We start from the raw sequence: 144179 nt of genomic DNA, 5'->3' as shown, positions 1-144179 counted from the left end.
ACTTCTTATAATTTAGCTAGCTAACATTCCTTACCACCACAAAAATATCATGTAATAATTCACTGAATTGAGAGGGAAGATGGCGGCTTTACTCTAGGCAGCGTTTTTCTTGGCTTCTGTGAAGAGGGGGGAAACTCGCGGATCGGTGGAGAGACAGAGCAATGGGCTGGGTTGCCAAATTACTTTTGAAAGCAGGACATCAGAAATTATTGCACTCACTGGAAAACCCGATGGTAAGCAGTCTGATACAGGACAAAAGGGGCCCAGGGATCAGCGCGGGGTCTGGGGGTGTGCAGACCCCAGGCCCGCCAGTGCTCCAGGCTCTGCCCCAGGACTCCCGGGAGAGGGAAGCCGCTGCTCCCTCCCTCCCTCAAATAGGGGGGTGAGAAACTCCAGGGGAGAACGGGTTGCTAGAAGGAACAGATTGGCCAGTTGGACTGAGAAAAAATCGCCCAGGGAATATGAACAGCCGCCCAGAGACCGAGGAGAAGTGAGAGCCTCTAGCCGACAGGACCAGGGGCATCTCTAGCCTGGTGGAAGTGCAGATCGGTGGAGAGCACAAGCCGGCCTCGCTCAGCTCGCGCCCCATAGGGAGGCTGGAATGGCGCGCTGCGATCCCGGAATCTCGCCTTGCGATCCCAGGAGGGACGGTGCTGGGTGCGTAACTGCAGTGGTGGCTCAGAGATTTCCAGCCAGCCCGACTGAGGGAGCCGGGAAAGGCACCAACATCCAGTCGGAATACGGTACGGTGGGAACACGGAGCTGGAAACGGCTGGGCTCGTGCACCGTCGTTGGGAAGACTGACTCTCACACGCCAGTGTGTGCGGGGGCGCCCAGGGTACCTGATGGACTTGCTGAGATCGGGTTGTGTGAGAGAGAAGCATTTCAAAGGCCCCTCAGCCAGCTGAAGCCAGCAAGAGAAGAAAAACTGGTCTGGCCAGTTAGAAACCAACAAGAGGGTTTTGTTTGTTTGTTTGTTTGGTTCTTTTTTTTTTTTGGTTTTGTTTGATTTCTCTGGCTGTTGTTGGTTGATTGATTTTATCTTGTGTTTTATGTGACTTTTTTTTCAATTCTTATTATTTTTATCTCGCAATCCCTTATGTTTCTCTTCCTTTCAACCTAATATTATTCTTTCCACTCCAAATTTATCTCTCTTGCACTGCATCTTCTGCTTTTCTTTCCTTTTTTTTAATCTTGCAAGTTACTGTAAATTTGTATTATCTTTTTCTCACTTTTCCGACATTTTTTATTTTAATAATATTTTGGTATTCTTTTTCTTTCTGTATAATCTTCTTTGCTTGGCTGGTTATACTGTCATTTGATAGGTTCCCCCTGGTATCTCAGTCACAAGGTGTTGATAAGTTACTATCCTTCATCTGTGTTCCATTAACACATCTCTCAAGGTTCTATACTCTTTATTCTTGTTATCTAGACCTCATCGATTCTGCCACAAGACTGTCACTTTACTATTACTGCTAGTAAGACCTAGTCTATACAATTGTAAATGCTTCTCAATGCCTCTACCTGATCTCAGCCCACTTTGCAATTTTCTGAACTATACTATTGTGGGGGTTGTCTCTATTCTTGAACTCACTACTCCTATATACTAATCTTTAGTCCAACCCTACCTTAGAAGCTGACCTCCCACAGCCTCACAACTTTCTAGATCCAACTAACAATCCTCTTGGCCCCAATAAGAGTCTTACCTTCTTTCCATCCTTTCTAAAATGTGGATAGTGGGGTGGAGGATCACGGTTAACACTATAAGGAGCCAAAAGATAACCCATCTCTTCTCTACTGGCTGCTAAAGTAAATATCATAGTATACTGTCTTGCTATTTTAAACCATTTTTCCTTACTCTTCCAACTGATCCCAAAAAAGAGTAGGGGGAAGCTGTGAACACCAGGATACATGAAGGAGATTGCACCACTGAAACACACAAATATTCTACCACAGAAGTTCACACCATAATTACAGGGAATCAGAACAGTTCAAATTAACAAACAAGAAGAACAAAGAAGAAACCCACGAACAATGAGAAAACAAAGAAAAAAAACCCCAACTGAAGGGAAATGAGGAAGCCTCAGGAAAAATGCTAAATGAAATAGAGGCAACTCAACCATCAGATAGTGAGTTCAAAACAATGATTACCAGGAAGTTCAATGAACTCAAAATGAGCTTTCAGAAATTAGAGGGAAACTACATCAATCTCATTGCAAACTATATAAACATGAACCAGGAAATAGAAACTCTCAACAAAGGTCAAGAGGAAATGAAGAATACAATTTCTGAACTGAAGAACACAGTAGAAGGAATGAAAAGCAGGATTGATGAAGCAGAAGATCGGATTAGCGAGCTGGAGAACAAAGTAGAAAACAGCATCCAGAAAGAGCAAGAAAAGGAAAAGAGGCTCCGAAAGAATGAGGAGGGATTAAGAGAAATGCAAGACAATATGAAACGTAATAATATCCGTATAATAGGGATACCAGAAGGAGAAGAAGAAGAGCAAGGGATCGAAAACCTAGTTGAACAAGTAATGAAGGAGAACTTCCCTAATTTGACGAGAGAAAAAGTCACACAAATCCAGGAAACACAGAGAGTCCCAATTAAGAGGAACCCAAAGACACCCACCCCAAGGCACATCATAATTAAAATGACAAAATTTCAAGACAAAGAGAGAATCTTAAAGGCAGCAAGGGAGAAGAAGGAAGTAACATACAAGGGAGCCTCAATAAGGCTAATAGCTGACTTCTCAATGGAAACACTTCAAGCCAGAAGAGAATGGCAAGAAATACTCCAGGTAATGAGAACCAGAGGTCTGCAACCAAGGCTACTATATCCAGCAAGGCTTTCAATCAAGATAGAAGCTTCCCAGACAAAAGAAGTCTAAAAGAATACACCTTGACCAAACCACCTCTGCAAGAGATTCTAAAAGGACTGCTTTAAGGAGGAGAGAAGAAAGAGAGAGAGAGAGAGAGAGAGAGAGAGAGAGAGGGAACACACGTACATAAAAGACAATGAATAAGTACCTATCAATAATAACCTTAAACGTAAATGGATTAAATGCTCCAATCAAAAGACATAGAATAGCTGATTGGATAAGAAAAAAATGACCCACATATCTTCTGTCTACAAGAGACCCACCTCAGGATAAAAGACATACACAGGCTGAAAATGAAGGGCTGGAAACAAATCTTCCAAGCAAATGGACAGGAAAAAAAAGCTGGGGTAGCAATACTCATATCAGACAAAATAGACTTCCAAAAAAGGGCCATAAAGAGAGACCCGGAAGGTCACTTCATAATACTCAAGGGAAGAATCCATCAAGAAGACATAAATATTGTAAATATATATGCACCCAACATAGGAGCACCCAAATACATAAAGAAAATCTTGGAGGACTTCAAGAAAGATATGGACAGCAACACAATTATAGTGGGAGATTTTAACACCCCACTATCAAAAATGCACAGATCTTCTAAACAAAACATCAACAAAGATATTGTGGCATTGAACAATACCCTTGAGGAAATGGGCTTTACTGATATATACCGAGCCCTCCATCCAAAAGAAGCTAAATATACATTCTTTTCAAATGTACACGGAACATTCTCAAAGATAGACCACATGATAGGACACAAAACAAGCCTCAAGAATTTCAAGAAAATTGAAATCATACCAAGCATTTTCTCAGACCACAAGGGACTGAAGCTAGAAACCAACCCGAAGGAAAAAAAACAAAAACACTCAAAATCATGGAGATTAAATAGCATGCTATTAAACAAGGAATGGGTCAAGAATGATATTAGGGAAGAAATCAAAAGGTTTCTGGAAACAAATGAAAACGAACTCACAACCACCCAAAACTTATGGGACACAGCCAAGGCAGTCCTGAAAGGGAAGTTCATAGCAATACAGGCCTACCTAAAAAGTTTAGAAACATTCCAAACAAACAACCTAACCCTACGTCTACAAGAACTCGAGGAACAACAACAAAGGCAGCCCAGAGCAAGCAGAAGGAAGGAACTAACCAAGATCAGAGCAGAATTAAATGACATAGAGACTAAAAGCACAATTCTAAGGATCAATGAATCCAAGAGCTGGTTCTTTGAAAAGATAAACAAAATCGACAAGCCTTTAAGCAGACTCATCAAGAAAAAAAGAGAGAAGACCCAAATAAACACAATCAGAAATGAAAGAGGAGAGATTATAACAGATACCACAGAAATACAAAAGATTGTAAGAAATTACTACAAAGAGCTGTATGCCAAGAAATTTGAAAACCTAGGTGGTATGGACAAATTTCTAGAAAAATATAATCTTCCAAAACTCAATGAAAAAGAAGCAGAAAGTCTGAACAGACCAATAACAACAAAAGATATTGAAGCAGTAATCAAAAAACTCCCAACACACAAAAGCCCGGGACCAGATGGTTTCACAGGAGAATTCTATAAAGCATTTAAGGAAGAGCTAACCCCTATCCTTCACAGACTATTCCAAAAAAATCCAAAAAGATGGGAGTCTCCCAAACTCTTTTTATGAGGCCAACATCATCCTAATTCCAAAACCAAATAAAGACACAACAAAGAAAGAAAACTTCAGGCCAATATCACTGATGAACATTGACGCTAAAATCCTCAACAAAATACTGGCAAACCGCATCCAACAATACATTAAAAAGATTATACACCATGACCAAGTGGGATTCATTCCAGGGATGCAAGGATGGTTCAATATCCGCAAGTCAGTAAATGTAATACATCACATAAACAAAAGCAAAGACAAAAACCACATGATCATATCAATTGATGCAGAAAAAAGCATTTGATAAGGTACAGCACCCATTCATGATAAAAACACTCGGCAAAGTGGGAATAGAGGGAGCATTCCTCAACATAATAAAGGCCATATATGAGAGATCTTCAGCCAACATCATTCTCAATGGACAAAAATTAAAACCTTTTCCATTAAGATCAGGAACAAGACAAGGCTGTCCACTTTAACCACTTCTATTCAATATAGTACTGGAAGTTTTAGCCACAGCAATCAGACAAGAAAAAAGAAATAAAAGGCATTCAAATCGGAAAGGAGGAAACAAAACTGTCACTGTTTGCAGATGACATGATAGTATACATAGAAAATCCTATAGACTCTACCAAAAAAACTGCTTGACCTAATAAATGAATTTGGCAAAACAGCGGGATACAAAGTCAATATCCAGAAATCAAAAGCATTTCTATACACCAACAATGAAACAGCAGAAGGAGAGATCAAGGAAAAAATCCCATTTGAAATAGCAAAAAGAAAAATAAAATATCTAGGAATAAACCTAACCAAAGAGGTAAAAGACCTGTATTCAGAAAACCACACAACACTGAAGAAAGAAATCAAGGAAGACACAAACAAATGGAAACATATACCGTGTTCATGGATTGGAAGAATTAATATCATCAAAATGTCCATACTACCCAAAGCAATTTACACATTCAATGCAATTCCTATTAAAGTACCAATGGCATATTTCACAGACATAGAACAAACACTTCAAAAATTTATATGGAATCATAAACAACCCTGAATAGCTGCTGCAATTTTGAGAAAGAAGAGTAAAGTAGGAGGGATCATAATACCCGACACTAAACTATATTACAAGGCTACTGTAATCAAAACAGCCTGGTACTGGCATAAAAACAGGCACATAGACCAATGGAACAGAACAGAGAGCCCAGAAATAAGCCCAAGTCTCTATGGTCAATTAATATTTGACAAAGGAGGCAGCAACATAAAATGGAGTAAAAATAGCCTCTTCAACAAATGGTGTTGGGAGAACTGGACAGCCACGTGCAAAAAAATGAAACTTGAGCACCAACTTACACCACATACAAAAATAAATTCAAGGTGGATAAAAGACTTAAATATAAGCCGTGACACCATTAAAGTCCTAGAGGAGAATGTAGGTAGGAAAATCTCAGATATTTCACGAAGAAACTTTTTTACTGACGTGTCCCCTACAGCAAGGGACATAAAGGAAGGAATAAACAAACGGGACCTCATCAAAATTAAAAGCTTCTGCACAGCTAAAGAAAACAGTAAAGAAAACAGTAAAGAAAAATTAAAAGAGAACCAACTGTATGGGAAAACATATTTGCCAATGACACCTCAGACAAGGGTTTAATCTCCAAAATATATAGAAAACTTACACGACTGCATTCTAAGAAGACAAGGAATCCAATTAAAAAGTGGGCAAAGGACTTGAACAGACACTTCTCCAAGGAGGACATACAGAAAATTCAAAGACACATGAAACGATGTTCAATATCGCTAGCTATCAGAGAGATGCAAATTAAAACCACAATGAGATACCACTTCACACCAGACAGAATGGCCATCATAAACAAAGCAAGAAACAAGTGTTGGAGAGGTTGTGGAGAAAAGGGGACCCTAGTGCACTGCTGGTGGGACTGCAGACTGGTACAACCACTATGGAAAGCAGTATGGAACTTCCTCAGAAAACTAAAAATGGATCTGCCTTTTAACCCTGCAATTCCACTGCTGGGACTCTATCCTAAGAATACTAAAACACCAATTCAAAAGAACCTATGCATCCCAATGTTCATAGCAGCACAATTTACAATAGCTAGATGCTGGAAGCAACCAAGATGCCCATCAGTAAATGAATGGATCAAAAAACTATGGTACATTTACACAATGGAATTCTATGCAGCAGAAAGAAAGAAGGAGCTCCTACTCTTTGCAACAGCGTGGATGGAGTTGGAAAACATTATGCTAAGCGAAACAAGCCAGGTAGTGAAAGACAAATACCATATGATCTCACCATTAACAGGAACCTAAATAACAAAACAAAGAAACAAGCAAAATATAACCAAAGACACTGAAATAGAGGACAGGCTGATGGTGACTGGAGGGGAGAGAAGAGGGAATTTAAGGGGACAGTGGGAAGGGTTCACAGGAACAAAGTTAAAGGACACATGGTCATAGACCAAGGGGAGGGTGGTAATGGGAGGAAAGCGGGGGGGGGGGGTGGGAGGGGGGACTGGATTGGGAGTAAAAAGGAGAAAACTGTATTTGAACAATGATTAAAAAATAATAATAAAAAAATAAGAAAAAAATAATTCACTGAATTGCTCTACCACCCAAAATACACTGTTCTATGGCTCTCCTAGCTTTCAGACCATCATTAACTCCAAATTCCCAAAATTCAGGGTCCAGAACAAATAAGACCCTTTTTTATTACAAAATCTTTTATTATAAAATCATAAGTATGTAATTCTGTAACATAACAATACCACATTCAAGCATACCATATGATGTTTTAGGTGAAATGTTCAAATTAAAACTATAAATTATGACACCCATATTATTACCCTACCAACCACATTCAAGAAGGCATTACTTCTGCTGGTCCTTGTATATGCTAATCATTAGCAATACCTTCATTGTTGGCACCCAGAAAAGCCATAGACTACAAATGGAGATATAAAATACCTTCAGATGCACCAATGACCATTAGGTTGAGACAGCACTAGAGATAGAACATCTTCTCCATTCAGCACTGCACAAAACTGGACAATGTCTCTCTTAGCATATTCAAAATATTTACCTTATGAAAGCTCACATCTAATTATTCCAGTCCCTGCATATTCATCTTGCCTTCCACTAATCCTTGCTGAGCCTGGTCCATCTAGGCTTTATCCACCTTCATGTGTTACCTTCCAGTCCCAAAAACCAGGGCTGGGAAGCCAGAGCACATAGAAGTAGTAGACACCTGCAAGTTGATACCTGGGCTGCTTCTACACTTAATACCAGGGAGAAGTTATGAAGTCCAAAAAATGGTGACGGGTGGCCATAAAAAAGTAGAAAATTTTACCCTTTGTGACAGTATGGATGGACTTACCAGTTTGATTTGATTATGCTAAGTGAAATAAGCCAGTCAGAGAAATACAAATACCATGATTTTATTCATATGTGGAATCTAATGAACAAACTGAACTAACAAGCAAAATAAGAAGACTCAGAGAGCAGGATGACAGCTAAGGTGAGAGGTAGTGGGTGGAGGGATTGAGCGAAAAGGAAAAAGGACTCATGGACATGGACAACAGTGTGGTGATTGTGGTGGGGAGGGGTATATAAGGGGACTAAATGGTAATGAAAAAATATAATGAAAATAAAATAAAATAAAAACATAATAATAATTAAATTAAATTTTTAAAAAAGGAAAGAAAAATGGTGGTGGAAATCAGCTTCCTATGGAGGTCTCCTGATGGCATTGGGGAGTTAAGGAAAGTGGGATGAACATTTGCATCAGCCATCCTGGACACTCCCCAATTTATTCCTGGCCTGTTGTTAGTCTGAATTCTCCTTCTTCCTCTGAACTCTACGCAGACTCCATCTGACTCCAAACCCTTAGTTCTCTATACACCAAATTTTGAATCTACCTCTGGCCCTGTGGATCTGGTATTCAAACCAAGTGTTCTGATCAAATGGCTCATGTCTTTTCCTACTGGACTTTTTAAAATGTAGTTTTCCTTTTGATCTTGGACTCTGATGTTGTCTATGAAAGCTTGATAAACTCATCTGAACCATACAGGAAAGGAGATGGGTGAGCCACACATTTGGAGTCACCAAAGACTGGCTAATTTACAATGTGTATAGTTGCCAAAAAGGCAAACATTTATAGAAACTAGAGCTAACAGTGAGATGTCACTTACTATGAACCAGAAACTACTCTAATGTATTATATGCTTTAATACATTTAATCTTCACTGTAGCTCTTTAAGGTAGGCTCTTTATTATTCTAATTTCATAGATTAGGAAAGCAAGATTCAAAGAGGTAGAGTAACTTTCCCCAAAATGTACAGTTAGTAAGTGGCAGAGTCATCTACAAGTCAGTAAAAGAGATCTCACCAAAAACTAACCTTACCAGCACCTTGAACTTAAGAAATCCAGCCTCCAGGACTGTGAGAAAATAAATGTCTGCTGTCTGAGCCCCTCAATCTGTGCTATCTTTTTATAAAATTTCCTCAAATTTTTACTCAAAAGCCACCCCTTTTAACAAACTTACATACAGTTTTAACCACCATATCCCCATTTTTGGCTTTAACACTGTATATCATGGATTATATTTTGCTATTTACCTTTCTTATTGTCTGCCTCTTCCACCAGAAATGTAAATTACATGGAGGCAGAAATTTTTCGGTCACATTTGTTCACTATTATATCCCCAGTTTCTAATGCAGTGCCTGGCACATAGTAAGTGTTCAATAAATAAATGACATGAGGGAAGGAAGTCCAGGAACTATCTGGATCCTCCTCATATCTCATCAAACTCCATGTGACAAAAAGGAGTCAGAGCAGAGCCAGTAAGTGAAACCTGACTTAAAATGGAGTCAGCATGATGACAAATATCAACTTCAACAAAAGATCTGGTAGCCAGAGTCAGAAAGGCAAACTAAGTCCAAACCAAAAAGGCATACGAAGTCATTAAAAACTTAAGGGCATTTAGGCAGACAGTGACTAACTCTGTCACATACCTGGCTGTTAAGCCTTGTGGCTTTTACTTCTGCTTGGTTCACCAGATCATGTATCTGTCTCCAGGAGGCTTTAACAGGCTTCTCACTCCTATTTATGCACTCTTGTCCTCAGCCCAGGCAGGACTGGTGATCTTAGAAATGATGGGAGAGTTTACTCAGTGCCTTCCAAAGTTACCTTTCCTCTCTAGCACTTGAGAAACCTAAAAAAGGAAATGGTTATAGCACTCCCCCAGGTAGCACCTGGTAGTGTCTCCAGGCTCCTCTGGGAATCTCTTGCTTTGGCCTAGCTTTCTCCACTGTCTACTCTAGCCTAGCACTTGGATTTCACCTCTTTCCCTGGATCCTTTTCACGGCATCATAGTTGTAGTATAATTCCTGAATGTGACCTCTTGAATTACCTCTAGCATTTAGAAGTCTCTGAGCAGTCAAAGCTAGCATCTGAGGATTCTGTTGTGGTAAGAGTGTTTAGAGCAAAGGAATAGAGACAGAAAGATTAAGACAAACTGTTACACACCACTTCTCACAGCCATCTCCTCCCACTCACAGCTTCTCCTCAGCACTAGGGGTACTACTCACACAGTCATTTTATCCACTACTGTCTTGCTTTTCACTCCTAAACCTCCACTATCCATATCACTTGATGAAATGCTTATCATTACAACCTATCTCTATGATCCCCTATGAAATATGGGTAAACCTCGCACCAGTTCCTTAAGTTGTTGCTTAACTATTAACTAGGATTTTGACCTTAACTTGTAGAACCTACCTGCAATACTGAGAAGGGAGTCAGAGGACTTTTTTGTTCTTTACTCTATAGAGTACCTGACAAAGTTCATGCATATGCTTCAGGACCAGGCAAGTATAGAGAACTCCTTGTTCTTATCCAAAATGAGAAGAGACAAATTCTTTTCGGAAGGAAAAAATTATCTGTGTCAGTGAAGGGAGAAAGAAGAAGATAAATTATTATGGTCAGGGGATGAAAACGTAAGGAAATGTACCAGGAGCTGCTCTGAAGGTGATCAAGAAAGAATTCTCAGCTTCTCACAACCCATCATCTCCTAGCTCCCAAACTCTGAAATCCTCCAGCTCCACATCTTATGTTATGGGAATTGCATGTTCAACTCTCTTTTTTCTTTTCCTTTTTAAATTGATTTTGAGAAAGTAACATCCATTTGTTGTTCCATTTATTTATGCATTCATTGGTTTATTCTTGTATGTACCCTGATTGGGGACAGAACTCACAACCTTAGCATACTGGGACAATGTTCTAACTGTTGGGCCATCTAGCCAGAGTTGCCTATGCAACTCTCAAATCAGAGGAAGATATATTGATGTCTTTGAGTACTGTTAGGTCTATAGGACAGAGAGATTATGTGTCGTTTTTGCTTGAGAGCTTTTGTGTATTGCCTTTTGATCATTCTAGAGATAAAGAAACATGTTCCTTTCCTTCTGGCTAGGTCTCAAAGGATTCTGAGGTCACTGACCAAAAATTCCATTGATTCCTGTAGAGCCAAAGCAGAAGTGTTGCTTAGAAATCTAAGAGAAAAAGTAAAAGTAAGAAGGAAGTCTAATTTTAGCTTCTTTTTTGCATTTTGGTCATGAGAAATACTAAAGCATGCCTGATAAAAGTATACTTCTTTACCAAAGCTCAGAGATTTTAAGTTTATCTAAATTCAAATTATTAAACTGTATTTTAGCCACAGGGTTGGTGTGAGGGGATGACTCATGCAGCCTTCTCAGTGAAGCTGAAAGTCTAGTTACTAAGTGAGCTACAGCTTATTGTTTATATGCAAACTAGCCAACAAATCATATTTATCCTTTTTGGGGGATAAACACAATGCACTTAACTTTTAATACATGGAAATATTTCCAAGAGAAAATATACATGATTTGAAAATAGCAAGAGATGAAACAGGCTTTTTCATTTGATGCTTGGGTAATAGATATTGTTACATGTAAGAACTGTCCTGCAAGTATTTAAAGAGCATTCATAAGTGTGAAGACAGTGACAAAGTCCAATAAACCTTGATATCATGCATTTGAGGATATGCTATGTGCTAAGGAGTTTACATCTGTTATTTTCTATAATGCTCACTAAAGCTCTTTGGGGAAGAAATTAACACTCCTATTTCACAAATGAGAACATTAAAGCAGAAAGATTAAGGAATTTGCTCGTCTTTGCAGCTTGCAAATGGCAGAGTGGACCTCTGAATCCAGGTGCATTTGACTCAGAGCCAGGCTCTCAGCTAAGTTGCTGCCTACCAAATGGCAAAGGTCCTGCTGCCACTATTAAACATTAGCCACTATTGCCAAGGATTGCTCAGGGGCATCTTTATAGCATAAGCATCAAAGTGCAAAACATTGCCAAAGGTTTTCTCTGTAGGAAAGAGAGCACTTGCAAGAGGAAGGTGATCTTGAATATTATTGCTAATAACAAATCATTAAAATTAATCCATACTTTTGTGCAGGAGATGGTCTTTAAGCAAGTATCTTTTAGAAGTAGAATATGAATAATGTAATCTGCATAAAAACAGGCATAGCCCTGACCGCCATGACTTAGTGGGTTGGGCATCATACCACAAACTGAAAGGTCCCTGGTTTGATTCCTCATCCAGGTACATGCCTGGGTTGGAGGCCAGGTCCCTGGTTGGGGACATGTAAGAGGAAACTGATTAATGTTTCTCTCCCTTTCTCCCTCCCATCCCCTTTCTCTAAAAATAAATAAAATCTTTTAAAAAACAGGTATAATATATTGTAGAGATATAGGTGCCCTGCTTGGGGGAGCTGGCAGACAAAGGGGCACAGGCATGCACATATGCACATATACACACACATACATGCAACTTGGAGAGGGGCCTTGCTACCATGCCGCAGAAAGAAAGAGGCAAGGTATGTGTGTGTATGATAATTCCATCTCTAGCCTTGTTCAGAGGCTTGCCACCATATTTTTTGGACCATGAGATGCACCTAGGTTTTAGAGGAGGAAAACATGAAAAAAAAATTTGAAGCAAAATATGTGGTAAAATATTTAATAATATAAATAATATTTCACCAATGTAAACAGAACTCAATAGCAGCATTAACAACCATTATTCCTCCCAAATTTTGCAGGGGGAGTACATCTTATAGTCCAAAAAATATGATAATATTGGGAGGCTCAAGCCTGGTGACCTGAGCTTGCTCACTGCATAATACTCTCTTAAGGCTATGGTTAAGCTGTGGATAGAAGTTTAGGTCACTTCTCATTTTCCCAGGATAGCCCATGAAGCTTTAGAGGTATAGTCCTTCCTCCTGGCAGGTGAGCAATGTCTATCAGTTCTTGCGGGCAGACTTCTGTTGCTCTCCATTTGAACATGTGAACAGCCATTTGAACATGGCTGTTGGGATTCAGAAGCAGAGCTATAACCCTCCATGTCTCCTAAAATTCAATATGTTAGAAATGCAATCAGTTTGTACTCACCAAAACTTCATCCATCCCAATTTCCAACCAAAGCTCTGGATATTCATGAATCATTATGACTGCTTAATTTCAGTTCTGTTGAATTGCCTCTAAATTTCTCTGGATGAGTGAATAGGGGTGGGTTTAACTGCCCAGAGAAGAAGCTGCTAGCTCCAGTATCTGTGAAAGCAGATTTGTACCTACATCCCAACCTCCACTGACTGGGTGGACCCAGCAGGAACTTGTCCTCAGGGCTCTGCATTTTCTTTCTGTAGTGTCATATTCCCCAGGTCCAGGGACTAAAGAAAAGCAGAGCCATTGCCCTGTTGCTAGGACAACCAAGCAGGTGCTCTGAATCCAGTGGTTCATAACAAAACATTCAGTTGTTCTTGGCTGGGAGGCAGAGGTTGTTCCAGTTAGGGTAGAAGTTAGATTCCAAGTGGTCAGAACTGGAACAATGTTTGCCATGTGCCATCACAAGCCAACTAAATAAGCTTACATTGGGGAGCTGGCAAGACAAAGAGTTAATATGTAACCCAAAGGCTAGAAGTTGGGATTATAGAACCAGGACTTGAGAATCAGACAAACTGGAGTTCAGTTTACAAAAAGGTAAGGAGCAAAGAAAGGTATCCAAGGGCACTGCTGCAAAGAACATCAGAGTGTTTAAAAGTGAAACCAAGATACTATGAAACATCAAAGGATACATGGGTAGATTTGTTAGCTTCACAGCAAAATTTGCAGCCTTCTACCTCCTGCCCAGTTTGGGGTAGAGTTGGAACATCTCTATCCATCTGTCTCCATCCACTTACAGGGACAGGGGTATACATCAGTGAATCATACTATAGAAAAGCTCCTTCCTCAGAGCTGTTCACCTCGGCTCCAGTCTGGTGACTTCGGTCTACCTTAATCCCTGCTTGACCACAAATTAGTTGAAATCTCAAGTGTCTTCTTTCAGAAGGTTTCCTGTCCCAAAACTTTCAGATAAGTCTCAGACAAGATTCCAATCAGCTCCCACTTAAGACACTACCAACCTAAGTGCATTCTGTCTGACAAACCAGCATACCAACAACAACAACAAAAAAATCCAAATACATTGTCATGGTCTTCAAGGCTTACCTCATCAATTTCATCTTATTATTACAGCCTCCCATGCTTACCTCATTCCAGCTTCACCAGTATTTTTGGTCCTTGACCATGCCAAACTCCCATACCACCCCTAGACCCAGGGTCTGTCCTGAGTCCTGCACATTATGTCCCATCTAGCCTTCTTTCATACATGCCCCTCCCTAAGGTGAGGTCCACAGACCAAAAGACAGACACCCAGTACTTCCCACCCTTCAGATCACACTTGGGATTCCTGGGACCTCAAAAGGACCTGTCCAAACAGCCTCAAGCCTGATCCTAGAGTCTGCAGGTCCATCCTCCTAATGGGACCATTCCCATTGGTATGTACATCTCTAGGCTTCATGTTGCATATCACAGGATACAGTGACATAGAAAATAATTATTGAACAAAGAAATAAAATTATTCATCATGTTTAGTTAGGTCTGCCCAGAAAAAAAGGGGAGTTTAACTAAAAACAGTGCTTTCAGATGTGCCCTGAAGGTCAAATCATTAAGGCTTTGCTAAACCTGAAAGCCAGGGAACCTCAGAGATGAAGTTTCCCCAAAGACAGGTTTAGTTCTTGCTTCTTTGGATGAAAATCTGGGAAATTGCTCCTACTCTTCCAGTATACTCAGTGCCTCAGAGGTTTGATGATTAAACCCAAAATTTCACAAGTCCACTGATAAACTAGTGCTACAATACAAATTTTATCATTGATGGTCAAGACAGTTTCCTTAAAATATTTTCCAAGTCAGAATGTCAATTATATTTGGATTCTGGTGCAGGGATTAGAATATGTAGTACTTGTAATCTTGAGAGAGTCACTCATAGACATTGGCTTTCTGACACAAACTAAATGATAAATGTAAATAAAAATGACCAGATGATATATGGCTGTCAAAAGGTCTATAACTCTAAGCAATATTCATTTTATTAAGGAATAGTAAGTTAATTTATAGTCTAAGATAGCTGGCTGGTTATTACAGAGGTAAACAGAACTTAGATCTCTATTGTGCAAATATTTTTAAGTGCAATCTGTAGTTATCTTTTAAAAGCAATCTATTTAACTTTGACTTTATCTTCTCCATTAATGTTCATAGACATAGTAAAAAGCAGCTGTTTTTCAAAACTTACAGCTGCTTACCTACGTATTTATTTCCCTTTCTAAATTCAACCATGTGTTGTTGGGTATAAGAGAATACGGAAGGCCATTTTCTTAGCTCAGATTTCTTAGGAAGCAACATGAAGCAAAACTCTGTGCCAATTCTTTATTGAAGAATCAGTCCCAAGGAGGCAAGAGTCAGGGGTAGGGGGAATACAAGTGAGACAAAGAAGGAGAAAGAGGTAATATAATCTTTTGCATATTTATGGAGCTGGCCATACTTTTAAAAGAGACTTAACAAGTTGTTTGGTAATGTGGGATATCTCCAAAAAGAAATTTGGAGTTACTACATCTTGGAATCTTTGAAGGGCAAGAATTTATCTTTCGGCTTTTTTCCAGCTCCTCTTTCCCATTGGTAAAAATTTGACACATAGGACATTAAATATCCCATGATGTTCCTGCCATGTAAAGGCAAACAAATGTTGATTCCCCTAGAAGAAAAGCCTTCATTAAGCTGATACCTGCATTGTAAATGCTAGACAATAAATTGCACACTTCTTTAAAGATAACCATATCCAACTAACAGGGAGTTCTAGCCAAAATGGAGGCATAGGTAGAAACACTTTGCTTCCTCACACAACCAAAAGAAGGACAACAACAAAATTAAAAACAAACAACAACCAGAACTGATAGAAAATCAAACTGTGTGGAACTCTGACAACCAAGGAGATAATGAAACATTCATCCAGACCAGTAGGAGGGTCAAAGACAGGCTGGGCGAAGAGGAGGTGTGGCAAGGCAGTGGACCACACAGGTGAGTCAGGGGCTGGTGGATCAAGTGCTCATACATTCATGGGAAGATAAGCCAGGAGGAACAACTGGGGAGCAACAAACCAAGAAACCTGGAGTTTCAGAGAAGGAAATGAAAGACTCAAAACCTCTGGCTGTAAATTTCTGTGAGGGTTGTGGAGGCAGGAAAAACTCAAAGGCTCTCAGGAGAGTTCTTTGGAGAGACCCATAGGGTCCTAGAACATACACAAACCCATTCACCTAGAAGGGCAAAATCTGCTTGTGGGAAGTGAAGAAAGAGACAGAAAGTGGGGCAAGAGCTGAGCAAGTGACATTATTCCCTCTCTGACCCCTCCCTCACAGACAATGCCACAATGCAGCACAGAGGGTTACCCACCCTGAGGAATACTTAAGGCTTTGCCCCTTACAATGTAACAGGTGTGCAGAGACAAAGAAATACGGCCCAAATGAAAGGACAGATCAAAACTACAGAAAAAGGACTAAGCAATGAGGAGATAGACAACCTATGAGATGCAAAGTTCAAAACACGGTAATCAGGATGCTCACAGAAATGATAGAGTTCAGTTATGAAATGAAGGAAGAAACCAAGGCTACACAAAGTGAAATAAAGGAAAACATATAGGGAAACAACAATTAAGGGAAGGACACCTGGACTCAAGTCAATGAACAAAAGGAAGAAACAAACACTCAACTGGAACAGAATGAAGAAACAAGAATTCAAAAAATGAGGAGTCTTAGGAACCTCTGAGACAACTTTAAACATTCCAACATCCAAATCATAGGGGTGCCAGAAGGAAAAGAGGAAGAGCAAGAAGTTAAAAACTTACTTGAACAGCCAGAGGGTCTTCCTGCCCCTATGACAGCTGCTTGGAGGCAGCTCCTATATCATAGGGCCATGCTTCCATGAACTAACAATGACAGCAGAGAAAGGCAGAAGAAACCAGCTGACTGGCAGGTGTAACCCAGTGTGGGAGGAGTCAGAAATGGGGTTACAGAGGAAGATCCATGCCAGGATTTAAACTCAGGTAAATCTGCAAAGACTCTGATTCAGACCTATGTCAGACGCTGCCTGTGACTGGCCCTGGTAAACCTGTTAGGAGCTATCAGCAATCCACAGTTTGTGACTCCCTCTACTGGGCTTGAGGTGCGCAGGAAGAGACAAGCTGTATGCCAAGGCTGGCTTTTACCAGTACCCTTGCCATTTCTTTCTCTACTTGCCCAACTGAACTGTTTCCTTTGGAAGGAGTGGACAGTGCTATGCTTCAGCTTTCCCTGGACCTCAGGAGTTCCTTGTATATTGAGGCTCTATTAATCTTGTAAATTATTAAGTTCCAGCCAAGATGGAGGCATAGGTAGAAACCCTTCGCTTCCTTGCACAACCAAAAGGAGGATAACAACAAATCTAAAATCAATAAACAACCAAAAGTGCCCGAAAATCAAACTGCATGGGACTCCAACAACCAAGGAATTAAAGAAAAAATCAACCAGAACAACCAGAATGGTAAGGACTGCGCTGGCAGACTCAGAAAAATTGCTGGGAGGTAGCTAGGGGGCAGGACTGATTGCTGAGCTCGGAAGAGCTGCATGGGAGAGACTGACTTAAGGGGGAAACTGAGACTCAGGGCTGACTATGGGCTAAGGTGAGGGCTGCTACGGCAGGAGATTCCCCCAGTCTGACAGGAGAGTCTGTTGGAAAGTGTGCTAGAGACTAGCAGGCAAGCTACATTGTTCTCTCTCTGGCCCCTCCCACACAGGCAATGCAGCAAAGAGGATTCCCCTGCCTTGGTGAATACCTAAGGCTCGGCCTCCTTACAACTTATCAACTGCACCAAGACAAAGAAATATGGCCCAAATGAAAGAACACAACAAAACCTCAGAACTAAGCGATGAGGAGATTGCCAACCTATCTGATGGAGAATTTAAAGCCCTGGTAATCAAAATGCTCACACAGCTGATTGAGCTTGGTAAAAAAATTAAAGAACGAATGAAAGATACCCAAGATGAAATAAAGCAAAATATTCAGAGAACCAACAGTGACAAGAAGGAAACCAAGATTCAAAGCAACAATTGGAAACAAAAGGAAGAAATAAACATCCAACTGGATCAGAATAAAGAAACAAGAATCCAAAAAAATGAAGAGAGGCTGAGGATTCTCTGGGACAACATGAAATGTTCCAATATCCAAATTATAGAGGTGCCAGAAGGAGAACAACAGCAAAAAATTGAAAACTTATTTGAACAAATAATGAAGGAAAACTTCCCCAATCTGGCAAAGGAAATAGATTTCCAAGAAGTCCAGGAAGCCCAGAGAGTGCCAAAGAAGTTGAACTCAAAGAGGAACACACCAAGGCACATCATCATTAAGTTACCCAAGATTAAAGACAAAATGAAAATCCTAAAAGCAGCAACAGGAAAGGAGAGAGTTACCTACAGAAATGTTGGGAACCGCCCTGACTGGTATCAGAAGCTGAAACCCCCGCCTAAGCTAAGGCTAAGGGAACGCCCTTGGAACCGTAAGCCAGCAAGGAGACAAAAGCTTATCTCCCTGGCAGGAATGCTGCTTCTGCTGCTTTATTCATGACTGAACCCCCCAAAAGCTTGGTCGGTTAGCCAAAGACGGGTAAGATTCCCCATGGGGGGAACGACCTAAGCCAGGCACGATCACTTTGGGAGGCCCCCCAAAAGAAGGACTTGGGGGGCTGCAGCAAAAGGGGGTGATGGACCCTCGCTCCTCGGCTCTGACATAGCCTGAGTTCTCAGCGTCTGGGAGAAAATCTCCTTATCTCTTGGTTGCCTTAGTTCCCTTGCTCCACCTAAGCCTGAAACAATGACAGGGTGGTCCAGCTCGGTACTGAGAAGTGCGGATTCCCCAGGATGATCAGGCCTAGGAAAGAATATGTAAATTACTGTGAAACCTCCTTTGTTTAGAATGCTCTCAGTTGAATGAGAAGGGTCTTAGGAGGAAGTTATTTTGTTCCTCAGTCTTACAGCTCTTTGACCCCCAACTTAATAGACCGGCAGAGTTCTTTGTTTTCTGTGGTTCCTTACTTCCCCCTAATGAGTACTGTACTTTACCTGAATTATTATGCAAAATGAGCCTAATAAAAGCAGGTATGGACGGTAAATCAGCGCGCTCCCCACTAGGGGGGGTGGCCATTTCGTCCCTACTTCCCCACAGAAACTAGTCTGTCTCTGTGCATGCGTTGTTTTCTCTTGCGTGTTTATCGTCGAGCCATCCACAGCGTTCCGTGGTCACTGCTGGCCGGTGACCCACGCGCAACACAGAAAAGTTCCCATAAGGCTATCAGCTGATTTCTCAAAAAACAAAAACAAAAACCCTTACAGGCAAGAAGGGGCTGGAAAGAAGTATTTGAAGTCATGAAAGGCAAGGACCTACATCCAAGATTAGTCTATCCAGCAAAGCTTTCATTTAGAATGGAAGGGCAGATAAAGATAGGGTCAAGTTAAAAGAGTTCATCATCACCTAGCCCTTATTATATGAAATGTTAAAGGGATTTATATAAGAAAAAGAAGATAAAAGTATGAACAATAAAATGACAACAAACTCATAACTATTAACAAATGAACCTAAAAAAAAGAAAAATAATGAAAACAAAAACCAAGCAAACAACAAGAACAGGAACAGAATCAGAGAAATGGACATCAGGCAGAGAGAGTGCAGTGGGGAGAGGGAAGGGAGGAATGCGGGGGAAAGGTACAGGGAAAAGGAAGCATAATTAGTGGACATAAAATAGATGGGGAGAGATAAAAAATGGTATGGGAAACAGAGGACTCAAAGAACCTATATGTATAACCCATGGACATGAACTAAGGGGGGGAATGCTGAAGGGGTGGGGGGGGCAGGGTGGAAGGGGGATAAGACGGGAAAATTGGGAAAACTGTAATACCATAATCAATAAAAGATACTTAAAAATAAATAAATAAATAAATAAATAAAATACTTAAAAATAAATAAATAAATTTAATTTTCTTAAAAAAAACTTATTTGAACAAATAATGAAGGAAAACTTCCCCAATCTGGCAAAGGAAATAGACTTGCAGAAAGTCCAGGAAGCTCAGAGAGCCCCAAAGAAACTGGATCCAAGAAGAAACACATCAAGGCACATGACCATTAAGTTATCCAAGATTAAAGATAAGGAGAGAATCATAAAAACAACAAGAGAAAAGAGAGAGTTACATATACAGGAGTGTCCATAAGACCATAAGCTGATTTCTGAAAAGAACCTTACAGTCAAGAAGGGGCAGGAAAGAAGTATTTGAAGTCATGAAAGGCAAGGACCTACATAAAAGATTACCCTACCCAGCCAAGCTATCATTTGGAATGGAAGGGCAGATAAAGTGCTTCCCAGATAAGGCCAAGTTAAAGGAGTTCATCATCACCAGTCCCTTACTATATGAAATATTAAAGAGACTTACCTAAGAAAAAGAAGATGATCAAAAATATAAACATTAAAATGACAACAAACTCACAAATATCAACAACTGAACCTAAAAAAAAACTAAGCAAACAACTAGAAAAGGAACAGAATTACAGAAATTGAGATCACAGGGAGGGTTATCAGTGGGGAGGGGGAGAACAGAGGAAAAGGTACAGGGAATAAAAAGCACAAATGATAGGTAGAAAATAGACAGGGGGAGGTTAAGAATAGTGTAGGAAATGGAGAAGCCAAAGAACTTATATGTATGACCCATTTGCATGAACTAGGGGGGGAATGCTATGGGGAATGCGTGCAGGGTGGAGGGGGATAAAAAATTGGGACAACTGTAATAGCATAATCAATAAAATGTACTTAAGAAAAAGAGATACATATCTTACCCACCAGCCATGACTAGGACTGTCACCAGACTGAAGGTATGGTGGCCCACCATCATCCACCATACTCCATCTGGTTTTGAGAGAATGGGGAGGTAAATTGAGAGGGAATACAATGGGGACCACCCTGCCCACAAACACATCCTTCAAGTCTGATAGTGGCACAAATTGCTGCAATCCCTTCTCGTGTGAGGCATTTTTTCTAATTTACAATCTTGATAGTAGAACAGGGTGTCAGTTTCTGGCCCTTCCATTTGGCCTTTCTGAAAATAATGGCTTTTAATCCACACAGTGCAGGTAACCCATATAAGAGTTCTGATATCTACTCCAGCTGATACCTATTCCCCATATATTCAAGGAGGAAGGAGATAACTATAGGCATGCCTGATGACTTGTGGATCTTACTGTGAATTGGACTTAGGCTAACACCCCATTTATCATATAATACCATAATTCTCATTCTAACCAGAGACCGAGATGGTATTTTGGGTCTCCTCAATACCAATGTGAGTGCCAGCTCAGATCTCGTAAGTAACGGATTTGAAAATCCTAAGTATTGTCCTTTCCCCTGGCACACTCTAGTAAATTACTAAAGGTTCCCTTAGGGGAGGATCAGAGAAAACATTTATTATATATACTATGGTGGCATTTCCAGGGTTTTTCTTAAGAGGACCTGGTCTCCCTTTTAGTCAATGAACTCTGGGTTTATATACCAAATTAGTTCTAGAAACTGGGTGACTTTTTCATTGCACTACTGATGTCAGCTATCAAGCTCTCAACTTTTTATTATATAAATCAAAGGGCACCCTGATCAGAGCTCCATCTATCTTGCCCCTAAAGTTACCATAGATCTATGTAGGCCAATGGGCTTTAATTGCTACTCTGATTTTGATGTCCTTCGCAGTAATTCTGTCCATTTTTCCTCTGAGAGTTAAGACTTGCCACTGGCCTTTCATTCTGAAACCTCATCATCCTCATTGATATGAAACAGCCTAATTTACATATCACATCTGCAGGCATGGCCTGCAGAAAACAGGCATCACCGAGCTTCCTAAAGAAATGGATATACCGCCCTGACTGGTGTGGCTCAGTGGATTGAGCGCTGACCTGTGAACCAAAAGGTTGATGGTTCAATTCCCAGTCAGGGCACATGCCTGGGTTGTAGGCCAGGTTCTCCGGTGTGGGGTGTGTGAGAGGCAACCAAACATTGATGTTTCTCTCCCTCCCATTCACCCTCTCTTTTCCTCTGTCTAAAAATAAATAAATAAAATATTTTTTTTAAAAAAGAAATGGATGTACCCAGCACTAACATTTTCTATTGCCTCAGAGATGGGAGTGAGCTCTGGGTCTTTCCACAGAACATAATCAGTGATAGGTTCTCAGGTTGCACACAATACAACCTCAGATTGTACAATAGCAAATCCATTCTAACATTTCTGCTTCCCTGACTCATAGCTCTCTTTGCTCAACAAAATGTCAAGATGACTGCCAACTTTACGTCACATATTTTAGACTATTGTCATGAATAAGTTCCAAGGAGCCAAGCTGACAGTGTGTTTAGACCAGCTCTAGGTACTAAAACATAGAATCCTGAGTCATGGGAGAATACCCCCATACCAGTGAATTTTTCCAGCCTTATATTCCCCTGATCTATCATCAAAATCCACTCCTACATATATTCCATTGCCTGCTAGTACACAGTAGCCAGATTCTGCCATTTGTGTGATAGGTAGTCTAAGCAGACACTGCTCCTTCCCTCTCAGGCTGTGCCAAAACATGATCCTGGTTATTGTCTTGAAGGCAGTGAGGTATGGTGGAGGCAGGTTTGAGGAGAATAAGTATCATCTTGTTAGACACCTGTTTCAGGGAAGGCCATTGCACAGCCTTTAGGGAAAAGGAGGCTGATTTCATTTGGCAAAAGAAGCAGGTGGATTCCACTGGCCCAGGAACATTCCAGGGAATTTTCCAGTTCAGGATTCTTAGGTTGATCCACTCAAATATCTGCATTTCTTTGCAGATATTTGTGCCCTCTTCCCCATCCAGGTCCTGGTTTTAATATAATATATTCATGAATGCTACACATTTAATTTCCTTTATATCTCTATTGTCCTTATAGTTATAATCTAGATCTGATTTTCAACCCATCCCATCCTGAGGCCAGGCTGCCATGGACAACTGTGGTTTGCAGAGGATCCCTTAAATTAGCAATTTGCTGCCCTGTATCAATCATTTTCTTTTTATAAGACTTCCACTGCCACCAAAAGCAGCTACAAGTCTTATAATGATCATTTTCTACATAACAGTCTCATCTGCCTTGCAGTCTGCCTTGTACCTCCTCCCACTTAACCACAGGTAAGCCTTTATTAATGTGATCCCACTCTTAGAGGTTATTATTGCTGCACTTAACCACCAGCAATGTGGTCTCTATTGCCTATAGTCAAGTAGGCAATCCAACTCCAAAATTCTATCCTGAGAGTCTGCTTCTTAGGACTAATTCTGGAATCCATTTTTATAGCCTCAGTTCCCTGAAAAAACAGAGCCGAGGCAAAGTTTTTGTGCTAATATTTTATTGGGGAGTGCAATCCCAGGAAAGTAACAGTGAGAATAAAAAGAAGTCAGTCAGGGAAGGAGAGAAGGCAAATACTAAGCTGGCCATAGCTTCATAAGGCACATAATGAATTAGTTTTTCTGTGTCATGGGACCTCTCTAGAAAGACACTGTTTTGAAATTATCTGTTAAGGAGAAGAAGGGTGGAAATTTTTTTTTTAATTTTTTTTATTTATTTATTTTTAGGGAGGGAAGGTAGGGAGGGGGAGAGAGAGAGAGAGAGAGAGAGAAACATCAATGTGCGGTTGCTGGGGGTTATGGCCTACAACCCAGGAATGTACCCTGGCTGGGAATTGAACCTGGGACACTTTGGTTCCCAGCCCGCGCTCAATCCACTGAGCTACGCCAGCCAGGAAGGGTGGAAAATTTATCTGCTGATTCCTTCTTGATTCCTGTCTCTCTTTGTTCAAGTTTATCCCATATGGAATTGATGCCCCTGTACTTCCACATTTCCTCTGACCATCCACTGGTTCCAGACAGAACAGACAAGGCCCTAGAGGGACTGTGATAAACAGCTAAGAACCTTGGAATCCATGGGGTTGAATGGATCTGAGAAAGCACAGAAGTTAGGTCTGGTATAGCTATAGAATAAATGTGGTGGGGAGTATCTCACAATAAGATCCATTCAAACTTAATATGAAAACTGTCAAAAAAGAAGTTTGACATTAGTTAAATTTCTGGCCAGACATTAATTAAGGCAATAAAGGCAGTTTTACTCAGTAGCTTCTGCAGCACAGAAGAGAGTCCAGTGTAAAATAAGCTCAACATTGATTTGTGTAGAAGTGACTATGTGTCTTGAAGGGGGAATGTGGGGATAGGAAGAGAGAATAAGTAATTCAACAGAGTTAAGGAAGTGAAAAACTACAAAAAGTATGTAGGGAGGTTGGTCAATGTGATTAAGCCATTGGACTTTTCCAACTGGTATTTATCGAAGTTATGCTCCTGCCCTCATGCAGACACTGGGATACAAGTGTTAACTGAAACAAACAGTAAATTCTTTGAACAGACTTGAGACCCCAGACAGGAACTTAAACGGTGCTTGATCATCCCAGGCATATGTACTTGAGCTGTTAGGAAGAGGAAGAGGAGGCAGGCACGTAATGAAATTGTTTGTGCTGAGAGTCTGCAGTCTTTATAGGCCAAGGTTGAGGTCTAGGCAAAAAGAGTATTCAGAAGAGCTTGCATTTGGTCAAGAAAAGAGTCTTTGTGAGTGTATCCATGAACTAAGGACTATGGCACCTGATACATATCACTATCTGATATCAGCCAATTCTCTAGTCTAGAATATTGCATACTATTGATGCAAAAGCAAGCTTTATAAAACTGTTGCCTTCTACTGCAACCCTTTTGTCTTTTAGTGGACCCATTTTTATCTGTTTGGAGGGATGATGATAATGTTAAATAAGAAGATGTATTGAAGTATATAAGAAAGCATTCCATAAATGTTAGTTCCCTTAACCTGTTAAATTTTACTAAAACACCATCTGATTACCAGCTCTTTGTTCCCACAGGTGATTCCCTCAACAAATGTGGTCTTCAGTGGAGCCCTGGACTTTCAGAATAATGCTCATATGTATTTAATCCCACAATTCTCTGATAAGGCTGGTTTTTTTAATAGTTCCTGCCTTACTTACCAATGGAAGCCTCAGACACCTTAAAATAAGAACCCTGGTTCAGTCAGCCTCCTAGAGACACAGAAAGTCTCTTCAGATTTCAACTTCACACTGACATCTGGGCATTTTCTTCCTAATATCCATTGGATCTAGCAAGCCAGCCCTTGCTGTCCAGGCTAACTCAGTGTTCAGAAGGAAAGTTCAGAAACATTCATGCTAGTAAGAAAACCATCTTCCTTTGCACCTGAGTACCATTTCCTCAACCCTGACAAAATAACAAGAAAACCCTATGAATATCCCCTCATCCCCACTGTTCTGTGCAAGACACTGGGTAGCTAAACTACAGTTTAGTCAGAATTAATTAAGTCCCTAAACCTTTAAAGGTATTAACAAATTAACTCTGGTTTTCTATTATGCAAAAGAAATAAGTATTTTGCAGCTACTGCTGCTGCTGTTACTGTTCCTACTGTTGTTGTTCTTTGGGGGACAATAAGTATTACTCCTACTTATTAAAACTTCAAGTTTTAGTACCATTGACTTATTAGAGACATGATATTTAGAGAACAAATTTCTTCATTTACCTGTCTGTGAGTTTATTTAAATTCAGCTTAATAGCAAAGTGACTAGCATAAAAACTAAGGAAAGTTGCCCCTCTGAAATTGTTTAATACAGTGTATAGTAAAAAATCTGAGTTACCTCTGAATTCTAATCCAACTCTGTTAAAAACCTACTTGGTGTGCTTAAAAGGATCAGCCCCCTACTGCTAAAATATATCAGGACTTTTCTAATAGTTAGCTTCATTTTTAAAAAGAAATCTTATTATTTCACTGTCAAAATCTCTATCATAGAAAAGCTGAACCAACAGAATTCTGAAAGAGAGAGAGAAAAGAAAGAGATAGAGAGAGAATTGTTTTCCTAAGAGTTGTTTTTCTAAAAGTAATAGGTTGGATCAAAGAAAAGAAATGACCTATATGGGTTTTCTGTTATCTTAACCAAATTTTGTTAGAAGACTGTGGACAAATGAGAATCTAGAATCTCATCTTTGAGTTAAATATTTTGAATGATCTCTGCCCAAGAAATACTTAGTAGATATTTTGCAGATTCTTTGGATGTGCCCCAGATCAGAATCTATTAGAGTGGTGTGTCAAGAATCTGCCTTTTAAACAAGCTCTCCTAGTGATTCTTATAGCCACTGAAGTTTGAAAACTAGGATGGAAGGAGATGAGAACTTATATACACTGGAGATCAGAGAGCAAGTCAATAGTACTTTAATGAAAGGCAGTCTGGTAGGAACTCTCTCAATCAACCCTGAATTAAGTAAATTTATAGATAAACTGGCAATATTCCTTCTATGAAACACTCTGCTGGCCAGGACCCATCAAGTCCTTGATACCAGTAGGTTAGTGTTTGATCTGCTCTCCATTTTTAAATATCTGCTCACCAGAAGTCAGAGCTTTCTAAAAAAAATTTTAGGATCTGGGTGTCAATTCCTCCCATTGAATTGCCAACAGCAGTCAAGGCTCAACTACAACAGGAGAGTGCACACAGCCTGCATGGGTAGGGGGTACCTGGAACACACCACTCAGGTGACTGGGGAAGCTTAACCATTAGGCCCCACAGGACACACACTACATATGGCCAAAGCTGGGAGATGCAGCAGCTCTACTTAATACATAGAAACAAACACAGGGAGGCAGCCAAAATGAGGAGACAAAGAAACTTTCCCAAATGAAAGAATAGCACAAAAACTCACAGAAAAGAACTAAATAAAATGGAGATAAGCAATCTACCAGATGCAGAGTTCAAAACACTGATTATAAGGTTGCTCAAAAAACTTAGGGGAAGAATAGATGAACTCAATGAGAATTTTAACAAAGAGATAGGAAACATAAAAATAGAGATAAAAAAAAACAAAAAGAAAGAACTGCAGAAATGAAGAATACAATAACTTAAAGGAAGAATACACAAGAAGAAATGAATAGTAGATTAGATGAAGCAGAGGATCAGATCAGCTATTTGGAAGATAAGGTAGCAAAAACAATCAATCAGAAAAGAAAAAAGAATCAAAAAAATTCAGGATAGTTTAAGGGGCCTCTGAGACAACATCATGTGTATCAACATTTGCATCATGGTGGTATGGGAAGGAGAAGAGAGAGAACAAAAAATGGAAAACCTATTTGAAAAAATAATGGCAGAAAATGTCCCTAACTTGGTAAAGGAAATAGACACACAAGTCCAGAAAGTGCAGAGAATCCCAAACAAGGTAAACCCAAAGAGGCCCATACCAAGACATATCATAATTAAGATGCCAAAGGTTAAAGATAAAGAGAGAATCTTAAAAGTAGCAAGAGAAAAGCAGTTAGTTACCTACAGAGGAATTCCCATAAGACTGTCAGCTGATTTCTCAAAAGAAACTTTGCAGGCTAGAAGGGATTGGTAAGAAGTATTCAAAGTCATGAAAAGTAGGGACCTACAGCCAAGACTGTACTGAGCTGGGGTAAATTTTAAATTTCTAAATTATTTCTGGGGGACCTTCTGATAGTAATTTATCCTTTACTTAAGGTATTTTGCTATTTATAATCAGTAATAAGTTGTAATCTTAAAAGTAAAGAGGGTGATGAGAGGATTTCAAGTTCATGAGTATAGCAATATCCTGTGGACTGTATTGTGTTTCCCTCTTCCCAAAATTCATTATGTTGAAGTCTGAGATAATAAAAGAGAACTCAACCAACATTGGAGTCATGATGGTCAGAAGGGGGAGGTCTCTTGCCCTATCAGTCATTGTGGGCTATGTCAAACAAAAATAGTGGTTCCTTGCATCTCTTCAACAGGAAAATGTTTTCTATTCTACTACCCCAGCAGTAGAAAGGAAGTTTTCTCCTCCACTGGAACCACCGCCCAGCCAATGAAAAGCCATTACATTTCAAACTCCCTGTTTCCTCTAATGAACACTTTGTAACAGCTTCTCCCAGCTTCTCCTTTCCTCTATAAAATAATGCACCTCTCATTTTTTCTCTAGATTTGTGTATGGTTTTGTCCCAAATTGCAGTTCTCTGCTATTCCTGAACAAACTGTTTAATTTTTTAGGTCAAGAATCCTAGCCCACAATATCACTGTGTTTAGACATAGGGCTTTTAAAGAGGTAATTAAGGTTAACTAGGCCATAAAGGTGAGACTCTGATCCAATATGACTGATGTCCTTGTAAGAAGAGGGAGAGACACCAGAGATGCACACATACAGATAGAAAACATCATGTGAGGACACAGCGAGAAGGTAGCCATCTGCAAAGACAAGAAGATGGGCATCAGGATATAAGGAACCTGCTAATACCTTGATCATAGACTTCTAGCCTCCAAACTGTGAGAAAATAAATTTCTCTTGTTTAAGCCACCCAGTTTATGGTATTTTGTTATGGCAACCCTAGCAAACTAATACAATATCCAAAGCATTTAAATCACCATGTATTTTTAAGCCACAGATAAACAGATGTCCAGCAATGAGAATACAAAATAATCACTTAAAGAATCTTCCAAATTATTTACTAGAAAATAATCACTGCTTCTAAACATAGGATCAAGCAATATAGAATGACCACGTGAGCCTAGATACTTTAATGACTACACCACAGTCTGCTACGTTGCAGCTACATTGGAAGTGACTGCTCCCAAACTGGGCCACATTCAGAGTTACCATCTTAATCACTATGTATAGATTAGAACGAAGCCCAGAAAAGATACAAGGAAGTCATACTTTCTCTGTGTACTACACTACCTCCAGTATTGTTCTCATTGGACTGTCTACTTCAAAAGAGACATTCAGTGACATCTATTCTATTTCTACCTAAAATCCAAGACTATAGGATGTATAAAAATCTTCTAGCAATATTGTAAGAGTTGCTTTGTTGAAGTTATTGGATACAAAATATGACAAGAGTATGCCCTTGACTCAATTACATTTACTCCACTTGAGTTCATTTTGACCTTTTTAACAATCAAAATTCATTTAGCACATTTGCTGATTTTGGATAAAGTTGTTGAAGATATACACCAATTTTAACCACACTCATTTCTAATCCACAGTTTTTCCCCATTGATCTATGAATAATTCAGAATAATTGAAATCTTCAAGCAATATATTTTAAATATAACCTCACTTTTTAATTTGTATATCACTTCAATTTGTCCCCATAATCTCATGATATCAAGAAGCTAAATGAAAATGAATTTTAGCTCTTTATTTTGGATTTTAAAAATTATACACATGAGATATTTCAACAAATGAAAAAAATCCAATAGGTCTCATTCTTTCCTATCTTCTCATTCATGTGTCATTCCAGTGTCTTTATCAAAGACACTAAACCACACTGTAAGCCAAGGGTCTGCTCACTCTCCCTCACCTTTCCCACCCCTGCAGCACTTCAGGAGTTGGTACGCCTTCCCCTCCTGCATTTGTCCATGTTACAGCAGCTTCTATGTTGTTACACAGCCCCTAACTGCCTCTGCCACAGTGGGGTTGGGTTCACTTCACTTCTGATGGCCTTGAGAAGTCTAGGATCACCACCCTCCTCCTCTCTAGACCCAGTGGTTACACTTACATTGGCTTCAGGGAAAGATAAGGTGGTAAGGCTGCTCTTCTGTTTTCTGCCTTATCTCTTAATTCCATGCCCATTGATCCGACAACACTACTAATATAAAGCTGCAGAATGGCTAGTATGCTTTTCTGAAGGATTGGGAGAGACACAGCATGAATTACAATGTAGGAAAAAATAAGGAGTGGGATGTTAAAGGTCCAAAGGAACAAAAATAAGGGTCCCCTTAGGCAAGTACCACACTTTCTAGACTTGCTTCCACCACCCTTCTCCAAAGTTCACTTCGGCCCAGAGAGCCCTTCCTTTCCATTCCACAGGGAAGGGGTATTTCTAACCCTACTTTAGAAACATCCTACTCCCTAAAACAGGAGTAATGATCTAGTCCTAGGCTCTGTGCTCCATCTAGAGCAATTCATCTGAAACTGAACATCTCCCCATATGCATTTATATCCACAATAATAGCACTTGGGATCTTCAGCAAAATTTTGGTACTCAAAGCAATATATCCTTTCATTGAAATATTTGCTAATTTAGAGGGGAGTTATACCTCCTTGCTTCTCCTATAGAAATCTAGTAGAAAAAGCACATGCACATATGTTATCACCACATATGCTCACAAATCATATACATATACATGGTCACACACATATGTACATATTCACACACATGCATGTGCATGCACACACACTACCATACCTTTCAAACACCAAAAGAAAACAACCAACCAACCTCTTATCAATATCTTTAATGCAAGAACCTGCAGAAGCTTTTAAATTTAGCTTTACTTTCAATGAGACCAAATTCTTAACAGGCTTTCTCCCTAATTAATCTCTGAAAGAAGAGGAAGAAGAGCAGAAAGCTTTGTATTTTTCTACACAGATCAACCCTGAGGCCAGATATAGGATTTATGTTTTCATTTATATCATTCATATATATATATATATGAAGTCTACTTTTTCTAAGGACATCTATATAATTATGAGTATAGACATATACAAACATTTAATATACACAGTAAAGTGTACATAGGTGTATAGTTCACTATTTTCACATGTATAAACTCTCTTGTGGCCACTATTCAGATTGTAATATAGAACAGCAGTCCCCAACCATTTTGGCACTAGGAATCAGTTTCATGGAAGACAATTTTTCCATGGACTCAGACCAGGAGATGGCATTATAGCTTGCTACCAGATGCAGCATAACTGGCACTTTGCCACTCACTGATAGGCTTTTTTTTTTAAGATTTTTAAAATTAATTAATTTATTTTTTTGAGAGGGGAAGGGAGGGAGAAAGAGAGGGAGTGAAACATCAATGTGTGGTTGCCTCTCGCATGCCCCCTTACTGGGAACCTGGCCTGAAACCCAGGCATGTGCCCTACATTAGGAATCAAACCTGTGACTCTTTGGTTCACAGGCTGGCACTCAATCCATTGAGCCACACCAGCCAGGGCTCACTGATAGGGTTTTGATATGAGCCTGCAAGCAATTGATTTATCATGATCTCTGTGCAGCCAAACCTCTCTGCTAATGATAATCTGTATTTGCAGCTATTCCCCAGCACTAGCATCACCACCTCAGCTCCACCTCAGATCATCAGGCATTAGATTCTCATAAGGAGCATGCATCCTAGATCCCTCTCATGCACAGTTCACAGTAGGGTTTGTGCTCCTATTAGAATCTAATGCCCCTGCAGATCTGACAGGAGGTGGAGCTTAGGCAGTAATGAAAGCGTGGGGAGCAGCTGTAAATACAGATGAAGCTTAGCTTGCTCACCCACCACTCACCTCCTGCTGTGGGGACCTCTAATATAGAATATTTACTATCAACCAAAAGTCTCTTTTTTTGCTTTCCCCAGTCAACACTATCAATTCCTCCACTCCCCAAAATTTTGACTTCTAATAATATAAATTAGCATTTTGTTGAACTTTATATAAAGGGAACCATACTGTATGTGCTTTTTGTGCCTGGCTTCATTTACTCAGCATAATTATTTTGAGACACATTCTAGTTGTGGCATATATTAGTAGTTCAATCCTTTTTTATCGCTGTGTAGTATTCCATTGTATGTCTGTACTGAACTTGTCCCTCCATTTTCCTATTTTTAACATTTAGGTGGTTTCTAATTTGGAGCTATTATAACTAAAGCTACTATGAACATTCTTGTATATACTTTGTTGTAAATATACACTAGTTTCCATTGCATACATACCTATAAGTACAATTGATCCTAGGGTAATGGGTATGTAAAAACTGCACAGCTTTCCAGTTTGATTGAATCAATTTGCACTTTCACCAGTGATATATGAAAGTCCCATGTGCTCTACAGTCTTGCTAATAGTCAATATTATTAGTTCCTAAACCTTTAGTACATTCTACTATAACTTGTAATAAATTTTAAGAAATTAAATATTACTGTGATATTCTTAAAAGCAATTTTATTGTTATGGATTTAAAAGAAACAAAGTAATAATTTCTAATGTCTTATAGATTGCACCATGGTATATTCTGATGGGTCATCAAAAGAGTATATAATTTTGCCTTAGCTGGGATTAGATAAAATTATAGTAGGTCACAAGTTTGAGGTAGACCAAAGTTTACTAGCATCAACTGGACATGTGACAAAAAATCCAGCCTGAACCAGCAAATATATGAAGCACAATTACACCAATAATATGTGGTCAACTGAGAGATTACAAGAGTATAATAAATATAGTAACAATATTGCTAATGCCATAAAAGGTCACCAATGGGCAATCTATGACAAGTAAGGTTATTAGGAGATTGTGTTTTAGATTACCTACAAAATGGCCATAATTATTTCCCTGTCTACCTCTTTGCAATGAGTCTGCAGCTCCTTCTTTTAAGAACCAGAGCTGGGACTTCTGGCCAAGATGGAGGCATAGATAGATGCACTGTGCCTCCTCGCACAACCAAAACTAAGGACAACAAAAATTTAGAAACAAAAAAGCAACCAGAACAGAGAAATGGACCAAACGGAAGTCTGACAACCATTCATCCAGACCAGTAAGGAGGGGCAGAGTCAGAGGCCTATGGAGAGGGGTCGAGGGGTCCCAGCAGGAAAAAGTGGTGGCTGGCAGACACAGGTGCGCAGGGTGCAGACGGCAATTGGGGGACCCCAGAAGTGCAGGGGCAGCTGACGGACCCTGTGGCAGACCCTGGGCATGGGAGGCAATGAGTAGACCCAGTGAGGTGCGCAAGGCAGCTGGCTGTCCACAGTCACACATTCACATGCAGATAAACTAGGCGAAAACCGGCAGTGACACAGACCGCCCAACCCAGGGACCCAGTGCCAGGAAACAAAGCCTAAAAGCACTGATTGAAAACATCTGTAAGGGTTGAGGCCAGGAGAATCTCTCAGCCTCACAGGAGAGCTCCTTGGGGAGACCCACAGAGTCCTAGAACGTATACAAGCCCACCCACCCAGGAGCCAGCACCAGAAGGCCTCAATCTGCTGGTGCAAAGTGGCAGAGGGGACTGAAGTCCTAGAGAGAGCGGAGCAGGTGCCATTGTTCCCTCTTGGACCCTGCCCCCACATACAATGTCACAACCCAGCGACTGGGGTGCCCTGCCCTGGTGAACACCTAAGGCTCTGCCCCTCCTATGTAACAGGTGCGACCAGACAAAAGGGGGGTGGGAAAGATGGCTCAAACAGAATTGAAAGCCCCTCATCCAGTACTTTTAAGCAAACAAGAGTTAGCCAACCTATCAGATGCGCAGTTCAAAGCACTGGTGATCAGGATGCTCACAGAATTGGTTGATTTTGGTCACAAATTAGATGAACAAATGAAGGCTACAATAAGTGAAATGAAGAAAAAGGCACACGGAACCAATAGTGATGGAAAGAAAACTGGGTCTCGAATAAATGGAATGGACCAGAAGGAAGAAAGGAACAACCAAACAGAAAAGAATGAAGAAACAAGAATTCAAAAAAAATGAGGAGAGGCTTAGGAACCTCCAGGACATCCTTAAATGTTCCAACATCCAAATTATAGGGGTACCAGAAAGGGAAGAGGAAAAACAACAAGTGGAAAAGTTATTTGAACAAATAACAAAGGAGAACTTCCCCAATCTGGCAAGGGAAATAGACTTCCAGGAAGTCCAGGAAGCTCAGAGAGTCCCAAAGAGGTTAGGCCCAAGGAGGAACACGCCAAGGCACATCATAATTACATTGCCCAAGGTAAAAATGAAGGAGAGAATTCTAGAAGAAGCAAGAGATAAGGAGACAGTCACCTACAAAGGAATTCCCATCAGAATGTCAGCTGACTTCTCAAAAGAGACCTTGCAGGCAAGAAGGGGCTGGAAAGAAGTATTTCAAGTCATGAAAGGCAAAGACCTACATCCAAGATTGCTCTATCCAACTAAGCTTTCATTTAGAATGAAAGGGCAAATCAAGTGCTTCCCAGATAAGGCCAAGTTAAAGGAGTTCATCATCACTAAGCCCTTATTATATGAAATGTTAAAGGGACTTATCTAAGAAAAAGAAGATAACAAATATGAACAGTAAAAAAAGACATCAAACTCACAGTTAGTGGCAACTACACTAAAACAAAAGCAAACTAAGCAAACAAGTAGAACAGGAACAGAACCACAGAAATGTAGATCACATGGATGGTTAGCAACAGGGAAGTGGGAGGAGGAGAGAGGGGGAAAAGGTGTAGAGAATAAGTAGCATAGACAATAGGTAGAAAATATACAGGGGGAGGGCAAGAACAGTATGGGAAATGTAGAAGCTAAAGAACTTATGACTCATGGACATGAACTAAAGGGGGAAATGTGGGTGGGAGGGAGTGGTTAGGGTGGAGGGGAGTGAAGGGGGAAAATGGGACGACTGTAATAGCATAATCAATAAAATATATATATAAAAAAAAGAACCAGAGCTGGCTCAGGCCAGAGTGGTTCAGTTGGTTGGGCATCATTTGGCAAATTAAAAGATTGCTGGTTTGATTGCTAGTCAGGGTACATGACTGGGCTGCAGGCTTGGTCCCCAGTCGAGGTGCATGCAAGAGGCAACTGATTGAGGTTTCTCTCTAACATCACTGTTTTTCTCCTTGTCTTTCTCCCTCCCTTTCCCACTCTAGAATCAATTTAAAAAAAGAAGAGGAGATGGTTTTCTCTCTTCTTGAATTTGGACTAGGCTTATAACTGGTGAATCAACACTGTGCCAATTCCAGGTCTAGGCCTCAGAGAGGCCTTTAGGCTCCACTGGCTGTCTTAGAACCCTGCATATCCACCATGTGAATAAGTCTAGGCTAGACCTATGAGGAACAGTGACAGATCATCTCAGGTGAGACCATTCTAGACCATCCCATTATAATTTGAGAGCTTAAGAACTGCTCAGTGGAGCCCAGTCCAAATTGTTAACATATAATATAATGAGATAAATAAATGGTTGTTGTTTTAAGCCTCTAAGTTTTAAGGTGCCTTGTTATGCAGCAAAAACTAACACATACAAGTATAGCACAAGTACTTGATGGAGACAGAATTCTTAATTATTATTATGAAAAACTCACACATAAATTGCTTGAGTCTTGCCAATAGCTGCTGCTGATAATGACAGTCACTATTCACTAAATGACATTAAGTAATTACATGTGATATCTCACTAATTCTGACAACAAACCTATTAGATACCATAGATTACAATTGAGCAAACTGAAGTTTGCTTTACACAGTTGACTCCAAAGCTAACTCCAAAGCTTAAGCTCTCAACCATTGCATCACCAGTTAAGAGCTAGTGGTTTACTCTAATCCAATACAGGCATTCCTTGTTTGTTTGCACTTCGCTTTATTGCGCTTTGCTGTATTGTGCTTCATAGATGTTGCATATATTTTTACAAATTGAAGGAAAGACTCTCCATGAGCAAAATGATTACAACTCACTTTATTGCTATAATTGCTTTATTGCTATACTTGCTTTATTGCAGTAATCTAGAACTGAACTTGTCTCTGAGGCATACCTGTCCCACCTTTCCTGCATATCTCTATTTACAGGTAGACAATTGATAGCCACAAAAGCTACAATTTGCCCAAAACAGTGCCTTCTAATTCTCAGTCTAATGTAGTCATTTGCTAAAGTTCTTTGTAGTTTATAAAAGCTCATGATAAAAAATCTCTATGGCAGTTTGTAATTTTAACTGGAGTAGGGAGGGTCTGTAAGGGGATCTCTGGTGCCCTGCCACTCATTGTCAATTACAGTAAACAGAAAGAGAGGGACTTTCCACTTCCAACAGAAAGATGTATTTCTACTCTACCGCTAAATATCTTAGACAAATTCTCTTTCAACAACCTAGAAGGGATAACAAAATTTCCTCACTGTATGAAAACCTTATAAAATGCAATTTTAATATGTAGTTTTGGAAAGAGTGCATTAGATGAATTTGGTTTATTTGCATTGTGTAAATTTCATCTCAGGTAACAGAGAAAATGAGACCTATGTTGTTATAAATATTTTTTGCCATTGGATTGTGACTATTATTATTTTGGGCTTTATAAAGTTGTTTTAGGTGTTAAATTTGGGGTCTGGGAGTGGGCAGAGAGAAGGCAGACAGAAGATCTTTAGAGTTCTGGAAATCCTCTGGGATTTTATAAAAAGATAGAAAGCTGTTTAAAGTGCCTTAAAACATTATGATTTGCCTGTTGAACTAATAAAACACCAAAATAATTTAGATATGTAAATTTGCCAAGCAGAAATTAGCACTTTATAATGTATGTCCATCTTGAGCTGAGCTGATTGGACCCTCTAAGAAAAAGCTTCCTCAAACTCATAAACCCAAAGCCATAATAAGATGCTTTTTAAAAATGACAATAATGCTTCCCATTTGAAATTCTTTATTGTCTCAAATCACCAACAGAAAACCAGAATAAGTTCTATTGATTGAACGCACTAAGATATTGCAACAAAAATGGAGAAAAGTATGCATTATTGAGTGGCTATGCAATGAGATTTGGTCTTATTTAGTTCTTGTGGCACTATGAGACGTATTATTATACCCATTTCAGATACAGAAATCAAGCCTCAGAGAAATTAAATAAGTTGCACAATGACATAATGCTGATAACTAGCAGATCCAAATTAAATTCAGGTCTGACTCTAGAGCCCATGTTTTTTCCGTTGAGCTACACACCTTCACTAAATCTTCATTAAACAAATGAATTAGTAAATGGATGTAGATAAGTTATATAGGATTTCTTGCTTGTGCAAATCAGCAAAATAACATCAACATGGGTTTTCAGCAGAAAAACCTAGAGAAAATACCTTTCTATAGAATGTATTTTAATATCAGTAGCCTTTCATCTTCATAGGCAATAATCATAATAGCAAACTAAATATTATACTGGTGAAACTGGAAGATTAATTAAACAGAAACCTAATTTTAATTGGAGTTGGGAGGGCATGTAGGGGGATCTCTCATGCCCTACCATTCACTGTCAATTACCCTAAACAACAGGAGACAGACTTTCCACTTTCCACAGGAAGATGTTTTTCTACTCTATTAGTCCAGCAAGAAGAATGAGGATCTTCTCTTCTCTCTACCAGCACTTTGAACCAATGGAAGACTGTTACAACTCAGCCAATGGAGAGCTACTGTACTTCAAATTCTGTTTCCTCCAGTGGACCCTTTGTTTATAGTAGTTACACTGAACTTCCCCTTTCCTCTACAAAAGAATGTTCTTTTACCAGAGACAGGGAAATAAAGAACAAACTGACAGTGACCAGAGGCAAAAGGGGAGGAGGATAACAGGGTAAAGAAGGGGAAGGGTCAAGTCAAAGAACATGTACAAAGGACCCATGGACAAGGACAATGGGGTGAGGATTGTCTTTGGGAGCGGGGATTGGATGGAGCAGGGGAGAGCAATGGGAAAAAAAATGGGGACACCTGTAACTGAAAAACAATTAAATAAATAAACAAATAAATAAACATCCTTTTGTTCTTTTAACTTGTTCATGGTTCCCTATTAGACCACAGGCCCTGATTGCAATTCTTTGTTGTTCCCAAATAACCCCATTTTGTTGGAGAAATATTTGACTATTTGTTTAAAGTCAACAGACTAAAACATTGTATTTTCCCTTTAAGCCGGTCTGGAAAAAAATCTATTTTTAATTAGTCAGTTTTCTTATCCTTCCTCATAAATAGTAATAGCTTTGAATGTGTTCAACCCCTTAGAACCTGGGGATTGAGATTATAAGAAAATGTACAGGGAAGTGTTTTCTATGCAATAATCATGGTTATCTGTATAAAAGAAGATGTGATTTATCTTACTCCATGAAAAGAGGAGGTGGGAGGGCATGGTGAAATGCTCTAAAGTAAGAATGATGAACAGAGTGCCCTCTCCACCTTTAGAGGCCTGCAGAGGCCTTCTATCCCACATTTGTTTCTTGTTCCAAGTAGACACCTGAATAGATTCTAGTTCCTCCCTCCCTCTCTTCTATCCTTCAACAACACTTATTAAATATATCTAAGTACCAAACTCTGAGGCTTGCGTTGGAAAGAAAGATAAATAGAACACATCTATGTCCTCTAGAGAATCAAAAATGTAATGGGGAAGACAGTTATGTCAACAAATAATTATAGCTCAACATAAGTGTTACAGTGGAGCTATGGACTAAGTAGGGAAATACAGAGGAAGCATTTCCTTCACCTGGGAGGTATCAGAAAAAGCATTCTGCAGGAAATGGCATTTGAAGGAAATCTTGACATTTGAGTTGAAGTTTCTACGCTGAGACGGCATGGTAAGAGAGAACCAGGCCAAGTTCAAAAGATGGTGGCTACAGGGGTCTAAAGGCAGGAGTTACTCTTACTCTCAAGAATAAAAGATAGAAACTGGAATCCAATGAAGCTTTTCACAAATCAAAATCTAGAAAATCTGTCAATTTTACTTTTAAATCAGCGTTTCTCAAAATTTCTTCTTAAGGCAGAGGAGCATGATAAGGATGGAGTTAGGGATGGGTTATAATTTAAAGTACCTTTCAGAGAACATAATATATCTGAAATGTGATAAATTTTCTACCAGAGCTGTGGTCAGTAAAGTATGGTTCACAGGCCAAATTCTGTACTCTGCCACCTATTTTTGTTAATAAAATTTTAACAGAACACAGGCACACCCATTCATTTACATAGTGAATAGAGCTACTTTTGTACTTCAACTACAGAAAAGTAGTTGCAACAGAGATTGTCTGCCCACAAAAACCTAACATATTTACCAACTGAGCCTTTATGAAAGTTTGTATTAGAGCTATATAGCAACATGAATATATCTCAAAAAATAATGTTGAGTTTAAAAAATAAGTTTCAATGTTATAAAAAATCACGTTAAATAAAGTTTTAAAAACACCCTAATTTCACTACTGTGTTGAGATACATGTACATGTAGAGTATTAAAAGTATAAAAACAGGCATGCCAATAATAAATACCCAACTGAGGACAATGTTTATGTCTTTGGAAAAAGGAGAGAAAGAAGAATATATGCAAAGAGGGGTTTTAACTATTTGAAATGTTTCATTTCTAAAGAAAAGTGGTGAATAAAAAAGTGTTCATTATATTATGCTTCATACTTTTTTGTGTGACTAATATATTTCATAATTTAAAAACTCTTTGGTCACACAAAAAAATTACATAGAAAAAATTAGATAAAGGAGTTGTGCTACATATTCTATTTCCTAAAAAAAGGTTACAATATCTTCCATCCCACATACTCTTCTTACAATATGACTTTGGTACCCATCTAATTGAGAGGTAGGATCTCTCTTCCTCCCCCTGAAACTGAGTGGGCTTTTGTGAATGTTTTGGTCAAAAGAATATGGTAGAAGTAACACTATATGACTTTCAAACTAGTCCATAAAAGGGAATACAGCTTACACTTTGTTCACTGGAATTATCACCCTCGAAGTCTTCAACCACTGTGTAAACAGCCTACTGAGGTAGCCATGCTGTGAGAAAGCCCAAACTAGTCCACAGTGAGAGACCATGAGACTTCTTAGGGAGAAATGCCTACCTAGTTCCCGACTGCCCTGGTCCCCCTTCTTCCAGTTTTAGCTGCACCCTACTGCAATGGGTTGACAGATTCTGAGCCAAACTCGTGATTTCCAAACTGAGCCATTTCAAAATTCCTGTCCCACTATGAACAAAACTGTGAGAAATAGGAAAGTGATGGTTGTTATTTTAAACCTCTAACCGCCTTTGTGGGAAATATGAGCTGAATCAATCCACTCAGAAAGGTTCAGCAATAGGAAGGACCAATGTCAGAAGGCAGAAGAAGGCATGTGACTGAAAACAGAAATAAATTGTAAGTCTTTTTAAATTTAAAATATATTTTATTATTTATTCTATTACAGTTGTCCTAATTTTCCCCCCTTTGCATCCCTCTACCCATACAACCCCCCCCCCCCAAAACACACACACACTCAGGTAAATCCTGCACTGTTGTCCATGTCCATGGGTCATGCACATATATTCTTTGGTTATATTGCCTATGCTATACTTTATATATTCATGACTATTCTGTAATTACCAATTTGTATTTCTTAATCCCTTTACCTTTTTCATCCATCCCCCTAACCCCACTCCCATGTGGCAACCATCAAAATGTTCTCTGTATCTATGATTCTGTTATGCTTGTTTATTTTGGTTTTTAGATTCATTTATTGATAGATATGTATTTATTGCCATTTTATTATTCATATTTTTTATCTTCTTTGTAATAAAGAAGACCCTTTAACATTTCATAAAATACTGGTTTGATGAGATTTTGTTTTTTCCTCTGGGAAACTCTTTATCCTTCAATTCTAAATGATAGCCTTACTGGGTAGAATAATCTTGGTGGCATGTCCTTGCTTTTCATCGCTTTGAATATTTCTTGCCAATCTCTTCTAGTCTGCAAAGTTTCTTTTAAGAAATCAGCTGACAGTTTCATGAAAGCTCCCTTTTAGGTAACTAACTGCTTTTCTCTTGCTGCTTTTAAGATTCTCTCTTTGTCTTTAAACTTTGGCATTTCAATTATGATGTGTCTTGGTGTAGGCTTCTTTGAGTTCATCTTGTTTGGGACTCTCCTGGACTTGTGTGCCTATTTCCTTCACCTCCTTAAGGAAGAGTCCTTACATATCCTCATTTTTTTTTATTCTTATTTCTTCTTGCTGTTCTGATTGGATGTTCTTTGCTTCCTTATAAGGAATAAATTACAAGTCTTTCATGAAAATCCTAGGTCCCAAGTCCTACCTGAGCCATCAGGTATTCCAAAGAACCAGGGGCATTTACCACAGGGAGGATGAGGATTATTTTCTGGAAGAAGTGAATGAGGAAGCCTCCAGAGAAACAAAAGAGGGGCAGCTGAAGGGTGAAAAACATTGGCTGGAGAGGAAGGACATGGGGGATTTAAGCTCTTATACTGTCACTTATTGATTGCATGTCTTTGTCTAATCATTTTTTCATTTAAAGAGAAGATCAGATGAGAATGATCTTTAAAGTAGATGTCCACAGTAAAAATCTGTGATTCTATTAAGAAGAGCACACACTTGAAACTGTTGCTAGTTTAAGTAATGAACCACAAGATGAAGTGCTTTTTAGTCCCTAGACATTCTAATTTGCTTCTTATAACATGTAGTTTTTTAAAAAGTAGCATTAGATATTACAACAGAAAACTTCCAGTTAAGCTACTTTAATGTTTCTACCTCCCTCTCCCAAGGAACCAATTAGAAGGGTGTGGGCCAAGTTATGGTGAACTGATGGATTATGCATGAATCTAGGAATATAAAGTTGGTACAGTGCCTAGACCCAAAGCAACAAGAAGAGGAAGAGGTTTCCCAAACATGAACGAGTGAGTCATGTAAAGCAGGCAACTTTAAGAGGAATGAGTAGTGACAAGGCAACAGACAACCAGAAGTAACCTTTCAGGGAGAAAACCAGAAGAATAAATACACTGACCTCATTCTCTTCACATCCTGCATTTTTGTCTGTGCTTCCTCTCCACCAGCCAAACTCAGTTGGAAGCCTTGCCCTTGAACTCAGGACAGAGAGCAGGTTGAGAGTGGCCCTGGAGGAGCAAAAGGAAGATAATCAGCATTGATGTTCTAGTGAAAAGGTGGTAATTACAGCTTTAGAGAGCAGATTAAAATTAATTTTATGTATATATACACATACACATATATGTGTATATGTGTGCATGTATGTCACACACACATATATGCACACATATACACACTGGAGGTATTCTGAGGTGTGATAAGATTCTAGAATAATTAGTTCCACAATCAATCTTTTACCTTTCTGTTTTGCCTATTTTGACTTCAACAAATATTAGATCGTAACTGGTGGCATAAACTTTAGTATTTGCTCTGCATTCATGTAAATAATTTATTTTTTATTTCTCTGTTCACATCCAAATTGTTTCAGCTCCACATCTGGTAATAAGGCATGGCATATCTAACCTGTCAGAATTGTGGTTTTTGTCAGAGAATTTTTATCTTGTTTCTACAACTGGGAAGCTTGCTAAGCAGACCACAACAGTCTTGGAGGGAAGGAGAGAAAACGTTAGTTTGTCTTTGCTTAGTTACAATATGTACTGTGAGGAGAAACAGCGAGATGCATTTTGTTACATATAGAATCACTGTTTGCAATTACTTCTTTGTATCTTAAGTAAATTACTATGCACCTCAGTTTATGTTTTCAGAAGTAATTAACTTGGTCTACACAGGACCAATGTGTCTTTTCTGAGTCTCACATCTCTAAACTCTGGCCTGCCAGTCCTTTGAGATATATTTTGATTGGATTAACACAGATCCTATACAGTCCCAGTATATACCTAATTTTGATAGTAGTCTCCCCTGTCCCCCTACCCAAAGAGTTCCCCATTAAAGACCCACCACGTTGGGAAGAAAAAAATGCCACATTTTTTTTCAGAACTTTCATACTTCATTTTAAAGCTTTGAGCTTATATTTTCATCTGTCAGATATCTCCATCTAGATATATTTTGAATGCATTTCAAATGCAACACAGCTCAAATGGGAATAACTGCATTTTCCCCAACTTGCTTTCTCTTCTAGGTCAGTTAAGAACATAACTATCTCCCTACCCAAGCCATTAATTTAAGTTTCCCAAACTAGAAACTTGGGGATTATTCTCAGCATTCCATTTTCCTTATCCCTCATATTCACACATTACAAGTGTGATAGGCTTGATTTTCTAGAATACTCTGCAATCTACCCTTTCTTCTCTTACCTTCTATCACAAATTTCACCGAAACTGACACAATCGTTTCTTCTTTAAGCTTTTTGACATCTCCCCTGCCTCTCCTTCCCTTAGTTTTTCCCTAAGGCATCCTTCCACACTCTTCCACTGTCTTCCCAAAGGCATATTTAATCTCATCAATGACCTCCTTTAAAAGCCTTAGTTTCTCCCTGGGCCCACAAAATATTCTGCTTTGAATGCTAATCTTCCCATTCTGCCCTTTTAATTTAGTCAGTCAGCCTTTCTTGGATATGAAATCTCTTCTGATCTGCAAAAATGCATATCTTTTGTCTTTGCTTCAGCATTCTCCCCTTTGGACATTCTCTGCTAAATCCTTTCCATAATAATGGCCTGAAAATAATTTGTGTACTACCAAGGGATAGGCACTATGCTAAACACTTGACATTCATTATATTGTTATGAGTACTATTTTACATTGAGGAAATGGAAGCAAATAACTCGTCCAAGATCACAGTTTAATTAAATAGCAAAACTGGGATTACAGTTCAGGTTCATCTCAATCCACAAACTGAACATTTAAATGCTGCCCCCATTACGATATACCTTCCAACTCAGTTCAAGTTGTACCCTTATCCTTAAAACTTCCAGATCATTCTAGTCCCCCAACTCTCATCTCTAATTCTGTTTTAACCAACAGCATACTTTTTAGCACTAAATCATTCCTTAATATTTTCATTTTTCTAAATCTTAGCATTGTAAATTCTTAGAATGTAAAATCATTGTGTACAGGGAATTACATTTTTAATATGCCTCCACAAGAGCATAGCATATCCTTTAATAGCAAATAGCTATCTCAGCTGGGCAGGCGAAAAGCATGCTTTACATATCTCTATCATTGCACTTACATGTGTAATAAATACTCAATGTTTGCTTTACTTATATAAGGAGCAGACAAAAGAAATTATATTTAGAGGATATAAGTGAATGCAAAATTTTCGGCAAAGGCAGAGACACGATACCTCCTTTTTTCCCGCCCTCCCCACCCCCCGCCCCCACCGCCCCGCCCCGCCGCCATGTCAGGTCATCTTTCTTTCTTTCTTCTTTTTTTTTCTACAACTAGATTTCTCTGTACTTGAAATTACTTTAACTATTTATTACAAAAATGTTGCTCTATTACGGTAATAATTTCGCATTGGCCTCAAAATTCAAGTTATGTAAAGACCCAGTATGTATGCGTGTGTGTGTGTGTGTGTGTGTGTGTGTGTGTATTTCTACTTTCATATGCTCGTTTCCTTATTCTGAAAATATATTTTCATTTGAAAAAGCCCAGTTAGGTAATGCTGCGATGGACCTATTTCTGAGGATTTCTTCCTAGTAGGACCTCTGGAGTTCTTTCTTTGGAGGTGTGTAATTTTTCATTCTTTAAAAGTGTTTTCCATGATCCTGCAACTCAGAGGCCAAAAGCGCACTAACACGAAAGGTCCACACGCGGAAACGTTGGCTTCTCAAGAGTGACCCTCCTGCTGGCGGCACTCGTACCACCGGGGCATGAGGTCCGGGTGTGAGCGCCCAGGGCCAGGAAGGGCAATCCCAGCTGGACCCACGGCCTATGGGCCTGGAGCCTCCGTCTCCGCCCAGCGGCGGGAAACTTCCGGTAGCGGTTTCCGAGCGAAAGTAGCTTTTGGGCCAGGCGGTAAACGAGTTGACGAAGCAGAAGGGTCCCGGGAGCCTTTCCAGGGCGGCCAAACCCGCCAGGCCGCATGGCGGACGGTGTCCTTGTGCGCGTGATAGAGCGAACTCATTTCCTTATGTGCTTTCTCAGAAATTTAGGCCGCGGCCACCCGCACTTCAGTTTTCATGATCATATAAGTGCACCTCAGATTCTCTTATTTTGGTGTGTTTTTGAAACCACAGAACTGTTGTTGCTCGCCCCCAGGGTGCCGAAACAAAGGCCAAAAAGGCAACCAGTGTGGGTGGCGTCGTAACCGCTCAAAATCTGAAGGCGAGAGGGCGTGTCAAAAACCCAGGTGCAAGCGAACGAGCAAGTAACGGCTCTGGGCAGCCCCGCCCCTCTGCCCCGCCCACCTCGACCCGCCCATTTAGCTCCCTCTGGTCTACAGTCACTTCCCCGGCCGCTTCCTCTTTAAGGCGGAGCCCGGTGTGAATCTCGCGAGATCCGGGTTGGCGCCGTGACCTCCATGTGGGAGCTAGAGCTCTATAAGTAAACACTCCGCGCGGTGCAGACAAGGTTTCTTCCTATTTGTGAGGCGGTGGCTGTAGCAGCGGCGCCTCAAACTAGTTCCGGTTTCCTTTCGTTTTGAGCTCCGCTGCGCGGGTGCGCGGTCTAGGAGTTGCGGCCGCCTATCGGGCCCGACGTCCGAGTGGTCTTCTTCGCTTGTGCACGCGCTCGCCCGCCTGCAGCGGAGAGCGGGGAAGCGGCGCGGGCCAGGCGGGGCGCGGCGCCTTAAGCCCAGGGGGAGACAAAGCAGCGCCGGCCCCCTTTCCCGGCGCCAAGATGTGGATCCAGGTTCGCACCATCGACGGCTCCCAGACGCGCACCATTGAGGACGTGTCTCGGAAAGCCACAATCGAAGAGCTGCGCGAGCGGGTGTGGGCTCTGTTCGACGTGCGGCCCGAATGCCAGCGCCTCTTCTACCGGGGCAAGCAGGTGAGGCGTGCCCACCGCAGACCTCGGGAAGCCCGGGGCGAGGGCAGCGGGGCGCCCCTAGGACGCGTGGGCTGGGCGGGCCGGAGGGCTTGGTGCGCCGCGTGCGCAGAGCGCACCTGGCTCCACTTGGAGTGGGTAGCCCGCGAGCCTCAAAGTGTGGGCCTGGGCCCGCTGAGGGGGCGCAGCAGGGTTCCGCCAGCTCCGAGTGCAGGTGCTCCTGGCAGGGTTGAAAGTGGGGGTGCCTAGAGCACTGAGACCTCGTCTCCCTTATAGCGGGGCTGCAGCCGCAGGCACAGTCGGCCAGAGCGCGTGGGTTCTTTCGCTTCCCGCGCTCGTCCGGGTCTGGGGCCCCTGGAGGGCGGGGAGGGCAGCGGGCTGTGGCGGCCATGCCACAGTGCAGGTGGGGAGGGCCCGCGGCCCCAGCTAACGGCTCTCGTCGCTTCCGTGGCCCTTCCGCGCTCTGGCTCCCTAATAGAAGAGGAGGAAACTTACACACTGGTCACAAGAACCCTAGCCCTGCCTCCTCAGAGTGGAAAGGATTTGTAAACTCTGAAAGGTTCGCAGGGTTTCTAGAACTTCCAGAGTTTCCCGTCTCTCACCCTCCTTTCTTTCCCAGAATTGAAATCTGTCTTGGGGAAGATTAGAGACCTGGGCTGAAGGAGCTATTAATGTAACCCAGGGCCGTGTTTAAACTGCCCAATATAGGCCCCAGGGGTTATTCCTAGAAGGGAAAGGAATATAAAGGACTGTTTTGCTCCTCTTGCTAATAGTCCCCTCACCGAAGTTTTTTAACACGGCAACTGGAGCATAGCCAGCGGTACTTACTTGAAGGCTGAAAGTGTTTTTGGCGGTGAAGGTATATGTGGGCGTCTCCGGTAGTTGTATGGTATGGCCATGCACTGGCCCATTGTAGGTTTTTCCTATCCCACAAGTCTCTTGGTCTAGGCCCACAGACCCGGACCCACCCTATTTTTCTTGTCTTTTTTAAAAAATGTAATCCACTAAAAAAAGTTGGCATCCTCCCGTTGATAGACCACAGTTTGGCTCCAATCCTGTGGTTTGAAATAAATGTAGCTCTCTTGGATTTGATGTTAGCCGTTTTCTACAACCACAAAGGATTTGAAAGGAATATTTTTCTATCCTTAAGATGCTTACCCTTCTAAAACTGTCCAGACATTTCAGAGTGACAAAATTACACTGAGAATAAAGTGAGCCATGAGATGTTTTGATGTGTTTTTAAATAAATGTTATAACATCTTTGCTATGTTCTTGCAGCCAGTTTATAATGATCTTTTAGTGTTTGACTTGTAATAAAAACAGGTGTTCAAATTTAGTTGTAAACTTTGCTTTTGAAATAATTGCATAAAACACTACATAGATTTATATTGCTGTGCTGCCAGTGGCTGATACTTTTTATATTTTGGTCAAAGGTGAAAAGACTATAACCAGTCTTCTGAATTTCATTTTTACATGAATGCCTGGGGTACTTGGGTGACTTGAGCACCAGTAATAGAAATGAAACATGAGTACGTATTCCTGGGCAACACCCCTAAAGTCTTATTATCTTTGGTGTGTATCAGAATCACGTGTGAATATTTTAACTACAGATGCTCAGTTCACCCCAAATTGCAAGTAGTTGAATTTAACAAGACCCCATGAGAGATGCTGATGAACACCAGAGTTTGAAAATGAAAGTTGAAGGATAGTCAGTTTCCTACTGGTTTCTTATTATTCAAAGTATGGTCTTTGTATTAGCGGGACCAGCAGCATTAATTTCACCTGGGAGCCTCATGCCAGACCTACTGAACTAGAAATCTGTATGTTAACGAGGACCCCAGGTGATCTGTATGCAAATTAAATTTGAGAAGCTTTGTAATTGACACCACTTTTTTTTTTTTTTTTTTTTTTTGAGGGCCAAAATGGAGAGTAGCAATTCAGGGTTATTAAGTTCTGGTTAGGGCAGGGTAACCTTATTTGGATATCCTTTTGGGGGGTGGGTGAGTTTGAAGCACCCTGAACATTTTTTTTTAAGAAGTTGTGTTGGTGGATATCTAAATACTTTGAAAATCCAGAGCTTTTCCTACTTTGAAAAGATTTTCTGCACTCCTTTCATTCTTTCCCCTATACCACTTAGAGATAACCTTAAAATAGATTGTACATATCAGAGCTGAAAAAAAAAACTGACTAGTTAGTTACCTTTGCCTATGGGCTCTTTTTTTTTACACAGAAAACAAAGTAAAAGTGTTTGCCTATTCTTAATTTTTTATTTATTGAATTAAAGGGAGAAACATCGATATGTTCCACTTAGTTATGCATATAGGCTGAACCCACAACCTTGGCATATGGGGACTATGCTCTAACCAACTGAGTTACCCAGCCAGGGCAAAGTGTTTGCCTATTCAAAGACACGTGTGTGTGTGTGTGTGTGTGTGTGTGTTATGTATTGCACATATTATATATGAGAGGCACATGAAAGTTGCTAACTTAATCCTCTCCATCTGTATGCTTATCATTAGCTTCTTGTTAATGACTTTCCCACTGCCTTCTCAGTCACTGCCACTTGTATTTGCTTCCTAGTTCCCCTTGCATTACTCTTAATGATCCTTTCTGTTACCTCAATTTCTTTCTTCAACCTAATAAAAATTCAAGAGTGCAGCCTGGCAAAACAGAAAATTCTGGGACCATTCTTGCCTCTCTAGTATTGTAAATGTTGCGGCCCCATCTGCTAGGGTGGCAGTTCTCAAACATTTTCACCTGTGAGACATTGATGGCCTTTATACCTGAAACTCATAGGTGTTTGTAATTTCTAAGTAATCCAATCTTTTTCTCCCCACTTGGAGCATAATTTAAGTGACAGGTAGCTTTTTTTTGTAATGAAAATTTGCACTTCATTAAATTTGGGAGAACTTCAGTACTTTTCAAATAACAAATCATTCCAACATTCTTCACAACTCTTCACAATGGTTTAGCTGTGTAGAACTTGCTGTGCAGTGGACAATAACTGTTTTAGGAACACTGGACGGGCACCTATGAATTAGGGAAGGGAGTGGATAATATGGGTAAAAGTGGCTATCATAATAAGCATGAATAATTGGAAAGGTCATTACAATGTTAATGAGAGACTAACTTCTGTTTTAGAGCCTCATTCCTTGAAGTGCTTAGTGTTTAACTTTCACTCAGACACTGCTTTTCCTTTCAGACCAAATATCCTTTGAAGCAGCTTGAATTTACTGACAATTGGTAGAAACTAGTCAGAGAGGATGAGTATAAGAACACCCTCAAGTTTCCTTTAACTCTTATGCCTCAGAATTTCAGTGGAAAACTGTTTATGGGAACATGTTGGATTTCCAAATTATTTTACCACTTTAACAGCTCTTTTCATTTTGGTGAATGCCCTACTAATTTGCATGCTCTATGCTATTAGAGAGTTTATTTTTATTTTCTACTTTAAACACTTCCATTTTCTATAATTGTCATAATATGCAACAGTTGTATGTTTAATCGAGTTGTGCTTTTTCACCTGCTCCAAAATTAATGCATTCTCTTTCTTTTTTTGTGGGTGGGGAGTCTCTTGGAGAATGACAAAATGAAGATGTGAAAGTATAGTTTTTTTGTTCCTTGAGATATCCCCCCCGGAGTCCAGGATTAGAAGTTCTTGTTTATCTTTTAATAACATAAGTAAAACACACAAATTATCTTCTACAGGATGGGCCCCTTGTAGTACAGATTTCCCCCCACTAGATGAGTGTTTTAGGAACCCATCTGTATCAGTGCACCAACTGGCGTTGTTGTGAGGGGCTGTGTTTGGCTTTAGTGAATTTTTTTTTTGAAGACTCAAAAGTGTACCTGCCCACAGTGAGCTGAGTGTTCAGCAGTTTTTGAGCAAAAACAGCATGACCCCATCCCCCACCCTCCCTATTCACCTGACCTTGCCCTGAGCAACATTTTTTTTGCTTAAAGGGAAACGTTTTGCTAATGTGGAAGAGGTGAAACAAAAAAATGGCAAAAGCACTAAAATTGACAAGTTCAAGAATTGTGTTGAGCAGTGGAAAAACTGTTTCGATGGGTGTATTGCATTAAATGGAGAGTACTTTGGGCCTGTAGCTCAGTGGCTTGCGTGCTGGCCTGTGAACCAAAGGGCTGCGGGTTCGATTGGCAGTCACAGCAAGTGCCTGGGTTGCGGGCAAGGTCCCCAGTAGGGGGCATGTGAGAGGCAACCACACATTGATGTTTCTCTCCTTCCCTTCCTCTCTCTAAAAATAATAAAAATTTTAAAAGTAAATTTTAAAAAAATAGAGGGGACTTTGAAGGTGACTAAAGTTTAAACACATAAAAATAAATGCACATTTTAAATAAATTTCCATTTTTGGGGGGTGGGTCCCACCTTGTATTAACTTTGCCATCCCTATAAAGGCATATCTGTTTATTGACTTTTGGGAAATTCCTTAGGTTTATGTGGAATAAGCATATTAAGTAACCTGTGAGATAGTGTGTAATTTAATTCATCCACTGAGAAATTTATGAATTTCTTGATTCCTTTTTTTAACAATTGCTAACACCTCCAAGGTGTAGGATTGTGCTAGGTGTGTTCTTGGACCACCATTCAAGGATAGACTTTCATTCTTTGACTTCTCAAACATGGTCTTATTGTGATAGAGAGTTGTAGGTGATGATATTACACACACAGAGGGGAAAAATGACTGAGTAAATTGGTAATGTTACTGGGGAAATGACTGTTCTAATCTTGAAGTTTAGTTTTCTTACTGTAGCATAGTGAAATGGCCAACTGAATTTTATAAAGAAGCAAAATGGAAACTTAGTTTCATAGGGCTTTGTAACAAAGTACCAAAACCTAGGCGGCTTAAAAACCACAGAAAATTTTGTCTCGGGGTTCTGGAGGTCTAAGTCTGAAATCAGGAGGTCAGTAGGGCCCTGCTCTGTTTGATAGCTCTAGGGAAGAATCTTCTCTATTTCCTTGAGTTTTTGTGTTTGCTGTCAATCTTTGGTGTTCCTTGGCTTGTCAACTCATCGCTCCAGTCACATAGCTGTTTCATCCCTGTGTGCCTTTCCATCTGTCTGTCCAAATTTCAAATTTGTGTTAGAATACCAGTCACAGTAGATTAGGGCTTACCGGTGTGACCTAGTTTTAACTTAATTACCTCTGAAAAGACCCTGTTTACAAATGCCACATTCTGAGATACCTGGGATTAGGACATCAAATATTTGGGCAGAGTAGGAGGGGATGGATACCATTCAGTGTATTATAGAGACCTTGCCAAACTATGGGTAAGTTGCAAGATAACTTATTCGCTATTCATCCTGAAAGACTTTTCATGGAACAACCAAAAACCTTTAGAAATGGATGGAATCAGAAGTTTAGGCAAGTGAAATTGTATGAACAAGAATTGTAATTATTCTTGTTTGAGTGATTTTTTCCCTGCTTTGTTTTTTTTTTTTAATTTCCAGCAGTCTTCAGAAAGATGAAATGCTTAACTAAAGTCTTTATGAACACAAGGTCATAAACCAACTCATTTTCAAAATTCACCTTTTGTTTTTCGCAGTGGATTCAGGCACTATTCATTGAAATAAAACTTTGTGAGAAATCCAGAGTTTTACTGCTTAAGTGGTGAGGTAACAACAGCAGTGATGGTTTTTTGTTTTTGTTTTTGTTTTATATTTCAGTGGCTATCAGTGTACCCTGTAGCTAATGTGGAATGATTTTTAATTTATTGACATTTTGAGATTAATAAGAGAGGCCATAAAGCAGTAGGAATGGTTTCAGAATCACTACTAATTGCAGTGCTGTGAATTTTATTTTAATAATTTGGCTAGGACCTTTGGGTAACTAAAGATACAGAAAGATCAAGTTTTGAGAGAAATATTTTGATCTTTTTTATTTCTAGTTGGAAAATGGATATACTTTATTTGACTATGATGTTGGACTGAATGATATAATTCAGCTACTAGTTCGCCCAGACCCTGATCTTCCTAGCACATCTAAACAGACTGATGTACAGGCCAAACCCTCTTCTAATACTCCACCTAAAGTGAAGAAAGCACCAAGGGTGGGATCTTCCAGTCAGCCATCTACATCAGCTCGTGATTTTCTCATTGATCCTGGCATTGGACTATATAAGGTATGTTGTCTTCTTCAGAATTCTTGTTAGTTATGAGAGTACAGATGTCTGTTCTCTCAGGATATTGTGAACAAGTACATTGATTGCCATTTGAAAGTAAAGGGCTGTTGATACTTTATAAAGTCTTTTTAAAAATTGTAAAATATAGCCCTGGCTGGTGTAGCTCAGTGGATTGAGCGCGGGCCGTGAACCAAAGTGTCGCAGGTTCGATTCCCAGTCAGGGTACATGCCTGGGTTGCAGGCCATGACCCCCAGCAACCACACATTGATGCTTCTCTCTCTATCTTCCTCCCTTCCCTCTCTGAAAGATAAATAAATAAATAAAATCTTTTTAAAAATTGTAAAATATAGCCCTGGCTGGTGTGGCTCAGTGGATTGAGCACCGGCCTATGAACCGAAGGGTCACTGGTTTGATTCCCAGTCGGGCACATACCTGGGTTTCAGGCCGGATACCTGGTTGGGGATGTGTGAGAGGCAACTGATCAATGTCTCGCCCTCTCTTCCTCCCTCCCTTCTTCTCTCTCTAAAAGTAAATAAATAAAATCTTTTAATAAAAAAATTGTAAAATATATAGGTGAACGTGTAAAATGTATATGTACACTTTAGAGCATAATACACCTGTGTAATTCCACCATGGTTAAGGAATAGAATGATGCTAGTTCCTTTTTAAAACTTCCTCTCTGCCCCTACCAGAACACATCTCCCTCTTTTTCAGAACTAGAAAGGAACTTGTTCTTTTATGGTCATTTTCTTGTTTTTCTGTAGTGTTATTAATGTACATATCTCTAAACAATATGTTTTGTTTTGCTTGTATTTGGGTTTTATATAATGGAATTCTACTTTTCCTCAACTTTGAGAGATTTTCATGTATAAAGCTTTTTTTTTCATTTTTGTTATTTCATTTTATTAACACATCACAATATATTTAATCTGTTTATGAGCTATTTGAACTGTTCCATTTTCAGTTATTTTAAACAATTCTGCTTTGAACCTTCTATGTGTATCTTGATGCACATGTTCAAGAATTTCTTTAGGAATTTTTATCTATAAATGGAAGTGCAGGTCATTCACTCATAGGACAAACTGCTCTTTATTCCATTTGTGTGTTTGCCTGTCCCTGTGGCCATACTGTTCTAAGTACTGTAGCACTGTTTTGTTACCTCCCTTTCCTTCATCTCCAAATTTAATATTCCTTCAAGGGTGTCTTGATTTGGGGAGTTTAACACTTGCATGTAAAAATTTTAGAATTAGTTTGTCAAAACTCTACAGATAAATAATGTGGGATTTTGATAGGGGTTGTATGCAGATCAGCTGAGAGAATTGACATCATTATAATAATTTAATCCTTCATTCATGAACATAATATCTCCATTAATCTAGATCTTTGATATCTTATTTTTCTCTTTATCTTGTTTTGATTTATTTCTAATAGCTTTCTTTTTTATGCTATTATAAATGGATATCTTTTAAAAGTGTGGTTTATGTTGATATATAAAAATAGAATTGATTTATTGACCTTTGTATTCAGGAACCTTTTCAAATTTTAATAAATTTGGTAGAAATAATCAAATGACAGTTTTGCTTCATCTTTCCTATCCTTATAACTTTTTTCTTAATTCTTATCAGTTGAGGTAAATTGAGACCAAGACTCAATTTTTGTGAGAATTTTCAAGGATAAAAATTAAAAATTGGTAGATGAAGTGAATTGTTTAAGAAAATGAAGATGATTTTGGATCTATGAAAAAATGCAAACAGATCCATAAAAATGGAAAGAATCCAGAATACTGGCAAAGAGCTATATATACCTCAGAAGTACTTGATTTGGGTGGCTACATTGATGAATTGCTTTAAACCTATGAAGAATGGGTTATTATGTTACCTAATTTTTTTTTTATTGTTCAAGTACAGTTGTGTACATTTTCACTCCACCTTGGAACCTACCTCCTTTGGTTTTGTCCATGTGTCCTTTATACATGTTCCTTGATGAACCTTCCCTTATTTTCCCCCATTATCCCTCTCTCCCCTCCCCTCTGGTTACTGTAAGTTTGTTCTGTAATTCAGTGTTTCTGGTTATATTAGTTTGCTTGTTTGTTTTGTTGGTTAGGTTCCACTTATAGGTGAGGTCATATGGTATTTGTCTTTTACCACCTGGTTTATTTCACCTAGCATAATGCTCTCCAGTTCCCTCCCACAACATGAAAAAATGGGAAGCTCTCCCCTTTTTTTAAAAAAATATAGTGTAACACTGATAACAAACACATGACAAAAAGCACACCAGTATTGCTACATATTGATGTAAAGACTAAGTTATATTTAGCAAATAAAATTGTCACAGTATATTAAAAGAACATAATACCTTGATCATGTATGGTTTGTTAAAGCAAGATAGTTTATTACTATAATGTATTTTAATATAATTCATCACATTAACAGACCAAAGAAAACAAATGATCTAATCTGAAATGTTTTCTAAAAACATCTAAATATAAATTTGAATTCATTTCTGATTTTTAAAAATCTTTGGTAAGAGGAACAGATGGAATAAATGAATATTTTAAACCACACCCAGCATTATGTTTAATGGTGGGAAAAAGCCAGAAGCATTTCCATTAAATGTGGGAACCAGACAAGGAAGCCAGTAAATGCTGCTATTATTTAACACCTTTCTAAAGTATTAGATAATACAGATACAGAGGAGAACAATAAAGTGTGAATATGGAGAAGGCGAAGTTACTACTTATGGATACCTGAAAAAGCTGAGAAAATCAACTTTGGAGCATTATGAGCAATCAATAAGGTGGCTGTATAAAATACCAATAGCTTTCTTTGCTACAGTCATTTAATAAAAGAGAGAAATATTGCAATAACAAAACAATTTGGGAATTAACTTACATGATATGGGCAAGACATACATTAAAACAGTGCTTTATGTAATTCTCACTTCAGACAGGGACGTTAATATTGAAAGCCCACTTGCCATATTGTTTTCTATTACTCATTGATTTCATCCCTCTTCAGTTATCAGATACTTTCTACATTGATATTTTTTCACATTGTTACTTTTAAATAACTTGTTTAGAAAATGTAGATTTATAGCATAGTTGGAAAGATGCTAGTTTCCATGTTTTCTATGCCCAGTTTGCCCTTTTATTAACATCTTACATTAATATGGTACATTTGTTAAAATTAATGAACCATGTCTCCTCAGCTTTTACCTAATATCCTTTTTCTGTTCCAGAATTCCATCTAGGATACCACATTACATTTATATTAGTGTTATACTAAATAGTTGTCACATCTCCATAGGCTCCTCTTGACTGTGACAGTTTCTCAGACTTTGATTTTGATGGATGACACTGACAGTTTTGAGGTGTACTGGTCAGGCATTTTGTAAAATGTCCATCTGTTAATATTTGTCCATTGTTTTCCTCATCATTAGACTGGATTTAAATATTTTTGGGAGGAAGAACATAAAGTGATATTTTCATTGTATCATACTAGGGGCATGTACTATCAATATTCTATTTGCTAATTATAACTTAGGTTTTACATCAGTAGTAACTTATCACTGTGAACTTTAGTTACCTGGCTGAGGTAGTGTTTGTCAGGTTTCTTCACTATGAAGTTACTCTCCCACCCCCATCCCCTGCACCCCTTTTCATACTATATGTAACCTTTGAGATGAAGTCTCTATATATTCGTAGCCCACAAAATGGATAGATTAGTACTTCACTTCCTTGAAGGCAAATCATCTACAAAAATTATTGGGAATTCTTCCACATGGGAGACTGATCTCTTCTGCTTTATTTATTTAGTCAGCCATTTATTTACATTAGTATGGACCTTTTTTCCTGTGTCCCTATGACAAACCCTCATTATTGTGGGTTTTTTGTTTTGTTTCTTCTTTTTTTGTTAAAGCACTTTCTGGTGCTAGAAGGACCACCAGGCTCATATTGTGTATTTCCTACTCCAGTCCTGGAATCAACCCTATCTCCAAGGAGCCTTGGCTCCTTAATTGGAGAATGGTATTAGAAACCAAGCCAGACTCCAGGGTGTGCTCCTTGCTAGGGGAGTCGTTACTTATAGGGCACTTAGCTGACAGAGCAAGGAAATATATGTATGTATAGCAACTCTTGTATATCCATATGTCAATATTTATGTAACTATCTCTGTTTATATTAATCTTTTTAATTTTAATTTTTAATCTTACACTATTTTTAACTTTGGTTAAGGGCAGCAGCTTAGAAGCTGATACTTTTGACTTGATTTGTTTTGGACAGTGACGATATGAATTTGTTCTCATAGGAAGACCAGTTTATGTATGTATCTACAGATCAGAGATTAATCAAGGTTAAGCAGTTTTGGTCAATTTAAATTCTTTAACACACTTCTCAACACCCTGTCATATCCCCTCCCCCAAATCTAATTTAGAAGTGCATTATGAAAAACTACTTCCCTCACCACATCCTTGCTCTTTATTTTCAGTGTTAGTTCTTTGGCTATCAACTACTTCAGGCACCTTTTCTTTTTAACATCTCTTATATTTTGTATTAATAAGTAGCAAAGATGTTAAGGACTTGAGCTTTGTCATTAGACTTGGTTTCAAATCCCAATGCAGTGGTTTCTGAGTTTTACAAAGTTGGTCGGTAAATTTTACATTGTCTCTCCTTCTTCATTTAGAAACATTTGTGAACCCAGCACTTAAATTCTCAAAAGGCTACTATGTTTTGTAAACACATTTAGCCAAAAGTGCATTTAACCTTTTTTGTTCAAGAGCCTAACACAGATTTACGGATTCCTTTTTTTCTTTTTTCTTTTTTTGTGAAGCTCAGTAATTGTCATAGGTATTTGAAATTTGGACTAGTGACCTTCTTTCTGGATACTTTATTCATTGAATGAATATTTGAATATGTAGTATATATGTGTACTAGATATTAGAAATAGAGGGGTAAGCACATGATATTGCTCCCTGCCTTTGTGGAATTTTATTAGATATTTATTTTTAGCTAACCTGAAAATGCTGAGAAGCTGCTACTTTAAAAAAAATTGATTTTAGAGAGAGAAGAATTGCAGGGGGGAGGGAGAAACATTGATTTGTTGTTCCACTTATTTATGCATTCATTGGTTGATTCTCGTCTATGCCCTGACTGGGTATCATACCTGCAACCTTGGCATATCCAGATGATGCTCTAACCAACTGAGCTACCTGGCCAGGATAAGCTGCTACTTTATAATTGATTTATTTTGAATTTGCTTTAATTTTGTCTATTATCCTTAGAGTAGGTCTCGCTAGTAAACATATTAAAATTTCATTTAGTTTCTAGCACTTAAAAATTGGGAGGCTTTTTCCCACCTTTATCTTGAATTTTTGTGTGTCACTTTTGCTTTGCAAAGATTTTCCCTTTATAGACATAAGAGCTCTCTGTAAGTAAAAAATTTTTATGGTTGAGCCAATAAGTTTTGGGGCTTTTCCTTCCTTTTGTATAAAATTGTCTTTGGACCTCATAATAGGTAGGTACAAAAAGAATTTTCAAATCAGCATTAGGTAAACACTAAACTTAATACATTAAAATGAAATTTTAACATGAAATTATTTAGTATCATTGTTCTTTTTCTATTTGGTAACTTAGAGCAATATTTGGTCAGTTTCAAATATCTTTTCATACGTTGTAAGAAACTAAGTATCACTTCACCTTTGGAGATGCTGTGGAAGATTGTGCAGAGGCTGGGTCCACTCATTCCCATTGTATAACACAAATTGGATGACACTGACTTTAGAAAGTATTTTTCTGAAACAAGGTGGACTTTTGAGATGGTAATTTTGGCTTTTGGGTGTAGAGAGCTTTGTATGACTCACATTAGATCCTACTTTGAGATGACTATCATCATTGCCTAAATAATGTCTATTTATACTGATGGTAGTAAGCTTTTAGGATAGTAAGCTTTTTTTCCTAGCTATGTGTGTGTCACTGCTAAACATCTTATGTGTTTTCTTACACTCATACAAAACAGAAAGGAAAATTACTAATAATTAGCACTGAGTAAAAAATCATGATATCTTAGTATTTCCTGACTTTTATCTGCAAAACAACTCTGCTTCTTGATATTTAACCTTTTTTAGTATGAAACTTAATTGACAATTTTAAAAAAAGGGCTTAATGAAATATGAAATCAATGTCCATAAACACCACACAAACTAAGAAATAGAGTAATTTTCCCCAGGAATTTCATATGTGCCCTCTATTGATTATAACTCCTTCTTCCCTATTATAACCAAACTTCTAATCATTTCTTTGCTTTTTATTAACTTTGTCCTATTAACCCTTTAAAAACTTCTTAAGAACCTTTAACTTGTGTGTGCATCCTGATTTTCCTCTTTCTGAACTTCATGTAAATGGAACCTACTGCATTTTGATTTGTAACTGAAGAAATATGGTATATAATCAGAAAATCAAGGTCAGAGTTGGAGAAACTTTTATCATCTTAGCTCCCATTTTTAGATGTTATCTCCTGAGGGCAAATATATTCCACTTACGAACCTCATTGGAAAATAAGAATAACTTTATATTGTAATTTTAAAGGAGGTAATGTACATAACAGTAAACTGCTAGTATGTTTACTAAGCAGAGTATGGCAATGAGATGATACTCTTGAGTTTTAATGAGTCTTAGCATTGAACATAATTGATACTTCGTGGAAGGAGGCGGTTGTTCATTTATGCCTACTATGTGCTGCTAAATTGGCACATCATTTGCATTTTGTCACCTAAAATAACCCTGCTAACTGTTAAGTAGCTGAGGTGGTTAAGAAAGGACCCAGAGCCAGAAAACTCCAATTAAGGGCTTTTATTCCAGGTGGGACACTGTGATGGCAGACCCAAGGGAGAGGGTACAACAAGGGCTTTTAAGGTTGTAGAAGACCCCTGGGGGAGGGTGAGTCACCCCAGGGTGATCTGCTGATCTGCTCCAGGTATCCTGGGTATCTGATCAGGAGGGCCAATTCTTTAGAAAGCTTGCAGGAGAGGGGAGGGGGCAGTGTGGCTTCAACTGGCTTCCAGTAGGATGCCACTGGCTGTGCCTCAGTTGCTTTTGATACGGGGAATCTCGTGGTCAGGTATTTAGTGGGTGACATATACCTTCTTTGTTCCAGCATAGGTGGTGGCTTAGGTCCATGTCCTAGTACATTCTAATGACCCAGGCTCTTTTCTGTTTAATTTGGGAAAGGGGTCGCCAAATTCTTCTGTAACTACGTCAGTGATGGATGACATGGGTTGAAGAGTCACCTTTAGATCATATCTAGGAGTCCAGCCTGGGTGTGTACGGGGTTCTGATCCTGCAAGTAGAGGATCGTTCTGACTTGTTTTTTGAGCTGGTCTAATCGGGAAGATATAAACTTGATTAGCAGGTTAAATAGGCATGGGCCAAATAGGAGTAGAAGTAGTATCATGAATAGGGGACCTCAGAAGGGCAATAACCAGGTCATATTGGGAAGCCATGAAGTGGGGTCCCAAGAGGAAGTGGAGGTCCTGATCTTAGGTGCAGACTCAAGGATACTTTGAATGTTCAGCTAGACTTGCCCTGATTTGTTTATATAAAAACAACACTCTTCTTTAAGGTACAGGCATGTTCCTCCTGCCAAGGTAGAAAGGAGTTAAGTCAAGGGCCTTCCCGTTTTGTTAGAGGTACCCCTGCTAAGGAGTCTTGCTGTTCCTGGAGTGTAGCTAGCGTTTCTCCCGTCTTAGTGATTCAGCTGTGTGTTGGGAAATTTGGTGCAGTATGCCTGGCGAGGCAAAGGAAATTGGGAAATAGGTGTTTTCCCAAGCAAGGCTCACTTCTGGGAATAGGTATCCCAGGGAGCATCACCCTATCCAGTTTGGGAGTAGGGTCCAGTGAGCATGTGATCCCCAAATGTAGTATATTCCTGAGAGTGGTTATAACTCTGCAAACATGTTGAGTTGTGAGTTGACTCCATATAACTTTCTCTCGATGTGCCCTAGTTCCCCACCATTGAGCCACTAAAGATGTTATAAGCAAAGGTCTAGGGTAGGGGTAGGATCTCCTGTGACTGTTTTTTTATATATTCAGTGAAAATGGAGCCCCAAAATATCACTCTGGATATTTTCCAAAGTGGAGAGCTATGTTTTGGTCTTAGTAGAGGGTGTGGCATTTTTGGGATTCTGCCCTGCCGAGGAGGGGTCCCATTTCTGAAGTAGCTTTGGTGGGCCTACCTATACAGTAAGCAGAGCTAGGGTTAGGGAGTGTGCCAGTGAGGACAGTAGGTTATTGGTGTCAGATGTAGAGGAAGGCCTGCATCTGTTCATCATCTAGTAGGAATGGGTGGTATTTTATGACGGGGGGACATCTGAAGGAATAGAGAAGTTATACTGACACTGTTTTGGGTCGATGAAGCCAACTGGGGTTTCTGTGCTCCTTTGACATGTGATGCAGAAGGGATAGGTAACTTCCAGAGGGTTAATGATACAAGAAAACACTGGGCCCCAGGGAGGATACCATTTGGGGATGAAGCGGCCTGGCCGTAATACAGTCTTGTATCTATTAAGAATCCAGGGGCCCCAAGTGTGTGTGTGTGATTGTTGGTGAGTCTGAGGTTACAAGAAATATTTCCCTAGTAGGACAGTGGTAGGGGTTGGACATATCCCCAACTGTGGGCATAAAGGCAAAGCCAGAAGGGGTAGCTTAGTTTAAGGGATTGGAAAAGCAAGCTGCTAAATCAAGGGGCAGGGGTTAGATCAACCTAGGCAGAAGGATGGGGGAAAGGATAGTAGGAAGATGCCAATTAGGGCTAACTGAGCTTGAGCCATGTTTTAATCTGTTTTGGGGAGTAATCCTGGAAATTATTCCAGGGAAAAGCATCCTACAGAAAGGTAAGGAGGTCCTCCTCAGTCATAATGGGAGAGGGGAGTTGAGCAAGGAGATCAAGGACAAGGGGAAAGAAGCCTGGCCCCGTTCCTGGAGGTATTGGAGAAGTTGGTAGAGAGGAGGAGCAGGGTTCATTAATCTTTAGAGGATATAAAATTGTAGAAATTGTCTTCTAGAAATTGTAGGATTATGATAATGGCAATAGTCAGGAGAAAGGCAAGGAGAGGGCAGTCTAAGGTTAGGGGTGCATAGGTACTTAGCTGTTTTGGTCTTCCTCTGGTGTTTTAGTGAGTCAGAGGCATGTGGGAGTTAGGATGCTGGATCAGAACTGGGGGAGATCAGACTTTGACAGGATGTTGGTTTCAAGACTCACGGCAGGTGGTGAAGAGTTTTTAAGCCTAGAAGAGTGAATCCGTGGAGAGTCTCTGTAATTGGGCAGTTGTAAGTGTGGTGAGTAGGACCTGATAGGGCCCTTCCCAATGAGGGGCAAGGTGCCCCTTTGATTCCAAGGGAGTTTTTAAAAATCATCCTATCCCCAGGCTCTAGGGGAGTAGGGGAGTAGAGACTGAGAGCTGGAATTAAGGCTAGGAGCTCGGCTCCAGGTTATGAGGGTGTCCCTGGTGGAAGAGGGCTAGCCTCAATGACGTAGGTGGAGGTATACAGTAGCGTATCCAGCCCTGCACTGACCCATGTTCACGAATGAGCTCCCATCTATGAGCCAGGTATCTTATAGGGAAGAGAGGCGATTCAAATATATGTGGAAAAGGTGAAATGATGGTGGACAGGATTTCAGTGTGAGAATGTTGCTCTCATGTGATTTCTGGTAGGGGGAAGAGTGTAGCAGGGTGTACGGTGGTGCATCTAGCTACTTCTACATGGGATGCCTGGAGTACAGTTAGGAAGAATTGCTCTAGCCTTGAGGGGTGCAGGGATTTTTCTGCCTGATTGGCAATTAAGTCTGCTATTGTGTGGGGGGAGTGGACAGTTAACAGATTGAGAATAGGTAAGTTTTGGGGCCTCTAGTAAGTATGCTTCAGCAGCCAGGGCCCTCAAGCATGTAGCCCAGACTCCAGCTGTAGGATGTAGCTGCAGTGATAAGTAGACGATTACTTTGAGGTCAGGTCCTGATTTTTGTCCCATAACCCTAACCCTATTTCTTGCCTTTAGTCCACATAAAGGATAAAAGGCTTTTCTAGGTTAGGGAGAGCTAGAGCCGCAGCTTCTGTTAGAGCTTTCTTCAGCTCTTCAACTGGTCGGTGAATTGACTTATTTGGTGATAGGAGCTCATTTAGTGGGCCCTTGGCAGCATCATATAGTGGTTTGGCTATGAGGCCAAAGTTGGGGATCCAGATTCTAAAATATTCAGCCAATCCAAGGAACGAAAGGAGGTCTTGTTTAGTTGTAGGAATTATGGAGGCAATGAGGGTCTTACGGTCAGGGATGATCTCTCTATATTTGGGGAATAGAGTAAATACTAGATATATTACTGATGATTTGGATAGTTAGGCCTTTTTTGGGGAAACTCAGTAACCTCTTTGTCCTAAGTGATTAAGGAGTCGGGCTGTGTATGTCTGCAAGTCTTTTAGGGTCGGGCTTCAGAGTAGATCATCAACATATTGTAGGACGGTTGATGGGGAGAGATCAGTGGCTTTAAGATCCCTATCCAAGGCTTGCCCAAAAAGTTGGGGACTGTCTCGAAATCCTTTGGGTAATACTCTCCAAGAAGTCGTTGGAAGATGTGGGTGCCAGGGTCAGTCCAAATGAATGGGAGGAGATTTTGAGAGTCAGAGCATAAAAGAATGGTGAAAAATGAGTCTTTGAGGTTGAGGACAGAGTAATGGGTAGTGTTTAGAGGAATAAGAGAAAGAAGAGTGAATGGGTTAGGGACTACTGGGTGGAGGGGAATAACAGCTGGTTGATGATTTGTAAGTCTTGAACTAAGCAATAAGTGCTGTTGGGCTTTTTGACTGGGAGAGTAGGGATGTTGTATGGGGAGTTTGAAGGTCATAGTACTCCTGCATGAAGAAGGTGGCTTATGATGGGTTTTATTCCTTGTAGGGCCTCTCATGCTAGTAGGTATCAAGGTTGTGCTGAAAAGTGGGAAGGATCTTAAAGTGAGATCCAAACTGGGAGTTGGTGTTTAGCTGTAACAGTAATATCAGTGTTCTAAACTATAGGATGTACTTCTGTGGCTGGGAGGAGTAGTGACTTGTGAGATTTGGAACTAGCTAGAGAGAGCAAAAAGAGCCCTTGAGGATTTGGTGGAGAAGGAATGAGTATTTGAGCTTTAAATTTGGCTAGGAGGTCTTTTCCTAGAATTGATGTTGGACAGCGAGGGAATAAATATTAAGAAGGAGTGTGTAAAGGAGTGTCTATCTAAAGAAGATGTCAGAGGAGGAGTAGCCAGGGGTTGAAAAATTATACTGCTGACCCCAACAATAGAAATTAAGGAACAAACAGGTCTTCCAGAATATTTGGGAAGAGCAAAGTAAGTTAATGTCTCCCCCCCCCCCCCCTCATATATTAGAAAGGATATTGGCTTACCTGCTACTGACAGCATTACCTGTGGCTCCATCGTAGAGATGGTCATGGGGCCTATGACAGCTCCTGGGCACCCTCAATCTGCTGCTGGTAACCCCAGAAGGTCTGGGAGTTCAAAACTCTAGGGGTCTGTACAGAGAATAAGTAGCATAGATGGTAGGTAGAAAATAGATGGGAGAGGGTAAGAATAGTATAGAAAATGTAGAAGCTAAAGAACTTATGATACATGGACATGAACTAAAGGGGAAATGTGGGTAGGAGAGGGTGTACAGGGTGGAGGGGAGTGAAGGGGGAATGGGACAACTGTAATAGCATAATCAATAAAAATATATTTAAAAAAAAACAACTAGGGGTCTGATCCGAGTGGGTAACCGATATCCCCTTGCCTTGAGAGGCCCCAGAGGCAGTTGGACTTCCATTGGCCCTCTAGTTTACAGAGAGGACAAGGCCCTGGTGGAGGCCATGGCTGCAGGCAGCACCTGGGCCAGTGTGCTGGCTTGCTACATTTAAAGCAAATTCCTGGGGGAGGCTTTCTTTTCTGTCTTTTCTGTTGGGTGGCTCTTGGGTGGCTTTCAGTGTCGAGGCTAAGAGCTGATAAGCCTGACAACGGGACTTGGCCTTTGCTTCCTCTCTTTCCCTTTCTTTGTGTTCATTCCTCATCTCTATTGTTAAAGACCTTAAAGACCAGGTTCATTAGTTCAGTTTGTCCAGTCTGGGGGCCAGCATCAAGCTTTTGAAGCTTTCTCCTTATGTCTGGGACTGACTGTGAGATAAAATGCATATGGAGAAGGAGGCTGCCTGCTGGGGAGTCTGGGTTTTAAGTTAGTAAACCATTGGAGGGTGTCCCAGAGACAGGACAGAAAGGCTGCAGTTTTCATCCAATCCTTGTGTAATTTCCTTAAGTTTGTCATAATTGACTGCCTTATTTGCTTAGGACCTAGGACGAGCAATTAGGCAGGTGATCATATGACTACAAGCCTGCCTGCCTGGTGTCCTCTCCTGATAATCCCAGTCAGGTTCTTCACGTGGGATGGCAGTAGCACCCACTGGACTATTATTGGGGTCTTGACTGTTTAAAGCATCTGCATAGGCCTGAGCCGCTAACCAAACTTGTTCCTTCTCCAGAGACAGGCAAGTGGAAAGAATGATGTAGAGATCCCTCCAAGTAAGGTCATAAGAGACAGTAAGATATTTACATTCCTTAATAAAGTGTGTAGGGTTGGAGGAGTAGGATCCTAGTTTTTGTTCAACCTGAGAAATAAGAGAGGGAGAAGGGGACAAGAACTCAAATTGGGCCCTGGGGCCCAGTGACTTCCCTAAAGGGGCACATGGAGTGCGTACCGGGGAGTAGAGGGTCACCCCAAGACTGTGTTCAGAGGAGTGAAGGAGGGAGGGATAACTGGGACTGAGGTGAGTGGAGGAACTGGGGAAAGAGTCAGGTTTAGGGGCCGGTGGGAGTACCATACGGAGGGGGCATAACAGGAGCAAAGGGAAAAGAGTGATCGGCAGGATTGAAGGTTCAGAGTCAGAGTGTGAGGACTTTGGTAGAGGAGATTGAAGTAGGACTTGGTAAGTAGAACAGGGTTGTCAAAGGGAGGGGCACCTGTGCAGGTAGAAAACCCCCTGAATATAGGGTATTTCACTCCACTTGCCTATGTCGTGAGAGAAATTGTCAAGATCAGTAAGAATTTGAGGATGGAAGGACCCATTTTCAGGCCAGACGGACCCATTGTCTTAATTTATATTGAGGCCAGTCATTATTACAATAGAAAATGAGCCTCTTTGGTCAGATTTTGGACCTTAGGTTTAATTTCTTAAGGTTATGAAGGAGACATCCCAGCAGAGTGTCTCATGGAGGGTGGGATTGAGAAGACCCCGTACTGGAGATAAAGGAAGGTATATGTTCTTGAACCACGGACCACTGATGGGGCGTCCCCTCCTCAGGGTGTCCTGGTCCATGTAGCCAAGTGGAGGAGGCTAAGAAAAGGGCATCCCCTGGACTCAGTTTCTTCATGGGTCCTGGACCCTCAGGCAGCTCCCTACTGGTGAGATTTTTCTGGAATGTCATCCTGGTTCTGAACTACAGTGCAGAAAAGGGAGAGCTGGAAAGGAACAGAGTCTTATTTCCTTACCATAAGAGATTCACTGGTGTTGATGTGATGGCCGGACAAGTGGGTCTCCCCAAGTTCTTGATCTGGCTCCTAGGTCTCCAAAACTCATTAAGACGGGGCTAGAGGGTTAGCCCAGGATGAGCTTCCACTGCCCACTGCCACCCTAGTCCCAAGCCTCAGGAGGCTGGAGGTGACATCTCGGGTTTCTGCACCAGAATGTTAGGTAGCCAAGGTGGCTAAGAAAGGACCCAGAGCCAGAAAACTCCAATTAAGGGCTTTTATTCCAGGTGGGACACTGTGATGGCAGACCCAAGGGAGAGGGTACAACAAGGGCTTTTAAGGTTGTAGAAGACCCCTGGGGGAGGGTGAGTCACCCCAGGGTGATCTGCTGATCTGCTCCAGGTATCCTGGGTATCTGATCAGGAGGGCCAATTCTTTAGAAAGCTTGCAGGAGAGGGGAGGGGGCAGTGTGGCTTCAACTGGCTTCCAGTAGGATGCCACTGGCTGTGCCTCAGTTGCTTCTGATACGAGGATTCTCGTGGTCAGGTATTTAGTGGGTGACATATACCTTCTTTGTTCCAGCATAGGTGGTGGCTTAGGTCCACATCCCCGTACTTTCTAACACTAAGTATGTTATTTTATAAAAAAGCTGAGGTTGAGACAGCTTAAGTAACTTGTCCAAGGTTATACCTAGTAGGTAATAGACAAGGAGTTACACCTGTGTTTATTTGTAGAGCTGGTGTGTTTTCCACAGGACATAAAAAGTGTCTAGGATTATTATCCTCCCTTTCCACCCCCAAAAAACAGTATACCAGCATATATGTACATCCTCAAATATTTGCTATTGGTATTGTTTTATTTTTTAATGATTTCTCTTTGTGTTCCATACCTAGATTATCTACAGATATATATCTGCAGATGTATCTGTCAAATACTTGGACATGGAAGACTCTTCTCTAAATGGCTACATTTTTGACATTGATAAATTCAGATCTTAGGTTTAGATTGATATGATTGGGCTTTCTTTTTAAACTTAGGACTTGTCAGCTCAAACACCTTTTGAGGTGACCCATGAATTGTGTGAGTTGGGTTTTTTTTTGTTCTCTCTTAACGATGTTTTAACATCTTCTGGAGTGTTGGCTTATTAGCTAAGGATAGACTTTATTTTGGGGCTAGGTGGGAAGAAACAGTAAGCAACTATGAACCAATCCAGACTCTACAACCCCAGCTATCTTCTTTATCTAACTCTTTCATACCAACCAATATTCCTGTGCTCTAACCACCCAGGGTCAACTACCAGGCAACTAGAGACCACCCCTATAGCCTAGAGCCTGGCAGCATTATTCAGATTAGCCAATCATAAACTATTTTCCCTGCCCTGCCTTGCCTTTTACGTGGAAGACAGCAATAGTCTCTGGACAGTGCTTTCCATGCTCCCTCTGACTTCTGACCAAACCTGGTGCTTTCCCTTTTTGACCCTGCCTGGAATGCTGGCTGCATTCTCTTTGGAAATGCTGGTAATTCTTCAAGTGGCATTAGCCTCTCCGTGTTTGTCAGTTACCTCCACAAATTAAAGTCCATAGGTGCAATTGAGACCCCCCCACACACACACAAACATATTATTTTCCTCTTTATTATTTTGTCTGTTTCTTTTATTGCTCTTTTCTGACTACTTTTAGATTTTTTTCCTTTTCCTTTTTTTAAAAATAGACTTTACATTTTAGAAGTCCTAGGTTCACAGCAAAATTAAATGAGAAGTACAGAGATTTCGCCTACTGACACATGCATATCCTTCCTCATTATCAACCTTACCCACCAGAGTGGTACATTTGTTGGAACTGATTGACACAGCATCACCCAAAGAACATAGTTTACGTTAGGGTTCACTCTTGAGGTGAACCCTGGGTATGTATTGTGGCTTTGGACATACTTTTTAGTTCTTAATTTCAACTGCATACTAAGAAAGTTACCGTGACGGTATCCTCTGTTTTCAAGTTAATCATACAAGTTTAAGTATTCTCTTCTGAACCATCTCTTCAATTCCCAGGCTTTACAGAAGAACTTAAACCTCTTGCAGGCAGTTTGACCCATTCAAATTTGGCATACATATGTCTGTGTAATGTGCAGAAACTTGATTTTTGAATTTAAAAGCCTTTTTCTCCACAGTTTATATGCATACCATGAGTAGTTATACTTAATAGAAGAATTTGTAGTTCTTGTTTCCAGTTATAAATATAGGGTTACTCAAAAGAATGCCTTATCTTTATGAGCTGATAAGTTCTCTGAGGTGTGATATTTAAGTGGTAGCAGTATTTTTAGATTGACTTAGGTTTCAGTTAACTCTAACTGTATTGTCAAATACTAAGATATCCAGACACTAGATTTGCATGCTAGTTTCTTTCTGGTTTTAATTTACTGATTTTTAGAGAGAAACATTGATTTGTTACTTCACCTATCCATGCTTTCATTGGTGGCTTCCCATATGTGCCCTGAGTGGGGATCAAACCCACAACCTTAGTATATCAGGACAACACACTAACCAACTGAGCTACCCAGCCAGGGCTGCATGCTAGTTTCTTATTTTTAATATTCAGATTAAATATTTCATTTGTACCTTAAACTGTTTCCCAATGAGGTTTACGTTGTTAAATGTATTTTTGCTATGATTGTTTTCATACCAACAGAAGAGAATGTGCTCCATTCTCTTCTAGAATAATAATGTGTAGTGCTATATGAAATGTCTTACATCTTGCTGTGAAAGAGTAGTAGCCTCAGTTTATTCTCCCAAGTATGATAGACCTTAACATTGATTATTTTTTGTTTTAGCTAGTGTTGCCTGTAAGAAATTAAAGTCTTTAAACTGGACAATAGCTGTTAACAAAGAAAAGACCCTGTGTCTGTTTAATGCATGAGTTAATTTATGCAATATATACCATGTTCCATCTCTAATCTTTGCAGTGTTTAGCCTAGTTGGCCCTTAGGTCTTTTCCTTTTCTTCTAAATTCTTCATTCTTAATGTTATATTAAACTATGTCTTTCATAGTTTAATATAACTATGAAATATAACTATAATATAAAGATGTTTCATTGCTACTATGTTCACAACATTCAATTGTTTTGGTCAAATGTGGTACCTCTTCTGATAGTGATAGTTAATCATTTTTTTGTTTTGTCTGTATTCCCTCTACCTTCTATATTACTTTGATGGTTTGAAACCTTTTTATATTTTTAATATCTTTCTTAGTTCATCACTTAACCTTTGAAGTTCCTATTTACCTGCTTTGTCATCTTGTGGCAAAAACATAAACTTCAAGGTCAAAATGTTTTCAAATCATAGCTTTACATTTTAGTAGCTTTCACTGGATGGAACAAGTTAACTTGTAAGCCTTTGTTTCCTTATCTTGTAAAATAGCAATTATTAATTATTAAGGTTGCTAGAGTTATCCAAGCCTAAATAAAGGAGCCTTGCATAATATCTGACAATGGGTATTTTTAGTATATACTGCCCCCTTACCCCTGCCCCATCTGTCAGAATTCTTTTGGATAACTTATAAGTAGTCTCTTACACCCTCAGGAGGACCTAGCTTGACTTGGTGATAATCTAGTATTAGTGATGCCATTTTCTTTTTTTTAATAGGCTTTTTTAAAAAGTTAAAGGGATGTGTTTTGATTATTGCTCCTGAAAGGACTTTGATCTTTACATCAATTTCCTCAGATTTTTTACAAGAGTTTTGTTTTGTTTGTTTGTTTGTTTTTTAAACCAGTTTCCATATTGTAACTCTTCTGGTATACTGTTTTTCCTTTTATTACATTGCGTAGTGTAATTCCGGATTATCCACTAAACTTAACTACATCTCTTTTACATCTTACAGCTCTGTTCTTTTTTATATTATACCTTTGTTTTGGGGGTGTACTAAATAATGCATTTACTAGTGAGTTACTAGTAGAACTTACCCATTTTTTTATAAGGATTTACTAAGTTCTTCCATTTGTACATGTGCGCAGTTCCCTCATTTTTTTAGTTTTCTGTTTAATACCTTACTGTAAGTTATCTTTAAGATTCAGAAGAAATTAATGGGACAGATTGATAACACAATCATAACACTTTGAAGTCCTGGTTTTTTGTTGGTGACATTCTTAACTGAATGACGTTGCAGAACACCCTTGGGTACATAAGAATTATATTTTTTTAAAGTCAAATGTAGAGCCCTGGCCAGTGGCTCAGTTGGTTGGAGCATCCTCCCTTGCATCGAAAGGCTGCAGGTTTGATTCCCCATTTGGGGCATGTACAGGGGGCAACCAATCGATGTTTCTCTTACATCATCAGTGTTTCTTCCTCCTCCCCTTCCTCTGTCTCTAAAGTCAATTAAAACATATCCTTGGGTGAGGATTAAAAAAGAAAAAAGTCAATGTAGACATGGGAGTAGTAAAAAAAAAACAAAAAAAAAACAACCATTTCATTGAAGAAAATTTGGAGTAAAGTTAATTTTTGTATTAGTATATAACAGATTTACAGTATAATACGAAAAGAATAGTTTTGATCTAATCTTTGAAATTAGTTTAAATCTGAGTAGCTGCTAATATTGTTAACCACGATAACCATAAAATAACCTGAGTTATATTAAAGTTTTTGAAGCACTAACTAATTTTAAACTCTTTTTAGGTAAATGAATTGGTGGATGCCAGAGATGTCGGCCTTGGTGCTTGGTTCGAAGCACGTATACATAGTGTTACCAGAGCTACTAATGGACATTCACGTGGCAAAACTCCACTGAAGAGTAGCAGTTCTTATAAAAGGACTAAAGGAAATGTAAATCATAATTCCAAAGAGAACACAAATAAATTGGACAGTGTACCCTCTACTTCTAATTCAGACTCTGTTGCTGCTGATGAAGACGTTATTTATCATATCGAGTATGATGAGTAAGTGCTCATGCTATTGAGGAATTCATTCATATTTTTGTTTATAGAAGCAAAGCCTTCATTTCAAGATTGCTTTCAAACAATAGTCTTTTTGAAGAAATCATTTGGGGGTCTATTTGTTTTGTTTAGTGGTTGTAATATAAGGGCTTCATAACACTCAGTTATCTCTGACTTCTAGGTGATTTGTTATTGTTGGTATCCTAATACCTGGATTAATATAGTAAGGGTTTCTCTTTGTTTCTTCCTCTATAATCTTTTTTTATCTATATTTTAATATTTTAGAAAGTATATAGTAACATTAGTATAATACCTGTTAGAGTGAGATTGAAGTATTTTTTAAACAGCTTATTGTTGAGATAATTCACAATTTATTCATTTAAAGGGTACAATCCATTGATTTTTAGTATATTCACAGGGTAGTGCATTACCACATGCTAATTTTAGAACATATTTATCTCCTCCACCTCTCCAAAAACATATGCAGCAGTAACTACTCAGTTTCTCCCCCCAGTGAAATATTTTTAAATGCTTGTATGAAGACAGTATTAAGAACTTACCTTGATTCTACACTGAATTTTCTTTACCTATTTGCAAAATCTTAATATAAAAGTTACTATTGTGACAGATTTAGTATTTATTTGACACAACAAATGGACTTAAGTCCTCAGTCAAGTGACACCTTAATATGTATGCAAAATACTGTGCTACCAAATCCTTGTCACATATAAGAGTTCAAGATCCTAAAGTGGTTGTGATTTTTCCTACCACAAAAATGGTATAAAAGTCTTTGGTGTTCACTCACATTTTCAGGATACCTGAAAAGGGATCAAAAGTAGATCCCTTTTAATATTTACTTTTCTGATATTTCTTGAATGATTGTGGCTAACTTGACAACAAGGCTTGTTTCAAATGAGCTATCCTGCTTTTTACCATAGTAGATGGTAATAGAACTAATAACCAGATGACTGTTAAGATCTGAGATTGGCCAGGACTGACAATATTGGTAAATCGAAGCTGGAATAATTTGTTCATTATTAGCAATTAGTCTCTGGGTTACTGAACACCATTGCAAAGAGGCAAGAAACTATAGTATGGGGGCCTTTAGCTATCTGTATATTTGCTCTCAACAAGTAGAGTTCTTGATTTGAGTTTTATTTCTTGAATAGAATAAATAATTAGGAAGACTACTACCTAGGGTCTGATTCTGGTCAATAAAGAAGTTATTCTTTGGCAAGAAGTATTGTACAGAATGGCACAGCATAGAAATAGGGTAAAAAGCTTTAAACACTAAATGAACTAAGGTTTATTAAATTTTTACAGTTTCAGAGGCCCTTAGTTTTGGAGTAAGACCTTCCAAGGTGTAGGCCTGAGTTTCATATAACAGAGCTCAAATCATAGTACCTAAGTGATTTTTTAAAATCACTTTATGTTTGTTGTTTTTTAAAATGAGAAAGTTGTCTTGATTAGAATGAATGTTGGTAAAAGAGTCTAAGTCCAGTATTCATGAGAGGACTGAAATGATCTGTCCTACATAATTTTTCATGATGGAATTAAATGTATTATTCAGTGCTGGCAACTTAAAGAGAATGATGGTTGAACTTTCTTTAAGAAATAAAAGATAACAGAAACTTAATGGTAGGTAAATATTCTCTTATTTTCATTATTTTTAATATATTTTATTATGCTATTACAGTTGTCCCATTTACCCCTCTTCACTCCCCTCCACCTTGCACACTTTGTCCCACCCATATTCTCCTCTATAGTTCATGTCTATGCATCATACATACAAGTTTTTTGGCTTCTACATTTCCTATACTATTCTTGCCCTCCCCCTTCCTATTTTCTACCTACCATCTGTGCTACTTATTCTCTGTACCTTTTCCCCCTCTCTCCCCCTCCCACTCCCCTGTTGCTATCCCTCCATGTGATCTCCATTTCTGTGAGTCTGTTCCTGTTCTACTTGTTTGCTTAGTTTGTTTTTGTTTTTCTTTTAGGTGTGGTTGTTAATAACTGTGAGTTTGCTGTCTTTTTACTGTTCATATTTTTTATCTTCTTTTTCTTATAGATAAGTACCTTTAATATTTCATATAATAAGGGACTGGTGATGATGAACTCCTTTAACTTGGCCTTATCTGGGAAGCACTTGATCTGACCTTCCATTCTAAATGAAAGCTTGGCTGGATAGAGCAATCTTGGATGTAGGTCCTTGCCTTTCATGACCTGGAATACTTCCTTCCAGCCCCTTCTTGCCTACAAGGTCTCTTTTGAGAAATCAGCTGACAGTCTGATGGGAACTCCTTTGTAGGTGACTGTCCCCTTATCTCTTGCTGCTTCTAGGATTCTCTCCTTCATTTTAATCTTGGGTAATGTAATTATGATGTGCCTTGATGTGTTCCTCCTTGGGTCCAAGTTCTTTGGGACTCTGAGCTTCTTGGACCTCCTGGAAGTCTATTTCCTTTTCGAGATTGGGAAAGTTCTCCTTTATTATTTGTTCAAATAAATTTTCCACTTGTTGCTCTTTCTCTTCTCCTTCTGGTACCTCTGTAATTTAGATGTTGGAACATTTAAAGATACCTTGGAGATTAGGTTCCTAAGCCTCTCCTTATGTTTTTGAATTCTTGTTTCTTCATTCTTTTCTGACTGCATGTTTTTTTTCTTCCTTGTGGTGCACTTCATTGATTCAAGACCCAGTTTTCTTTCCATCGCTATTGGTTCCGTGTGCCTTTTTCTTCATTTCACTTACTGTAGCCTTCATTTGTTCATCTAATTTGTGACCAAAATCAACCAATTCCGTGGGCATGCTGATCACCTGTGTTTTGAACTGTGCATCTGATAGGTTGGCTATCTCTTGGTTGCTTAAAAGTTTTGGCTCTGAGGCTTTGATTTGTTATTCTGTTTGAGCCTTTTTGGGGGGTGGGGGTCTGGTTGCACCTCTGTCGTAGTGAGGGCGGAGCCTTAGGTGTTCACCAGGGCGGGTCAACCCAGTTGCTGGGTTGTGATGCTGTATGTGGAGGTGGGGTTAGAGAGGGAACAATGGCACCTGCTCTGCTCTCTGTGGGATTTCAGTCCCCTCTGCCCCTTCCCAAAAGCAAATTGGGCCCTTTTGGTGCTGATTCCTGGGTTGGTGGGCTTGTGTACATTCTAGGACTCCGTGGGTCTCTCCAGTGAACTCTCCTGTGAGGCTGGGAGTCTCTCCTGGCACCTCAACCTCCACAAGTGTTTTCAATCAGTGCTTTTAAGCTTTATTTCCCGGCGCTGGGGCCCTGGGTTGCGCAGTCTGTCTTGCTGTCCCATTTCACCTGGTTTATCTGCGTGTGAATGTGTTACCGTGGACAGCCAGCTGCCTTGTGCACCTCACTGGGTCTGCTCATTGCCTCCCCACGCCCTCACCCACGCCTGGGGTCTGCCACCAGGGTCTGCTAGCCACCACCTTCACGCTCCAGGGTCTGTCAGCCACAGCTTTTTCCTGCCGCAACCCCTCTCTGCTGGCTGCCGACTCCACCCCTCTTACTGGTCTGGATGAATGGTTGTTCAGACCTCCGTACAGTTCAATTTTCTGTCTGTTCTGGTTTTTTTTTTTGTTTGTTTGTTTCTAAATTTTTGTTGTTCTTAATTTTGGTTGTGTGAGGAGGCACACTGTGTCCACCTATGCCTCCATCTTGGCTGGAAGCCCTCATTATTTTTTTATTGTTCATTCTTTTCTTTAAAAAGAGAAAAGGGTCCCCTCGCTGGTATGACTTAGTGGGCTGAGCACCAGCCTTGGAACCAAAGGTCACTGGTTCAGTTCCCAGTCAGGTCACTTGCCTGGGTTGTGGGCCATGTCCCCAATTGGGGGCATGCAAGAGGCAACCAATCGTTATTTCTCTTATATGTCAATGTTTCTCTCCCTTTTGTTGCTTCCCTCCTTACCCTCCCTCTAAAAATAAATAAATAAAATCTTTAAAAAAGTAAAAAGAGAAAAGAACTTTATGAAATTAAGTATAAAATAAATAAAATAGATGAACTAGATAAGAGTCTCAAATTAAGCCTGGTGTAAGCACCTAGAAAGAAACATGGTGACCCAGTATGGATGTGATAACAAATCCTGTTAAAGTTTCATTCTTTGTGGTTATTAGAAAAGTAAGTTAGAAACTATTGTAAAGTACATACTCATTTCAACGAGTTATTAAACAAGTTCTTACTTCCTTGACTAGAGGATGCATTGAAAAGAGCTTTTGGAGTGTATGGCTTAAGCATTAGAAGTAGAGATTTTTATTCAGTAGTAAGCTCCAAGTAGGTCAATAGAATGTGGCTATCAAATAGTTCTATTGTAAGGATATTTTATCAGAAATAGGGTATTTAGAACAAGCCCAGTGATTCTACTGTTTTATGAGGCTGGTTATTCCCTACTTGGAATGTTTTTCTTCTTCCGTGCTTTAAGGACAATATTGACCACAACATGGTGCATCTTTAGAGTAGAACCAAAAATGTGATCATGTAAAACCATCATGAAGAGTAGCTTAAGGAACTCTAAATATGTAGCTTGAAAAGATTTGGATCCTGATAGATTTCATATTTTAAAAGCTCTGTTTAGTGAGTTTCAGGATAACCTAAACTTTCTACCAGTCAGATCTCTAAAGACAGAAAATAGTCTGCCCTGAGAAGTAGCCAATAAATATACATTGGCCATCTTTAACCATAGGCTGGGAGAATCAGTAGAGATGTTATATTGCAAAGAGAGCTTTTTAAAGTTGGAGTGATTAGATTAGGTGACCTCTTAGTTCAGTATAACTTTTGCTTCCAAGGTAGTATTTCTTAGGTAATTTTTTTTGTGCTTTAACTTAATGAATAGGCTTTAGGTACTTATAGGGTATCATACCTTTCCGTTTACAATACCAATTAAGTATTATTTTGCTCAGTGAAATAACTTCATTTTTCTTCTACCTACCGTAAGCTGAAAGTAACCTTTGAACATAAGTTGAAAATTAATCTGCTTCATTAATAATCATATCACCAAATCTCGGAGTACAGTAGTGCAATTTGAACACGTCATTGAACCAAGGCAGAGAAGTATTGAATATGGTACCAGGGAACTTGCCTCAGGAATTCTTTTAGGATATACAGTGTTTGTCAGTTTAAAATGGCATGGTTTAAAAAGCTATTTCATAGTGACCTATAGAGCTAACATATTACCAGACCAGATGAATTCTCAATCTTTGTAATGAGCTTGTTACTGGCCTAGAGCAAAATAATTAGGTACATATACTCTTGTATCTTCAACCCCTACTCTAGATAGATCAGACAGTTGAAAACACTTTTTAATCTGAGGAATGGTAGGTATTACAGATTTATGATATATTATTCCTAGGTAGAGGGGTTTCAAAAACAACCCCCCAAAAGTCCAAAATCTAGTAGTGGACACTGTTCTAAAATATAAATGAAATAATTTATTTCATCGTTTTTCTCCATTTTTTCCTTCCCAGAATCAGATACAAACATTGTTGAGCTCATAGAAAGAGATTTGTTTGAAATGTTTTATGATTGAGTTCTACTGTTTGCAAGGGTCACTGTAGATTCCTTGATGAACATGGACTAAATTATTGAGTGCTTCTTATGAAAATTTTGTAGTTTGTCAATCATAAGGCCTAGATTAAGCTTATCAACTTTGATTCACATCTTGATGCAAAAAATATCTATATAAAGCAGACATGGAGTTAATATCAAAGTTCCTGGGACAAAGTAGATATTTGTGGGATTTTCTTTCTGATTGCTATTCCGTAACCATGCATCTTTTGTCACCTTTGTCTTAGCAGAGTCTTGTGTTTTTAGAACTCAGCCAGCCAAGGAAGTACTTGGGGAGAACGAGTTGACAGTAGGAATGTTATATTTAGACTTTAGAGATTTAGATTCCAAATGATTCTTAAATCCTCTTTAAGGTTTTTTTTAAAGCACCCCATTAGAGGGCATTCACAACTTGGCTGGGGGGAGAGCTTTTTTCCTCCCAGAGTTGTCATCACAGGGGAGAGACTGTGCTTGATTGAAACCTGTGTTTTTAGTGGTATTTTGGACAGAAACAAGGGACAGGGAATTCAGAAATGGCAAATGTCAAGGTGTAATACAGGCATTTAGAAATCATGCAGTGGTTAAATGATCAATTAAAAAAGAGTGAGAAAACATAGAATTTTACCTTATTTCGTAGTAAGCTTATACTGTGAAAGTTTAAAAATTTTCTTCCTGGCTGGTGTGGTGCAGTAGATTGAGCACTGTCCTATGGATGGAAGGGTTGCTGATTCTATTCTGAGTAGGGGCACGTGCCTGGATTACGGGCCAGGTCCTCAGTTGGGAGTGTGCAAGGAGCAGCCGATTGGTGTTTCTCTTTCTCCCTTCCTTCCCCTCTATCAAAATAAATAAAAATTTTTTGAGGACTCTGTGACTGGTCTTGTAAGAGGAGAGATCTTGAAGACATTTTGATGGAAACACAGTGTTGACTGAAGGGAAGAAATAGAGTGGGAAAAAGACATTGATTTCCTTAGTGTTTCTCATAGGTTATATATCTGTGGCAAGGCTTATAGCAATTAGATCACATTAAATCTTGTGTGCCAGACTCTGAGCTTTTACATGGATGCTCATGTAATCTTTAGCATAAATATAGTGTTAATTATATTAATTCCTACATGAAGAAGCCATGTTTAATTAAGTTTCCAAAGATCACATCTATTAAATGATCTGACTTCAGAGCCTGAGAGTTAACCAATATGCAAAATTGCCACTCAGCGTAAACATGGTACGTGATTGGTAGCAGCCCACAGTTATGTTGCCTTCAAAGGTCAACCATTTTGTATGACCTCTAAAGACTTGCTTTAGACTTTTGAGATATAAAAACAGCAGCATACCTATAACTTCTCGAGTTAAACTAGGGTTTTGTAGAACAGCTGAGTCCACCCTATTGAATAATCCTTTTCCTGCTTTTGTACTAAGAAACTTTTGTTTTTAAGGGATTTAGATGCCTTTGAATTAACTAGTTTTCAACACTGACTATACAGAGTCTGGCAGAAGTAAGACCTGCTTGAGTGTGGTTGGTAGGGCAATAATATGGGTGTAATAATTTATAGTTTTAATTTGAACATTGCATTTAAAATGTCATATGGTGTGCTTGAGTGTGCTATTGTTATGTTACAGAATCACATGCTTATGATTTTGTAATAGATTTTTGTAATAAAGGGAGGGGGTGTATTTTTGCCAGACCCTGTATATCAGTTTTCTAGGAAGCTTTAAAAAATATCAGTGCCTATAGAACCTACCCTCAGAACTTCTGGTATGATTGATCTGAGGGACCTCCAAGGCACTGGTGTTTTGAAAAGTTCCCCTGTGCTTCTAGTGTGCAGCCATGATTGAGAGCCACTGCCTTAGACCAGTGGTTCCAAAAATAATCCTTGGCTAGGACCATCTGCATCACTTATTATAAACTTATTAAGTTCTTGGGCTTGCTTCAGACATAATTAACCAATCTATGTGGTGGCCCAGATCATCTGTGTTTTAGTAAGTCCTCTGGGCAATTGTGATGTACACTCAAGTTTTGAGAACCATTCATTGAGATTGTCTTTGGCTCAGCTTTATCAGGCACATGCTACTAAAGCACAAAATGGCGAAAGGGGTTTGATAGTTTAACTAAATACAGTAAATATATTAAAGGCCAAAGACGATACGTACCTGACAAATCTGAGTGTCCATCCTTACTTTAGTACATGTCTGGGTGGTTTATGGTTTGTTCGTTTTTCTGTTTTGTTTCCATATAGACAAAATTATTTGAATTAAGTCTTTTTCAAAAAGAAATTATATTTCATTGAAGCTACATGATCTGTATGTGACTTTAAAAGAGGGGTCCGTTTTACACTGTGTAGCCTTCATCTGTACTAACTTTGCATAGAAAGCAATGTCCATAATGAGTTTATGGGGAATTTATCTATTGTGATGTATTGGTATATCCTTGAATGGGGGGAAATACTCTGTAATAGATGCATATTTGTTCTGAGATCTAGTCCTGATTTTCCTGTTAAAATAGGCTCTTAAATATACCAGTCATTCTAAGGCAAACTTCCTGAATTTGACAGTGTTGAACAAAAATCTTTCCTGATACTTTCATGCATGTAAGGATTCAGCATGTACCTTTAGTTAGTCTTACAGGCCAGTTAAAAAGGTGAATTTGAGAATGCTATTCTTGTTAATGATTTGCTTTCTTTAATTGCTTTATTAAATTTAGTGGTCTAATTTAGAGATCTTGATTTACAAATTTTAGCTGCTTTCTATAAAGAGACGTAAGCTAGAAAACACCTGATAGTATGCACATGGAAGTATATATTTAAAGAAGAAAATGTGGAAGTTTACCATATCTTCAGAATGAATAATTATTGTCTGTAACTAAGCAAAGCTGATATCCTTTAAACATGAATAAATGATTGCTAAGAGTTTTCATGTCATGAAAATTACTATGTGATCTTCTATGCTCCATAGTTTCACATTAAAATAGAATTGTCAGTTTACCTCAGAAACAAAGATTCTTTTTGTTTTGACTTTTTAGTAAATTATTCCAAAGTATCCTTTTAAAAGTGGAGTAGCCTAATCCAATAATTGTTAAAATAACACTATGTGCTAGGCACTGTACAAGTACAGTACTGTACCTGAATTACCTCATACAGTCTTCATAAAAATTCAGTGATGTACCATAGATGCTTTTTATGTGTACATTGGGAATAACTGAAATTAGGAGGTTAAATACTAACTTGCCCAATGTTGGATAGGTAATAAGTGGTGGATCTGGATTCAGAAAAATACATATTTGCAACCACTATACCACAGTATCTCTCATTATGGGAGAAGCGTGCTTCCAAATATTACAAAATGTTTATATAGCATATAGTGTTGTTTATATATTTTGGAAATTTTCTGTCAAGCTTTCTAGTTGTGCTTTTGTAGAACAGATAGCCTTAAACCAATTTTTTTTTAACTTGGCCATAAACACCTGTGTGCCTTTTTCTGTGGGGAGAATCCATAGTTTATTAATATTAAAAGGATTTTTAAACCAAATAGGTTAAAGTGTGTTTGTGTCACGGGAGTGATATCAAATGCAAATGTTATAGCATCACTTAGGAACTTGGGGGGTAACTTATGCTAGACTATAATGAGAAGCTCATCTGGCAAATATCTTAAGACAATGTTGTCATTGCTTCCAGCATTCTTTAAGATTTTTTGAGCTATTCTCAGTGTGTGGTGCATGTTTTTGAGTAGCTTTAATTATGACTACTGCAAATAGAAGTCAATGAGCCAATTCTGAATAAAATCAAGTGGTATTTTTAGATAAAAGTAGTTTTTCTATAAAGCAACAAAACTCATTTTCTTGAATGTATCGATACAGCAATCTATTTCTAAAGGAGTCCCCAAAATGTTCTGAGCAATGTCAAAATAATGATTTCTAGGTTTTGGTCAGTGTGGGGAGTGGGGAGTAACAGGAAATTTTCCTGTAAGCAAGCCAAAATGTTCTGTTGGTCTTGAGTATGAAGACCTAGAAGGTGAGGTTTAGTTCTGGAACCCTGGTGCAGTGACCAGTTTGCTCTCATTCTTTCTTGGTTGCAGCTTGCCCTCATTCTTTCTTGGTTGTTACTAATATATTTACCGAAGTCTGAGAATATGTCCTCTAACTTTGTATGACTTGCAGCATTCTGAATGGATGATAACCAAAGGAGGACTAAAGAAGTTAGGTCTGTGACCTTAACCATTGCTCTTCTGTTGTGTTATAAGATCACTCAATGCTTAGAAAAATGACTTTACAAATATTCATTGATTTTTATATTTTACCTTTTCATATATACACATCATCCCTTTACATTAATTACTGTTTCTCAAAAAGATGGTCAACACTTGAAATTCACCCAGGTAAGGTGTTTAAAGTACAGATTCCTGAGAACCTCACCCTCACTCCCTTCATTGGGTGGGTCAGGGGTAGATGCCAGGGGCCTTTTAAGTACACTCAGTAGTGAGTGATTCTCTTACTGGCTGTAAATGAGTAGTTCAGGCATTAGAATTAGAATTTGGTTTGAATAATCTAGGGCTTTGGTTTATCGGTAATTTTTTTGTTTAGTTTGAATTCTTTCAGCCTTAATTTTCTCATCTGTAAATATGACTGACTTTCTTTTTTTCCCTAATAACCTTGAAATGTACTGAGTAGTAACAGTCAGATTTCTTGGATTTCATTTATTAATAAAGCCAGATTATTTTGGTGAGTATTCTTAAGTAATATGGATTTATCTTTGGTGTAGGTATTTTAATCTAATTATATTGTTTCCTAATCTAATTATATTGTTTCCATTATCAAAATAGTTATTGAACATTGTTATTATGTTCTACACATGAGATTTATTTCTATGTAAATGCTACTGTAAGCAGTTGTAAGTAAGTTATTCTTGTGAGTGAGCTTTACATTTAAGGTGTGAAACTTAGTAATGTTATCTATTAGAATAAGAAATGCTTTCTTTTTGCATGTGGTATGATATTAAAGATTTGCCAAACTAGAACATGCCTCCAGATGAATGGTGTCCTTATTTAAGCATATTAACACCAGGAAGCCATGTTTTGAAGGAAGATTTCAATACTATTAATACTTAGTACAGTTTGAGTTTTCTAAAATTATTAGTTGGCTTAAAAGCCACCTAGGAAAATGTAGTTTTATTATTTTATAGTAAACCTATATTTTTTAGTGCTTAATCAAATGCCCTGAAACTTAATTCCTCAGACTTTACTCAATGATTATTTTGCCAATAATTTATCTTATACCTATATTAGAATAATACCTTGACTTCAGGTTCTGAAAAGAAGAGGTTGTTGTGTAGTACAGGAGAAAGAAGAATCCTATTTTCATTCGTCCATAGGTATAGGGTTGGCCCTCAGCTAAGTGTAGGTGAAGTTTATGCTTCAGGTCTTTGAGGATATCTTGAGCCCTATTTTGAAGTTGTTCAAGCTTCTAATATACTTCCCAAAATGTTTCATACAGTCTCCTGCAGTTTTCTCCTGTACAAATGCTGGAAGGAATCAGCTGCTTAGGCTAGTTTTCACTGGTTATCTTCAGTCATACATTAGACCTTAAGGGGATGAGGGAGAATGCTGTGTTGGAGAACTGCCCATACTTTAAAAAAAAAAAAAGAAAAAAAAAAGTACTGAACATACAATCTTTAACAAGCCTTTTTCTTAGCGGCTCTGCATAAAATTCTGTGTTCCCATAGATTTGTAACTATTTAGATCAAGATTTCTCAAGTAAGAATAGGAGACACAGCATAATCAAGTAGATCTTTTTGAAATACAGTGATCATAGTTTATTATATTTAAGAGCTTTAGTTATATAAGACCTTTTTAATGGTTTGTGTGTTTCCAAATATTTGTAGGCCTAGTATACTGCAAACACACTAAAGTTTGAACGTATCTTCTCCTTGACAGAAACTTGCTGTTTTACAATTAACTGATAGAAATACACATACCTAGCTTTTAGGGGACCTAGAGCTCTAAGGGGACAGGTAGAAGAGATACTCTTGTATTTCTGAAGAATAGGATACCAGCATAAAGAAGTAGGAAATATGGGGTTACCTGAGGGTGTAGGAGGTATATGGTGAGTAGTAAATGAAACTAAAGGTAAATTAAGACTTCCAGTTAAAATGATAGATTAAGATACATTTGTCTTCACTCCTTAAACTCTCCAGAAGACAGTAAAAGAAATAAATGCTTAAATCCCTACGGATAAAAAATGAGATAGAAATAAAAGACAGAAGAGAAAACAACAAAATTTTTGGAAGGTAAGCTAATGGATAAATGACACCTTACTACCTAATTCAGCAGGCCAGAGAAAGCTGAACCATAAGGATGTGAAGCCAACAATAAGCAGGTAAATTGTCATAGAAGAATAATCCTTGGGAGGCTCAGACCTTGGACTTACCAGGTACCTTGGAGATAGGCATACAGAATAAAACTGAGAACAAGAGTATTGGTTAATTTGTATGAAAGAGCATTTAAACCACTCTCACCCCACTCAAGGTGGGGGGCGGGGGGAGAGGAAGACATGTATTTAGGAAACAGGATTCAACATAGGAAGTATTGAAAGGAGATCCCAGCATAACAGCTGTGGAACAGGTCTAGTTCTACAGAGCAAGCTGTCTGGATTACTATAGGACACAGGTCTCTAAAAGATGTTTTGAAGCCCAAAGCGTAAGTAGAGTACCTGATATGTCTGAACGTTGAGTTTTACAACTGTGGCAGAATGGGAAAAATTTATGATAGATACATAGAAAACTTAAGCAAGTTAAAACTAAAAGCAACTGTTAAGCATTCAACAGAAAACAGTTTTGGAAGGAAGGAAGGACATGTAATTAAAGCATACTTAATTTAGCTGTGAATACTATTTAGTCAACATGTAAAAAAATTTATAAAATACTGATTTTTACAACCAGCTTAGTTTGTATAATGTGCTTAAGAGCAAGAAAAGGTTTGTCAATCATTGTAAGAGTATGGGTCTAGAGCCAGATGATCAGGGTTTGAATTTAAATCTTGCCTCTCTGTCTAAAGAACTCACTTCACTTCTGTGCCTCATCTGCAAAACAGGGATACAGTAGCACCTACCTCTCTAAGAGTTAACATGTGAACACTTGGAGCAGGACCTTTTCTTAGCAATTATGAGGAGGAGGATGGAGGCAAAGGAACTGTACATGAGGGATGGGCTGAATAACAGTTTAAAGTAAAAAGCAAAGTATAAGCATGTTACTTAAAGTTAAATAAAAGAAATACCTATTGAAAAAGCATGCATCTGAGAACAGAAGTCAGGAGTATAGTGGTCTGGGGCAGGAGGCCTTTTGTTTGGATTTTAACTTGAACCATAAAGCATTTTATTTTCTATGGTAGAAATCTTTAAACTTGAGAGCTTGACAGAATAGTATAATGAACCCATTAGCCAGCTTCAACCATTGTGAACTCCTGGCTGTCTATACCAGCATTCCAAGCACTACTGGATTATTCTGAAGCAAGTCCCAAACCTTGTGTTATTTCAACCAGAAATGGCCTTATGTATGACTGTAGCATCTATAATGGGAGCATTGCTCAGAACTCCATCAAGAAAGAACTTGCTGGTCAGGTAGTTCAGTTGGTTAGAACTTCGTCCTGATACACCAAGGTTGCGGGTTCTATCCCTGATTAGGGCACATACAAGAATCAACCAATGAATGCATAAATAAGTGGAATGACAAACTGATGTTTCTTTCTCTCTCTCCTCCCTCTCTCTATTCTTATCTCTAAATCAATAAATAAAAATAATGAACTTGCTGACCAGCTGTAAGGAATGAATGCAGTTAGCTGATAACTTTTAGCTATAGTACTTTTGAGATCTGCCACAGTGTTTGATCAGAGCACACTGTTTTCCTTACATCCTCCAGCCATTGACTAAGTATGGCAGCAGTTCTAGGGTCTGACAGTATGGAACTGTATGGTCAGTCTCTGGACCATTGCTCACCTTTAGGCTGGTCAAGACTTTGTCAGACTTGTACCACATACACATTCATGCTTTTCATGCCTCACTCTTTCCGCTTTCAAAATGACAGACCAGAATCATAATAAGGGCTTTTGCTACCTAGTCCTATTCTTTCTCCCTAATTTTCATAGGTTCATTTTTATTTTGTCATTTCAGAGCATTCAACTGACAAAATCGCTAAAAGCATACTTTTTGTTGAATATATTCTATTGATTATGTTATTACAGTTGTCCCATTTTTACCCTCCTTCATTCCCCTCCACCCTGCACACCCCCTCCCACCCACATCCCCCCCTTTAGTTCATGTCCATGTGTAATACAAGTTTTTTGGCTTCTACATTTCATATACTATTCTTGCCCTCCCCCCTCCTATTTTCTACCTACCATCTATGCTACTTATTCTCTGTACCTTTTCTCCCTCTCTCCTCCTCCCACTCCCCTGTTGCTAACCCTCCATGTGATCTCCATTTCTGTTTCTGTTCTGTTCTTATTTGCTTAGTTTGCTTTTATTTTTGTTTTTGTTTTAGGTGTGGTTGTTAATAACTGAGTTTTCTGTCATTTTACTGTACATGTTTTTTTATCTTCTTTTTCTTATCTTTCTTTTTAGATAAGTCCCTTTAACATTTCATAAAGTAAGGGCTTGGTGATGATGAACTCCTTTAACTTGACCTTATCTGGGAAGCACTTTATCTGACCTTCCATTCTAAATGAAAGCTTGGCTGGATAGAGCGATCTTGGATGTAGGTCCTTGCCTTTCATGACTTGGAGTACTTCTTTCCAGCTCCTTCTTGCCTGCAAGATCTCTTTTGAGAAATCAGCTGACAGTCTGATGGGAACTCCTTTGTAGGTGACTGTCTCCTTATCTCTTGCTGCTTCTAGGATTCTCTCCTTCATTTTAATCTTGGGTAATGTAATTATGATGTGCCTTGATGTGTTCCTCCTTGGGTCCAAGTTCTTTGGGACTCTCTGAGCTTCCTGGATTTCCTGGAAGTCTATTTCCTTTTCGAGATTGGGGAAGTTCTTTACTATTTGTTCAAATAACTTTTCCACTTGTTGCTCTTTCTCTTCTCCTTCTGGAACCCCTATAATTTGGATGTTGGAACATTTAAGGATGTCCTGGAGGTTCCTAAGCCTCTCCTCATGTTTTTGAATTCTTGTTTCTTCATTCTTTTCTATGTTTTTTTTTCTTCCTTGTGGTGCACTTCATTGATTCAAGACCCAGTTTCCTTCCCATCACTATTGCTTCCCAGTACATTTTCCTTTATTTCACTTAGCATAACCTTCATTTTTTATCTAATGTGTGACCAAAATCAACCAATTCTGTGAGCATCCTGATCACCTGTGTTTTGAACTGTGAATCTGATAGGGTGGCGATTTTTGTTGCTTAGTTGTATTTCTGGAGCTGTGATCTGTTCTTTCGTTTGGGCTATTTTTTGTCTTGTCACACCTGTTATGTACTGAGGAGTGGAGCCTTAGGTGTTCCCCAGGGCAGGGCAACCCACGTCGCTGTGTTGTGATGCTGTATGTGCGGCTGGTGCGGCTGGGGTCAGAGAGGAAACAATGGTGCTTGCTCTGCTCTCTGTGGGGTTTCAGTCCCCTCTGCCACTTCCCACAAGCAAACTGGGCCCTTCTGGTGCTGACTCCTGGGTGGGTGGGCGTATGCACATTTTAGGACCCCATTGGTCTCTCCAATAAATTCCCCTGTGAGGCTGGGAGTTTCTCCCGCTGCTTCAACCACCACAGGTGTTTTCAATCATTGTTTTGAGGCTTTATTTCCCCCACTCTGGCACCCTGGGTTGCGCAGTCTGTCTCGCTCTCCAGTTTCACCTGGTTTATCTGTGGGCAAATGTGGGACCACCTGGGCTGCCAGCCGCCTTGTGCACCACACCCCTCCACAATCCTCTGCCTCACAGGGTCCACCAGCCACCACTTTGCTGTGACCCTTCTCCGCCCAGCCGCCTGACTCCTCCCCTCCTACTGGTCTGGACGAATGTGTCTACTTTAACTCCTTGGTTGTCCGACTTCCATACAGTTCAATTTTCTGTTGGTACTGGTTGTTTTTTATTTCTAAATTGTTGTTGTCCTTATTTTGGTTATACAAGGAGGCATAGTGTGTCTACCTACGCCTCCATCTTGGCCAGAAGTCTAAAATCATACTTTTAAAGTGTGTATTCCACCTGAGACTGCTTTTTTTTTTTGAAAGGTCACTTTGTGTGGTTGACCTTTGGCTGGTGTTTGGGAACTTGGCATTTAGGAGGATTTTCATTCTTCCCTGAAAAAATGGTTCATGGTGCCTAAACTGTGTAACAATATGGTTTATGCCTGACGCTTGCTTCCAGGAGTCAGGAACTTTGGTATGTGCTGGGCAGTGAGTGCTTACATGACTACCCCCTAGTAAAAATCTTGGATACTCTTTACTGTACATCCCTGGTAGGTGGTATTTCACATAGGTTGTTAAAACTTGTTGCTGGAGGAATTAAGCATGTTTTGTGTGACTTCACTGGGAGAGGAGTCTTTGAATCTGCACCTGGTCTCCTCTGGACTTTACCCCATGTGCCTATTTCCTTTGCTGGTTTTGCCTTGTATCCTGTGTCTGCAGTAAATCACGTAGCTCCTAGGAACAACTAAATGCCATCCTGTGGGAATGAGTCCTACGAGTTCCCCTAGCAACTCACTGAACCTGGGGATGGGCATGGGGACCCTAACACATTTAAAAGAAAAAAAGCCAACAAATCTCAAATGAAATTCATAATGATTCCTGAATATCAAGTAGCCAGCCAGTGTTTAGACTTCCTTAATTGTACTTTTTAAAATATATATTTAGGTTGTTTAAATACATATCAAAAAAAGATCTACCCATTACATTTACTTGATAGGCTAAGTCTCAACCTATAGATTCCCCTTTTTTTCCTTGCTATTTATTTGTACAAGTGACAAATTATTCAGTTTTCCCATTGCCTGGACTCACTAATTACATTTCTGTAATGGAATTTAATATGTTCCTCCGTTGATACTAGTTTCCTAAAAATGCTTATAGCTATATCTAGAAGTTTGATTTGGTTTAAATTATATTATTTGATGAGTTGTTGACAGTTGGTGTTTACTTATTGTATGTCATTGAGAGGCACATAATATCTACTTTTCTGTGGTAAGATTTCAGGTGTTTTCCATTTGACCATCCATTGTGCGATTTACTACCAACTTGTAATGGTTTTAGCAGCTATTAATCTTTACCTAGATCTATTCTTTTATTAAGTGTTGCAAAAATGATACCTTATTCTGTCTTTCCTTCATTTATTATCTAGCATTTTTTCATAAAGAACTTAACCTGTTGGTTCATAAATGAAAGGTAGGATAAATTATTGATTCTTGAACTTTTTCATTGTTCAGAGTTGTTCCCTAGCATCCTCTAGAATTTTGCCAGTGAGATTTTTGCTTTTAAGTATCATGAACTAATGAATTTTAATACTTGTTTTCATCTCAGTTTTTTTTTGTTGTTGCATTATTACTTGCATGTGTGTGTGTGTCCAAATTGTCCCATCTCTTGTCTGTGACAGCTCCTTCATGTTGAACCTGACATAGTTTTTGAGGGCTTCTTTGCATTCTGGTACAAGAGGATGTCCCAAACTGTTTTTCTATTTCCTTTCCAGGTTTGGATTCAGCTGTTTCAAGGATTCCCTAGTTCTTTTTAGTTAAAGAAGGTATTTAGAGCACATAGTCTGGGCTGCTCATTTATTCTTGTTTGATCATGTTGCTGGGTCTTCTCTATAGACACAGCAAGGAAATACTTAAGTATGTGGTAGGTTTTTATTGATATTTCCAATTAAATTTGGAGTTAAAGGTTTATAATTCAATCTCTTTAATTCTCTCTCTCTCTTTTTTTTTTTTTGCCTTGAAAATGAAGGTTTCTAATAATATCACCATTGATTTACTTCATCCCAGTGGTTCCCAACCTTTTTGGCACCAGGGACCATCTTCATGGAAGACAATTTTTCCATGGACTGGGGCTAAGGGATGGCTTTATAGCCTGCCACCAGATGCAGTTTGATTAGCACTTGCCACTCACTAATAGGGTTTTGATATGAGCCTGCAAGCAATTGATTTATTATGGTCTCTGTGCAGTTAGAACCCTCTGCTAATGATAATCTGTATTTGCAGCTGCTCCCTAGCACTAGCATCACCACCTCAGCTCAGATCATCAGCCATTAGATTCTCATAAGGAGCATGCATCCTAGATCCCTCTCATGCACAGTTCATAGTAGGGTTTGTGCTCCTATGAGAATCTAATCCCCCTGCTGATCTGATAGGAAGTGAAGCTCAGGCCGTAATGCAAGCATGGGGAGCAACTGTAAATACAGATGAAGCTTTGCTGTCTTGACCTCTGCTCACCTCTATGTCCTTAGGAAATAAGTCCACTAGGGATATACAGTTAATTTAGTATGTTTCACGTATCTTGTAATAATTCCTCACTGGGTAGTTAAGTCATTAATTGCGTACTTTTGTTTCAATTTGCTTTTTTACTTTTTTATTGAATTTATTGAGGTGACATTGTTAATAACACTATACAGGTTTCAGGTGTACAATTCTATATAATGCATCCTCTGTATATTGTATTGTGTTCTCACCACCTCAAGTCAAGTCTCTGTCCATCATGATTTAACACTCTATAAACCCTGCACTCCTTATCTCCCTAGCCCTCCTTTTCCTCTAGTAATCACCATACTATTGGCTGTGTCTTTGAGTTGTGGTGGGTTTTTGGTTTTGTTTTGCTTTTTTGTTTTTTGCTTAATCCCTTTACCATTTTCACCCGGCCCCACAACATTCCTCCCCTGTGACAACTGTCAATCTGTTTTCTGTCTGTCGATCTTTCTATTTTGTTTGTTAGTTTATATTATACATTATATTCCACGTATGAGGGAAATCATATGGTACTTATCTTTCTCTGACTGGACTATTTCACAAAGCATAATGCTTTCCAGGTCCATCCATGCTGTTGGAAACTATAAGATATTCCTCTACCTCTATTTTTTAAAGCTGGGTATTCATTGTGTAAATGTGCCACAGATTTTTTTTATCCACTCATATACTGATGAAAACCTGGGATTGTTTCATTTTGATTTTTAGGGACTTTTCTTGTTTTAGTTATATTTTATTGATTATACTATTACAGTTGTACCAATTTTATCCCCTTTGCCTCCCTTTACCCAGCACCCTCACTCTCCCCAGTTCTCCCCATTCTCTCAGGCAATCCCCACACCATTGTTCATGTCCATCAGTCATGTGTATAAGTGGCTACTCCACTTACTATACTATACTTTACATCCCTGTGACTATTCTGTATCTGCCTATTTGTACTCACCTCTTCACCCATCCCCCCCACACTCCCTTCCCATCTGACAACCATCAGAATGTTCTCTGTATCCATGATTCTGTTTCTGTTCTTGTTTGCTTAGTTTGTTTTTTAGATTCAATTGTTGATAGATATGTATTCATTGAAATTTTATTGTTCATAGTTTTGATCTTTTTCTTAAATAAGTCTCTTTGATATTTCATATAGGCTTGGTGATGATGAACTCCTTTAGTTTTGTTCTCTGGGAAACTCTTTTTCTGCCCTTTGGTTATAAATGATAGCTTTGCTGGGTAGAACAATCATGGCTGTAGGTCTCTGTTTTCATCATTTTGAATACTTTTTTTTTTAACTTAAATTTTTTTTTAAGATTTTATTTATTTTTAGAGAGGGGAGGAAGGGAGAAAGAGAGAGAGCGAAACATCAATGTGTGGTTGCTGGGGGTCATGGCCTGCAACCCAGGCATGTACCCTGACTGGGAATCGAACCTGCGACACTCTGGTTCGCAGCCCGCGCTCAGTCCACTGCGCTACGCCAGCCAGGGCTTCATTTTGAATACTTTTTGCCAATCCCTTCTAGCCTGCAGTTTCTTTTGAGAAATCAGTGGTTGACAGTCTTATGGGAACTCCTCTGTATATAATTAACTGCTTTTCTCTTGCTGCTTTTAAGATTCCCTCCCTATCTTTAAACTTTGGCTTTTTAATTATAATGTCTTGGAGTGGGCCTCTTTGCTTCTTGGACTTGCATGTCTATTTTTTTCACCTAATTAGAGATGTTTTCTTTCATTATTTTTTCAAATAGATTTACAGTTTCTTGCTCTTCTCCTTTTCTGGCACCCCTATGATGTGAATATTGGAACACTTGAAGTTGTCCCGTGGGCTGCTTACACTATCCTCATTTTTTTTTTCTTGTTGTTGTTCTGATTGGTTGTTTTTTACTCCCTTTTGTTCCATATCATTGATTTTATTCTTGGTTTCTTCCACTCTACTGTTGTTTCCCTGTAAATTGTTCATTTCAAATCGTGTATCCTTTGTTTCTAACTAGATCTTTTTTATGCTATTGAGGTCCTCACTAAGTTTTCTGAGCATCTTTATAACCAATATTTTGAACTCTGCATCTGATGGATTACTTATCTCCATTTTGTTTAGTTTTTTTCTGGAGTTTTGATCTGTTCTTTCATTTGGGCCGTGTATCTTTGCTCATTTTGGTAGCCTGTTAGGTAGATACCTGCTATGATTCCCTCCCTATCTTGGTAGCATGGTCTAATGTAATAGGTGTCTTACAGAGTCCAGTAGCACAGCCTTCCCTACCACCCTAGTTGGGTACTCAAAGTGTGCCCTTCATGCACCCTTCTTGTAAGCTAAATGCACTCTCCTCTTGTAGTTGAGCCGTGATTGCTTTTTACAGGTCAGTGGGAGGGATTTACCCAGGCCAATCAGCTGCAGTGATTGGCTGTGTCCACTAACCACCAACCTCCACCCTCTGTGGAAGATCAACTGTGCAGGGGCAGGGTGGTGGTGCTCCAACATGGTCTGCAGCTATCCACTGGATGCACAGACTCTAGGGTTTCTCAGGTGGTGCAGGCCAAGGTCAGTTCCCACCTGTGTTTTGCTCAGGGCCACCCTGCTGAAGCTATAAAGCAATCTGAGGTAGGCTTGGAGATTCCCAGGCAAAGCCAGGCTGTGAATCTAGGCTTGAAGCTGCTAGTGCCAGGCTGGGGACTACTTAGTAAGAGGGATGGAGGCTGGTGGCTCACTGAGGCTGACTGTTGCTTGTTTGAGAGGATTTTGTAAGTTGTGAAGCACAAGTCAAGACTAGCCATTTGTATGGAAAAGCCTCTTAACAGCTTGGGTGGACCTGTAATTTGGGTGGGTCAGAGCCTCAGGGGGTCTCCAGAGTGGGGCAAACTGTGTGAGCCAGGTTAATGGAGTCTCTGATATGGCATCTGCCTGCTGGCTCTGTGGCTCTGTGGCTCTGTGCAGGGAGGCTTCAGAAAAGCAACAGTTGCCTATGCTCCTACCTTTCTGTCTGGAAGAAAGCTGTCACCCAGCTCTCATCCTGATGCCAGACACTTCAGTTCCTCCCTGTATGCCACTGGTGCCTTTCAAGCTGCTACCCTGTTGCTGGATCTCAGTGAGTGAGTCTGAGTAAGTCTGTGTGTGGTTCTTTAAGAGGAACTACTTGGGACTCCTGAAGTTTCTTCCACCAATTCAGTTTGTGCTGGTTTTTGCAGACAGAAGTTACAGGGACTTATGTTCCTAGCACTGGATTCCTGGGCTTGGGGGGCCTGGTGTGGGACTGGGACTTGTTGCTCCCAAGATACCCCTCCTGAATTTTTATACTCCACACATGGATGTGAGGCCAGGTTATTCTGTGTCTCCATCTCTTCTACCAGTCAGGGCAAATGCTGTGTCGTAGTTGTCAGATTTCCACTCAACTCAATTTCTGATAGTTATGATTGATGATTGTTCTATAATTTAGTTGTTATTTTGGTGCAGTTGTACAAGGAGGCAAGCAATATTTACCTGTGCTGCCATCTTGGCCAGAAGTCCTGTAGATTTTCTTTTTTAGAGGGAGAGAAACATCGATTGAATGCCTCTTGTACACCCTGAAGTGGGGACTTGGCCCACAACCCAGGCATGTGCCCTGATTGGGAATTGAACCAGCAATCCCTGAGTTCGCAGGCCAGAAGTCCACTGAGCCACACCAGCCAGGTCTCATTCCATTTTATTGGAGCATAATTCTTTATGTAATTGTACCATGTTATTTTAAGTGGTTTCCTATTGTGGAGATTGTATTGCTTCTAATCCTTTTATATATAATGCAGCTACAAATAGCCTTCTATATGTGTCTTTTCATGGGGTTTTTTGTTATTTATATTTGGGACGCATATCTAGAAGTGGAATTTCTGGATTTAAAAGATAAATATATGGGCAATTTCTCTGCCTATGGCCAAATTTCCCTGTACAATGAGACAGTACCACTTAGTGTTCCCATCAATAATCTATGAGAATACTAATTTTCCCACAGCCTAAGAACATCCTGTTATCCAACTTCACAAAATATTTTAAGTAGATCTCTGTTGTAGAATCTTCGGCAAAAAGTATGATATGGACTACAAAGTGTGTGATTCTAACAAGGGCGATATGTTGGGCCTTAACAGTAGAATCAAAGAAATGTAGGTCTTCACTAAGAGGGTATAGTTAAATTAAAGAATTGTTAATGATATAGCGTAAGGAGGACCTAGTAACTGGATGGAGAAATTATGAAGAATTGGGAATAACTCCTAAATTTCTGGAAGTATGAAAGATTTCCTCTAGAGAATACTTAGTATCAGCAGATTATCGGATGTGGGAATTCTGTCTTGGACAACCTGAATTTCAGATGCTTGAGACATCTGTGTTGGAAATGTAGTTGGATATATGAATCTGAAGAGAAAAGTTCCGGTTAGAGTGGAGCTTCCAAGTCATCACTCTGTGGGGTGTTGTGTGTAGATGAAGATGCCCAAGAAAAGAATAATAGTATTTGAGCACTTAGATGTTCTTGACTTTAGTAAGAGTAGTTTGTGTACTCTTTCCATGTTTGTTTTTTCATATAGCAATTGACTTAACATCTCTTTTGCTAGAATTAGAAAAATATACTTTATTTTCATGACATTATTTACAGACTATATACACACACACCTATACCTTTAAATACAGTTCTGTTCTGAAATCCTACAAATTTATTTCAGGGCAAACATAGCTTAAATTCTTGTGCTCTGAAATATGGATTTATTTTATCTTCTATAAACATTTTGTATACAACTTTGAAGCATTGTTCAAATTCTCTACTTTGTTCAAAATATTTCCATTCTTGGCATCTAATTTTGACAAACTTACACATATAAATGGAGAATTTTTTTTTACCATTGCAGTGTTTTTTTTTTTACTGTATTTTACAGAAATACATGATAATATGTTGAAATATAATTTTAACATTAAAGCTGAGAAAAGAGTTTTCTATTCTACATGGCCTTAAAAATATTGAGGCAGGAAACAAATTCACAACTTTAGAATTAGGCCCTAAAAGATCTAGATTAACTTCTTTGTTTTATAGATTGGGAAAGTATTGGTTATTTTTCTGACCAAACTACTGTGAAATGACATGAGTATATAAACTCCAAGTGTTAGACTAGAGACCTCTAAATTTAGCTTTTACCATTAAAATGAGAGGAGAGTAGAACTATACACATGACCTTGTACTTATCAGTTTCTTTAGAATTATTTGTGTGATAATGACAAAAAATTAACAACTGACATTTATTTACCCTATCATATACTGTTTTAAGCACTGTACAGATTTTCTTATTTTAGTTCTTAAAACAACCATATGAGTACAGTTAGTTACCATTAGGTAACATTTTACACATGAGAGATGGTCACAAAAGAGGTTTAGTAACTTTCCCAAGGATATGCAGCAGTAAGAAGCTAAACTGGGGGGTTTAAACCCAGGCAAACTGAAAATAAAGCATTCTGAGTGATGATAAAGGATTCAAAATCTTGCCATACAAGTTGAAGGGAATTCATTTAAAATGTTTTTATTTAGGAGAGAAGATTGGGGGCGGCAGGGGTATTTTGACAGTTAAGACCTAACAGTCTCTTGTGGAGAGAGTATATAGATTTCTTCATGGAATTTAGGTATACAATGAGTGAATTCCAAAGCTTGTCTTTGGTCCAGTGTCAGTATCTTCTCCTTTTAGTGTTAAAACTGACACTTCATCAGTTACTCCCTGAGCAAAGGTTGCATGGTTATTTGGAAGGCTTGTGGTAGAAGGGAATTATGGCACTGAGCGGGTAAAGTGGGCCCCTTGCTAATCCTGAGCTTTTTTTGTTTTTTAATTAACTATTGCAGAATTTGAAGAGACTTGATAAAATTGGAAAATTAACTAAAGATCCCACCAACGATTAAAATCCATGTATTCTACATGAATTAGATATACTGTTTGATTCAGAACAACCAAGGCTAGCTGCTGCAGCTGCTCCTAACTTCAGACCCACTTATATTTTGAACAGGCCACTCAGTTAGTTAAGGGTTAATGGTCTCTTTGTAGTTTTGTCTGTTAATGCTGTCACACTAGGGTGTGATATTTAATTATTTTGTTCCTATAGCACAATAAGTTATCAAACTTGAGCGTGCTTTAGAATTTCCTAGAGGATTTATGAAAGTAGATTGCTGGGCCTCATTTCCAGAGTTTCTGACCCAGTAGATCCCAAGCAGAGTACAAGAGTTTGTCTTTCTACCATGTTTCCAGATGATGCTTTATGTTGCTGGTCTAAAGACCACACTTTGAGGACCACCGCTATGGTAGTTTAGCCTGCCCCAGTAGAACTTTCCAAGAGCACAAACCAGGTATTACTCGTTTCTTTTTCCTACTACTACCAAACAATACACAAAGGCTACAGATCTTAATTTTATAGAAACCATTATGGACTGTTACATTGCTGTCTTTGATCTGTTGAAAATAGAAATTAGGCCTAAAACTGAGTAACTTTGTAAGCTTCACGTCAGCTTTAGTTTTATGTTAAGCTTACATTTAGAAACACAAAAATCAAATTCTGCTGGAATTCTTTCACATGGTTCTACTTTATGATATTTAAAAAATCTAGTTTTTTATTTTTGCCATTACTAGGGAGTTGGCTACCTATAAGATCTACAATTTTATCTTTTCTTCCTGGAAAAATTGAGGCTATTGAAATGTACTGGGTTTATGTTCTTAGTATGTGTAAAGCAAATGGCGGGACTGAAACTGGTTCCAAATTCAAGAAGAGGTCAGCATCTACTCCTGTTAAAGTAGTTAGTTCTTAAACTTTGGTTGATAAAATGTGTAGGAGAAAGAACCTGTGTTTTTTTTTTTTTTTTTTTACTGCTCCTTCCCCACCCCCACCAAGTTAGCAAAGAATGTCTCACTAAGATTTTAGCAAGAATTATTTATTCTGGCAGTTAATATCATGGATAAATATGTTACCTTAAGTGCTATTAAGAATAATATGATTAGGCCCTGGCCCCTGTGGCTTAGTTGGTTGGAGCATCATCTCGTAAACTGCAAGGTAGAGGGTTTGATTTCCCAGTAACTCCAGTCAGAGCATGTACAAGAGGCAACTGTTCAATGTTTCTCTCTCACACATTGATATTTCTCTCCCTCTTTCTCAAATAAGCATTCTCCCTCTTTCTCAAATAAGCATGTCCTTGGATGAAATTACAAAATAATAATAATAATGTAATTAGGTTTTTATGTATGTTGCATACCTTTTTAGTCTTATTTGGCAGTTAATAAGCAATGTTCTGTGATTTTTTTCTTTCTCCTCAGATATCCGGAAAGTGGTACTGTAGAAATAAATGTGAAGGATCTTCGACCACGAGCTAGAACCACTTTGAAATGGAATGAACTAAATATCGGTGATGTGGTAATGGTTAATTACAATGTAGAAAGTCCTAGTAATAGGGGATTTTGGTTTGATGCAGAAATTGCTGCATTGAAGACAATCTCAAGGACCAAAAAAGAACTTCGTGTCAATGTTTTCTTGGGGTAAGATTCTCTTCACTGATGTAATTTTTAGGTATTAAGCCCACTTTCTTTTTTTAAAAAAACTGGAATCTATGAAAGATGGAAATGTACACACTAAAGGAGACTTTTTAAAAAATGTTGAGAATTTTTAAATTAAGAATGGCCCTTAAATCTCCATAGCTACTTTATGGTTGGAGATATTTGAAAGCATCTTAGGATTAACAGTGTTTTATTAGAAAGATCCTTGCTTATCTCACAGAATTTTTATAGACTAATCCAAATAATATACAAGAGCATTTCAATGGCCATGTTTGCTATGTGGATCTATGTCAATATAACAGCTGTGACTATCTACCTAACCAGCTGTCTTCTGGTCTTACAAAACAATCTGAAACTTTTCTTTATAGTAATTTTTCTTCAACTTAGAGAATTTTACAAGCTTAATGAAGAGCATTCAAAAGGTAAAATGTCACCAAAATATCAAATCATTCAGATGTTTTTATCAATAGTTCTTTAAAAGAAGTATTTTTAGATATTTCCCTCAAGTGATGTAGTACTATGCATTGTTTCACAGCTACCTTTTTACACTTAGGAAAATATTATCACCATCTTTCTTAGTCCATTTCTTCTGAATAGAGTTTATTGGATGAATAGCCACTAATTTACCTCAAAAAAAAAGTTTGTTAAATGGTTTCCAGTTCTTTATTATAAATAATGTTTTATGTAAACAATTTTGTAAATGCATATTTGTGCTTTTTTTAAGAATGAGTTCTTAGATGTACATTTGCTGTTGTTAGGCACTGGAGATCCTAGGGTAACCCTGACAGTTTTCTTTTATATAAGGGAAACAGCCAGACTAATATTCCTTTCAAGTTCTAGTTGAATGGATTATTCCATAGTATTATAATATATACAGTGCATATATAACATGGTGGAGTATATATTGTACATAATGGATATATCCATGATAACATTTAGGTGACAAATATGGATTGAAGCATCTATTTATGGTGAATAATAACAAAGCAGAGGTCTGTAAACTGTAGCCCACTGGCTGCCTGTTAATGAAAAGTTTTATTTGAACACAGTAGTACCCATCCATTTATTGTATTCTCTATGGCTATTTTTGTACTCAACAGCATTGTTGAATCATTGTAACAGACTATCTGGCTTGTAAAACCTAAACTTACTGTTACCCTTTGTGGAGAAAGTTTGCTGACTCCTAAGATAAAGAAAAGTAATGTTTTGTGAGGTGCTAAAAATAGCTTATATTTTAGAAAACAGTTGCAGGACTTTATACCAACACAAATTTGATTTTTATTGCCAGAATAGGATGTTAAATCAATTACAGACTTCCAGGCCACTTGAAATTCTGATATGGATATAAAACATGAAGAAAAGGAGAAAGCATTGCCCTGGCTGGCATAGCTCAGTTGATTGAGCGCGGGCAGCGAACCAAAGCATCGCAGGTTCGATTCGCAGTCAGGGCACATGCCTGGGTTGCAGGCCACGTCCCCCCAGTGGGGGCCACATGAGAGGCAACCACACATTGATGTTTCTCTCTCTTTCTCCCTCCCTTCCCCTTTCTAAAAATAAATAAATAAAATCTTTAAAAAAAAAAGAAGAAGGAAGCATCTATATAAATCAATTATATAGGGAGCCTTATAAGGTACTTGAGTTCAGGAAGTACAAAAAAAAAAATTTGTATCCAGTAGGAGGGGATAACAGTACATCATGTTGAGCTAAAAAAAATAGCTCACCATTAAAAAAAAAAATTTCCCTGAGTGATTCTGAGGTAGAGTAGAACACCCTGGCTTTAGTGACTAGAACTAAGATTGGATGGAAATTATAGTAAAATATTGGCTCACTAGAGAGAAAAATTATGTGATAGCTATCCCAACAGTAAAACATGCTATCCTATAAAGTATTGTGTTCTTTGTCATTTACCTTTCTATTAGACATATTAGGAACACAAAGCCAATAAGGAGCCAGTGTGGCTTGTGGATTGGAATTTTTTCGTGGTTAGAAATCTTTATCCCCTCACAGGACATAATGGATAAATAATTAGAGTGAAGGTATAGAGAGTATTCATTCTGTTAATAGACAGTTTGGGCCTGTTACAAACAGTGCTGCCATGACATTATACTGTGTCCTGGTGCTTATGTGCATTAGTTTTTGTAGTGCACATCTCGTGTAGAAGTGGAATTGCTGGGTTGTAAAAACCAGTGCATCTTCAACTTTAATAGATAGGACCAAATATTTAAGTGGTTGTACTGGGTTACACTTACATAGCAGTATAAGAATTCCCACTGACCTGCATTCTCATTCACATGTTGTCAGACTTAAGTTTTTACTAATCAGGTGGGCTATATAATAAAATAGTATATCATTGTAGCTTTATTTTTCATTTCCCTGGCCACTAATGAGATTGAGAACCTTATGTTTATTGGCAATTTGGTTGTCTTTTGCAAGGACCCTGTTCCAAACATTGGCATTTGTTCTTGTTTAATTGGGTAGTCTGTTGTAATTGATTTTTAGGAGTTCTAATTGTGGAAACTTGACCATTTGAGTTATACATGGAGAAAGTATCTCCTCCTTCTATGGCTTATCTTTTCTCCATATGTTTGAATAGTGTTCTTAATTTTGAATAGCCAAGTTTGTCAAAATCTTTTCCTTATGTTTATACTTTCCATGAGAAACCTTCTTGTTTAAGAAACTTTCCAGGGTTGGGGAGCTAGGGTTGGGGGAGAAATGGGTGGAAGTAGTCAAAAGGTACATACGCTCTTCCAGTTATAAGACATAGAAGTTCCAGTAATGTAAAGTACAGCAGGGTGACTATACTGTACTGTATATTTGAAAGTTATTGAGAGAGTAGATCTTAAAAATTTTCATCACAAGAAAAAGAATGTAACTATGTAAGGTCATGGATGTTAACTAAACTTTTTGTAGAAATCACTTGTCAATACATACATGTATCAGATTGTTATGTTATATACCTTAAACTTATACAGTGATTTGTCAGTTATATCTCAATAAAACATAGAGTGGGAAGGGAGAAACTTTTCCCTACCCAGAGAACATAAAGGTATTCTCCATTCTGACCTTTAAAAGCTTGTGTTTCTCTGCCTTTCTTTAGGTCTTTAATCTACTTGAAGTAGATTTTTATGGATAGTGTGAGGTAAGGGTTTAACTTACCTTGACATATAAATAATCATTTACCATTTATTGAAAGCATACTTTTCCCTCATTGATCTTAATAAATATCACCTCATAACAAGTATCTTTATATTTGATACATCTCTCTGGTCACTGTCTTATGCATCCTGATATCAGTTCCACACTGATGGAAGTCCACACAGATGGAAGAAAATAGGTAGCGTTTTTGGCATATGATTTATTATTTCAAGAAAGGTAAAAACAACTGAAATGCAAAACAAGGTTTATGCAATCTATGGAGAAGGTGCTGTGACTGATCAAAAGTGTCAAAAGTGGTTTGCGAAGTTTCATGCTGGAGATTTCTCTCTGGACAATGCTCCACTGTCGAGTAGACCAGTTGAAGTTGACAGCAATCAAATCAAGACATTAACTGAGAACAATCAACATTATATTATATGGGAGATAGCTGATATACTCAAAATATCCAGATCAATAAAGTTATTGGTGAAAATGAAAAATATGTCTTTATTTTATCGAGAAAAAAAAAACAGACTTTTTGGCCAACCCAATAGTTTGATTTGTCAGTTTTGCATGGTGCAATCTTAACCACTAAAAGTTACTAAACTGTTAGCAAATAAATAGAGTAGAAAGTTAATAATGAATATTAGAAATATCCAAAAGAAGGCAGTTAAAAAGAGTAAAATAAATTAAAAGGTAGATGAAATCAAACATACAATGGTAGAAAGAAACCTAAATATATCAGCCATTATATTAACTATATGAGAACTAAATATTACAATTAAAAAAAATCAGACTAGATTAAAATGAAAACAAAACCCATATGGTGCTTTCTAAAAAGACTCTCTACGAAGTTATAGAAGTTGAAAATACAAGAAGGAATGAACTCTAGGAAGATGACAACAGCAAGATTTTTTTCATCTCCCTAGATGTCCTTATAAAAACATAAAGCAAGTAAAATATCCAAAAAATCATGGATAACTATTTTGGATGATGTGGCATTCCACACAAACACCTAAATAGCTGGTGGGATAAACAGCTGAAAGCTACAAGACCTGTGTGGTGTCAGTGGCTGTATAAGAGGAAGAAGAAGCTAACTGCTGGATATATGATGGACTCAAGAACTCGAAAATAATAAATTAATTAAGCAAGCAGTTTCAAGAATAGCAGTTTGGTTGACACCTTTCAAAATGACCCTCAATAATTCCTGCTTCCTGATACTCACATCTTGCATAGTTCCCTGTCACATTTTACTAGGGTTGCTTTGTGTGACCAACAGAATATGGCAGAAGTGATTGTATACAACTTCTGTGATTGGGTTATAAAAACACTGAAGCTTCCATTTTGGGCTCTCAGATCACTTCCTCTGGGGGAAGCCAGCTGCTGTGTTGTGAGAATTCAGACAGCCTGTCGGTCTTTCCCTAGTTGAGCCTTTAGATGAGACTGCAACCCTGGTCAACAGCTTGACTGAAACCTCATGAAAGATCTTGAACCAGACCTACCCAGCTAAGCTGCTTCCAAATTCCTGATCCACAGAACTGTAAGGTAATTTTTGTTCTTTGCTGCTAGTTTTAGGGTGATTGTTATGCAACAGTAGGTAAAATTAATATAGCAGCTGAAGCTAGAAGGGGTAGGCACCCCAGTTTGGGTAAGTACAAACAGTTTGCAGTGCAGTCTAAAGGGACTAGAACTCTATGAACTCTCAAAATTAGCTATAGCTCCATGCCAGGACAAAGCTCCATATTGAGAAGAAACTACTGTGGATTTAATTCAAATTGAACAGGACAGGGACAGTAAAGACAAAGGAAAAAAGGACCTTATTTATTGTTATATATAAGGGAGGGGAATAGTGCCAGGAGATTTCAGAAAGTAAACTTCATAATGTCTTTTTAAAAATAATTTTTGAGGCATAATTTACAACATATTAGGTGAATATTAACAAGTGTATGTACCTGTGCCACCACTGTAATCCAGACATAGAACATTTTGATCACCCCAAAAAGTTCCTGTGGGCTTTGTCAAAGTCACCATTACTAACTTCAGCCTTGGCCCCAGACAGCTACTGATTTGATTTATGACCTGTTAGATTTTAATTGCCATGGTGTTGAATGCTTCTCCAAAAAGCAGCAATGAAAATAGTGAGCTGTGTGGAACACTAGCTGTGAATTAGCAAAGCTAAGTGAAACTATACCTCTAAAGTTTCAAGAAAATAAGAGAAGAAAAGCATTGATGTCAAATACCATATAAAAGTAGAAGGAAGAAAAAAATTAGGAACTAGGATAACACCCTTACAAAGAAAGTATTCCAGAAAGACATACATGAGTCAAGAAAAATGTGGGCTAAGGATTTTAAGCCTAGCCAAACTGACTGTCAGTATATTAAGGCTGGAAAACAACTCATTGACTTGTAAGAACTAGGGGAGGCATTGTTTTTCATGAACCTTCCAGAGGACTAGCTTCAGACCATTGAGATGACTAAAGAGAATTTGACGGAGTGGTTGTGAACTTTAAAATATTGCTACATTTACAACTAGGGCTACAGGAGATATAGAAAGGAGAAAATATAATATGTATAGCATTGCCATATGATCTGACACTGTAAATATAACTAAGATATGGAAAAGTAAAGAGAAATTTTTTAGAAGACTTTATTTCTTTTTAGAGAGAGGGGAAGGGAGGGAGAAGAGAGAAACACTGACACGTGAGAAAAGCACCAATTGACTGCCTCGTACACTACCCAGCCAGTGATAGAGCCAGTGACCTTTTGCTTTGTGGGATGATGCCAAACCAACTGAGCCATGCTGGTCAGGGCTGTACAGAGAAATTTTAAAGCATTCTCAGAAATCATAATGACAACTGGTGAGAGAATGTCTTGTGTGTACTTTCAGATAAAGCAAAGAAGTATCTGTAGCATTCTAATTTAGGCATCACTGGTGTCTTTTCTGGTTGAGAAAAAAGGAGAAACAGATAATTATTTTTTAAAAAGTAAATTCACCCATTAGTTCTGAATTTGAACAGAAAGTTTGTATTAACTCATGAGGTATTTTATACATGTGTTAATGTGTACATTTCAGTTCTATAGCTCTGTCCCCTGTAGAAGCCTAGAAACACTGATCAGTCCAGTTTCGGTAAGCTTCTCTAGTGCCTAAATTCTGGTCTTGAAATACCATGTTTACCTAAAAGAAACCAGGCTTCCTTGGAGACAAGAATTCAGGCTGGAGGCAGCAAGTGTTTGAGGTGAACTTGGAGCATCTTGTGTTATAGGTAACAAGGAAGCCCACAAAGACAGAGGTTTTGTCAGAAAAATTTGGCAGTCAGCTGGCCAGAGATCCCATTGGCCACAGATGAGAGAGTTTGAAAACATTGATAAGGAAAATAACTACAGTGGATTAAAACACTTCAAATATGTGCTTTCCTAGTAATATAGAAACTCATTGGTCATCTATATAGGATGTTAGGGGAACTATTCCTTTTAAAAACTGCGGATAATTTTACCCAAAAATGAACCTGGATTTGATTAAGCATTTAAAGCCAGGTCCAGACCTTTTTAAAAAAAATTTTTAAGGTCCAAATAATGAATAGTTTACCATTGGTGGCCAGATGGTCTCTGTCAAAACTACTGAACTCTGCCATTGAAGCAGGAAACCAGCCATAGAGAATACATACATAAGGTAGGTGTAGCTGCTCCAGAAAAACTTTACTTACAAAAACAGGCAGTGAACCAAGTTTTTTGACCTCTGCTCCAGATCCAACTACCAATTTACTGAAAATACAAACAACAATAAAAACTAAACTATATTTTGTGAATGCAAATATCAAAAATCAAGACAGAAACTATAGGACAAATGATAATGGTTCTTCAACAAATTGCAAGGAAGAAAGAGATCATGTGGGAATTTATAGATTAGAATCTTGGAAACACAGGCAAAAATGGTACATTTTTCTGTGCAGTTTCTGCACTTGTATATGTTTAACATTAACAATTTTAAAAGAAAAGGTGAAAGGATGGGAAATGTCATTAAGCAAATGCTAATAAAAAGTATACTTTTGATACTGAATGTATTAGTAGATACACATTTTATAAGATTTAAGGATTTTTTTTAAAGATTATTTATTTATTTATTTATTTATTTATTTATTTATTTATTTATTTATTTATTTTTAGAGAGGGGAGGGAGAAAGAGAGAGAAACATCAATGTGCAGTTGCTGGGGGCCATGGCCTGCAACCCAGGCATGTGCCCTGACTAGGAATCAAACCTACGATGCTTTGGTTTGCAGCCCGTGTTCAATCCACTGAGCTATGCCAGCCAGGGCAAGATTTAAGAATCTTAAATTCATATACATCCAGTGACATAGCTTCAAAAATATAAGCAAAACTTGACAGATTAAGAGGAGAAATGTACATATCCAAAGTCACAGCAGGAAACTTTGAAGAAGTTTATACAAACAAGTATAGATTATATCTATGAAAAATATAGCTTAGTATTTGAAAGACTTTTTAGTGATGTCATATTTTTACCTAGAAACTCACTGTATTTATTGGAAATATATTTTGATCTTTCATTTTAATAGAGTATCATTTTATCTGGTCTTTAAATTAAACTTGCAAGATAGCTGTCTTACCAGATAATCTAAGTGCTGTTTCTAATTTTTTTTTCCTAACATAACACTAAGGTTACACTTAACTTCGAATATTAGGTACTTAATATTGGACTTTTTTTCTATTGGAAACAATAACTCAAAGAGTAATTGGAATAACTATAATCCCAATTTGTAAACAAAGTTTAGTGAGTTTTCACACTGACTTTATTATTTGCATATGGTTAGGTTTTCTGACATAAGTTAACCTTTTTTCCTTTTTTAAACAGGGGTTCCGAAGGAAAAATTAATGATTGCCAGATAAAATTTGTAAATGAAATCTTCAAGATCGAGAAACCTGGAGCTCATCCTCTTTCATTAGCAGATGGAAAGTTTTTAAGTATGGATATTTTTATGGGCTTAGACTATATATATTGTACATGATTGCCATTTTAATTGGCCAGGGAATAACTTTTGAGAGAGGATAAGATTTAACCCATACAATTTTACTTTCAAGACACCATTTTTTTTCCTTCTTTTTCCCCCCATTGATCAACTATCTCATGTTAGCCCATTTAAAGGTCAGAAATTGCTTCAGTTTGGGCACCCTGTCTTTATTTGTCCTTGAAGATCTCCAAGTTCCTGCAGAAGCTCCACATTGTCATTCTTGTTGTGGTTATTGGTGATATTGTTCACATCGTGTCCCTTTTTGTTTAACTAAATGTGAAGGTGACATCTGATTGTCACCTTGAGGATCTTTTAGAATGCATAATACAGAGGAGTTTCATGATGTCCATGGTAGCAGTCTACCCATGTCAAAACATTCTCAAAATGATGATCCACCTGTTCATTTGTCTGGTATTTAGTATAGTACAACATATCCTATACCAGCTTTTTACTATGTGAGCATTAGCCATGTCCTTTGTATCACGTGACTCTTCCCAACAACAGGTTGTATCCTGGGAATATCCCTTATCTCTCTGAGGCTCGGTTTGCTTATATACAAAGTGGGTGTTAGTAAGCAAACCTTGTATTATTTTGGTAGGATCAATTGGATCAGCCATGGCAGGTGCTTACCTATTACCTGGTCTTGCAGTATATACTGCTGGACCTGCTGTCAGTTTTCATCTAAATAAAGTTTCACTCACTCATGAAAAGCTATCTGCTTTCTTCCTCACTGGCTTGTGGACCTTGTGAGTTTGAAAAGGAGGTAGAATGCAATTTTTCAAGGATTTTGAGATGGTTTCCATCTTGTCAAGACATCATTTTTGAACTAAGTTCCATTTTGGTCTGATGGTTTTTCTCATAATAAAATTTGTTTTCAAAGAAATATTTTCTCATAGTAGCATTTTATTGCCATTTTCTTGCTGTTTTCTCTACTATAGGTTCTGTCCAAATAAAAATCCCATTTCACTGCTTTTATGTCCATCCAAGATTTATTTTTTAAATATTTTATTTATTTATTTTTAGAGAGAAGGTAAGTGAAGGAGAAAGAAAGGGAGAGAAAAACATCAATGTATCGTTGCCTCTCATGCGTTCCCCACTGGGAACCTGGCCTACAACCCAGGCATGTGCCCTGACTGAGAATCAAACCAGCAACTCCTTGATTCGCAGGCCCATGCTCAACCCACTGAGCTACACCAGCCAGGGCCATCCAAAATTAATTTTTACTAATGAGACATTTTTATACTGGTAGAGCCTACGAATAATAGTGCTGATTGATCCTTGAATTTCTGGGAGATAATAAAGGAGGTTTATATATATCCCTACCTCTTCATTGTACATATTTTACTTGCTTAAGATCACACATCTAGTTCGTAACAAAGTTATGACTAGATTCTAGGTTTTTTCATTCATGATTCAATTGCTATCTTTTCAAATACATAAGAGTATCTCACACTCTCAATTCTGAATTTTCTTATGGAGAGCAATCCATTGACTTTATGCCACATGTCAATGTCTAGTATATTCTGGAAAAGCTATTCAAGACAAAAGGGGTCCTGTCTAACCTCTTCTTACCACAATTGTGCGAGATTAGAAAACAGATCAAGAAACACTTTCATGTTACTGGTCTAGGCCATTCTCTCTTTTTTGAGGCTGCAATGCTAATATATCTACATTTGAGTTAAGACCCTCAAGGCATAATTTGACTACTTATAGGATTATATCTTAGGAATGAAGATAAGTTGATGAGTAAACCTATTTAATGTGCCTTAGTCTTTCTCAGTAAAACACAACAAAAGACCAAGTTTGACTAGGTTTTTCTCACACGTTTCTGTTTTCTCCCACTCGGTACACTGCATATATTTTTTGTTCTGTCTGATGCTAATCACATTATAGCTACAATTTTGAACTTGTATGTTAAAGAAACCATTTCAGAACCACAGCTGGATTTCCATTGGTCAGATGACTCTCCAAACCAAAAATCTAAACGTGTCTTTTAGGTTTGTCATATTTCTATTACTTATATGTTGTCACAGCTACTTTAGTGCAAATGAACAACAAGATTATTAATCATTTTCATTAGCAACAATAGGCAGTGATCAATCAGAAAATTAGTGTTAAAGTGAGTAGCCTTTTCCTTCCTCCATCTCATTTGAGAGATACTTTTTCCCATTTCCCTTATATGCTAGATTAGTTCTGTACCAATAAATTTCTTCACAAGTGTACTGTGTACAATTTGTAAGAAATTTAGAATGTAAAACTGTATAAATTCAAATAATATAGAACTCCTAGGAGGTAATTATTCTAATAGCATGTCATTCTAGACATCATCCTGTATCTATATAATTTATCTTCATTGAAATAATTTTGTTTTTTAAAGAAATTATCCAATTTCTTTTTTGAATTTAATATACCTGACTTCCTCTGTATTAATAGTTCTTATGAATTTACCTGTTTTGTTTTGTTTTTTTTTCATGAAAATCTTTCCAACTGTTCCTCTTTCATTAACATTTAAGTTTAACTTTTGGTATATGAACATTACTATAAGACTTTTTGTACCTATGTATATTTTAAAATTTCAAGGGAACACTTTGTCAAAAGATGTTTGGATTTAGATGGGGTAGGTGCAATAAATGGCACTCCTGAACTTGCCGGAGTTCTGAACCATTTGACAAGTAAGATGAAAATCAACTGAATTAGAAGTGCCACTTATATTACTAATAAAGTGAATGTTGGGGGCGTAGCTTGTATGGGAACTAAAATGAGCTTGCTGACTCCAAACAGCTCTCCCCCTCCTAATTCAGCCCACCCAAAGAAAGGTTTGGATCTGTAGGACAGATGGTACTTAACAATTTCTTTTATCAAGTAATTAGGTCAAAACAACTTCATTTGGCAAAGTATTGTATTTCCCTTGAAATTTTAAGATAACTTTATGGTGCCCCAGCGAGTTCATCACAATGGTGCATATTTGGTTAACCATGAGTTGATATAAATTTAAAAAATTTTAAGACAAAAGTTCATTATCCTCATTGGCTGATGTGATTTGATTTATTACTGGCACATGCCTGGGCCCCATTCCTGAAAATTTGATTCATAAGTCTAGAATGAGGCTCAGGCATTTATTCTTAAAGTCCTATGCTTGAGGGTTTCTTTTTCTTCATTAAAAAAAGCTGTGATATTTTCATAGGCTTTTCTTTAGAAGATTTATAGATATAAAAATGATTTTAAGGCTAGGCTTACTGTATTTTGTTCTTAATAGGAAAAAATGACCCCGAATGTGACTTATGCCATGGAGACCCAGACAAGAAATGCCATTCTTGCTCCTGTCATATATGTGGTGGAAAACAGGAACCCAACATGCAACTTCTATGTGATGAATGTAACATGGCTTATCATATTTACTGCCTGAATCCACCTTTGGATAAGGTCCCTGAAGAGGAATACTGGTATGGTTATTAGGGTATTTTTGTTGTTGCTATGTTCAAAATTGAATGTGAAACAGGTATTTAAACTACCAAACATAGATTTCTAAAGATACATAATGTATATTAAAGTACTTAACATTTTATAGCCAATGGTTGTTATTAATACCTTTATTCAAGTATTACCACAGCCTCTATACCAGTCTCTAACTCCATATTTAATCCCTCCAGTCTTTTCTCCAGTATGAAGTCTGTTCTTTGAAAAATGCAAATCCGATTGTGTTACTCCTTTGCTTCAGAGGCTTTATGTTGCCTTACAGGGTCCTGCACAAGTATTTTTAGTTGATTTCTCCAGTTGTATCTCTTACTACTTCCCCCTTCCATTTCTCCAAATATTCTGTGCTCTAGCCAGATTATATAATAATGTTTCTTTCTTATTTTATTTGTTTTTAGAGTAGAAGAGACAGACAGACATTGATTTGTTATTCCACTTAATGCATTCATTGGTTACTACTTATATGTGCCCTAACCGGAGATCAAACCCACAACCTTGGCATATTGGGACAATGCTCTAACTGACCTACCCAGCCAGGGTTACTCTAACCAGATTAAATATCTTGTTGCTCTTTAGGTCTTTTTCTTTCTCACCTCTGGGCTTTTACACTTGACACATTTTCTCTTGGAAACATTTTCTTCTTTGCCTAACTTCAGGATGATATTAATTCTTCTGGTTTTTACTTAAATATGATGTAATTGGGGAAGCCTTTGTGGATGGTTCCCTCTAACCCCCAACTATTTTAGATGTACCTATTATGTTCTATAATAGTACTGAATAGTTATTAAGCACTTAATAAGTGCTAGATACTAACAAAGTGCTTTATATGGATTATTGTATCAATATTTAATCCTATGAGGTTAATAAGTGACCTAGGCACCAAAGTCAAATACACTTGACAAACTATTTCTTCTGTTAGTTACAAAAAGAAATAATTAGGAGACTGGGAAAAACGTGTCCAGAGTTAGAATGAACTTTTTAATGTCATATTAGGTCTTTTTCTCTTTAAACTATGGGCCATATTGCTAGCATGGAAGGTTTTTAAGTTGGAAGAATGACTTACCCAGAAATATTAACATCACGATGAGGTAGCTGGTATCACTGTAAAGAATAGATTGTTCTCCATCCCTGTGATGCCCCCCACTGAACCCCCCACTTTTAGGGAGGTTTTTATTGTATTATAACAGAGGGTATAGGAGTGATAGAAGAAAGGAAGGGATATAAATTCTTTTTTCTACCCCCTTCTTCTTATGGTCACATCCCTGAATTTTATCACCACCAGTAACTTATATTTTCTCCAGAGTCTCTCATTTTTCTTTTGTTTCCATAGGTGATATTTTCTTGCTTCTCTAAAATGCAAGCCCTTCTACTTTCCCTCACAATTCCATATCCTTTGCATTTTCAGGAACTTTATTTCTACATTGAATTCCTCTCCTGAATTGCCATTACTAGGTTATTCTCATTAGTATCCTAGAATCTTGAGTTTTCAAAATGCACAGACACACACCTCTCCCTTGATCCCATTCCTCCTATCAGCTGCCTATCCCATTTCTCTCCTCCCTTCATGGCAAAGCTTCTCAAGAGCATTCGCCACTGATTATTTTTATTTCCTCTCCTCCCATTCATATCTCAACACTCCAGTCTGACTCTTCCACTACTCTACTCTATCAGCTTAGGTCAAGCTCACAAACACATTTCATTGTCAAACCTAGTGGTGACTTCTCAGTCCTCCTTACTGTTCTGTTCAGCTGCTGACTCTGTTTTTGTAGATTGTATGATATCATATGATCTCATTTTTCTCCTATTTTACTTTCCTTCTTAATCTCTTACTGATCTTCTCTCACCTACCAGATTTCAGAGTTTCTGAAAGCACTACTCGTTTACTGTCTTCATACTTGCTTCCTAGATGACCTCATCCAGTCCTGAGACCCTATATACCAACCTAATGGTTCTGAACTTATACCATCAGATCTAATCTCCCCTGAGCTTTATATTCCTATATTCAGCTACTTGCTTCCTGATATCACAAAATTAGTGGGTCCAAAATTAGTGAGGGAATCTTTGATTCTCTTTACCACCCCTTTTGTATACCCTACATCCAAGAATATATGAGCATATCTTGTCAGTTCTCCATAATCTTTCTCTCTTCTCATCCCCCAACCCAAATCATCTTCTCTTTCCTGAACTGCTATAAAAAATGCCTAATTAGCCTCCTGGCTTTCACATTGCTCACAGCTTCCTTTCACCCATAGCAGCAGTGTGATCTTACAAAGTTCTAAATCAGGTTAAAACCATCTAATGTCTCCCTGCTGCACTTAGAATAAAATCTAAGCCCTTGCCATCCAAGACCTAGCCACAGCCTACTCTCTAACCTCATCACTTACCCATTTTATTTACTGAACTTAAACTCTATCCATGTTTATGTTCTATAAAGCATATCATTCCTTCCTTTCCTTTTCTTAGGACCTTTATACTTCATGTCTCTTTGCCTGAAATCCCTTCCCTGGCTTCTTATCACTGACTCCTCTGGTCTCAGCAGGAATACCGCCCCAAAAGCTTTAATTATCTAAAGACACAAAGGGTTTCTAATCACTATTAGCACACCCGAACACTAAAGTATTTCCTTTATAGCATGCACTTACCACTTTCTGAAATTGTTTCATTTATGTACTAGTTTTCTTCAACTACTGTGTATAGGCATTTTGATCACAAATATTTATCCCAAGCATCAAAATAGTACCTGGCATGAAGTTCTGAACAAACCTGATGAAGGAATAGATCCAGGGATGACTTTAGGATCGTATAATTAAGAGTCTTAGATTTCTCTATGGAATACCTCTACATTCATATTGAGGTTTTTCATTTCACCTGGAACTCCTCAACCTAAATGTTTTCTTCTTCTCTAAATCATGTTGTCTGAGTATGTAACCTCTTATTTTCCCATCAGACAAAGATAATACCTGTTTTAATTATAAGACCTTTGATAAAATTATTGTTGTAAATACTGGCACATCAGGTAAAATACTGTCTTACCAAATTGATTTTTAGAAACCTTCCTGATTTCTTCATCAGGGGAGATTTCACTTGATAGTATTTCTTGCCTTCTCATAGTTAATTTTGCCTTGGATTTGTGTCTGTATCTCACTGCCTAATTTTCTCAGAATCAGGGACTAAATTATTTACATTTGTCTTTCATAAAGCACTAAACAAGATATTTTGTAATTAGGCTGTTAAAATTATCTAGTTGGGTATAAGTGTCTTCTTCTATAAGCTAAATGGAATGGATTATTATGAAATGGAAAATATAGACAAAAATGTTAAATTAATGGGGGAAGTGGCCAGCCAATCCTTGTTAAGATATTCCATTCATTGGTAACACAGAATAGCCCATTTCATTCTGTAGATACTTATACTTTGTTTTTTAGAAATGATTTAAGACCGCTTATAATGATATGTAGGCATACCTCATTTTATTATGCTTCATAGATGTCTTGTGAGCATGTTTGTTTTTTTTTTTTTACAAATTAAAGGCAAGACAGTCTACCAGCAAACAGATTATAACAATACTCACTTTATTGTGGTGGTCTGGAACCAAACCCACAGTATCTCCAAGATAGCCTCTACAGGTTATATCAGTGTGGCTAACTGCAAATAAGCTAAAGGAGAAACAAGTATAAGCAATTAAAATTGAGCTAGGGACAAGGCTAATATAAATAAACATCCTTGAAATTTTGTTATAATAGACTGTACATTTCACACTTAGAGAATTCTAATAACCAATTTAGACGAGATGTGTATGAGTCTCATATTTCAGTGTTCAGTGTAGAAAAATCCTACAGTGTAGAATTCTTGTTCCTTTTGTTTTAATGATATGAACATGAAATGAATAATTCACATTTTCAGGGTTAATGATAAGATCATAGTACCATTTGAATTGGACAACTGTGCCTGTCTTTTCAGGTAAATTTGAGAATTTATATTAAAATTTTGAGTTCCCTAAAAGAGTGACGACTTCTTTAAGTACCAGCTGAAACTCTGAAATATATACTAATTACAACATCTTAAAATTTGTTCTGCCCTAGAAAGGTCATTATTCTGTTACTGGCTTTAAGATGGTATTATCAGAATTTTTTTTTCTTTTAAAGGTATTGTCCTTCCTGTAAAACTGATTCCAGTGAAGTTGTAAAGGCTGGTGAAAGACTTAAAATGAGTAAAAAGAAAGCAAAGATGCCCTCAGCTAGTACTGAAAGTCGGAGAGACTGGGGCAGGGTAAAGATAAAAGTCTCCTTTTCTTCCTAGTTAAATGTTTATAATAACTATAGTGCAAGTTATAATTTTTCTTAAGATTTTATTTTATTTTTAAACAGAGGGGAGGGAGAGAAACATCGATGTGTGAGACAAACATTGACTGGTTGCCTCTTGCACACCCCCAACTGGGAAACCTGGCCTGCAACTGAAGCATATGCCCTGGCTGGAAATCGAACCAGCAACCTTTTAGTTCATGGGCTGACACTCAATCTACTGAGCCACACCAGCCAGGGCCAAGTTATAATGTTTTAATAACAATAGTAGTAATTAGTAGTAATGGTATAAATGGTACTTTAAGTATCAGAAATACTAACAAATAACTGTGTTGTTTAATGCTATTGTTAATTTATATTTGTTAATTGAATTTAATAATATAAATTGTTATGTATTGTTAATCATACAAATAGCCAGGTTTCTATTTTATTTATATATTATGGGATCTAAGGGCTTTAAGATGTAGCATAACCGATTTCTCTAACAGCGTGCTCTGTGACTTGTAGGGAATGGCCTGCGTTGGTCGAACTAAAGAATGTACTATTGTTCCTTCTAATCATTATGGACCTATTCCTGGAATTCCTGTTGGATCGACTTGGAGATTTAGAGTTCAGGTATTTTTAAAATTGACTTAGTTGAAAGAGTAGAATTGGGTATAGTTCAAATTGTAGCAAATATCAGTGTCTATTAATTATAAATGGACTAACGTGGCTAGGTAGTATCACATGGTGTTCAGTTAGAATGAAAGATTTTCTATTACAATGGTTAGGCTGTTCCCCATAGCTTGACAGACAGAGGAACACGCATCATGAATAGGCATCAACTATGCCTTTTCATCATTTTGTTCTACTCTTTCTGTTACTGTTACGGTAGTTAACATTATTGGTAAGTTTTCTAAAGAATTTTTTGCCAAGATAATATTTGCAATATTAATTTTTTATTTTTGTCATGTATGTAGTAAGTTCTCATCTAGTGTCATTGAACTACAAGAAAGATCACTTTAGGTGTTTTCTTTGAGTCTAACCTTTCTGAATGATTATTAAGTTATTGGTCAGAGGAACTGCCAGATAATCCCAGGATAAAATTACTTCTTTTTTCCCCTCAAAGAAGGCTATATTATATTTACTTCTGATTTCTTCTTTAGAAAGGTAATTTTATCATTACGGACAACTTAATGTGAGGGAGGGGAAATCTTAGGTAGAACATATTGCAATTAGAGGAGCTTGAATTTTAATAATATAGAATGGTAACATTTTAAAGTTAAAATAGTGTAATATATTGCTTGAAAGGTTAAATACTAGTATATGGTGTATTTTCAAAACCCACCCCTTTTTTGTCCCCATTTTCTGTTCATCAGAGATAACTACTTTAACAATGTGTTTATACTACCTTTGTCTTCATATATTAGTTTTATTAACCTCCTTCTATAAAAAATGAACAATTTAGTTTAACACACTCTGTCCTCCCATCGCAAAATAAAATAATTTGGTTAAGTCACTATTCAAGGTTTGATATTATTATGACTTTGTATCTATAAATACAGTAAAAATACACTGTATTTTTAACTGTCTTTTTTGTTTGCTTTACTTTTTTTGTATAGGTGTCACTAATTCATTTCTGAACTCTAAAAGTCCTATTAATACAGTCTAAGAATATTTTGAGGTTGTTGGCCTGAGCAACTGGAAAGATGGATTTGCCATTTAGGAAGTGGGGAAGATTTAAAACAGGTTTATTATTTTCAGGATTGGAGAGGTTGGGAATCAAGTGGTCCTGTCTTCTGAAATACCTGGTATTTCCAAGGACTAAATCCAGGTTCTGTTGCCCTTAACAGCTTCTTGTGGGCTTTCACTGTGCCTTCTTCCCTAGCCCCTCTATTCAGACTTGGATTTTAGCTCCTTTTTCTTTGCTAAGAACAATTGTATATTTCGGGTTTTGTTTTTTTGTTTGTTTGTTTTTTTGTTTTGTTTTGTTTTTTTAATTTTTAAAGTATTTATTTTTAAAGAGGGGATGGGGGTAGTAAGAGAGGGAGGGAAACATCAATGTGAGAGAAACATCAATCAGTTTCCTCTCACACATGCCCTAGCCAGGGATGAACCCACAACCTAGGCATGTGTTCTCACCCGGAATCAAACCGGTGACCTTTTGCTTGCAGGATGACGCCCAGTCAACTGAGCAACACTGATCAAGGCAAACAATTGTATGTTAAGTAGATGAATTACATACAGTACTTAGGGAGTTTGAAGTACAGAAAAGAAGTGACACTTGTTTCAGTGAGCCAGATTTGATGATGTATGGGAAAATAGTAGGCCATTGAAGTAGTAAAATAGCATGAGTAAACTAAGAAAATGGGTAGCATGTTTGGGTAACAATGAATAGTTTTGGTTGAAACATAGAGGCTCCATGAAGGAGAAGCTGGAGATTGGAGCTAGCCAGATTGAGAGGATGATGTGTAATACTTAACTTGGGCTCTATAGAGTGACTATTAGGCCATTTATTTTGAGCCCTTGAAAATTAAAAGCTCATTCTGTTAAAGGATCATTCTGTTTGTGATGGGTAGAATGGAATTGAAGAAACAAAATTGGAGGCAGTGAAAGAGGGTCTAGTTTAAGCATTAATCACTCAAACTAACATTATAGCAGTGGAAGGAGGAAAGAAAATGAATTTGGGAGATCAGGTCAGCAGTATTTGTGGCCAAATAAATGGGTTTGGACATTGAAGGAGAAGGATGAGGCTAGAATGACTCTTGCCTATCTGACATGCCTAGGAACAGTGCCGTAATCAAAGACAAGACATGAGAAGAGATGTGTAGCACTGATAGTATATCCTTGTTTACCCAGATTGAGCTGTTATTAGCAATAGATATAAGATGATTATTATTTCAAAACTCAGAATTCCAAGCCTGAGCACTTTCAAGAGTCATCAGCTCAGTGCTTAAGAGTTACATAGTTGGAGAGAAGTAGAGTCAGTGAGCAAAAAGGAAGAACTCTGGGTGACCTGCAGTTCTTAGTTGGAGGCTTTTAGGTCCAATGGTATATGTGAAAGCATTTTGTAAATGTAACTTCACTGTTTAAAGGTATTATGAGACCCTATTTATTTTATAGGTGAGTGAAGCTGGTGTACATAGGCCCCATGTTGGTGGAATTCATGGCCGAAGTAATGATGGGGCTTACTCTCTTGTCCTGGCTGGTGGATTTGCAGATGAAGTAGTAAGTCATAACTTTGTACTTTAGAACCTGTTTTGATTATTCAGTAAAATGCAGAAGTTTTGTCTAGGGTATATCTAGTCCTATCTCTTTTTAGCATAGAGTTTATGTTAAAATAGCCAGCTCTGTACAAGTTACAAGGTAAATCAATTGGCAGTATTTAATCTTTGTGTGTACTGTTTTGATTTACATATATGTGGTACTGATTATTGCAATGAAAATACATATTCTATAGAGCTCATTTTTTAAATTAAACTTACAATTATGGAATAATTTTAGATTTGCATGTAGCATTAGAAACAGTACAAGATTTTTGTGCCCTTGTCTTCTTCCCTCAGTGGTACATTTTACAAAATTACAGAACAGTATCACAGCCAGGATATTGACATGCTACATTGAGGACACTGAACATTTATTTTCCTTACCACAGGGATCCCTTGTGTTGCCCTTTTATAGCTACATGTACTATATCTGCTCTCCACCACCCCCCCTTCTTAACCCCTGATCTCCACTAATCCATTCTCCATCTAATCCATTCTCCATTTCTAAAATTTTGTCACTTCAAAAATCTTTATAAGTGGAATCACGTAGTATATAACCTTTGGAAATTCTGTTTTTGCTCAGCATAATTCTCAAATTATGCCATGTATTACCAGTTCATTCCTTTTTATTGCTGAGTAGTCCATGGAATAGGTGTACCATGGTTTGTTTAATCATTCACCTGTGGAAGAACATCTGGGTTATTTCCAGTTTTTGTCTACTATGAATAAAGCTTCAGTAAACATTTGTGTGCAGGTTGTTTGTTTGTTTTTCCTCAACAAAGGTCTTCAGTGCTCTGAGATAAATGACCAGAGTATAATTGCTGGGCTCTGTGGTAGTTGACATGAATATTTTGAAGCTGTATGTTTTAAGTATTTTTCAGAAATACAAAAATGTTATATAGCTTATTGAAATCAGCACTTACTTTTTTTAAGGCTCTGTTAGAAAACAAACCAACTGAAGTGGAGTCTCTTTAACATGTTTTTAGTGGCCAGCCAATTGTATTTTATCTAGGCTCTGACATTTGTGTGTGAGACCTTGACCAAATTATTTAACTCCACTAAACTTCAGTTTCCCCGTGTATAAAATTTTAAAAAAATAGTATTGTAATTTTATATCAGAAAGTGATATAACTGATTTTAAATGAATTAATTTATGTAGTCCTGGGCATATAATAAGGATTCAGACAGTTCTATAATCTGGATCAGAAGCTTATCTTAAATATATGAAACATATAAACATATATTTGTAGAGCTAAAAAGAAGTACCAAGTTGAAGTAAGATGGGTGTTATTACTTCCTTTTTCCCATCTTTTGAATATAGTTATTAGTCAGACATTAAACATTTGTGGAGAAAAATACTGGTGCGGTGTCATAAGCTCTTAATTCTGTTATATAATGTAAAGAATAATTTTTTTTTAGTAAATACTTTTTTCTTTTTTTCCTTTTATTTTAATCATTGTTCAAGTACAGTTTTCTCCCTTTTACTCCCATTCCAGCCCACCCACCCAATCCTCCCCACTTCCCTCCCATTACCACCTTCCCCCTAGCTTTTGTCCATGTGTCCTTTAAATTTGTTCCTGTAAACCCTACCCATTCTCCCCTGAAACTCCCTCTTCTCTCCCCTCTGTTCACTGTCAGTCTGTCCTCTATTTCAGTGTCTTTGGTTATATTTTGCTTATTTCTTTGTTTTGTTGTTTAGGTTCCTGTTAAAGGTGAGATCATATGGTATTTGTCTTTCACTGCCTGGCTTATTTCGCTTAGCATAATGCTTTCCAGCTCCATCCAAGCTGTTGCAAAGGGTAGGAGCTCCTTCTTTCTTTCTGCTGCATAAAATTCCATTGTGTAAATGTACCATAGTTTTTTGATCCATTCATTTACTGATGGGCATTTAGGTTGCTTCCAGCACCTAGCTATTGTAAATTGTGCTGCTATGAACATTGGGGTGTATAGGTTCTTTTGGATTGGTGTTTCAGGGAAGAATAACTTCTTTTAGGACTAAAATACTTAGGCTTAATTGCCAACTAAGATGTAACTGGAGATGTTCTATTTTGTAAGCATTTTCAATCTTTTGATCTTAATCATATCTACAGAAAAAGGTAGAGGGAGCCTTAATAAACTTTTCTCATTCAAGAAAAAATTTGTTCTGAAACCTTTAATTTGGTATGGTATTCGTGGAGCCAATGATTTCTTTTTGTTTAGATGATTGGACATGAAGCTATTGAATACCTGCTGATAAGAAGTTAACATTTTAGTCTAGTAACTTGAATTAATCACATGCTAGCTTAGTGCCTTGATTTTGGTGACCTCACTTGGGAAATGAGGTGATCTGTCTCTTAGAATTGTCCTGAGAAGTAGTTTACTTAGTGATCAGGAACAGACTGAAGCCAAGCTGTGTGGGTTTGTGTCCTGGTGCCATCTGTTACTAGCCGTGTGATCTTAAGCAAGTGACTGCACCCCTCTGCCTCATCTATAAAATAGGGTTTATAAGACCTACCTCATAGGGTTGATGTGAGGGTTAAATGAACTAATCATATGTGAAAGGCGTAGCCTAACCTTCATATATAGTAAGTGTTAGGTTGGTATTATCAGTGGTAGTGGCAGTGCCCAGTTTTATGGACATGGAGGGGGTACTATGAGAGAGAAACTGGCAAAAACTGAGGCTATATTCTAGATAGCCTTGAATTAAGGAATCATTAAGGGTGTCTGGGAAAAGTTTAATAATTTTAATTGTGCTGTAGGATATTTTTCTGGTAGTCTTTTGGGTTGAGGGGCCAGTGAGAAGACTGAGATAAAGGTCTTTTACTTGATAAGGGTGATGGCAGGACTGGGAGCTCCTGGCTTATTGTAGTAGGGAGCTGCTTTCTAGCTTGGAGAAGAGTAGAGATTGGAAAATCTTGGGAAGTTTAGTCATTTGGGGGCAGACTATATCCCCTGTGTAAATGATAGCTTCTTTATGTGAGCTTTCCCCAGGCAGCAATCTTGCATTTAAGCTACTGCTTTACAGGAGTACAGCTTAGTAGAGCATGAAGTAGAAAATGCAACAAATTTAGGCTGATCATTTTTCATGGGGAAAATAGTCTGAAATCATATTGACAATTCTGACAGTCTGGCAGTTTTTTTCCCCCACGAGTGATGATAATTAAAAGTTTTTATTGTTATAAAGATTAAAGTATAGAAGAGTTAATGACAGGATTTTAACCTTTTTTACTTGACTATTAGCTGCTTAAAGAATAATCCGAAGTGCTTTTGTTCTGTCTTAAACATTGTTTAGCTTAGTTTGTCCCTCTTATGTACTCCTTCCTGGTTTCCACTACTTTTTCTCTTATAGAACTACCACAGTTATAATTTCAAAATTGACAGGGTTATGAATATGAGCATAATGAAGTCAATACAGATATCATTTGGAAAACTTTCTCATCACTTGAAGTGTTCTGGGCTATACTAGTTGTACTTATTAGAATTACTTCAATAATATCTATATAAATTTATAGCTACTACAGAAATATTTTTGGAGCTAGTTCATGTAGCATCCACTTCTTTTGGCTTTTTTTAATTTGTCACATGAGGTAGACACTTTATGCAACTTAATAATAGGTCATTATTTAACTTAATGTAATTTGAGGTAACTCATAGAATGTGAAATGTGGGAACTTACCATGCTGTTTGGATTTTAAAGTTGAAATACAGCAGCAAATGCGGGTGTGATGTAGATTGCTGTTGAGAAGTCAGTTATGATGTATTTATTAAAATGGTACTCCATAAAGAACCTAGAAGCTAATGTTGATAAGTTTATTTTTATAACACTGAATTAAGTGAAACAATATTAAGTGAAATCAACCCATCAGAGCTAATTTTGTAACATTCTGTAGAATATTTGATTTTATATCTATTTATATATATATATCATGAGAATAGCAGTGCTTGGAGGTATATAACTTCAAAATGAAATCTTTAAATCAAGTGATATAACTTGACAGTATACTACACATAAGATTACATTTGAATTGGGCCTAATTTAGGTAGATACCTTGAGAAATTATGTTAATGTACAACATCCTAACCAAATGTTCTGACTCTGAAACAAGACTTGATGAAATTATACTTGGGTTTAGGTGTCTTAATGATGAAAAATCTTCTCCTGCAGGACCGAGGTGATGAATTCACATACACTGGGAGTGGTGGTAAAAACCTTGCTGGCAATAAAAGAATTGGTGCACCATCGGCTGATCAAACATTAACAAACATGAACAGGTACTCTTTATTGTTAGAGTTTGTAAAGACTATTTAGAATATGGATTTTGTATAAATGTTTGGTTATAGGATTATATAACTTAGACTGTAGAGAAAAATCTTAAATTGAAAGTTAAAGATCTAAAATTAAAATCCTGTTACCTGATAATATAATTTTTTGCAAGCATCTTATTTCTTTGAATTATTATTTCTAAAATGACAAACACATGTGCTTTGCATTTGAAAACATGTTGAAACCTTTGAAGGAAAGGAGCCTATATAAGTGAAGTTGAGGATAAGGTGGCTTATCTACTACCCTATAAGTCAAAGTTATATTCTACTCAACCCAGATTTAAAGTGACAAAGTTCTTCTTAGAAGAGACACACTAATGAGGAACACGGTTATGTTTGGGAGCCACATTTAAACACATCAAATAACTAAATCAGAACTACACTCAAGGTGTTTTTAGGATTTATAGTAATCAGATTCTTTAAATGTTATAAGCGAGAATCTTTAGTGACAAAAGTGACCTTTTTTAATTAAATGCTTGTAAGGCATTTACAAAAGAGCCACCTTGTGTTGACCTTAATTCTATGGAAGTATCGATGACATCCAGCTTCCATGGGAAAGAAAATTTAATAATTTCAAAGTTATTTTACTTCATAAATGCATGCTAATATCAAAAATAAAGTAACCCAAGCAAACAATCCGATAGCAATGACTACATTATAACTTATACTGATTGTTTTGTAATCATTTCATGAAGTTTAAATTTTTGTATAAGGGTACATTATTAATAAGGGTATTTCATGGGTTATTGAGTAAAAGTGAGTATTTTTAACTTTCTTGAGATTAAATCACGTGGTTTTAAGTAGTATGCCCATAATTTCTGATTAACGTGTGAAGTAAAGAATATAGCAGTATGATTTCAAGACTTTGTTGCATACCAAGTTATACAGAATCTGTTTTCATGTCTTTCTTCTATATTATTTCTGACAGTAGGATTATTTTACTGAACCAGCAGAGGAGACAGGTCAGATTTGCTGGTGAAAACATTCCTGAGGCAGGAGTCCAGTCACTAACTAGTCTTTCAAGCAAGAGAGCAGCTCTTTAGGAGGAATGATCTTAAAAGGAGTTAGAAATATTTTGATATGTTTTTGTCAGTGAGAATGTGACTTGAATTTGCAAAAGGCTTTTCTAGGTTGTCAGATATGAAAATTATATTTTCCCCTTTAATAATAATAGATTTTTTGCTTGAATGAAATTTCTTTCGTAACTACCTGCACTTGAAATATACACAGTAGATTCTTTTCAACCTTTTGAAAAACCTAATAAGTGTACCTGGTTAACCATGTTATAATCTTATTACAAAATAATTGTCAAGTAGTAAAAATGTTTTAAAAGGAAGGTAGTGAAAATGAATATTAACTCGAAATACTTTAGGACTGATATATCATAGAGACGCTAACATCCATTTAGTTAATTTGTACATTAAGCTGTGAGTATCCCTTGTGATTGATTGTAATGACCTCTTGGGCAAAGGTACTATAGTGTTTTATAAATATGAAAACTGAAGTGAAAGGTCCTTAGCTCTGACCTACAGTATACTCTTTCCTGACTAGTATATAGTCTGATTCATTTTTGCTACTCTGCTAAGAGGTAGCTTGATACCTGCTTTTTGCTTTTGAAAAGTTTGTTCCTATTTTTTCTCTGCCCTTCCACTTTATGAAACTGAAAAGGGCAGCAAGGTAACCTAGCCGTCCTTTATCAGAGCAGTTAGAGGCAACCAGTTGAGCTGGGGATAGAGTAATGGAAGAGCCTTGTTGTTATGACTAGTTTCATCCTCTTGGACTCTTCACATACTTGAATAGCCTGAATATTTATATGAAGCTAGAAGTAAATTAATGCCATTTAGTGGTGGCAGTCATTGTGACTGAAGGTAACTCTGAGCACCACAGCATTCCACTCATGAAGATAATATTTATCCTATGTTAGCTCTTTAAGAAGATGATGTATTGAGATAACTATTCCATAAATAAGATATAATACTAGCTCTAGAGTTGATGGCTGCATTTTCTTCTACCTCCTAGAATTTTAATGCATTTTCCTTTGAGATAACAGATAACTTGGTAAGCTTTAACTCTTTGGCCACATCTATAAAAGGTTTTGTTTTTTGTTTTTATTTTTGTGTGTGGGTTTTTGTTTTTTGTTTGTTTTTTTTTTTGTTTTTTTAAGAAACAAGTTCATTTACTTTAACAATATAACATGGTCAAGATATTTTTTTATCCAGGTATTTTAGTGGATTAGTCATTTACTCTTAAGGCCTATTTTTTGAGCCTGCAAAAAGAGAACTATACTCTGAACAAGTATTTTGTATCATTACAAGATTGTGTGTATCTACATAATTTTTTAAAAGATTTTCAAGAGAGAGGAAGAGAGGGAGAAAGAGAAGGAAAGAAACATTGATGGGTTGCCTCTTGCATGCCCCTAAACCAACCCAGGCATGTGCCCTCACCAGGATTCAAACTAGTGACCTTTCCATTCACAGGCCGGCGCTCAGCCACTGAGCCAACGCCATTCAGGGTGTGTCTGTGTATTTTTTACTTCATGTGTTCCCAGTGGTTTCTTTTCACCTAAGTTAGGAATTTGGTATCTTAGAGGAAAAATACTAATTTTAAGTAGATTTTAGTTTGGTGGGGTTTTTTGGTTATGCTTTTGTTTTTTGAGGGGGGCAGAACTAAGTTCCCCAAGAAAGGTCTTCTAACATCTAATAACCTTACTGGTTAATTACTACTGAGTATGAATACTGAGGAAGCTTTAGCTTAATCAAGCATTGCTTCCAGCTCACTGTTCCTCCTTGTTTATGTGTCTTCAGCAAAATGCAGTGATCTTGAGAAGCCAAGCAGTCTTCACTGTCATGATTTAGCACAGACATTTGAATGCTTCATTTTTATTTAAACTTACGTTTTTTTACCAGAGGTCTTTAAAGGATATTCTCATATTGAATTTGTTCTTAATATCTTCTAAACTTTAAGGAATCTCTGTTGTCTGGAATGTGGAAAGTGGACCTAGAGAGGTCATTCATACCTTGCTGCCAAATTTATTTTTCTGAATTTCTTTCTACATTATTCCAGCAATTTACCTCACTCCCTATCAAAAATAACTATTACAACAGTCGGTTGCTTTAGTTTTCCAACTTTTTCCCTTTCCTCAACAAACGTTATTTAAAGAAAATTCCATGTATTTCTAGTTGTTTTCTATTATACGTGGCACAGATGTTATTACTTTCAGAAGAACCCTACAGGCTATCTGAGAACCAATCCCCTGGCTTGGGGGTGACATCAGAAAACTGATTTGTCTTCTCTGCTGGTGGGGGAAAGCATAATCCTATTATCTGGAATAATATGGAAAGAATCATAGAATCTTAACCGTCAGGTAAGGCATAATTCACCTTATAATTGAGCTAATGATGCGATTATATACTTGAAGAAAGATTACTTGGTATAAAGACTTTGCTTTATTTTTTAGGGCATTGGCCCTAAACTGTGATGCTCCATTGGATGATAAAATTGGAGCAGAATCTCGGAATTGGAGAGCTGGTAAGCCAGTCAGAGTGATACGCAGTTTTAAAGGGAGGAAGATCAGCAAATATGCTCCTGAAGAAGGCAACAGATATGATGGCATTTATAAGGTGCTCTATCTGGCATGACCTCTTGTTAGTCATTCTTCCTGGGCTTTCAGGACAGGGTTACTACCACAGGGAAATCCTCTGCTATGGGTGGGCTGGAGGAAACATTAGACCATCCTAGTTGGTATTTCTACTTTTTCTGAAACTATAACAGATACACAAAGAGAGCTCTTAACTTTGATACTTTTCTTTTGAGGCTAATTTCAAGTCCATAAGGGCAAAGCAATATTTTGGGTTAAGCTTTTTATAAGTTTATTCTCTGTGATAAAACCTTTAAATAACTTGGCCATTATAGATCTTGATTCTTATATATCTTTCAGAATGATTTTAACTACAATAGATTTTCAAGCACAGCATATTATAATTTTTAAAATAGGTTATAGTCTTTGTTTAGAAAACAGGCATCTACTGCTGCCATTTCTACTTACTATTATGCAAAATTATATTAATAGGCATAATCTTGTAAGTATTTCAGATTTGTAGTAATCTATACATATAAAGGAACTATCTTAATAAGAAATAAGGTCAAAATAATATTTTGGTAATATTCTTAATTTATTTACTGTTGCAAAACAAATACCTTTTGAAGTTAGGTTTAGTTTTGGCAAGTTTAAACCACTAATATGATGACATTATAAGTTTTAACTTTAAATCTCAAAGTAGTACTGAATACTATGATTTAGGTGGTGAAATATTGGCCAGAGATTTCATCAAGCCATGGATTCCTGGTTTGGCGCTATCTTTTAAGAAGAGATGATGTTGAACCTGCTCCTTGGACTTCAGAAGGAATAGAACGATCAAGGAGATTATGCCTACGTTTACAGGTTAGATTACATTTGTCCAGGCTACTTGTATATTCATAAAAATGTACACCTCTACTATCAACATGCTTTAATACTGGATATAACCCACAGCAGTTGATCAGTGGATGGTAAGGGGTGAAAATGAGATCATGCAAGTATATAGAAAGAGAAACAGTAAAAAGGTAGTATCCTAGGTGTCGAACTGCCCTCAGACCAAGAATTGTGCTTGGGAAAAGTTGGGCTGGTCAATGAAAAGTATTTTCAATTCAATATGGAGATCACTTGAAGTATGAGGGAAAGGGATATAAAATTTAGGTGTAGGAGACCTCAAGAAGGGAAGTTTATCCTGGATGGCACAGGGGGTGTCTCTCTAGTAGGGGAAGGGGGGAGGTGGCTTGTAAGAGTGGTCTGCTTCCTACCCTTCTCACTTTTCCTCACCCCTTTTCTCTCTTCCCCCTCAAAGCTGCTTCCCTGTCCTGTCACCACCTTTAGTGTTGTGCCTTTTTTTTCCCTTTGCCCATGCTCAGCTGTTAAACCATATAAGACTTCGTTGGTTTTGTATGCATAGTGGATGGTGTGGCTGCATTCCCCCTCCACTGCCTATACACCCTAGACTTTGTCCCTGACACTGACTTGCATGGTTTGAGTTCATCCTCCATCATTCCCCATTGTTGTGCTTTCCGTAAAGACTGCCAGCTTTGTCATTTTCCCTGGCTCTGCCCACACTGCATGTGTAGGGGCTGAACTATGGGCAAGTGTCTGACCACCCAGGCAGGTGAGTGTGTGTCTTTTAGTGCAAGTCTGTTTCTATTTTTGTTTTCTTTTTAAATTCATAGATTTATTGTTTAAATGAGACCCATCAGCTGCTAAAATAACTACCAAAATACAGTTGACCCTTGAACAACATGGGGGCTAGGGGCATCAACCCCTACACAGTCAAAAGCCATGTATAACTTTTGATAACACAAAAAAACTTAAGTACTAATAACCTACTGTTTTCCAAAAGTCTTACTAATAACAGACTATTGACACACATTTTGTATATGTTCTTAAAATAATGTAAGCTAAAGAAAATGTTATTAAGGAAAAAAAATATATTTACAGTATTGTATTTATTGATACTGTAAATTTGTCGTCTGTTTACAAGATGAATTGTCTATCAGTACCTACTGACAGACATTGATATTATCTTACATGATACAAAACACTGTAGATATTAATACATGTTATAACAATAGGCATGAAAAATAAAAAGATAATTTGAAAAAGAAATTTATTTATAGGTATAGCAATTCATGTAATGAAATCTCCAAAAAAAATTCCAATATCTTTATTGGAAAGAATTCACACATAATTGGATCCACACTTGTCAAACCTTTGTTCTTCAAGAGTCAGCTCTAAGTCTTTTGTAACTGATATTTTTTAAAAAAAACTTTTTTTGTTAAATCCATTTTTTAAAGACTTTCTGATCCACTGTTCATCAAAGAATGTTCTAGAAAGGTTAGACATGAAACTGAACAGAAGCATATAATCCCATTTAATGTGATGAGTTAATGTATCATTGATGAAGATGGAAACATACTGAGCTTTAAACAAGAGTGTATCACAAAGCATATCCCAAAGGAAAAAAAGATAGCCAGTAAAATCCAAAGATAATAGGTAGAATTTATTCCTTAAAGTCGTACCTTTGGCTGATAAAGAATTCAGTAATTTAGTGGCTTTAGGTCTTCTAAAAGCTTTTATTATCCACTCACCCCCAATTTTTGAGATAAGAAATTTGGCTCTTAATGTTTTGGTGGGGTTTTCTTTTACTTTTTAGATTAGCCCCACAATTTAGTGTAATCCTATCGATGTGAGTACCATCTGTTGTGCTCTGTGGTTGATCTTCACTTGTCTTCATATCAAGATTCTACTTTCCTTTCTTCCTCCAAATTCTCAAGCCACCTAGTCACAACTCCTGTAAAACTTAGTCTTTCCTGTTTTAGATCTGAAACTAAGATCATTGTATTATAAAATGGAATTTCTTAACAATCAAAAGTACATGGTTTTACACTGAATTTGGGATGGTAATAATAGTCTTCTGTCATTTGAATTTTGTTTTTTTTTTTTAATGTCTGCTTCCTTTATATAAATTGTTCAGTTAGGGAAAAAATGGATTCCTCCTCTCTCCCCTTTTTAAATTTCTCACCAGGATCTAGAAACCCCCCTTCTCTGTGAAGTTTAAGTCTACATTGTACTTTTCCCCCCCATCAGTATCCAGTAGGTTACCCTTCAGATAAGGAAGGGAAGAAGACTAAAGGACAGTCAAAGAAGCAGGCCAGTGGAGCCTCAAAGAGGCCAACTCCAGATGATGATGATGATGATGGTAGGTAATGATTGCAACAAGTAAATCCTAATAACATAATTTCTAATAAAGAGAAATATTAACAGAATAAATTGAGGAACTCATAAGAAATCAAACAAAGCAGAGGGGTTATAAGAAATCAAACAAAACAAGAGGGTTTGGGTGTGGGGTTACTTTTATTGTATTTTAATAGTGTCAGAATCAAAACAGCAGTATATATAATATCCTGAACTCCAGGGGAAGTTAGATGCTACTTTATGCAGGTTATATTCATGCTAAACATTACTGGTGCCAGTTAACTCTTTTGTGTCATAGTTCTGCTTAGAACTACTTGCAGGTTTTCTGATGTATTTTTAAATAAATCTAGATGATTGTCCAAGTGCCTCAAAAGTATTCAAAGCATCAGATTCAGCAGAAGCAGTTGAAGCTTTCCAGCTAACCCCTCAACAGCAACATCTAATTCGAGAAGATCATCAAAACCAGAAACTATGGGATGAAGTGCTTGTACATCTTGTGGAAGGACCAGTAAGTAAAGACTTTTTTGTTTTTCATATAATTACATACCTTTATTTTCTAATTTTAAGTATAGTTGACATTCAATATTATATTCATGTCAGATGTACAATACAATGATTAGACATTTATATACCTGGCCACCATAGGCCTAGTAATTGTCTGTCACCATACATAGTTATTATAAGATTTTTTAAATAATAATGTCCTGATATTAATAAATGGTGGAAAGTAATTTCTCTATGAAGTATCATTTTCACAAGCCAGTCAAAACCTGATCCTTTAATCTTTTCAGCCAGTGCCTGCAGCTTTCAGAAACAATCTGAGGCAGAACTTAAATGCTTTTAAATTTGTTTTAGACCTCTAGATATTGGTTTCTGACTTCTCTGTGCCTGAACTTAATAATTAATGTTGAGGTACTATTCATGGAAAAAATTTTCAGTGTGGAACATACTCAAGTTAATCTAAAACTCTTTAGAAGAGTGTTTTGGTTTTAATTTTTTATTGTTCTGTTACAGTTGTCCCCATTTTTCCCCCAGTTGCTCTCCCCTGCCCTGTCTAACCCCTGCTCCCAAAGACAATCCCTACCCCATTGTTCTTCCATGGGTCCTTTGTACATGTTCCCCTTTTTTTCCCTGTTGTCCTCCTCTCCCCTCCTCTCTGGTCATTGTCAGTTTGTTCTTTTATTTCCATGCCTGTGATTCTTTTTTTCTTGTTTGTTTTATTGATTCTGTTCCATTTAGAGGTGAGATCATATGGTATTTGTCTTTCACCACCTGTCTTATTTCACTTAGCATAATGCTCTCCAGATCCAGCCATGCTGTTGGGAAGGGTAGGAGCTCCTTCTTTCTGCTGCATAGGATTCCATTGTGTAAATGTACCACTAACATTTTTTTTTTTGATCCACTCATTTACTGTTGGGTACTTCAGCTGTTTCCAATACTTGGCTATTATAAATTGTGCTGCTATGAACATAGGGGTACACAGGTTCTTTTGAATTGGTGTTTTAGGATTCTTAGGGTATAATCCCAGCAGTGGAATCTCTGGATCAAAAGCAGTTCCATTTTTAGTTTTTAGAGGAAATTCCATACTGTTTTACACAGTGGCTGCACCAGTCTGCATTCCCACCAACAGTGTACTAGGGTTCCCTTTTCTCCACATCCTCACCAGCACTTGTTTGATTTGTTTATGATGGCCATTCTGAACTGTGAGGTGGTATCTCATTATGGTTTTAATTTGCATCTCTCCAATGGCTAGTGATGTTGAACATCCTTTCATATGCCAATGGGCCTTCTGTATGTCCTCCTTGGAGAAGTGTCTGTTCAGGTCCTTTGCACATTTTTTAATTAAAGTGTTTGTCTTCCTGGTGTGGAGTCACGTGAGTTCTTGATATATTTTGGAGATCAGATTCTTGTCAGAGGAATCATTGGCAAATATGTTTTCCCATGCGACTTGTTCCCTTTTCATTTTGCTAATGTTTTCTTTAGCCATGCAGTAGCTTTTAATCTGATATAGTCCCCTTTGTTTATTCTTTCTTTTATATCCCTTGCCCTAGGATATATATCATCAAAAATATTGCTGCATGGGATATCTGAAATTTTCCTGCCTGTGTTTTCCTCTAGGACTTTTATGGTAGTTTTTTTATCCAGCTTAAGTTTATTCTGGTGTATGGTATAAGTTCGTGGTGTAGTTTCATTTTTTTGGCATGTACTTGTCCAGATCTCCCAACACCATTTATTGAAGAAGCTATTTTTACTCCACTCTATGCTCCTGCCCCCTTTGTCAAATATTAATTGGCCTTAGAGATGTGGCTTTATTTCTGGGCTCTCTATTCTGTTCCATTGATCTATGTGTCTGTTCTTATGCCAACACCAGAGTGTTTTGATTACAGTGGCCTTGTATTATAGGTTGATACCAGGTATTGTGATCCCTCCTACTTTGTTCTTCTTTCTCAAAATTGCTGAGGCTCTTCAGGGTCATTTATGGTTCCATATAAATTTCTGAAATATTCTATATCTGTGAAATATGTCATTGGTATTTTAATAGGGATTGTGTTGAATCTATAGATTGCTTTGGGTAGTATGGACATTTTAATGTTCAGTCTTCAAATCTGTGAACATGGTATATACTTGCATTTGTTTGTGTCTTAATTTCTTCAGTGTTATATAGTTTTCTGAGTACAGGTCTTTTACCTCCTTGGTTAAGTTTATTCCTAGGTACTTTATTTTTCTTGTTGCTCTGGTAAACGGGATTTTCTTTCCTAATTTTTGTTTCTGATATTTCATTGTTGGTGTACAAAATACCTTCATTTCTTGATATTGACTTTGAATCCCACTGTTTTGCCAAGTTCACTTATTAGGTCGAGTAATTTTTTGGTGGAATCTATAAGGTTTTCTATGTACGCTATCATGTCATCTGCAAACAGTGACAGCTTTACTTCTCCTTTCCAATTTGGATGCCTTTTATTTCCTTTTATTTTCTGATCCCTACAGCTAGAACTTCCAGCATTGTGTTGAATAGAAGTGGTGAAAGCAGATACGCTTGTCCTGTTCCTGCTTTTAGGGGGAAAGCTTTTAATTTTTACCCATTTGAGTCTGATGTTGGCTCTGGTCTCTCATATATGGTCTTTATTATGTTGAGGAATGCTCCCTCTGCTCCCACTTTGGTGAGTGTTTTTATCATAAGTGGATGCTATTCTTTATCAAATGCTTTTTCAGCATCTATTGATATGATCTTGTGATTTTTGTTTTTTATTTTGTTTACATGATGTATTACGTTTATTGATTTGTGAATATTGTACCATGCCTGCATCCCTGGGATGAATCCCACTTGATTGTGGTGTATGATCTTTTTAATGTATTGCTGGTTTGCCAATATTTTGTTGAGAATTTTAGCATGTATGTTCATCAACAGTATTTGGCCTGTAGTTTTCTTTCTTTGTTGTGTCTTTATCTGGTTTTGGAATTAGGATTATGCTGACCTTGGGATTTCTTGGAATAAGGAGAGTTTTTGTTATATTTCAAAGTTACCTGATAGCATTAAGTCTTACGCAATTCAGCACAATTTTAATGCCTACATGTTCAACCTAGAGGTAAATAAACCAGCATTGATCTGTTTAAATACTTCATATGTTTTGGATTTTTTGGGGGGCGGGGGGGTAATCATAAAATTTGAAAGTGAAAAGGAATTACAGAGTTAACTGATGTGTGGATTTGGTATTAAGCTGTTTTGCAAACAGAGGTTTCTTATCAGATCCCCAAAGCTTAGAGGTTTTGAATATAAATTGTTCATTCCTTGCTTGCTCACTTGCTTTTTATTGTCTTAAATTTGCTTACAAATTCAAATAGTCTGTTTTATTACATATTAACCTCTTGTCATGTGTAATATAGTTACTTTTCTGCTTTTTCTCCAAAGTATTGTGATGTGCAGCTATTGTTGGTGACCTCTAGTATTCTCTCTTGAAATTCCAAATTATCTCATCATCTTTTAGTCATTTCTTCTTTCCAGATTTCTTTTTATTTCTCTCTGCATTAGCCAGAACTTCTGTGTGTCTGATATGGGATATTAATGAATATCTATGTGCTTTCTATCTATATTTAAAGGGAACTCTCATAGAGTTTTTGCATTGCTTTTTGTTTCAGAAATAGTCATTATTATATTAAGGAAGAATCTTCCTGGTATAATTGTTAAACTTTTAAAAATGGGTAAGGTTTATCACATACCCTTTGGATTTATATTGCAATCATCATTTCCTTTGCCTAAAGATGTGATATGTTGAGTTATCCTTGGTAGAATGAGGCTTACATGTGTGGCAGACAGAAGTAGAGTGATTTAGCTCTGTGAGAAGTGTCACTTGATTTTTTAGCCAAGAAACCCAGGCATAAGAAAAGCCAGACTCTGACAGAGTAAGATACAGCAAGCAATTGATCATGGTCTAATTACACTCTGGTTAGAGGGGATACAGCTGGTTAGTGATAAGTCAGGTGAGTTCTAGCTGTGGGTGGGCAAGGGACAAAGTGACAGGTATCAGTGAAGAGTCACCTGAGTACAGGCAGAAGTTTTTTGCACGTCTGTTTTCTTGGTTGGACATGTGTATTATGCTTCAATGTGAGGCTTTTAATGTGTATAGTCTATTATCAATAAAAAAATTAAAGTGGTTGAATCCTGTGAGACTTGGCAAGGATGTAAAAATCAACTATACTTTTCAATCTCTTCTTTCAATATAACTTCTATATGAAATTAAGTCATCAGTTGACAATTCTCAAACCAAAAACAAGGGCTCCTCCTCCACAAAAAAAAGTACTGCCTGCTGGTGGAAGTATCATACATGCATGAGTCAGATGACTGTGATGTAGCTTCTAGTGATTACTCTGGACATTTATGTACTATTATTGAATGCACTGGGCAGGTTTTATGCACATTCTCTTCACATAAGCCAGGAACACATTTATTAAGCCACAAAATCAGGTGTTGGCCATGGTGACTTTCAGATAAATGATCATATATATAATATATGCATTTATATCCAAACACCTTCCCAAGGCCCTACATGATCTGTCATCCCTACCTACCCCTGCAGTCCCCTCATGCTACTCTCTCAGGCCCAACTTGCTTTGGCTACAGTGATCTGTGTTTTTTAACACCCTGAGCCCATTCTGGCTGCTAGGCCTTTATACACTGGAATTCTCTCTCTACATCTTCATGTGGCCTACTCCTTCAGGCCTTGTAAGTCTCTGCAGTAGTATTACACTTCTCAGAGATATCTTCGCTGATGGCCCTTGCTAAGGTAGTCTTTACTCTGTTGCTTTAATTTGCCGTGTTTCCTTAGTTATTACTATCTGAAATTGAATGTTTTTAGTTTGCTCTCCTAGAGGAATATAAAATTCCATAAGAGCAGGGATTTGGCCTTTTTGTTACTGCTATGTAGCACATTATGGCAACTCAAAGTACCTCTAGTACATATACTCATATTGTAGGCACTACAGAGGGGAAATACCAATCATTAACAAAGGCATTTGTCAGGGAGAAGGTACCTGGTACGAAATTTATAATTTTTGCCATGTCTCCCCTAATTGGTATATTCTTTTAATGTGTTGCATACTACTTTGCTGATAATTCACTTGACTTTTATAATCCACATTTATAAATAGTATCAAAACATAACTTTGAAATGGGATCTTTGATTTTTCTTTGAGATATAATTAACATACAACATATTAGTAGTTTCAGTGTACACAACCAAAATGATTCAATATTTGTATTTTTGCAAAATGATCACTGTAATAAGTCTAGTTAAAATCTGTGACCATACATAGTTACAAATTTTTTCTTGTGATGAGAACTTCTAAGATTTACTTTCTTAGCAACTTTCAGCTATGCAGTACAGTATTACTATAGTCACTTTCCTGCATATCACCAGGAGTTATTTTTATAATAGGAAGTTTGTACCTTCTGGCTCTCTTCAACAATTTTGCCTACCCCCAACCCACCCCTGGCAACCACTAATTTGTTCTCTGTATCTATGAAGTTAGGTTTGTTTAGATTTCACATATAAATGAGATCATCTGGTATTTGTTTGTACTTTGGGATCTTTGTTGTTTTTTGGTTTTTGTTTTGTTATATTTTTGTTTTTTTAGTTTCACTTGAAATTATAAATACTACTTTTTCTATTAACATAAAAAAACATAAAATATACTCCCTTACTACCAAAAATAACTGAATAGAGGATTATCCTTTCAAATATTCAAAAAACTGCTAATCCTCCTAGTTTAAAAGGTTTTTTTTTTTCTTTTAATTTTTATTCTTAGAAATGGGAAGCAGAGAAATACAAATGTGTGAGAGATACATCAATTGGTTGCATCTCACATGCCCCCAACTGGGGTACCTGGCCTGCAACCCAGGCATGGGCCCTGACTAGGGACTGAACTGGAGACCATTTGGTTCGCAAGCCAGCACTAGTCCACTGAGCCACACCAGCCAGGGCTTATCTTTCTAGTTTAAAAGTAACAAACAGCTTTGGTAAAATGGAACTAATAATGGTTTTGAAGAGTAAAGAATACCCATATTCAAGTTTTATATCAAAAGACTGAACAAATAATGCATATCCATGTATTGGAATACCATGCAGCTTTTTGAAAAATGTATGTAATGACCTTGAGACAAGTTGTAATTTTTTTAACAGTGAAAAAATAATCTCTGGAATGTGAGGTTGGGGGCAGGGCACTTACATTTTAATGCTGTATATCTGCCTTTGCAACCTTTCCAACCCAATCCTAAGATTTGAAACTAATATGTATAGCTAATGAAATGGATTTTTTTCAGTTTCCATTATATATTTGCTAGTCATCACAATCACTACTTGGTTTTTTTTAATAGAAAACATATTGAATGTGATGAAGACACTTTTTGAATTTTATTAACATATTATGAAATGCTAACCTCTTCTTCTTCCCTTTTGGGCACCATCTAGAATTTTCTAAAAAAATTGGAACAATCTTTTATGTGTGTGTGCTGCCAGGAGCTAGTTTACCAGCCTGTGACAACAGACTGCCTCCACAATGTCTGTAAAGTAAGTAGAATTTCTTTATCATTTTCTCTTATTAGGCCTGAAGGCACATTAACCTCCGAACCTGTTTTTAGCATGTGAAGAAGCATTTTTCCATAGAACAGAATAGTAATAGAACTTTGCTCACAAGCACTAAATTACATCTTGGTGGTAAATGCATGTTTTATTAGATAGTAATAGTAATTCAAAAATATATATGGTTGTGGTAATCTGTCATTTTTGCCATTGTGGGGAGGGTTGAAATGGAGAGGAGAAAGTGAGATGTCATTGCTATTTTTTCTTAGAGTTTTTATATGTTTCATGTAGCATAGTGCAAACTGAACTGAAATAGTGCCGTGTACTTATGCAGTCTTAAAAACAGATTCTGTCTGGCAGCATGCCCAAGAAGCTGAATATTGTGTTATCAGTGTGGTGTGAAAGGAAAATTTGAGTTATAGTAAAAATAAGGTGGGAATCTTGCTCTACTGCTTGGTGGTTTTTTTGCCCTGACCTAACTTCACACTTAAGTTTCTTCTGTAAAATGGAAACAACCCATCCACCTATGTGTTTGCGCCTGGCCTTGAGTTAGTTAACTGTGTAATATACTTAGTACTTTTTAAATATATTTTTGGAAAACACATTATATGTTAAGTGATTTGATAAAATGTATAACTTAGTTCTAAGCAGAAGAATCCTGAATTTTTTTTTTTTTTTTTTTTTAGTGCTTAATCAGAAAAGAACAGTATTAAAATCCAGCCTAGAAGATGAGGCTAGTGAGAACCATAATCTCTAACACCCTAATTCCATTGGATGAGTAGATTAAAGCATACAAAAGTAAAGTTATTTACCTGAAGTCTCACAGTATGTATTAGAATAGCAATTTTCAACAGGTATGCCCCACAAGATTTGTAAACATGCAATACCTTACTACTTAGTCAAGGCCACTGACCTCTTTTCCCATAAATTGTCAAATTAAAAAATGACAACAACCAACACAGTAATACCTGTCTGGTGTGAATGCCCTGTCCTGAACCATAAATATATATAGGTCATATAATAATAGAGTTGCATCTGATTGTTTAATTCTTGGTACCAGAAATTCTTTTATTATACAAGTACAGGCACCTTTTTTTTTTTTTTTAGGTCACTTTGGAGCAAAAGGGATAGGTAATTGCTTTTGGGGGGGGGTGTAAAATCAATCAAAATTATACCTATGTACTGATCAGCAAAAATAGTAATTTTTGGCGTGTCACAGAATTTTAGTAATTAGCTTAGGTGTACCATAAAATGAAAAAGGTTGAAAAATCACTGTGCTAGAGATAGAATTAAAGCCATGTCTTTCATAGTGTTCGTAGGTATTATGGATTTAGGCCTTTATAGTTATTCATCTTTTGGGGGGTTCTTTTTGTGGCCAAACAATAAGTTTCTATTCAATAAGTGCCTATTTAAATTTAAAAGCATAAGTTGTTGAGTACTTTTCTACATGCTTTACCCTCAGATGCAATTGGGTGTATGTTTTGATTTTTTTGTTTTGTTTTGTTGTATTTTGCCTTAGGATTGTTTACAGCGTTCCTTTAAGGCTCAAGTTTTCTCCTGCCCTGCTTGTCGGCATGATCTTGGCCAGAATTACATCATGATTCCCAATGAGATTCTGCAGACTCTACTTGACCTGTTCTTCCCTGGCTACAGCAAAGGACGATGATCTGTCTACTTCCACTGTGTTGCTCCTGGTGAATTTTTTGGACAATAAAGAATCTAAAATGGTTGGGGGTGGGTGGGGGTGGAAGCAATGGTGGACCATATCTCATGTTCTAAAGCAGCTAATCCTCTTTCCTACATAGCCATCATCTTGTATGTGTAGTAAGAGGCCCATTTCTCAACTGTCTTTTAAATATCAAAAGGTAGTTCCTGTCAGTAACAACTAGTTGTAATGAGTTAAAGTCAAAGCCTCAGCTCTAGTTGTATCCAAGTTATGATTTATTTTGCAACTACCTCAGGACAGAAAAGATTTATGGGGGTTTTTTAAATCATTGAATAATTAGTTAAATGAAATTTTAGCTACACACTGCCTCCCAAATATTAGTTGTGCCTCGTTCATGTAATTTGATTTTACAGAAAAGGAAATGACACTTGAGATCATTGGAATGAACACAGCTTCTGTAGTGTGTGTAACACAAGTTTAATATCTTCCATTACAATGTGTGTTTTGCAAGGGCAGGTTCATTTTTTAGTCCATTTTGTGAGCTCCATTGTGCTTTTTTCTGGTGTTTTATGCAAGTTGACTACTAATGATTAATGAGAACAATATGAATGCATTGTTGCTGCATTAGTGTAATGTGGTGTGGTTTTGCACTTAAAAGAGGTATTCGGATGCTCTAATTGTAAATGTTTATGAAAAGCCTCTTCTGTACTAGTCAAACTGCTTTTAGTGAGTCTCACCAGTGGGTTTACAGCTGCAGAGCATTGAGGACTGGGCTGACTTTTGAGAGGGCTGAAATTGCTTCATATTGTGATCCTAAATTTTATATTCACTATATCCCCTAAAGTATACCTTAATAAATATTTTATGACTAGCAAAATAAATAGCTCATCTTGCTTCACTGTTTTACATTTGTCTGGCTTATAGTATGTTCTTTGAAGAATCAGTTATTTCCAGAGTATTTCATTGTATGTTTTTATTGAAACAGACATCTCACATAATTTTTCACTCTTGATTTTTTGGCAATGAGAACTAATACAAAATCTTAAGCACTAAGGACAGATTTCATCCTACATATGTTTTCTTTTTTTAATTTCACTAAATTGGAAATTTTTAATGTAACAACATAGTGTGTTTATAACAACTTCAGTCTTATGTCAATTTTAGCATAATCAATGCTACTTCTTATTTCACAGACACAAAAATATTCTAAAACATAGTTCTCATCTCTGTATCTGTATTATGTTTTAATCAGTTTTAGTTTTATTGAATCTGTTTTCCTACCCCTGAATTTAGAGCCACGTATATAGCCAATATTTACTGAATATTTGCTTTGCACTAGTCACTCGTATGTTTTTATGTGTATGCATTTAACCCTACTTATAATCCTCAAAGGCAGATGCTATTGTCCCCATCTTATGGATGAGTATCAAAGGCAAAGAAAGGTTAAGAAACTTTCCAAAGTTCATACACCAAGGAAGTGGCAGAGCTGTAAATTTAGGCAATCTGAGTCTAGACCTGGCAGTCTTTACTTTTGGACTATATAGGCTGTCTCACATTTCAATATAAGCGAAACTAATTTCAGTGCTTTTCCTGCATTCAATTAAATTCAAACCAGGTTCTGGTTTATAGTATAGTGATTGGAGCTGTTGTCACTTAGGACTGCTTATAAACATTGGAATCATTTTTTATTCTGAAGAATCAAATTTAAGTCAAATTGAAAATGGAACATTAAATTGCATCATCTGGTGTTGTAATTACCTCCTGCATTGGCCACATCTCTGCATGAAGGGTGGGGAATGTCTCCCAGATTCAGCTGCTTGCACTGGTTTGTTTCTACCACCTATGTTAGTAAGATAAATGATTCCCTCTATACTCTATATATTGTCTTCACTCTGCTTATAACATGATAGACTAGGAAACAAAGCTGATGACAGCTTAACATGTTCAGAAGTGTCAAGTATGGTCCGAAACTAAGCACTTTTATGGTGCTTCTAAACTTTTTTAAAGACTTTTTTTTTTACATATTTTAGTTTCTATCTGAAAGATAGACTTTTAGAAAGCGTAACCACAATACCATTGCCACACATGTATGAAAAGATTAATCCTAAAAAAAAAAGATTAATGCTAATTATACAAAATACCTAGTAAATGTTCAAATGTCCATCGTCTCAAATGTCATACATAGGTATTTTAAGTCAGTTTCTTTGAATCAGGATCAAAATAAGGATCTTGCCCTGTTACTTATCACTATATCTTAAGTGTCTTTTAATCTGTATATAGTCCCTCAATCTTTGTTTTCTTTTCCCCGTTACAATTTATGTGATGAAATTGTTCTGAAGTCTTTCTGACAGAATAGATTTTTCTGTTTATGACCATGTGGAATGGTTTAACCTGTTTCTCTTTATTTTCTGTAAATTGGTAGTTAGCATGACCAGATTCAGATTTGATTTTTTTTTTTCAAGACTTAGTAAATTGTGTGGTTGTCCTTCACGGGGTTCATCATATCTGGTTGTCTCTTTAGCTTAAGTTTGAAAGATGAGCGTTTCACTGGACTCTGTTACATTTAGTAAGCTACAGTGATTACTATTAAGTACTTAGCCACTTTAATATGGGCAGGATTATTTTCATTAATTTTTTCTAGTATATATAGGCCAGACCTCTAGTTTTAGAGCTCACTTCTAAATAATATGGTTTATTCAACAAATACGTGCATGCTAGTATGTTTAAGGATAGTAGATAATCTTTCGGAAGCTGACAATCTAAAATACCCTTAGTTCTCTCAGAGCCCTGTTGTGACAGTTTGGCTAACAGGTAGGGGCCCTCTCTATAACCTAAAGCTTTGGGTTTAAAGGTAGATCCTACTTACAGAAGTTGGGTAGAGATGTGCTCTGACTTACCTACTGTCTGCTATTTCTGTCTTTGTCCATTGGGGATCAAATCTTGCCCCATTCTTCTTCAGAACACCCTAAAAGACAGCTCATGGCCGTCTACCTAATTTGAAGGAATTGAGTTTGATGGCCTGCTTGCTACCAGCTCACATTGGGAAGACTTCTTCTAGCTTGTTCAGTGTCTGCTGACTGAACCCCATACCAGACCTTTAAATCCCTGAAGGAACTGATATTTAGTAACTTAGATTAATCAGGCACTACAAAGGGGAAGAAAAAAAGATTAAAACACCAGTCACTTGACACGAGGAAATAACAGCCAGTTAGAGGAACTGAACAGGATGACCAAACCACTACTATTGAAAAAAAAATGAATGAAAGAATAGAGTTTTACAGCTATATCCATAAGTGTGAAATTGCATTGCATTGATAGAAGAACAAGCTGCCCTGTGAAGAATAATTTGAGATTAAAATTTTTAGAAATAAACATGATTTTGAAAAGAAATGTAATGGACAAAACAGAATGAATACTGCCAAGGTTTGAACATACTGCTGAGTAATCCATTATATATGAATATCCTACAATGTTTTATCTATTCATCTGCTGACAGTTATTTGGGTTGTTTCCAGGATTTTGCTATTATAAATAAAGCTCCTATGAACCTTTGTGTATAAGTCTTTGAGAAACAGTTTGACAGTTTCTTACAAAATTAAATATATGCTTACCATACATATCAATTTCATATCAAAAAAATGAAGATGTATTTCCAAAGTAGTTCATATCATTTTATATTCCTGCCAGTAGTTTTGAGAGTTATGGTTGCCCCACATACTAAAACTTTATTTTGTTTTTTCTTTTCATTGTAACCATTCTAGAGGGTTTCTGTGGGAGATGAAAGTGAGCTGAATATTTACTGACCAGAATGCCTATGGTCGTCACTTGTACTGTTCACCAGCTATTTCTGGGTCTCACGTGCATGTATTAGGATTGCACATCCTAGCCTCCTTGTGGTTGGCTAGGTTATGTGATCAGTTGGTCAGTTAGTTGTGACAGAAAGGCTATGTCACTTCTAGACAAAGCATTTCATTCCCTCCAGAATTTTATTTCCCCTCCCATGGAGACCCTGAGGTTTTTGAGTTATTAATACATGACCTAGCCTCTCTTGTGGATTGAAGCATTCCTAAATTCTTCAACCTACCAGTAGCCAAGGGATTGAATTTTTTAATTGGTCTTTTAATAATAGAGAACTAGAACTAACAGTATTGGTAAACTTGTTAATAGTGCTATAGGCATCCTCTAAGATGGTCTCCAGTGATCTCTACCCCTTGGTTCTTCATGCCCTGTTGTGATCTCCTCCCTTTGAGTGTGGGCTGGACTTGTAATTCTGTTGTAATGAATAGAATGCAGCAGAAATGATAGGATGTCACTTTGAAAGTTAGGTTATGAAATTACTGTCTTTATGTTGGACAACTTCTCTTGCTCACTCTGAGAGAAGACAACTACCACACACTACTTTATGGAGAAGCCTGTGTAGCAAGAAGCTACACAGCCAACAGCCAGCAAGGTCCTGAATCCACAGGAATAGAACTGGACTCAGTCAAACCTTGAACCTCTGTGGTTTCTGATAAATCTACTGTTACTCATATTATAGCCCCTTATGGGTAGTGGGTAATTTTTCTGGGGTTGTTTTTTTTTTTTTTTCCAAGACTGTTGTCTTTGTCTTTAATTTTCAGAAATTTAATGATGTGTTTGAGCATGGATTTCTTTGAAGTCATCTTTTGGGTTCACTTGAATTCTTGAATCTAGAGTATATCTTCTGTCAAATTTGGAAAGTTTCCACTCATTTTTAAAAATATGATTCAGTCCTGCATTCTTTCTCCTCTTTTTCTGGAACCCCAATGGCATGAATGAATATTAGCTCTTCATTATTGTCCCACAGGCTGAGGTTCTGTTCCTTTTTCTTCAATTTATATTCTCTATCCAGATTAGATAATTCTCAGGCTGCAGTTTTAGTGATGCTTTGTCACCTACAAGGGGGGGACCCAAAAAACAATTTATTAAAAAATATGTATTCCATGTTTATATTTCAGCCACCTTCAATCCACTCTCCATTTGATTCAGTATACCTACTAAGACCTTTCTCCACTGCTCAAAAGTTTTTGAACAGTGCCTTTTAGTGGTTCTGCCATTTTTTGTTTCACCTCTTACACATGGGCAAAACATTTCCCTTTGAGGACTTTTTTCATCCAGGGAAGCAAAAAGTTACTCAGGCAGTGAATAGGGTGGGTGGGACAGGGGATCATGCCATTTTTGGCCAAAAACTACTGAACGTTCAGTGTGGGTAGGTATGCTCGTAAATCCCCCATCATGAAATGGGCAAACACTCTGAAAGAGTCTTCAAAAAAATTTCACTGAAGCCGAACATGGCCTCTCACAACACCAGCTGGTACACCGATGCACTCACCTGGCAAGGGAAGCCTGTACTACAAGGGGCCTGCCCTGCAGAAGATGATTCTGGGCTTCTAGAGGTACCCCCTCATATAGTCTGCTATTGAGCAGAATCTAAGTTTTTTTGTTTGTATTGTGTTAGTTATTGTATTTTTCTGTTCTAAAATTTCCATTTTGGTTTAGTATCTCTTATTCAAGGTGAGATTTTCCTGGTTATCAATAGGAATAATTTTGTGTTGAATCCTGGACCTTTTGAGTATTATGACAATATTGTTTCTATTTAAACCTGTTTTGTAAGAGAAATTCTGTTCATTTTTATCTTTCAGTTTGTAATTCATGTCCTAACCCAGTTTTATGCTTTAATGTCAATTTAGTTTTCAAAGTCTTTGCAGTGTTATTCTGATCTGCCCCCACCTGGATGGTAAACTAGGAACCAGTTTGAAACCTGGACAGTCCACTCATAGTTCATGTTGCTGTATTGATTATGGTCAGTTTCCTGTATGGTGTGCTTAGGGGTCTGTTCAGGACAACATACACAGATTTCCAACTCCCTTCTCTTCATAATCCTCCCTCAGTCTCCAGCTGGGACTGTTAAGATGCTGCCTCTTTGCAGCTTAGGGTAGGGATGGTTCACAGGGCTCTTCCCAGTCTCAGTGCCAGGGGAATGGGTGTTTACTTGGAGTGGAGCAGATAAAATCAAATGGGTTTTTTCCTACAGGTCTCCTTTTTCTAATATCTTCGGCTTGTGAGAGCAGGCCTTTCTTTCTTTGGATACAATGATGTTTTGGAGTTGTAGGTTTCCTTTGCACCTACACCAAAAGAAGGCAAAAGAAATACTCCAGGAAACTTGCAGGTCAGTCCTCAAATTCAAAATGCATATCCAAGCCATCTTTTTTCACCTTTCCAAGTCTTTTGCTAGCTACTTTGCATGTTTCATTGAGGGTTTTTAGCTGTACAGTACCCACCCCCTCCCTACCATTCATGGTTTTACTTTCTGTGATTTGTTACCTGAGGTCAATTGTGATCCAAAAATATTGAATGGAAAATTTCAAAAATAATTCATAAGTTTTTAATTGCACACCATTCTGAGTGACAATGAAGTCTCTTGCAGTCTGGGACTTGAGTTGTCCCTTCGTCCACCCTATCCCTGTTTACACATCCTGCCCTTTAGTCACTTGGTAGCCACCATCTTGGTTTTCAGATCAGCTGTAGCAGTATCACAGTGCTTGTGTTCAAGTAACAGTTATTTTACTTAATAACTGCCCCAAAGTGCAAGTGTAGTGATACTGTTTATTTGGATATGCCAAAGAGAAGTCATAAAGTCCTTCCCTTAAGTGAAAAAGTATATATGTTTAGGAAAAGTCATAGTATATGTAGGTACTTTCTGTATTTTCAGGCATCCACTGGGCAACTTGGAACATCTATCCCTCAAATAAGGGAGAGTTTTTGTGTTTAGCAACTAAGGAATAGGGTGGAATGTATTTGCTGCATCTTGTGTGGAACTCGAAGTCTCCCAAGTAGCTTTTCAAAGACAGGTTTAACAACAAAGAAACTATTTGAGAGGAAGTGAACATTTATTAAGCACTTAAGTGTCAGATACTACACCAAATAAAACAAACTTTCCAGCATTTCACTGCTAGTAAGGACGTCTGTGTTGAGCAGACTGTAACTACCAGGTCTTCAGGGCTCTGAAAAAAAGAGGTGCATGGCCATGTGGCCAAGCATCTGCAATTTCATATTGTCGGAACTGTCAATGAACCCTGGTGTGTGCAGCTTTCTGTAAGTTTTCTGTGCCTGAGCCAAGAAAGAAGGCAGACACAGATTTCTGCAGAAATTATGATTCCATGAAAGATTTTGAGGAGATGGGGAAGGGTGGTGGTATCTTTCAGAGTGCAAAGTGATTTTGGAATGCGAAGAATTTCTTTGGGTTGAGTTCCATGAAAGTTTGTGACTGATCCGTATTTCTGAATTATGAAACATGACTATGTGAATTAAGGATAGTTTGTTTCTCTTGATAAATAAGCAATTAAGAAATACTGTGGAGAGTAAGTGTGCTCAGTTTTTCTTCTTGCTATTCTGGGCACTTGCATCAGAATTGGTAAGGGATTTTAACTGTTTATGAACCTTACAAAGATAACAGTTTCAGTATTAAAAATTTTCATTATTTTAGGGGGAAAAAACCTTTCCAGCAATACAACAAAGAAAAATTTCCCTTTTATAATAAACACAAGCCAGAGAAAGAAAGTAACATCTATACCATACTCTATGTTTATTGGGCTTTTTGTTTTTCTTTTGTAATTAAAAAATTACAAAGAAACTAGTGAACACCATGCATACAGACTAGCCAGTATTGGTCACTGTCAACATTTGTTCTTAAATAAAGGGAAAAAAATACTACAAACAAAGCTGACATGCTATCTTCACCTCCCCACTGAAGAAATTACGAATTTAATGATGTCTTTTTGCTTGATATTTTAAAATTATTTTATTGTTCAAGTACAGTTATCTGCATTTACCCCCCACCACTCCCTCCACACCCCAGCCATCCCTACCTCCCTCCCCTGCTTCCACCTGCCCTTGGTTTTGTCCATGTGTCCTTTATAGTTGTTCCTGAAAACCTTTCCCCCCCATTATCTTCTCCCACCTCCTCTCTGGTTATTGTCAGATTGTTCTTAATTTCTATGTCTCTGGTTATATTTTGCTTGCTTGCTTGTTTTGTTGATTAGGTTCTACTTTTCACTTGATTTTTATAAAAGTGTTCATGTATAGGTATTCATAAAGAAAATATAATATTTTGAGTGTTAATTTATACAAGTAGTGATGTATAAATTCTGCAATTTTTTTTCAAGTTTTATGTTTTGGCATAGTCTGATAGCTAAATTGGTTCTCTTTAGATTTGTTACTGAGATTTTAGATTTATTACTATCATTGCATTTTGTTCTCTATCATTATAAAGAGGGCAAGGGTATTTTTTTTTCTTTTTCTCCTTGTTCTTATATAGGCTGTGGCACAAACAATGCCCATTTTTTATTACAAAATCTTTTATTACAAAATCATAAGAATGTAGTTCTGTAACGTAACAATATCACACTCAAGCACACCATATGACATTTAAGGTGAAATGTTCAAATTAAAACTATAAATTACATCCATATTATTGCCCTACCAGTCACACTCAAGCATGCATTCATTTCTGTCAGATCCTGTATTTAAAGAGATTCAGATCCACCCCAATTGCACTGAAAGCTACTCAATTCAATCACTTTCTTTTATTTTTGTAGTCATTCTTAAGCTTTTGACATACCTATGCATTAGAGCATATTGATATTTATAAAATGATCAACACCTCAGTTTTTTTCCTGGTTAAGACAGATATCTTACCATATTTTTATTCCCTTCCTATTATCTTTTCTGACCTATTTTCCATATCAATGTTTACTATTTTGGTTATACCTATTTTTTAAGATTATAACTGTGTATTTTGTTATGCCATTACAACTGTCCCAATTTTTTTCCCCTTTGCCCCCATCTCCCCAGTACTCCCCTCCCCTCCAGCAATCTCCACCCCTAAGTTCATGTCCATGAGTCTTGCTTATAATGTCTTTGGCTTCTACATTTCCTATATTATTCTTAACATCCTCCTGTCTATTTTATACCTACCGTTTATGCTTCATATTCCCTGCACCTTTTCTCCCATTCTCCACCTTCCCCTTCCCTGTGATAATCCTCCATGTGATCTCCATTTCTGTGATTCTGTTCCTGTTCTACTTGTTTGCTTAGTTTGTTTTTCTTTGCTTTTTTTTTGCGGGGGGGGGGGGGCTCAGTTTTTAATAGTTGTGAGATTGTTGTCATTTTAGTGTTCATAGTTTTGATCATTTTCTTAAATAAGTCCCTTTAACATTTCATGTAGTAATGACTTGGTAATGATGAACTCCTTTAGCCTTACTTTGTCTAGGAAGCACTTTATCTGCCCCTTCATTCCAAATGAGAGCTTTGCTGCATTGAGTAGTCTAGATTGTAAGTTCTTACCTTTAATGATTTTGGATATTCTTTCCAACCCATTCTTGCCTGTCAACTTTCTTTTGAGAAATCAGGTGAACTCCTTTGTAGTCTTCTGGGAACTCCTTTGTAGGTAACTGTCTGCTTTTCACTTGCTGCTTTTAAAATTCTCTCTTTAACCTTTGGCATTTTAATTGTGATGTGTTTGGGTGTGGGCCTCTTTTTGTCAAACTTGTCTGGGACTCTCTGTGCTTCC

The 144179-nt window shown here is 37.8% G+C and overlaps 1 protein-coding gene across 2 annotated transcripts; it reads left to right on the top strand.

Annotated features, from left to right (window-relative positions):
- The first annotated feature begins 45060 nt into the window (after positions 1-45060).
- On the top strand, positions 45061-135474 carry UHRF2 (ubiquitin like with PHD and ring finger domains 2). Of its 2 annotated transcripts, none has more exons than XM_045840487.1 (16): positions 45061-45525; positions 51429-51662; positions 69857-70116; positions 95349-95567; positions 103589-103698; positions 107002-107188; positions 111365-111488; positions 112028-112135; positions 114623-114727; positions 118910-119016; positions 122525-122687; positions 123368-123508; positions 125741-125854; positions 126198-126356; positions 132814-132912; positions 133611-133739. In XM_045840487.1, exons 1-16 carry the CDS (start codon positions 45373-45375, stop codon positions 133635-133637), a joined length of 2310 nt encoding a protein of 769 aa, XP_045696443.1. In that variant the 5' UTR covers positions 45061-45372; the 3' UTR covers positions 133638-133739. The 2 variants fall into 2 exon arrangements, with proteins under 2 accessions (XP_045696443.1, XP_045696442.1); XM_045840486.1 differs by lacking the exon at positions 133611-133739 and adding an exon at positions 134444-135474 and having other exon boundaries at positions 45062-45525; positions 125741-125852; positions 126199-126356.
- The last annotated feature ends 8705 nt before the right edge of the window (positions 135475-144179 follow it).

The sequence above is a fragment of the Phyllostomus hastatus genome, unplaced genomic scaffold (assembly GCF_019186645.2).
Source record: "Phyllostomus hastatus isolate PE091 unplaced genomic scaffold, TTU_PhHast_1.1 phas_contig_34, whole genome shotgun sequence".
NCBI lineage: Eukaryota > Metazoa > Chordata > Mammalia > Chiroptera > Phyllostomidae > Phyllostomus > Phyllostomus hastatus.
Note: the sequence above shows the minus strand (reverse complement) of the source record. Positions and strands in the feature narration are given on the sequence as shown.

What these genes read in the sequence shown, in the direction of transcription:
- UHRF2 (XM_045840486.1), top strand. Translation starts at nt 45,373, where the DNA reads ATGTGGATCCAGGTTCGCACCATCGACGGCTCCCAGACGCGCACCATT. An exon ending in GATTATGCCTACGTTTACAG is followed by an intron (nt 123,509 to 125,740) that starts GTTAGATTACAT and finishes CCCCCCCATCAG; the next exon opens with TATCCAGTAGGTTACCCTTC. An exon ending in GCCTCCACAATGTCTGTAAA is followed by an intron (nt 132,913 to 134,443) that starts GTAAGTAGAATT and finishes ATTTTGCCTTAG; the next exon opens with GATTGTTTACAGCGTTCCTT.